We start from the raw sequence: 144179 nt of genomic DNA on the forward strand, positions 1-144179 counted from the left end.
AACTCAACACCATGACCCGTCCACTGATTATAAATATCATAGACAATAATCATATAATGAACCACACCAACTCAATACCATGACACATCCACTGATTATAAAAGTCATAGACAATACTCATATAATGAACCACACCAACTCAACACCATGACCCGTCCACTGATTATAAAAGTCATAGACAATACTCATATAATAAACCACACCAACTCAACTCCATGACACATCCACTGATTATAAAAGTCATAGACAATAATCATATAATGAACCACACCAACTCAACTCCATGACCCGTTCACTGATTATAAAAGTCATGGACAATAATCATATAATGAACCACACCAACTCAACTCCATGACACATCCACTGATTATAAAAGTCATAGACAATAATCATATAATGAACCACACCAACTCAACTCCATGACCCGTTCACTGATTATAAAAGTCATGGACAATAATCATATAATAAACCACACAAACTCAACTCCATGACTTGTCCAATGATTATAAAAGTCATAGACAATAATCATATAATGAACCACACCAACTCAACACCATGACCTGTTCACTGATTATAAAAGTCAGGGACAATAATCATATAATGAACCACACCAACTCAACTCCATGACACATCCACTGATTATAAAAGTCGTGAAAAATAAGTGAAACTGCCAGATGCTGCTCACTGATGATACCCCCGCCACAAGTGGATAATTTTAATAGTGTAAAAATATGCAAGTGTTTGATAAACAGGAAAGTGTTGAGTGATGAATCTGAAAAAGCATCACCCCGAATAGCTGACTTGTATAAATCCTGAAACCAAATTTCAGAAATCCTTGTATTGTAGTCAAGGTTGGGCGGTAAATACCACCCCCGGTATTTACCAGTGGTATTTACCGCCCCGGACAATACTCCCCAAGTGGTCAATACTGGCAAATACTGGTCAATTGAAATTTTCATGGTTGTTTCTACTATTAAATGAAGTAAAACCTTGATAAAAAGTCAAATATAATGTGTCAGCTTATAAAGGTAATGAATTTGATATGTTTTATTCATTTATAACACTTATTCTTACTACTGATTTAAAATTTAGTTTTTATGAATTATGATATTGCATACTTAAGGTATATATACATATACAAATTTATATTTTATTTCAACATGTTTAAATCAATATATTTTTATTCAAAATGTATGATTTTACAGGTAATTAAAATTAAAGGTAAATAAAACTGAAACGAAACTGGGGTACTGTCTATGCGACCTTAACCTATACTTTCTATAAACTAGACAGCAACCCAACTTTTCATTTAATCTATCTCGAGGGTAGGTTCGGCCTATGCTTTCGCTCTAGGACTTCTATTATAGTGATGCCTGACTAGAATATATTAAAGAGTTTTATTAGGTATAATTTTTACCGGTCTATGCCACCAGTTTATAATTCATTTAAATATGTGTTCTGGAACAAGATGTCTCTGATGTTCAGTACTCTCCAAGTCTCAGTTAAGTGTGACTTCTGGATTCTATTACCAAAGGTAAACAAGGAAGATCTAGGCTACTCAGAGGGCCAACCAGATCCTAACCTTTGACCTTGACCGCAGTCGTGCTATACTAGTGTAGAACTTGGTGAACAACTGAAATGACAATCTGGACTGTTACCAAATATAGGATCTGGCAATACCAGTTTACCAGAGAAATCACAGTCCTAACACTACAGTTAGGGTAGTAGTCCAGTAATATACTGCACCTCTAAAAATATGTCTAGGTATTTATTTTGCTCAAGTATGAAGTACCGTCCCACGCTAATTCTATATTTAAGATCTGTATGGGTTAGAGTAAAACTAAAACATTTCCAATAAACCTAAAGGTAAACAATAAATAAGGGGCAGACAGACGGACCAAATGTAAATAGCCCGACCCAACAAGTGTGGTCGTTTCAAGTACGACACCACAAAAATAACAGACTTTTAAAACAAATCTATTTCAGTATTTCCAAACCTGTAGTAGGATTTATATACCAAATACACAAGCAAATACCAGAAAATAAATATCCAAAGGGAAGCTAAGTATCTAACTTTCTTTAACGACTCACTCTGCCGTTCTGATCAGGGCTTGCATATGGATTTCGCTTGTTAACACTTTAATACTTAAATTTACCGTCCTTAAGTTCAAGTCATAGATTTGAGTCACTCACGTAAATGCCAACAAATAATGACTCCGAACTTTTACTTGCTTTAACCCGCAAGTTATAAATAACTTTAACCTTAACAACTGAACAGCTGAACAGTTAACCGAATCTCGTTATTCGCCAACTGACAACTTTTATTCAGTTCAAAGAACTTTTCAAAAACTCAACTCATAATTTAACCAGCGAACCGCTTTCTAAATAATTCACGCCTCAACACGTAAATATTCAAAGTTTTCCGCTAAATCTCCAATGCAAACCGTGATCAAAAACCAGCCAGTTTTAGTCACTCAAAATATGTACATGAAAATCATAGGAGGGGGGACTTCTTACCTAAAAATACTGTAAAACATATTTTCTTCAATACACTAATTATAGTATATAAAACAGCGCGTGATTCCTACCGAGACCACTTCCAAAAATATCGCGCACATGGTTGAAAATTCCCCTTTTTACCTTACATCTACACACCTGGAAGTCTGGGCTTAGAATGATTTCTAGCAGACAATATCTGCACGAGCTAAATTTTCCCCGGGAATTCAATCGAGCTCTCTGATTGGTTGAGAAGGGAAAACATTTTTAATGCTAATGCGAGGTTCGTTACGTCACTAAAATTTAATGAATGAAATAAAAATCGGAAAGTAATAAAATAATAAAAAGCAATCTTTCTGGAAAAATAATTAAAAATAGTAATAATGGAATAAATAAATGAACCAAATAAAGTGACCCACAAACGTTACAAAACTACAGGTAAATGGGTCTTTTTACCTATCACCTGGCATTGCTAGGTGTGAAAATTTAATTACTAAAACAACAGCCTCCAATAAAAGTTGACAGTACATGGGTTGAAAGTAATAAAATTGATATATGAAGACTCCCTTATACAATAAATTATTTCCTGTTTATAGCTATCTAACTGTGAGATAAAAAAAAACCTTCTTCATACTGGAAATGAAAATTTGAAGCATGAACAAAAAGTTTTTATCTTTTACTATAATATTATGTACACATTAATCAATGTAGATCCCTGTTTGAATTAACAATAGAATTAGAAATGAAAGCATTAAAAATGGTTTGAACACTTTCTATATAAATTAATTATTTTAAAATTGTAATTATAATTGACCAAGTAGATAGTGGTTTTTATAGTAATGACCACTCAAAATTTCAATCGACCAGTATTTGCCGGTATTTGCCAGTATTTGCCAGTATTTCCCAGTATTTACCACTGGCATGGTCAATACTAGTATTGACCGCTTTTTTGCCAACCTTGATTGTAGTTCCTGAGAAAAATGTGACGAATATTTCAAATTGGCTATCATGTGTTAAATCATACAAGTGTTCGGTAAACAGGAAGTTGTCAAGTGATGAATCTGAAAACATGTCACACAGTATAGCAGACTTGTATAAACCCTGAAACCAAATTTCAGAAATCCTTGTATTGTAGTTCCTGAGAAAATAGTTATCAAAAGTACCAGGATTATAATTTTATACGCCAGACGCGCGTTTCGTCTACATAAGACTCATCAGTGACGCTCAGATCAAAATAGTTAAAAAGCCAAATAAATACAAAGTTGAAGAGCATTGTGAACCAAAATTCCAAAAAGTTGTGCCAAATACGGCTAAGGTAATCTACTCCTGGGGAAAAATGTGACTGATGGACTGACGGACGGACAGATGGATGGATGGACAGACAGAGGTAAAACAGTAAACCTCCCTTTTTCAAAGCAGGGGTATAATAATAATCATACCATGAATCGTCAATTCAACCCCATGACACATGTACATCTGCTGGCTATATTCAGCTTTGTGATATATTCACTGGTCATGCAGTAGTCATGTACATTATGCAAGTATATTATACCAAGTACTAATATTGATCTCCTTTAAAGAACTTCAGTGAGCAAGCCATCAAATGGACAAAAGTTATACTATGAAACACCAATTAAACTCCATAACACATCCACAGGTAATACAAGTTGTGGACAAAAGTGGTACTATGAAACACCAATTAAACTCCATGACACATCCACAGGTAATACAAGTCTTGGACAAAAGTGGTACTATGAAACACCAATTAAACTCCATGACACATCCACAGGTAATACAAGTCTTGGACAAAAGTGGTACTATGAAACACCAATTAAACTCTATGACACATCCAGTTTATTCAAATCATGGACATGAGTTATACTATGAAACACCAATTAAACTCCATGACACATCTACAGGTAATACAAGTCAGGGACAAAAGTGGTATTATGAAACACCAATTACACATGAAACTCCATGACACGTTCAAGGGTAATATAAGTCATAGACAATGGTGGTTCTATGAAACACCAATTAAATTCCATAACACACCCACAGGTAAAACAATAGTCATAGACAAAAGTGGTACTATGAAACACCAATTAAACTCCATGACACATCCACAGGTAATACAAGTCTTGGACAAAAGTGGTACTATGAAACACCAGTTAAACTCCATGAATCATCCACAGTTTATTCAAATCATGGACATGAGTTATACTATGAAACACCAATTAAACTCCATGACACATCTACAGGTAGTACAAGTCAGGGACAAAAGTGGTACTATGAAACACCAATTAAACTCCATGACACATCCACAGGTAATACAAGTCTTGGACAAAAGTGGTAATATGAAACACCAATTAAACTTGATGACACATCCACAAGTAATACAAGTCGTGGACAATGGTGGTACTATGAAACACCAATTAAACGCCATGACACGTTCAAGGGTAATATAAGTCATGGACAAAAGTGGTACTATGAAACATCAATTAAACTCCATGACACATCCACAGGTAATACAAGTCTTGGACAAAAGTGGTACTATGAAACACCAATTAAACTCTATGACACATCCAGTTTATTCAAATCATGGACATGAGTTATACTATGAAACACCAATTAAACTCCATGACACATCTACAGGTAATACAAGTCAGGGACAAAAGTGGTATTATGAAACACCAATTACACATGAAACTCCATGACACGTTCAAGGGTAATATAAGTCATAGACAATGGTGGTTCTATGAAACACCAATTAAATTCCATAACACACCCACAGGTAAAACAATAGTCATAGACAAAAGTGGTACTATGAAACACCAATTAAACTCCATGACACATCCACAGGTAATACAAGTCTTGGACAAAAGTGGTACTATGAAACACCAATTAAACTCCATGAATCATCCACAGTTTATTCAAATCATGGACATGAGTTATACTATGAAACACCAATTAAACTCCATGACACATCTACAGGTAGTACAAGTCAGGGACAAAAGTGGTACTATGAAACACCAATTAAACTCCATGACACATCCACAGGTAATACAAGTCTTGGACAAAAGTAGTAATATGAAACACCAATTAAACTTGATGACACATCCACAAGTAATACAAGTCGTGGACAATGGTGGTACTATGAAACACCAATTAAACGCCATGACACGTTCAAGGGTAATATAAGTCATGGACAAAAGTGGTACTATGAAACATCAATTAAACTCCATGACACATCCACAGGTAATACAAGTCTTGGACAAAAGTGGTACTATGAAACATCAATTAAACTCCATGACACATCCACAGGTAATACAAGTCGTGGACAATGGTGGTACTATGAAACACCAATTAAACACCATGACACGTTCAAGGGTAATATAAGTCATGGACAAAAGTGGTACTATGAAACACCAATTAAACTCCATGACACATCCACAGGTAATACAAGTCTTGGACAAAAGTGGTACTATGAAACACCAATTAAACTCCATGACACATCCACAGGTAATACAAGTCTTGGACAAAAGTGGTACTATGAAACACCAATTAAACTCCATGACACATGCACAGGTAAAACAATAGTCATGGACAAAAGTGGTACTATGAAACACCAATTAAACTCCATGACACATTCACAGTTTATTCAAATCATGGACATGAGTTATACTATGAAACACCAATTAAACTCCATGACACATCCACAGGTAAAACAATAGTCATGGACAAAAGTGGTACTATGAAACACCAATCAAACTCCATGACACATCCACAGGTAATACAAGTCTTGGACAATGATGGTACTATGAAACACCAATCAAACTCCATGACACATCTACAGGTCATACAAAACCACTCTAATATTAATTAACATTTTGAAGGAATATTCAAGCTTTATTCAAATATGATTCCCTTTGCTATAATCATGTGATAAACGAGATAAGAAATATTAAATCATACAAATGTTGAAAATGTGCGAAAAACGAGATCAGAATACTTATATTGTACAAATTATCGCAAGAAATACAATATTATAAACAAGCACATAAAAGATACAAGTGACCAATGAAAAATTCACGTTTGTTTTCAATAGTTGATGATAATTTATTTTACTTCATTATTCACAAATTCTCCATAAGAATTGTAATTTTCAAACTATATTCTATAAAATGCATGCCTTGCATATCATTAATTGAAATGATTATGTTCTTTTTACACAACTATAATACATTAATATGTGTACATAATCTACACAAGAGTAATAATTGATGTTATACACTCTATTATAGTGTGTGTGTTCCTAAAAACAAAATGTACAAATTACTTCTTAGTCTAGCAAATTTTCATAACATTTACATGATTTTCTCTAAACAATAAAATGAAAACAACATGTTATGAATTTCATGCATCCAAAGCGCTTTTCTGGAATTTCCTTCATCAGGAATGCACAAATCAGAGAATTTGAAAGCCAAGAATTTAAAAATCAAAAACAATTAAAGGGGTTTATTCTTTATATAATGAAGTTTTATTTATTTTGGTTGGTATAATTTTTTCTGGATTAAAGAAAAAATGCATTGAAGAGAAATTTGATTTCACGGATTGTGAATATTTTCATACAAGCCTATATACAATTCATACTTTAGTTCCAAAGTCTGTATTTATTGCTTAAATGACTTATAGAAAAGGAAAACCAATGGTATACAGTTAAATCGTAAAAGAATCGTGCATCTACAGGAGAGACTCATCTCATATGAGAGAGTTTTTTTTTTAATTGGATATGTGAAAACTACTGATTGTAAAATGTAAAACAACCAAACTTCAAATAAAACTAACATCAGACATTATTATGTACTACATAAATGAGTAAAAAAGAAAAAGATCTAAAATGAAACTGAAAAGTCAGTTTTGATTATAAAAGGAGATAAATCTAAAAACAGTTTAATAATTATCTCCTTTGTATTTCAATTTGAAAAATAATATTAAACACCTCTATCTGGTGTTATATAAAATAATACAATTTACAAAAAAAAATCTAAAACTTTGCTAGGTCAACTGACCAAATATACTCAGGTTTGTAAAAAATCAACTTCTAAATCAAAATTGTATAAATTGAATAACAAGTTCTTTAATGATATAGATTGAACTATTTTTTTTCAGACTGGTCAGCCAATTGATAGTAATAGTTTTGGTGTGTTCCTAAAAATATTCACAATTAGGTTTCTTAATTCATATCTACAGTTGAATTTGTATTTATTTACCATTTACACAAAAGGTATCAATCAACACAATGAACAGTACCATGTTTTATATATACAATGCAGTGTTTTTTTATTTATTAATGAGACATTCATTTTCATCATTTGTACAAATAAAACATTTGTCGAATATAGCTAAGAAGCCTTATCATTGTCTTCCTGATTTGTATGTGGCATTGTTGAATGTGACAAAATAAATTACAACCACATACCAACATGACAGGTTGTTGTTTCAAAAAATTCAGATTTATTCAGAAACCACTTAGGATGTTGAGACTTTGTACAATAATTTTTAATCATGGATATTGATGGATTATAATTATCTTTTATATCATATCATAGGTCAAAACTTAACATGGTGATTCTAACCTTGATACTGAAAACACTATATATTTCAGTTTCTTTGTTCATTGACTAGAGACTCTGTATAAATTCTCCTTTTTTCATTGAATTACATCCACTAAATACTTAAACCAAACTTATACAATAAAAGAGTATACAATAAGAGATATGTCTTTTCTATTTAATTGAGGAGAAACCAAATTCAGGTGTCTTCAAATGATCTTACTAAACAGCTTGTTTCTAAAAACAGTTCCACAAAGAAGAAGACAGACATTTTTGTTTTGTTTTAAGATAATAAAAGGCTGTCAACAATATCTATCTTCATCACTATAATGATCATATCTGTACTGTATTTTCACCACTATAATAATCATATCTGTACTGTATTTTCACCACTATAATAATCATTTGCTCTCTATTTTAACCGCCATAATCCAATTTGTTCTCTTTATTCACCCCTATATAAATCCTATTTCCTCTCTGTTCTCTCCACTATAATAATCCTATATCCTCTCTTTTTTCAGCCCTATATTAATTATGTTTCTTCTGTATTTTCATCACTGTTATCATCAAACTGTCCATCCTCTATTGGGTATATATATTTCTGTCTAACAAACGGCTGTGAGTGCATGTCATAAGGCAGAAATAAATGACTATCTACAGTGTAACCAGCCTCAGCTAAAGTCTTTGGTGCAGGGTGAACATATATATCCTGGAACTCTGAAACATACAGCAAAATAAAAACTTGTTTGTTGTGAAGAACCTTATGCAATTTCTATTAAAAAGACAATTTTTACGTTTAATTCTATTTTTGATAAAAGTTCTACGGGAGAGGATGGGGTGTGTTCTGGTCTGTATCTCCACCTGTCCTATATCTGATTAAAGCTTTTTGTAAAGGTAGTTATCCATTACGTTGTAAACTAAATACGGCAACATGTTTATTATGATGTTATATATTTAAAAACCATATACCATATTACAATTTTGACCTGAATTTCACGGTTCATTGAACATGGACACATGCTAGTGTGAGCTGGGCATGATGTCCTATAACAGGAGTAGGTCCGGTAAGGACCGATTTTGGCCTCAAATTTCAGGTTCATCTGACGAAAGATGTTGACCACTTTTTAAACACTTAAGTGTCTATTTTATTTGATTCAATTAATTTATGTGAAAGATTTTAACATTTTAACTAATTTAGTCATTAAAAACACTCTGATTCAAGCTCTAATATGAAAAATCTACCAAATATGCCAGAAAATGTCACTTTTTAGATGGTTTTTGTCAAAAATGAAAGTGGCTGCATCCGTGTTCATCCTCAACCTTTATATATGTTATGTATTATCATCAAATACAACTTACATTTAAATATTTTGGATGAACACGAATGTGGCCACTTTCGTTTTACACGGAAACTGTCTAAATTTTAACCAAAATGCTAGAATTGTGAAGATTTTAGTAATTTAGCATGACTTAATGGTGCTAGTACTAGATATATGTACATCGTATTGTCAAAAACAGCATATATTTATGTAGCAGAAGCATTCTACTGTCCAATAAATAACTAAAAGTATACATTTTAACAATTTTGTAAATCTGCTATATTTTGGGGCCAAAAAGGGGTCTTACTGGACCTACTCCTTTTTCTTTTTACCCCTCCTTTCAGTAATGACAGCCAGGTTAGATGGTTATTAGATTAACTAAAATATATATTTCTTAAAGTAATCAAATCTTACTGTATGGGTTGTCTACTGGTATCTCAATATCTTCTATCTCATCATCCCAGTTCTCACCAGATGTCGCTGCTTCTACTGGTTTATCTTCTGTCTCTAAAATTAAGTGCAACAACATAAAATTGAGAATGGAAATGGGGAATGTGTCAAAGAGACAACAACCCGACCAAATAAAAAACAACAGCAGAGGGTCACCAACAGGTTTTCAATGTAGCGAGAAATTCCCGCATCCGGAGGCGTCCTTCAGCTGGCCCCTAAACAAATATATACTGGTTCAGTGATAATGAACGCCATACTAATTTCCAAATTGTACACAAGAAACTAAAATTAAAATAATACAAGACTAACAAAGGCCAGAGGCTCCTGACTTGGGACAGGCGCAAAAATGCGGCGGGGTTAAACATGTTTGTGAGATCTCAACCCTCCCCCTATACCTCTAACCAATGTAGAAAAGTAAACGTATAACAATACATACATTAAAATTCAGTTTAAGAGAAGTCCGAGTCTGATGTCAGAAGATGTAACCAAAGAAAATAAACAAAATGACAATAATACATAAATAACAACAGACTACTAGCAGTTAACTGACATGCCAGCTCCAGACTTCAATTAAACTGACTGAAAGATTATGATTTCATCATATGAACATCAGGCACAATCTTTCCCGTTAAGGGTTTAGTATCATACCATCATAACAACATGACTAGTTATGGCTATGACACTAAATAAATTATAAGTAATGAGATTAATTATACAATAATGTAATCTTGTAGACAACTTTCTTTAACATTAGAAAATATCAGATTCTTTTCTTAATGTTTTTATGTAATTTGTTTTATGTGCTTTTTGCCAATCTATTGAGTTAAACCTTTTGTAACTGATTTTTACAGTTTATTCTTATGTTGTACTGTTACACCACTGCCCCAGGCTAGGGGAGGATTGAGTGAACACAAACATGATTAACATGATTACATTCTTTCTGAGCCTGATTCAAGGCCAAAACCTGTTGTTCAGCGTTTGCTTTTGTTTTAGTGTAAACTGTATTGTTATAAGCTATGTCATCCTTTTTAATTGCATTGGGACCTCTAATTGTTTGTATCCATGTCATTTGTTCAATGGTGGATATTTGTCTCATTAGCAATCATACCACATCTCCTTAAATTTATATTGATCTTCATAGCCTTACTTCATACACATTTCAAGAAACAATGACCTATAGATAAGTGTGTATATTATATTTTTAATTTATGGTGTTCCTGTTGATTGATTACGAAGTTATAATCAACAAACTAAATTCTAAAAACACTAATAATAATTCATGTAAAGTAAAGTGCTATTCCATTTGGTTCAGTGGTTTTTGAGAAGCCTATAGACCACAGATGGTACGAGTACACAGTTATTTCGTAGTGCATTTCTTTTACACAATAAATGGAAATAAAAAAATCCCACCTGCGCTTTCTCAATAATATTTTTACAGTGTTCTGTACTACTTTTGGGACAAATTATATCAAAATTATAGAAAACTTCATCGGCTCTAACTCAAAATATGGACAATTTTATGTTCAGGGGGTCTTGATATCTTTTGACAGCTTCCGAAATACTTATTTTTAACCTTTTTCAGCTGGACCAAATCACTACTTTACTTTAAAATTCATGATTCAAATTTTCTCACAGTGTAATTTTATCCCCCTATGTTTAAGGCATAAAACATGAAGAAATAAATTTGGAAGGGGTATAAAAAGGATTAGCAAGTAACACACTGTCCATACTAGGGACTATATTCGTGGACAATGAAAATCAAGGGACTATAACTGTGTACTCGAACCAGATGCATAATGATAGCAAATATTATTCTGGTTTTTGGTCAGATCAACTGAAAAACACCCCCTTTCTCAGAACAAAGAAATCCCCCTCATGTGAGAAATAAAGAACTAGAGGCTCTAAAGAGCCTGTGTCGCTCACCTTGGTCTATGTGCATATTAAACAAAGGACACAAATGGATTCATGACAAAATTGTATTTTGGTGATGGTGATGTGTTTGAAGTTCTTACTTTACTGAACGATTTTGCTTCTTACAATTATATCTATAATGAACTTTGCCCATTAGTAACAGAGAACTATATTTTGTAAAAATTTACATATATTTACCAAATTAATGAAAATTGTTAAAAATTGACTATAAAGGGCAATAACTCCTTAAGGGGTCAATTGACCATTTAGGTCATGTTGACTTATTTGTAGATCTTACTTTGCTGAACATTATTGCTGTTTACAGTTTATCGCTATCTATAATAGTATTCAAGATAACCAAAAACGGCAAAATTTCTTTAAAAATAACCAATTGGAGGGCAGCAACCCAACAACCAGTTGTCCAATTCATCTGAAAAATTCAGGGCAGATAGATATTGACTTGATTAACAATTTAACTTCTTGTCATATTTGCTCTAGATGCTTTGAATTCATAGTTATAAGCCAAAAACTGCATTTTACCCCTATGTTCTATTTTTAGCCGTGGCGGCCATCTTGGTTGAATGGCCAGGTCATCGGACACATTTTTCAAACTAGATACCCCAAAGATGATTGTGGCCTAGTAGTTTCAGTGGAGATTTTGTAAAAGATTACTTAGATTTATGAAAAATGGTTAAAGATTGACTATAAAGGGCAATAACTCCTAAAGGGGTCAACTGACCATTTCGGTCATGTTGACTTATTTGTAGATCTTACTTTGCTGAACATTATTGCTGTTTATAATTTATCTCTATCTATAATAATATTCAAGATAATAACCAAAAACAGCAAAATTTCCTCAAAATTACCAATTCAGGGGCAGCAACCCAACAACCGATTGACCGATTCATCTGAAAATTTCAGGGCAGATAGATCTTGACCTGATAAACATTTTTATCCCATGTCAGATTTCCTCAAAATGCTTTGGTTTTTGAGTTATAAGCCAAAAACTGCATTTTACCCCTATGTTCTATTTTTAGCGGTGGCGGCCATCTTGGTTGGTTGACCAGGTCACGCCACACATTTTTTAAACTAGATACCCCAAAGATGATTGTGGCCAAGTTTGGATTAATTTGGCCCAGTAGTTTCAGAGGAGAAGATTTTTGTAAAAGATTAATTTAATTTATGAAAAATGGTTAAAATTGACTATAAAGGGCAATAACTCCTAAACGGGTCAACTGACCATTTTGGTCATGTTGACTTATTTGTAGATCTTACTTTGCTGAACATTATTGCTGTTTACAGTTTATCTCTATCTATAATAATATTCAAGATAATAACCAAAAACAGCAAAATTTCCTCAAAATTACCAATTCAGGGGCAGCAACCCAACAACCGATTGACCGATTCATCTGAAAATTTCAGGGCAGATAGATCTTGACCTGATAAACATTTTTACCCCATGTCAGATTTGCTCTAAATGCTTTGGTTTTTGAGTTATAAGCCAAAAACTGCATTTTACCCCTATGTTCTATTTTTAGCCGTGGCGGCCATCTTGGTTAGTTGACCGGGTCACGCCACACATTTTTTAAATTAGATACCCCAATGATGATTGTGGCCAAGTTTGGTTTGATTTGGCCCAGTAGTTTCAGAGGAGAAGATTTTTGTAAAAGTTAACGACGACGGACGACGACGACGACGGACGACGGACGACGGACGACGGACGACGGACGACGACAGACGACGGACGCCAAGTGATGAGAAAAGCTCACTTGGCCCTTCGGGCCAGGTGAGCTAATAATATTCAAGATAATAACAAAAAAACAGCAAAATTTCCTCAAAATTACCAATTCAGGGGCAGCAACCTAACAACCGATTATCTGATTCATCTGAAAATTCCAGGGCAGATAGATCGTGACCTGATCAACAATTTTACTTCCTGTCAGATTTGATCTTAATGCTTTGGTTTTTGAGTTATAAGCCAAAAACTGCATTTTACACCCATGTTCTATTTTTAGCCATGGCGGCCATCTTGGTTTGTTGGCCGAGTTACCGGACACATTTTTTTAACTAGATACCCCAATGATGAATATGGCTAAGTTTGGTTAAATTTGGCTCAGTAGTTTCAGAGAAGATTTTTCTAAAAGATAACTAAGATTTACGAAAAATGGTTAAAAATTGACTATAAAGGGCAATAACTCCTAAAGTGGTCAACTGACCATTTTGGTCATGTTGACTTATTTGTAGATCTTACTTTGCTGAACATTATTGCTGTTTACAGTTTATCTCTATCTATAATAATATTCAAGATAATAACCAAAAACAGCAAAATTTCCTTAAAATTACCATTTCAGGGGCAGCAACCCAACAACGGAATGTCCGATTCATCTGAAAATTTCAGGGCAGATAGATCTTGACCTAATGAACAATTTTACCCCATGTCAGATTTGCTCTAAATGCTTTGGTTTTTGAGTTATAAGCCAAAAACTGCATTTTACCCCTATGTTCTATTTTTAGCCATGGCGGCCATCTTGGTTGGTTGGCCGGGTCATCGGACACATTTTTTAAACTAGATACCCCAATGATGATTATGGCCAAGTTTGGTTAAATTTGGCCCAGTAGTTTCAGAGGAGAAGATTTTTCTAAAAGATTACTAAGATTTACGAAAAATGGTTAAAAATTGACTATAGAGGGCAATAACTCCTAAAGTGGTCAACTGACCATTTTGGTCATGTTGACTTATTTGTAGATCTTACTTTGCTGAACATTATTGCTGTTTACAGTTTATCTCTATCTATAATAATATTCAAGATAATAACCAAAAACAGCAAAATTTCCTTAAAATTACTATTTCAGGGGCAGCAACCCAACAACGGAATGTCCGATTCATCTGAAAATTTCAGGGTAGATAGATCTTGACCTGATGAACAATTTTACCCCATGTCAGATTTGCTCTAAATGCTTTGGTTTTTGAGTTATAAGCCAAAAACTGCATTTTACCCCTATGTTCTATTTTTAGCCATGGCGGCCATCTTGGTTGGTTGGTCGGGTCACTGGACACATTTTTTAAACTAGATACCCCAATGATGATTATGGCCAAGTTTGGTTAAATTTGGCCCAGTAGTTTCAGAGGAGAAGATTTTTGTAAAAGATAACTAAGATTTACGAAAAATGGTTAAAAATTGACTATAAAGGGCAATAACTCCTAAAGTGGTCAACTGACCATTTTGGTCATGTTGACTTATTTGTAGATCTTACTTTGCTGAACATTATTGCTGTTTACAGTTTATCTCTATCTATAATAATATTCAAGATAATAACCAAAAACAGCAAAATTTCCTTAAAATTACTATTTCAGGGGCAGCAACCCAACAACGGAATGTCCGATTCATCTGAAAATTTCAGGGTAGATAGATCTTGACCTGATGAACAATTTTACCCCATGTCAGATTTGCTCTAAATGCTTTGGTTTTTGAGTTATAAGCCAAAAACTGCATTTTACCCCTATGTTCTATTTTTAGCCATGGCGGCCATCTTGGTTGGTTGGTCGGGTCACTGGACACATTTTTTAAACTAGATACCCCAATGATGATTATGGCCAAGTTTGGTTAAATTTGGCCTAGTAGTTTCAGAGGAGAAGATTTTTGTAAAAGATAACTAAGATTTACGAAAAATGGTTAAAAATTGACTATAAAGGGCAATAACTCCTAAAGTGGTCAACTGACCATTTTGGTCATGTTGACTTATTTGTAGATCTTACTTTGCTGAACATTATTGCTGTTTACAGTTTATCTCTATCTATAAAAATATTCAAGATAATAACCAAAAACAGCAAAATTTCCTTAAAATTACCATTTCAGGGGCAGCAACCCAACAACGGAATGTCCGATTCATCTGAAAATTTCAGGGCAGATAGATCTTGACCTAATGAACAATTTTACCCCATGTCAGATTTGCTCTAAATGCTTTGGTTTTTGAGTTATAAGCCAAAAACTGCATTTTACCCCTATGTTCTATTTTTAGCCATGGCGGCCATCTTGGTTGGTTGGCCGGGTCACCGGACACATTTTTTAAACTAGATACCCCAATGATGATTATGGCCAAGTTTGGTTAAATTTGGCCCAGTAGTTTCAGAGGAGAAGATTTTTGTAAAAGTTAACGACGCCAGACGACGACGGACGACAGACGACGGACGCCGGACGCCGGACGCCAAGTGCTGAGAAAAGCTCACTTGGCCCTTTGGGCCAGGTGAGCTAAAAATGGGCAAAAAGTGAAAAATTAATCAGCAAAAAAATATAGATCATATTAAAATAGGTAAATATAATAAAGAAAAGAGAAAAGATGGGGAAAAAAATAACAAAATAGAGAAAAATGGTCTAAAAATGGAAAGAAACAGAAATGGAGGACCCTAGTCATACCCCCATGTGTTTCTTTTTGTGTCTGGTTTCTAATATTACCATTTCTATTTTTAGATACAAATATTGGCGGTTCATAGTCTTCATCCTCATCTCCATCCACCTCATAATCACTATCATCCTGGTCTTCCTCACTTTCTGTCTCTTTCCTGTTGTACTGACCAAACAGTGGCATAGTGGAAAACTTCCTGATAAATCTTTCTCTCTTTTGATTCCCATTGTGACTCCTCCAAATAGATAAGTTATTTATAGCTGCCGATTTTAAAACATCTTCACTGTAGTTTAGAGATGGCGGAGGTAATTCAAATTCTTCTACTTCCTGCATTTCCAGCTGATAAAATAAAATCAATCACAATCACTTAAATATTAATTCATGTTTTTCAAATAATACTATTTGATATGTTTTTTTATATATTTGTTTGTAGAGATCTGTCTTCATTTTGTTTTACGTTAATGACAATTTAAACATTCTTACTGGTTTATGATTTGATTTTGATTTTTGTGTTCTTAATGCCACTTTTTAAGCACTGCTTTTGGGCTATTTCGCGGTCAGTTTTTATTGGTGGAGGATGCTGGATTAATGCTACGGCAGTCTTAGCATCCATGTGTCATACATTTTGAGACTTTCATCACAGAAATGAATAGTGTGATATACAAGGTGTGAAACACAATTAACTTCTGACTGCACTGATACCTTAATTGTTGGAACATCATTCATAGATAGATCTTGTCTTGGTCTTCCTCTCCAGTTGTTCTTCAAAGTTGGATCTCTATCAGGATATTTAGAACTGTTTATAATCTGTGGAACTTCATCCCATGGTATGTTAAACTGATTCTATAAGTATAAACATAATGTCATACAATACTGAATCAGATAAAATGTGTTATATTTTGTTTTGTTTATATTATTTTTGACCATGGGAGATACATTACACTACAGCTAGCTCAAAGTACGTTGATTTTGTTGAACGAGGAATACTGCTTTCTCAAAAGTTGCTAAGACAGGGCTATGAATCAATCAAATTAAGGTCATTACTCAAGAAATTTTACGGTCGCCATCATGAGCTGATTGGCAATTATGACAAAAGTGTGTCAGAAATCATATCTGATATTCTTTCTCAGTCATAATAACCTTCCATCATTACCGAACTGAACAAAGAAATAACACGACGGGTGCCGTAAATAGTGAAGGGAATGCTTACCCTTCCGGAGCACCTGATTTTACTCCCGGTTTTTAGTGGAATTCGTGTTGTTTCTTATTTCTTATTTATAACTGTTGATGTAAATGTCTTTTGGTTTTATGAGTCTTTGTTTACTCCTTGGTTTTGATTGTTATTGTCTGTATTCTTCCAGTGTTTACAAAAAAGCAAATAATAACATCAAAACATACATACATAAAGGCATTTAAAAGATGTAAAATGGTATAATAGCTTCTGCAAATTCCCACAAGGCTCCCTGTTGAATCCCTCTTCATGTATACCAAAGCTTATAGTTAATAAGAGTCTGAGGGGTTGAAAAAGTAGTCTTTCTCAAACATCTCAAAGTAACAGAGAGCTTATTGCTGTTTACCAGCTTGTCTCTAAACATGTAACACAATGTACACAATGTGACTTTACAATCATGACACTCCAGATTTACTGTATCTTATGCCTTTTTGTGTTTCTTTGATTGTTTTTACAGTGAATAAGATTACTGTAAACCAACTAATCTTTGCCAGCGATTTATTTTTCGTATAAATCGTTGCCATATTTAAAACTTGGATCTTTTCTTGTCTAATTACATCAAGTAAATTAAAAAACAGCAAATTAAAAAAGCCATGAATTTAGCTAGAAAGGACTAAATGCAAAATAAAGTATCTGTGAAAATAAGATGGGTTACAGTATAACACACTGCTGTACCAAAGTCATGAACATTTTACATATAACTGGCTATTATTTCAACTTGGAAATATTTCTAATTATGGAATTTGCATAATTTTTGTGGTTGGAAGTTTTTCATAAATTCCATAATTATACTGTATAATGTTTCGAGCAGTGCATAGCACTTTCTATACAATGTATTTTGTATAGATAGTGTTGCGCATCGCACAGTACATTGTATTGAAAATCTGCTATCTGCTTTGTAATAGAAAGTGTTTTGTGCCGCAGAGTATTAAAATACAGAATAAACATGGAATTTATAAAAAATTTCATGCACTAGAAATTTTGCAAATTTCATAATTTAAAATAATTCTATTAAAGTTGAAATAATAGCCTGTTATATGATGTCTGTTTTTGATTTTGCCATTTGACTAGACTTTCCGTTTTGAAATTTCCTAGGAGTTCAGTATACATCTATTAAGTAAAGCATAACCAGTTTAACTACTTGAACTCACATCTACTAAATCAAGCCTGACTAGTTTAGTTAAATACATCAAAGCTGATGGGATCTCAGTCAGTCTGTTGTTAAATACATCTAAGGTCTTCAGGTTAATAAGTTGACAAAAAGATTCTGGAAGTTCTGCCAACTAAAAAATAAATAGAATAATACAACAATGCACTGGTCATTGATAAGTTCCTAATATATAGTTATTGTTTATTGCCGTTGAAATTTTTTTTATATAGAAATCTTATATATTTCTGTGTTTGAAGACAATTGTATAAATTGATGTGTTTTTTTTTTTCCAGATCCATCTGATTTAATTAACATGTCTGTCTTTTGGGAGCCAGGAACTTCTACCAACCTCAGTTAATTTCATAAAATATAATCAATCTGGATTCATATTTTATGCTTCTTCTGAATGTATATTGTTCCTTCAATTTTCTTTTAAAATTCAGAATTGATAGAAAAATAAAACAAGAATGAGTCTGAGGACACAAAAGCCCCTCACTCAAGCTTTGAAATTTTCCAAGTTAAAAATGGGCATAACTCCAGAATGGTAAATGACTCCATCCCAAATTCAAACTCTATCTGCATGTTGCGGTTCTCAGCATTGTGTATGAGTTTCATAAAACTTGGTTTAAAAAAAGAGTAGATCTTTTAAAATGTGTACAAGAATAAAATCACATACATGTATAAATTATCCTATTTTGGGTTTTTCTGTAAACACTCAAGACACAAACTTAATAAAACATTAAATAAACATACATGTACAATGTACATAAGGATATTATTTACTTACCAAATTATTATCCATTCTAAGGTCTTCTAATAAGGTTAAATTACCAAATGAAGAGGGTAACAGTTGTAGATTATTTTTAGATAATTGACAAATTCTAAGTGATTTTAAATTCCCAAAAGATTCAGGTAGTTCATACAGTAAATTCTGACCTGTGAAAAAAGAATAAAGAACACTTTGATATATTTCATGTTAAAATTTTACATGTACATAATATAAGATGTGCAATAATGTCATTATGAATAAGTTTACTTATAAATTTCATCTTTGTAATATGAATTTTTGAGAACTTACATTTGTGCATCTACATAGTTCTCATCTCCAGCGGAGAGCAGGGTGTGAGCTCCTCAATTCTGGAATTAAGCCCTCGGCCTTAGACTTCTGGGGTGATCCGCTTTGAAGACAGTGTCAGTGGGGGAGTTTGACTGGGGTGGTACATTTTTGTACATCCGTCAAAAGGTAACACAGGTATCCTATAAGGTGTGCTCAGTGAGGACGGAAGCCTCACATAGAGTTATGATTAAAACTTGATTTGGCTTTGATTACAAACATTTAATTTACTTTTCATCCCCAGACCCCAAAATCATTTTTTTTTCTCAATAAAAGCCCCAATGTCATGATTCTGACTGTTCATACTCCAATGTAATACATTTATCCATGTATCATTAACTACTTACCAAGATCTATAAACTCCAGGTTAATTAAGTTTCCAAAGTCATCAGGTAATTCATGAAGCTGATTCTCATCAAAGTGAAGCTCAGTTAGTTTTATCAATTGACAAAAGTTTGTTGGTAAATATCCAATCCAATTGCCGTTTTGAAAATTACGTCTTTCTAATTCATCAATAACACTTCCTAAATGTAACTGTTCTAAATTTTCTAAATGGCCAAAGGAGTCTGGTAGTTGACTCATAAAATTACCACCTAGGTCCAAATATTTTATCATTCTACATGTCATTCCAAACTTTTCTGTTAGAGATTGTTCATGTAACTTATTATCACTAGCTGTAAATTCCTCAATACAACTAAGTTCTGCTACCCAATCTGGTAATTGGGTAATCCTGTTCCTATCCAAAAATAATCTTTTGAGAGTAACAGTAGAGGAGAAGTGAGTAGGTAACAGTTCTATATTATTGCCTGATAAGTCAATAGTTTCTAAAGAAAGCATATCACCCACAGTCTCTGGTATGCTATCCAGTTTATTATTGCACATGTTCAATATCTTCAATGATTTCAGACGTCCAATACTCACTGGTAAATAAGATATTGTATTATCACACAATTCTAGTACCTCTAGGTTCTCTAACAGTCCTAATGTAGAAGGCAATATCTCAAGTTTATTTTCCTCAATATGCAAGGTTTTTAATTTGATCAGATCACCAAAACTTTCTGGTAACTCTTTCAAACAGTTCCCTGTCAAGTTCAAAATCTGTAGTTGTGATAACTCTGAAATGCGATCAGGTAAACTGCAAAGTTCATTTTCATTTAAAAGTAACTCCTTGAGACATGTGAGACAACCAATACAATCTGGCAGTCCTATCAGACGATTACCTGTCATAGATAATACCTGGAGAGATGGAAAACTATCAATGGAATCAGGGATACTTTCAATATCATTATGATCTAGAAGAAGTTTTGTGATTTGTGAGAAGTTGACCCCTTCCACAGGAAACAATGTTAAGTCTCTTGCTGAGAGATTCACACAGTGGGCCTCACATTCATCCGAGTGTGAACAACTATCGTTCTCTATCATCTCTATCATACTAGACTGTGGCATTCTTCTTATCAATACATGGTCCAAAACTGTAAATATATGGATTTAAATGATTTAAATGTGTAAAGTAATAGCATCACAATCATATTGGACTGTGGCATTCTTATCAATGCATGGTCCAAAACTGTAAATGTATACAACAAAATTATTTAAATGTGTAAAGTGATAGCATCACAATCATACTGGACTGTGGCATTCATCTTATTGATTAATTCATGGTCCAAAACTGTTGATAAATATACAGTAGGCACAATCACCTCAATAAGTCAGGTATGGATTTTCTAAAGAGGAAGTAGTATAGTACAAATGTAAGAAATTAGCATACTAATGTATACAGCAATTATATGGATATTAATCATGAGTTGAGAAATCACCAAAATTTGTGTTTTGTTTTAAAGTCTGTAATATACATGTAAGCATACTCAAGAACTAATTCCTTCATGTCATGACCGAATCCAGGTCTGTTCGCACCCTTTCACTTTCGCACTCTACAATGCTCTACATGTTTGTGTCCAAATTCCGTTCGCACCCTTTTTATATTGGTTTTGTTTTTGTAATCAAGTTTTGGCAAGTGTATTGCTATAAATATTTTTGTTGTCATTGTCTTAAAATAAAGTGAGACAACAGTTTTTTTTGTGTTGAATAAATCTTTATCATGTTTTGGATAGTTTATCATGTTTATTGCTATAAAAACAAGCGTGCACACACTGAAATGTCTCGCCTTCTTTACTAATCATTGATATTATGTTGATAGTCCTAAGTATAAAGCTTTATTACAACTGTCAAATAAACTTAACATTAACCAAGATAGCTAAATAAAGACCAATGAACCATGAAAATGAGGTCAAGGTAAAATGAACCATGCCAGGCAGACATGTACAGCTAACAAAGCTTCCATACAACAAATATAGTTGACCTACTACTTATAGTTTAAGAAAAATAGACCAAAACACAAAAACTTAACACTGTGCAATGAACCGTGCAATTGAGGTCATGGTCAAATAAAACCTGCGGGACTGACATATAGATCATAATATATTTCCATACACCAAATATAGTTGACCTTTGGCATATAATATTAGATAAAAAGACCAAAACTTAAAAACTTAACTTTGACCACTGAACCATGAAAATGAGGTCAAGGTCAGATGACATCTGCCAGCTAGACATGTACACCTTACAATCATTCCATACAACAAATATAGTAGACCTATTGCATAAAATTTGAGACCTGCCAGTTGGACATGTACAACTTCCAGTCCTTCCATACACCAAATATACTAGCCCTATTGCTTATAGTATCTGAGATATTGACTTGACCACCAAAACTTAACCTTGTTCACTGATCCATGAAATGATGTCGAGGTCAAGTGAAAACTGTCTGACGGGCATGAGGACCTTGTAAGGTACGCACATACCAAATATAGTTATCCTATTACTTATAATAAGAGAGAATTCAACATTACAAAAATTCTGAACTTTTTTTCCAAGTGATCACTGAACCATGAAAATGAAGTCAAGGACATTGGACATGTGACTGACGGAAACTTTGTAACATGAGGTATCTATATACAAAGTATGAAGCATCCAGGTCTTTCACCTTCTAAAATATAAACCTTTTAAGAAGTTAGCTAACGCTGCCGCTGCCGGATCACTATCCCTATGTCGAGCTTTCTGCAACAAAAGTTGCAGGCTCGACAAAAATCATTGCTTCTTAATAAATAAAGATTCTGACAACGTTTTTTTCGTGTTGAATAAATCTGATAATCATGTTTTTGGTTAGTGTATTGCTATAATTTTTTTCATTGTTTCAAAATATTGTAAGTGAGATTCTTACAATGTTTTTTTTTAGCTTGAATAAATTTTAATCATGTTTAGGTTAGTGTATTCCTATATATTTACATCAAAGCAATTTAAAACAAGAATGTGTCCCCAGTACACGGATGCCCATGGCCATCCGCACTATCATTTTCTAAATTCTATGTTGAATGGCTCGTGAAAATGATGGGAAATCTCTATTTTGGCATTAAAATTAGAATGATCATATAATAGGGAACATGTGTACTAAGATTCAAGTTGATTGGACTTCAACTTCATCAAAAACTACATTGACCAAAAACTTTGACCTGGGACGAACAGACGAACGAACGGACGCACAACCAGAAAACATACTGCCCATAAATAGGGCATAAAAAACAACTAATTATTAAACTAGAATTTCGATTTAAAATTGGGTGTAAATGTATAGGGTGCGAACGATACCTGATACTCTCATGGGCATGCTCAGCTCTATTCTTATTTTAACATGAGTAGGCATTATTTTTGCTGAGCCTTAACATGGGTGCAGAAATAAAATACCTTGGTTACCAAATAAACCAGATTTAAATTACATCTATGTGCATATATATGTCCAGATACCGAAGTGAATAGATTAGGAAATTAGTGAATAAGTATATAAGCAGTAAAAACGACACATATATGTACAATGTACGTGTACATGCGAGTCTTTAGCACAGTTCACCAACAAGGGGCGTTAAATTGAAACAGGCCCAAGATGGCATGATTTTTTGACAAGGTCTATTTTTTCTGTGTGCAGAATACAGTACAGAAAACCATAAACTTTAAAAGTTACTTTCTAACATGTTGCCCTCGTTTCTCAGACAGTACCATACCCAGCACACGGAGATAAAATTGTGATTGGATTGATTAGGCCCCAGGAGCCAGAGCTGAAGCCTCGAAAATGCTTTCAAGCTTTCTAGTAAAAAAAAGATGCAAGACCAAACCAGGTGCTGATTTGACTTGTAACCCTGCCGGCCATATATACATGTATGCGCTCTTCCACAAAAGACTACTTTACACAGGTCAGGAATAACCACCAATTGGTGGATTATACCTCAATTGACGTATAATCCACCAATTGACGTATAATGGTATAGACCAATTGGTGTATAATTCTTTGTTTTTCAAAAGAAATTATTCTATCAAAATGGAGCATTGTTTTCTTAAAACCATATTCTGGTATGAAAACTTGTCAAACATTCCTAGTTTAGTATAGTGACATAACATATTGCATTTAATCAATAATTGTATTTGCAGTTTCTTCTATTGTTATCTTGTCAATTCTTGATTGGCAAATTTACCTGTAATCATCTGTCAATGGACATCATTACTGTTTGCAGTCATATCACATGCGATCATGAGTACAACTCCACAGGTGAATGGAGCTCTTTGTTAATACTTGACTTTCATTATTAAAAGTCAATCATGGTCAATAGTACAAATGTTTCAACAAAAGAATTGCTGTACACATGCATTCTCAAGAGATGCAGCAGGCTTTGATAAAACTGAAACTTTCAGAGGACTCAATAAGGGTCATAAAATAGGTTGCAAGTTGCAAAATCATGCTCCTATCGCACACTAGCATTTTATTACAAAAAAATTGCATTTTACGTCAATTGGTCTATACCAATATACCTCAATTGGTGGATTATACCGTCAATTGAGGTATAATCCACCAATTGGTGGTTATTCCTGACCTGTTACAGTTTTGTCTATTAATTATAAATTAGCAAACGTTTCACTGAGAAATAATTATTTTTGTACCATATTTATTTAAACATTTCATTCAATGTTTGTTATCAAAAGCAGGAGAGCTTGAAACGTGACATTAAATTAAAATTTGGCAGAATAAAAATAAATCGAAACTCACCGGAAGTGAAATCCACATTTTACCAAAAATGATATCAATTTTACGACTGTTTGATTTAAATCAGATATAAAAAAGAGAACTGTTAAATAGTTTTTTATTAACATTTATCCTTGGTGTAAACGATAATTCTTTTATATTACTTTAAATAAGAAATAATATCATTAATAATATTTTACGACAAATAAGAGACTAATTTCCGGTGTTTAGACGGCGCTTGTTTTGACTTGAAAATGATATCAAAACTACAAGAAAAGTCTATATTTGATTGCATATTACCAAACCACAGTTACTAAACGTAATTTTAATTGTATCAAATTAAGATTCATCCTTACTCATATTTAAATTTTCACACTTCAACTGTCTGACAGTAAATACAGAAGTGTCAAAATCAAATGAAATGAGTTTTCTGGTGTGAAATTAAATAAATCAAATATACAAACATTCATTACAAGACTACCTATCATACGTAGTACTACTTAATATAAAATAATTTGAAACTTAATTATACAGCAAATAATCAACCCTAAATACTATAGTGGCGGTCTCATACACCTTATCGCTATTCCCGGCTGACCTGTCCGCTTGAACTTTTGACGTCAACAACAATCACTTTTCCATTGTGGCGTCAGACATTTTGTTTTATGACGTCAAAATTTTACGGGAACCTGTGTGATTTCCAGCAATGGCGGACAAATAGCGATAAGGTGTATTGGGGGGATTCTGATCCAGATCCCGCTTAGTCTTTAGTCTTTACTGTTTTGTCAGATTCCCGTATCCCCCTTACACTACATATGTAAGCAATTCTCTTTTTTTGTAATTTCCTGTGTCCCACAAGACCTCATTTCTCGTTTTCACGGCACAATAATTTGACTTTCACGTGTCACACTTACAAAAAATCACCAATCCCTCGTCAGGCTAAGACCCCAATGAGACCTACTATAGTTGACTGGTATGCGTAATACATTGTGTTAATATCAAATCAAATCAAATCAAATATGTTTATTTCCTAATCAAAGGGCTGTTATATATAGGCATCAAACAAATAAATCATAGACAAAAAACATAAATACATGTTTAGTAATAATATGAAATTAAATGATTCCTATAAAAACAAAAGAACAGTTTATAAGACGTCGTCAGTTCAGCAAAAGAAAGATAACTATTCACCAAATGTTATCATTAAAACCTGTATCAATTTTTACTGGTATTATATCTCATTTCTAAGATTGAAGTTAAATATCTGCATACGTTTTTAATAGAGCATACCTGTTGGCATATAGCTATTAACACAATTCATAACGCATTTCAGTAGACTGGCATATATATTTCTATCCCAAACAATTTAGGATAAGCACCCTTAAGCCGTGGTCAGACAATACACCTTATCGCTCATTAGTCTGCCATACCACAGTTCAGACTTCCGAGATACAGATTTTAGTTGAACCTGTCATGTGACAGTGACTTCCATCACCATGGGACCCAAATGTAGGCATTGTCACTTCCAACACATGTTGAGAATTCAGGTGAAAAATTTTAATTTGATACTGCACAAAATATTTGGGAAATTGAAATCTAATAATATGGTCACCCTCCCTCAGTCATATGGGAATCAAGATTACGTATTTATGAAACATAAATTATTTCTATACTACCCTATAGAATGGAGATTCTAAAAGTGCTGGAAACTTTTAATAGAGCAGGGATATAGACACAGCTACTATCTGGTTAATGATGTCATTAAGGCATGCAAAATTGACTATCTTTCCTGATGAAAGACATGATTCCAGCAATGATGTATTGCTGGACATCACTAAGGTTCCTGTATAATTTTGATGTCACAATAGAAAATGTCTGATGCTACAATGCAAACGTGATTGTTATATGACATCAATTGTTCAGGAGGTACAGATTTCCAATTAATGATAACGTCTTAAGATTTCACCATCAAATTGTTTTGAATTTTGCCATTTTGTGGCTTTCATAGCTAACTATACAGTATGGGATTTGATCATTGTTGGAGGCCGTACAGTGAATATCAAATATAAAGCTTCTTACATGTACATATAGTAAACATTTTCAGATCTGGGCTAACAGGATCAAGGGAGAAAGCATTCCAAATAATTATGTCCTCTAACTCGTCTTGAAAAGCTACTTAAGACATCGTAATTATTTGGACTAGGGAGAAAGAGGTTCAGGGCCAACTAACCCAGATCCATTTCATCAGTTAAGGGAGAAAGAGATTCAGGGCCAACTAACCCAGATCCATTTCATCAGTTATGTGATTTGGTTCATTCAACATTAAAAAAAAAATGTAGAGATTATCAAATTAACAGAATTGGTCCATTTGACTGCCATGATAATCATGAAGAAACAATGTCATATTTATTAAGAAAAACTTAATTTTAAATTCTAGAAAATTGATTAGAAATGTACAATAAAAACTGACCAAACTAAATAGGGTTGGTCATGCACACATGTCTAGGGTTGATTTCACTTTCACTGATATTTCAGTATAAACTTACTTAGCCCTAACCTCTTGTTTAGATGAATATTATTCAATTCATTATTTATTTTTGAGAAATGAAGTGTGTTGATGCATATCTGTATTTATTATACCTTATTTCAGTGTGTCCTTTATTTGTGTAATTGATAAAAAAAAGGAAGTGTGGTATTATTGCAAATTAGACAACATGATGAGATGATGTGAAAGGGAAATCTGATATTTTTTTTCAGTTTTAATTTATTTGAATTGCTAAAATACATTGTAGATACAAACAACTGTCATGAACTGCTGAATGATATGATAAAAAAGATTCAAAAATTTTATTGTGATAATATGTTTAAGTAGTTTTGTTGTCTCTCAGATGATAAATGTGGACAATTGGTAGATGCCTACAGATATTTTATCCAGCTTGATTGAAAACAAGTTTTAATTGAAGAGAATGGCAGACAATACAGAAAGGAAGAGTAATTGGAAAGAACTGGCTGCTCAGAAAGAAAGAGAATGGAAAGAAGTAACTGAGCTCAGGTATGTTATACAACATGTACAAGGTTTCTTTATTATCAACTCTCTTGTCTGAAAAGTAAATATGAGCTATTTAATGTCATGGATTCATCTTTCTGTAAACTTTCTATGTAAAGAATTACCTGTACATATCTATTTATATGCCCCACCTAGGGGCATTATGATTTTCAGTCTGTGCCTCTGTCTGTCCATTTGTATCTGTGTACTATAGACTCATTCTTGTTTTGAGGTTTCAATGCAAATATTGCAGTGCTTCTGGTTTAAGAATTTTAAAGAAACTCATAATAGTTCATTTACCTATCAAAGACAGAGACCATATAAAATTGTCAGTACTTATATCCTAATGTCATTTGGGTTAATATGGTATTATATTTCTGGACTCTGCGTCTATCTGTTCATCTGTTTCTTATTAGGTTAAAGTTTTAGCTTACATTTGTGGCAACATTAACTTGAAACTTAACTTGACCTACCAAATTAGACTATTTACCAGATTTGTAATAACATAAGCAACACGACGGGTGTAACATGTGGAGCAGGATCTGCTTACCCATTCCGAAGCAACTGAGATCATCCAGTTTTTGGTGGGGTTCGTGTTGCTTAGTCTTTAGTTTTCTATGTTGTGTCATGTGTACTATTGTTTGTCTTTTTCATTTTTAGCCATGGCGTTGTCAGTTTATTTTCCATTTATGAGTTTGACTGTCCCTTTGGTATCTTTCGTCCCTCTTTTAATACACATGTTTATTGTAAGTTATCTATATAAAAGATAAATGCATTTACTGAAAATGAAAATGTGAGAATGCAAGTTCTTATGTACTTCAATTGCTGAAAATGTCATTGGTGATAATTGGTATTAAGACAAATTCTTATTAAATTGTCACCAAAGCATTATTACAGTTATAAATCAGTATGCAATACAGATAGAAATGGTATCCTATAACATGTTTATAATGCCAATTATCAATCAAACATTGTACACCAATCAATCATTTAAAGATACTACTTCAAGGTTTCTAAAGACATAAGTATAAATTTTATGTGTAATAAAAGTGTTTCATCAAAAATAGTTGGTAAAACTTAAGTCAAATTATAAATGTAGAAGGCCAATCCTTGTTGTTTAAATTATTTGTGTGTGGGTTGAATTGTAAATATGATGATGAATCTGAAAATTTTCATGTAAATAAATAGGTTAGTGAAAAGTACAATGCAGTATGCCGGTGAGGATGAAAAATATTTTGAAAATGAGTTATACTGTCTGATACAGACTGTAAATGTTTTTATTATTTTAATTACAACAAACTTAGATGTTCTATTTTATTAGTTATTAGAATCAATACTTTGACTGATTACCGAATTCAAAGTGTAAACCCTTGTTAAAAATAAACCACCTCTTAAATCACCTCATAAATGGATTACATGTTACACCTAGTACTAATAAAGCACTTAAATTGTACTTAGAAGAAACTTAAAACACTGAATCAGAGAAAGAATAATAGCTGGCTCAGTATTTTACTCAGACATAAACAGCCTCATTTGTTATCTTATTGCACCGCAGGTAAATAATCACGTTGTGATTAGTTTAACACATTCATGTGGTGACCCCCTATGAGACTTTATCACACCGCGGGTAAAATATCACGTTGTGATTGGTTTAACGCCGTCACGTGGTAACCCCCTATGAGACCGTAGGGGGTTAGTAAATTTCATAGGGGGTTCATGACGCGTTAATGGTGACGTCATCTATTAATGTTGTTGTGATTCATTGTTTATTTTTATCATAACGCAGCAAAAAAAGTCCAGCGTGCGATAAATTCGTTATACGGTTAACTACTGACCCCCTACGGACCATAGAGGGTGAATAAAATCCCTAGGGGATTCGGCCTCCGGCCTAATCCCCTATGAATTTTACTAACCCTCTATGGATCCGTAGGGGGTCAGTAGCGAACCATATAACTTATAGTAGGGGGTTAGTAAATTTCATACGGGGTTCATGACGCGTTAATGCCAATGGTGACGTCATCTATTAATCTTGTTGTGTTTCATTGATTATTTTTCAACAAAACGCAGCAGAATAAGTTAAGCGTGCGATAAATGAGTAATACTGTTAACTACTGACCCCCTATGAACCATAGAGGGTAAATAAAATCCATAGGGGATTCGGCCTCCGACCTCATCCCCTATGAATTTTACTAACCCTCTATGAATCCATAGGGGGTCAGTAGCGAACCGTATAACTTATATTATTGTACATGAAAATAAGATGATGTGGTATGATTGCCATTAAGACAACTCAGCACCATATGCAACTATATGTCACTAAATAGCCACTTGCTGTTTACTTTTAATATCTATATGCATAAAGGGGTTTACGGTTATACAATATAAATGAAATTATAAAAATTTATAGAATTGATAAGAATGACAACCTATCATGAAAATACCAACAAAATTAAGATTTACCCTTCCCTGCATTTACATGTACATGTATATGGTGGTCGTATATGGTATGCTTGTTTTAGGTAATGGACACATTCATTGATTATTATTTTCCTTGATTAAACAGTATTTTCAGTCATCTTTTGTCTTCATACACAATTTGTCCAAATGTAGACCTTGATTTATAGCTTTGATATTTTGGCTCTCAATAATGACGACTTCAGTATGTATATTAATGAAATTTATCCTGTTGAACTTACTTTAAATAAAGCTAATACTAACAATGACCACTGCCCTTTTCTCGATCTTGATATCTATATCACTAATGGAAAGCTGAATACTAAAATTTATGATAAAAGGGATGATTTTTCATTTCCTATCGTTAATTATCCGTTTTTAGATGGTGACGTTCCCTTGTCACCATCTTACGATGTTTATATATCTCAACTTGTGTATGTAACAATGTTTTAGATTTTAACGAGAGAAATTTATGTATTACTGAAAAATTATTACACCAGGGTTTTCGATATCACAAACTAGTCAAAACATTTACTAAATTTTATCATCAGTATAAAGACATCATTCGTAAATATAGCTCAACATGCAGACTTCTAATACGTTCAGGTATTTCACATCCAATTTTTTATGGAAATATTCTTTATAAAGCACAAAGGTGTCAGTATTCACCTCAGAAACTTACAAAACCTTTGAATAGACTTATTAAGAAGGGATATAATTACGATACTGTTGTCAAGTCATTAAAGATTGCATATTTTGGCGTTAATATTGAGCCACTGATAAGGTCTTTGCATCGGAACTAAACACATTTATTCTAAAAACAGTTGTTGGCATGACACGGGTTATGTTCTTCTCATATATGTTATGATGGTATGATACTTAACCCTTAACGGGAAGGATTGTGCCTGATGTTCATATGATGAAATCATTATCTTTCAGTCAGTTTAATTGAAGTCTGGAGCTGGCATGTCAGTTAACTGCTAGTAGTCTGTTGTTATTTATGTATTATTGTCATTTTGTTTATTTTCTTTGGTTACATCTTCTGACATCAGACTCGGGCTTCTCTTGAACTGAATTTTAATGTGCGTATTGTTATGCATTTACTTTTCTACATTGGTTAGAGGTATAGGGGGAGGGTTGAGATCTCACAAACATGTTTAACCCCGCCGCATTTTTGCGCCTGTCCCAAGTCAGGAGCCTCTGGCCTTTGTTAGTCTTGTATTATTTTAATTTTAGTTTCTTGTGTACAATTTGGAAATTAGTATGGCGTTCATTATCACTGGACTAGTATATATTTGTTTAGGGGCCAGCTGAAGGACGCCTCCGGGTGCGGGAATTTCTTGCTACATTGAAGACCTGTTGGTGACCCTCTGCTGTTGTTTTTTTTTTGTCGGGTTGTTGTCTCTTTGACACATTCCCCATTTCCATTCTCAATTTTATTTGGTATGATTTGGGAGGATGTCTGTTGTTGAAGGTGACCTTCAGATTTCTTACCATTTCTATATTAATAGGAAACTTGTTGAAAGCTAAGGTTGTTGTCTCATTGAGGTACATAATATCTCATTTAATTAATCTCTAACTTATAGACTTTATTTGTATATTTGTATGTGCAGAATGGAAACCTTAGAAGCAGCTTATGTTGAAAAAGACAAACAGTTAAATGAAGAAAAATCCAAACTTCAGAAGTTAAAGGAAGATTTTAAGTATAATTTAAAGCTTTTAGAAGAGAGAGATCAAGAGTTAGACAGATATGATAAAATGTTTGTAGGTAAGTGATCACATTTTAACAAACCACCTAAACTTGAGGTTGTGATTGGTCTGTCTTCACTGGTTTCTTCTAATAGTATTTAATTGCTTGAAGAACAAATCTAGCATGCTCAGTTATACCATAACTATGACTTGACTACAGTTGTGATAAGCTGAAATAATTGATCAGATTCAATTACATGTATGTCTTTCCCTTGTTTCCAATAGACATCTTAAAAGGGGACACAAGCAGTCAAATGTATGTTCTCTGATTTGTGTTAAATTCTCATATTTGATTTATTACTTACTGAAACTACATTCAAAATACAAAACTTAAAAAGAAAACACTATTTAAAATTGTTTTATTATAGGTAATTTGTGAATAGTGTGAAGGACATCTTCTACAGCTTTTTTTTTAATCTGTTTTTCTTTTTTTATTTAGATTTAAAAACTGAACTGAGCATAAAGAATGGTGAGACAAGTGAACTAAAGATACAGATAGATGACTTGAAATCAGTGATAGGTAGAGACAATCAAGCCAAGGATGAACTACAGAGACATTATCAACAAAGACTTAAGGAAAAACAGGCAGAAGTTGACTCATTTAAATGGTATTTCACTTTTAATACTATTTTATGAATAACAAACATTTGTGGAGTTAACATTAACAAAAAGTAAAATCACAAAAATACTGAACTCTGAGAAAAATTCAAAACGGAAAGTTCCTTATCAAATGACAAAATCAAAAGCTCAAACGCTTGAAACAAATGGACAACAATTGCCATATTCCTGACTTGGTAGAGGCATTTTATTATGTCGAAAATAGTGGATTTAACCTATTTTTAAAGCTAGGTAAACCTCTTACTTGTATGACAGCAGTCAACAGACATCACTCTAATGACAAAACTAATATAACCAAAAAAGATTCTAGAGGTCAACATTCATTCATTGACAATACATGTAGGGGTCTTTACAATATGTCAAGCTCTTAAATCGGTTATAGAATTTGTGAATAAATTTAAAAGAAACCGCCAAATATCAACCTTTACATCAAGCACTCTAAATAAAGACAAACATTTAGTTGTGACACAAAACTCTGGATATGATTCCTTATTTGGGACTGGCGCATGCAAATTTGTCATGGTTAAAGTAGTTTTTATAGATCTCAACCCTTCACAATTATCCCTGTTTTGTTGGTCATTTCTGCATTTGGTTAAAGATTATTTTTGATATAAACACTAATATGTAACTAAATCTTAGAATAAGGAATTGTTTTTTCAATAAAAATAATTAAAAGTAATTTCATTTCCTTTACCACAGCAATAAAGATGCTGAGTTACAAGATGAAAGAAAAGAATTTGAGCAGTTTAAAAGAAATCTTCAGAGGAAAATGACAGAGGTTGAAGAAGAGCTTGATACTCAGAGGAGGGAATTAGAAACAAGTAAATTATTGATGTGATCTATTTCATAAAAAAGTAAATTATTGATATGTTCTATTTCATAAACAAGTAAATTATTGATGTGTTCTATTTCATAAACAAGTAAATTATTGATGTGTTCTATTTCATAAACAAGTAAATTATTGATGTGTTCTATTTCATAAACAAGTAAATTATTGATATGTTCTATTTCATAGATTTGGAATGAAATTGTGATCATAATTTAAATATAAACAAGAAATACAAGGGAGATAATTGACTGTTGTAATTAAGAATTTGTGATATTTTATATTTTTTTATCATATAATGCCATTTTCTATTCTCCCTTTTATCTTTTCTGCCTTCTTTATTCTGTAACTACTTATCACTTATAGCATATTAAAAGAGTTGACATTGTGGGACCATATGGTTGATAACATCTATGTCATTTGGTCTCTGGTTGGGAATTGTCTCAATGCAAATCATATTATGTCCTTTTATATTTATATATGTTGAGTTTGACCCTTTAAAATGATAAATAACAAAGATTTGATAACCTGTTTTACCTTTATCAACTTATTTGAATACTTTAATCTGTTTTGTGTGTTTTCTTCAGTTTTTTGAAAATCTATTTAACAAGGCATCATCTTGGATCATTTAGTAATTTTTCCAAATCCTTGTTAAAAGTTTCTATGCTCTTGTAATGCATGGTAAAATTTAAATAGCTATTTTCGATGACACTGTTGCTATAGTTACTTTAAGAAGATCCCAAAATAACATATTATATTTTCATTTTAATCTCTCTATGAAAAGATTACCCTATTCAGTAAGAAAATAATAATTTTTGGTTTATACTACAAAACTGGTTTTAGAAAAGGTGAACCATGATGTCCATCTCTTATAAAATTTCCAACGCAAAGTGTAAGTTGTAAAACACCTAGCAGAATAGTAGATACAAAGACATGGCTTTTACATTTAGGTTTTCCAAGATCTTTTTTTTTTGTAATAGAAATGTCACCTTATGTGGAAAAAAGAGCACACATATTTCATTTAATCAAGCAAAAGTACCTGTTTATAAATTGTTATTTCTTTACAACCTACCTGAGGAATTCGTGAGAAAAGACAACTGGAAAATTTCCTCTGGAGTCAATATTAAAATAATACCTACATGAACTCTGACATGTCTTTAGACGTTGAAAAGAGGAAACAAGTTGAAAAGAGTAAAGTGGATTAAATTTAATATTTATTTTGGTTAAACAACAGGTTATGAAGATGTACTGAAAAAGAGAGAACATGAGTTCAGAATTAACAGTAATGAAATGAACAGTAAAGTTCTGGAATATGAACTGAAGGTAAGAAGTAGTAATATATCCAGTGAATGCACTACTTTAACGAATTTTAATTTTATTGCTCAAAACAGCTGCAATTCTTTATTCTTCCCATTATGTGGTGATTATAATAATGGTCTTCTTCCTTCCTTGATTAAGCCAAAGTTTTTAGTAACCCAGTTCTGAACACACAATACTGAGGGATCATTTGATGCAAGGCTTCCAAATTTGGTATCATAATTTGTCATCATCTTCTCTTAACTGGCATCAGATTTATTTAACAATTTTTATGGTAGTTATGTTTCTCTTTTTTTTTTGTATTGAAACAATGACACCTTGCTAATGCAACTCCTTTCGTCCCATTTTACAGAACACTCTCATTTTTAGCTCACCTGGCCCGAAGGGCCAAGTGAGCTTTTCCCATCACTTGGCGTTCGTCATCCGTCGTCGTCTGTCATCGTTAACTTTTACAAAAATCTTCTCCTCTGAAACTACTGGGCCAAATTAATCCAAACTTGGCCACAATCATCTTTGGGATATCTAGTTTAAAAAATGTGTGGCGTGACCTGGCCAACCAACCAAGATGGCCAATGGCTAAAAATAGAACATAGGGCTAAAATGCAGTTTTTGGCTTATAACTCAAAAACCAAAGCATTTAGAGCAAATCTGACATGCGGTAAAAGTGTTTATCTGTCCTGAAATTTTCAGATGAATCCGACAACCTGTTGTTGGGTTGCTGCCCCTGAATTGGTAATTTTAAGGAAATTTTGCTGTTTTTGGTTATTATCTTGAATATTATTATAGATAGAGATAAACTGTAAACAGCAATAATGTTCAACAAAGTAAGATTTACAAATAAGTCAGCATGACCAAAATGGTCAGTTGACCCCTGAAGGAGTTATTGCCCTTTATAGTCAATATTTAACCATTTTTCGTAAATCTTAGTAATCTTTTACAAAAATCTTCTTCTCTGAAACTACTGGGCCAAATTAAACTAATCTTGGCCACAATCATCATTGGGGTAACTTGTTTAAAAAATGTGTGGCGTGACCAGGCCAATCAACCAAAATGACTGCCACGGCTAATAATAGAACATAGGGGTAAAATGCAGTTTTTGGCTTATAACTCAAAAACCAAAGCATTAAGAGAAAATCTGACAGGGTTTTATTGTTTATCAGGTCAAGATCTGTCTGCCCTGATGTTTTCACATGGATCGGACAACCCGTTGTTAGGTTACTGTCCTGAATTGGTAATTTTAAGTTTTTTGTTATTATCTTGAATATTATTATAGATAGAGATAAACTGTATGCAGCAATAACGTTCAGCAAAATAAGATCTACAAATAAGTTTACATGACCAAAATAGTCAATTGACCCCTTAAGGAGTTATTGCCCTTTATAGTTAATTTTTAACATTTTTCATAAATTTTTTAGAAAATATTTTCCACTGTAATTACTGGGCCAAGTTCATTATAGATAGAGATAATTGTAGCAACAAGAATGTTCAGTAAAGTAAGATCTACAAACACATCACTATCACCAAAACACAATTATGTCATGAATTTATCCGTGTCCATTGTTTAATATGCACAAGACCAAGGTGAGCGACACAGGCTCTTTAGAGCCTCTAGTTAGCTCACCTGGCCCAAAGAGTCCATCGTCATTAACTTTTACAAAAATCTTCTCCTCTGAAACTAATGGGCCAAATTTAATCAAACTTGGCCACAATCATCATTGGGGTATCTAGTTTTAAAAATGTGTCCCGTGACCAAGATGGCCATCATGGCTAAAAATAGAACATAGGGGTAAAATGTATATTTTGGCTTATATCTCTGAAACCAAAGCATTTAGAGCATATCTGACATAAAGTAAAATAATGGTTTATCAGGTAGATAAAGATCTATCTGCCCTGAAATTTTCAGATGAATCCAACAACCCGCTGTTGGGTTGCTGCCCCAGAATTGGTAATTTTAAGGAAATTTTGCAGTGTTTGGTTATTATCTTGAATATTATTATAGATAGAGGTAAACTGTAAACAGCAATAATGTTCAGCAAAGTAAGATCTACAAAAAAGACAACATGACCAATATGATCAGTTGACCCTTTAAGGAGTTATTGCCCTTTATAGTCAATTTTTCGTAAATTTATGTTATCTTGTACAAAAATCTTCTCCTCTGAAACTACTTAGACAAATTTAACCAAACTTGTCTACAATCATCATTAGGGTATCTTGTGTAAAAAATGTGTCCGATGACCCTGCCTGCAAACCAAGATGGCCCACATGGCTAAAAATAGTCTATAGGATAAAATGCAATTTTGGCTAAAATCTCAGAAACCAAAGCATTTAAAGCAAATCTGACGACGATTCATTTGTTCGTTAGGTCAAAGTCTATCTGCTCTGAAATTTTTAGAACAATCAGGCAACCTGTTGTTTGGTTGATGATGTTAAGCTGCCCCTGAATTAGTAAATTTTGCAGTTTTTGGTTATTATCTGTAAACAGCATTAATGTACAGCAAAGTAAGACCTACAAATAAGTCATGATCAAAATGGTCAATCAATCGTTAAGGAGTTATTGCCCTTTATAGTCAATTTTAAGCAATTTTCATAAATTTTTGTAAATTTTGTAATTTTTTATTCGTTTATGATATGCACATACACCTGGGAACATTATACCTAACGGCAAATGAATCTGATACCCTTTCAGTATAAAATTGAAAACATCTCTGACTCCCCAAGACTTCCCGAGATTTATGGATTTTGGTAGCGTCTGACTGAAAAACTATTGGTCTGCTCAATAAATAAACCACATAACTCTATAATCATAAATAAATACAAGTTTTATCATTTAGAAGATATATTTTGTCATATAAAATTACTAAAATAAGTTTGATTTATTTGATGTGAAGTGTTTTATAATAGTTTTGGAATTTGTAAATCATCCCGGCAATGGCCCCCATTTTTTTATTACCTTGTTTGCATTCTGCACAGTTCCGTGATGAACTGCTTGCAATTTTAACAAATTTGAAGTGACAGAATACAAGTTTGATACACTAGCATCACTATAAAACTAGTTTGAATGACATTTTATTGATATTATCAGAATTTTTTAGGATAATAGTGAGTCAGTTTTAAACACATGTCTGTTTCCGTATTGTATCTTTATTTACGATGGCACAACAATAAATCGACTACAATCAGGTAGTGTCAAGTCCCGTCAATATATATGTTCCTGCATAGACCAAGGTGAGCGACACAGGCTCTTTAGAGCCCCTTGTTTATTCTACCCTTTTTAAGGGATATGTGACACTCTGATTAGTTTTTAGTACATTGAGTTCTTTAATTTAAATGGGTACCAATTTTTTTTGATTGAGTAAAACTTTTTTTTTTCTTCAGATATTTGATTTCTTGGTTTTTGTAAAGTCTGCATACAGCCATATTGAAAATTTGTTATTCTTTGAACATTTAAAATAGTGGTTTACCTGTATCCATAAAATCCACAAAAATTGGTATCCAACACATAAAAATGAACCCACAGTTTTTTTTGCAATAACATCAATAACACCATGTGATTGCAACTCCTCTGATGTTTTATTAGGATTGTTTGACATCATGTGTAGTTGATCATATGTTACCTTCATTCTGGTCCTACACTTTAACAGGAGTTATAGAACTTTGACTATTTTTATGCCCCACCTACGATAGTAGAGGGGCATTATGTTTTCTGGTCTGTGGCTCCGTTCGTTCGTCCGTCCGTCCGTCCGTTCGTTCGTCCGTCCGTCCGTCCGTCCGTCCGTTCGTTCGTTCGTCCCGCTTCAGGTTAAAGTTTTTGGTCGAGGTAGTTTTTGATGAAGTTGAAGTCCAATCAACTTGAAACTTAGTATATATGTTCCTTATTATATGATCTTTCTAATTTTAATGTCAAATTAGAGTTCTGACCCCAATTTCACGGTCCACTGAAAATAGAAAATGATAGTGCGAGTGGGGCATCCGTGTACTGGGGACACATTCTTGTTTAAAGTATTTTGACAATACAAAATGTACCACATTTTGAAAGTAATTCCTCTGAAATCATATGACTGAAAGCTCTCATACTTGATACTATTGTTTGCAATCATGTGAAGTTGGCCATATTATACAGTATAATAAAAGTCATGTCACAATTAAGTGTCAGCTTGGGATATTCGCATCCAAACAGTTATCACCCTGAGGGCAATTAACACCTCGCTATTTAATCTCTTAATTGCCTTTAGTGTCCGACTTAAAGGGATTACAATTAATTAAGGTGATATAATTCTTATGATCATAATCGATAATAGATGAAAGTTCAAAATTGAGGACAAGTAATATAGCATCTTCAAAATAATTATAGCGTCGCGGGAATTATTATAGCATCACGGTGAAAAAATATAGCGTCGCGGTACCGCGACGCTAAAACGGCCTGGGGAGAACACTGTTATACTGTAATTTTCATCTGAACATAATTATGAGACATAATCCATTCAATTTTAGTATTTTTTAGGATTAAACAGCTTTTTAAAGGAATTTATTGGTATATAAACTCGACCAATTCACTCTCAACCAAATAAAAGTCTGAAGGACATTTATAATATGTTTATACAATCATTCACGTCTCAGTCATTACAGCTGAACGGACGTGCTGGGCCAGCTCTCCTTTACCCGCTATCTTCGGTGAGGGTTTGCAGTTAGATGATCAGCGACTTACTACTTTAGATGACAGATACCAATCCAATGCTGTACAGTAAACATAGTAGTTGGCGTATTCCAGCGTTAACATGCACTCCAAAGCCCATTGTATCATGGGGGAGTATTATGCCGATTATGGTCCGAGGGCTGTATCCTAGGTGTTAGATGATTGACCTTCATTTCACTGCCTCACGGCTTTGGTCCTGATAACGCTTCCTGTCATCTTTAGCACTACGTCCAAGACTTATCTACCAGTACTCCATCATCCAGGTTAGCGGGATGCCAAGCTGACCAAACTGGCCCTGAAAGCAGCCGTTGTGAAGAAATAACAACAAAAATAGTAAACAAACCAAAAAGAACTCAAAAAACCAAGATGGCGACCTCCAAAATGGCCACCCCCACCTGTTCCTGACCAATGCCAGCAAAAATTATTCAAACGCTCACCAATCGCCTTCGGGCACCGAGCCGACCGTGCGAGGGCTGTATAGCCAGTCAAGGTCGTTAAAAACTTCCATTTGTTGTTGATATGTTTGTAAGTGACTTGGTCCAGTTTATACACCAATAAATTCCTTTAAAAAGGCATTTAATCCTTATAATTCTTTAAAATTGGAGATAAGGAATATGTTTTTTCACACTCGTAGCCTCTATCACACATAAATTGTATGTGTCATTAAATATGCCTGGCGCATGAATATATTTGTTGGTTAACGCAAAAAAATGTACTCAATAAAATTTTCTACTATAATAAAAAACTACAAAAACTCTTTATTATCATTCAAACGAATGTTTTTGTGTTTATTATGTAATTTAATGATTAACGTTCAGTGAAAATAAATTTTGTTAATGTCAGTGTTATTATTGCCGCCATCTTGTTTACATTGGTGATGAATAGAAGTTCAGTCAACATCATCTATTGAAAAATAAACAACAGCAAGATCAACTACCAGAAGTCCTTTCGACCAATCATATCAACATTTTCCCTAATGTGCAAATCATATAAGAATTATTTAGTGATAATACTTTGATTTGACCAATTTTATTGAAGTTTTTGGACTTTTTACCAACCTTGTTGTTATGTATTTTGTTATTTCTTGTTTTAAAAGATTGTGTTTACTTGGATAAAATTTCATTAAATTTGCAAAAGCTACATTTTGAATTTTATACTACCAAAGTATTCTTAATGTTGAACAATAAAAATATATGCAAATTTGAATAATGACCGAAATAACCAAGGGAACAGGAATTGAATATAAGAGGCTCCTTGTTCATCAGATGACATTTCACAGAATGAACCAGCCAATATATATGAAATTAAAAACTTTAGTGAAAATTTGCAATGTCATGATTGATTATTGATCAATCCATTGAAGAACCAGGAGACAGCAAAGATACTTCCTTTAATACTTTGAAACACTTTGAGAGATTGACAATTTTATCAATTTACATTTCCTGTATACATTGTAAAAGGAAACAGGCTCTCAATGGCGGTCTCTGTTATGCAGCCCCTCTTGAACAAAACACACTTACAGAGTGATAGGAAAGATTACACTACAGGCTAGCAATTTTGTTATACTTAAAAGTTCTAACAACTATCTCCTTTCATTACCTTAGCTACTGAAATATCTCAAAATTTAATATAGTGATTCCATTCCAGTGACCTTATATTTATGAAAATTACTTATTTTAGATGGTAGATGACCTCATGTTTTATAAACAGATGCTCTTTTGCTGTGACAATTCAGCCTGGGCCACTTTTCATGAACAAATTTCATGGTTCATCGGCTGATTATACAGTTACCATGTAATGATCTCTTTTATGAGTAAAAGGACAAATATATTTTGTATGTAAAAAATTCATGATAAACATGTCTATCTGTCAAGTAAAACAGTTCAATATAAAAAAGAAGATGTGGTATGATTGCCAATGAGACAACTGTCCACAAGAGACCAAAATGACACAGACATTAACAACTATAGGTCACCGCACGGCCTTCAACAATGAGCAAAGCCCATACAGCATAGTCAGCTATGAAAGGCCCTGACATGACAATGTAAAACAATTCAAACGAGAAAAATAACGGCCTCATTTGTATAAAAAATTAAGGAAAAAAAAATATGTGACACAAAAACAAACGACATCCACTGAATTACAGACTCCTGACTTGGGTCAGGCTCTTAGGCCACCAATAGGTCTTCAACATAGTGAGAAAATCTGGCACTCGGAGGCCTGCTAAATTAAAAAATAAAAAAGGAGCCTTTAACAGTTTACCTGATTTTGTCAGATTAGGTACATCAATCTATAAAACCGTGTTTTTGGAGACTGCCTGACTGTTAAATTGAAAATGGAAATGGGGAAAATGTCAAACAGGCAACAATCCGACCAAATAGCAGATAACAGGCGAAGGCCACCAATGCAGTGAGAAAATACTGCACCTGGAGGTGGGCCTCAGCTGGCCCCTAAATAAAAACGTATAATAGTTCAGTGAGAATGGAAGTCATACTAAATTCCAAAACATATAAATGAACTAAAATTATAAAACATACAAGACTATCAAAGACCAGAGGCTCCTGACTTGGAACAAGACCAAAAATGTGGCGGGGTTAAACTTGACTGTTGTCTGCTCTATGGTCGGGTTGTTGTCGCTATGACACATTCCCCATTTCCTTTCTCAGTTTTATTTGTGAGATCTCAACCCTCACTCTATATCTCTTGCCAAATATAGAATAAAGAAACACTTAGTAATACACATATTAAAATTCACACATCCCCTCCCAGCCCTCACCCAACCCAAATTATACAGCCTATTTAAATTTACCGAAATTTTTAATGTAGCTTGTTCATTCAGATTTGTGCATATTTTTACTTTCAATGTACCTTTATTTACAGTGCTAAGCAAAACATCATTCCATCATATGATAAATTATACAAGTCCAAATAAAAACAAATTTATTTCATCATCTGTGTCTATAAATAAATATTTTCTGGCAAATCACAAAATAAGTGAACATTAATATTTTAAGTTATTTTACTGTTCATTTTGATAAATAAATGATTACTTTTTAATTTCCAGTGATTGATATTACCTTCATGAGCGGTCATCTGCTCATTTTTAATTTCAAATCCTTTAGGTGTTTAATTGTTTGCTATTTTGCACGACATGATAGATATAGGTCTGATTATTGTCAGAATAACGTTTCCTGTTAGGTATACATGTCTTTTAATGAACTGTGAAATATTCTTATTTTTGTTTTTAAGTCCTGTAAGTTTAAAACTGTTTTTAGTGCATAACATAATCATTTGGTGACGAGGAATTTTACGTTAACAGTCCATAAATGTATAGTAATTTTACAGTTGATGATTGTTCTCCTCACGTTTGTTTGTTCATCTCACTTCTGTAGTCAATCACAATAAGCTTGTCACAATAAATTATCAAAAACAAATTATGTACAATTGGCTTTTGTAACCTTAAATAGCCTGTCCAGTATGTTGATGTATCAAACGAACTATATCATATTGTTCAATAGTATCCAGAAGATCGATTAATGGATGCGGATCCTCTTTGGAGAAATAATTTCTTTTCCATAAATATTTGAACAAATCAGAAGGAAACCTGAGATGTGAAAATTCTTCATCCTCCGTAAATTCTTCATGATCCAATTGTATCACTAACTTCATTTTAGAAACATCTTGTTCATCCAACATGTTTGATAGCTTTAAGATAAATCTAGTAAATTCTGATGACATTTTAGTCGACATGCTTCATGTATGAATATGATTAGCTATGTACATGTATGTTCTTCCAAGGAATGAACATTTGTTTTTTAACCCGAAAGATAAAGGAAAATATTCTATGACATGATAACATAATTCAATGTAGATATTTTAAGTGTTTTCCGGCCACAAGCCAAAATATTAGAATAAAAAGGAAATCACTTCAATTCAGGGCACTTGACAAGATCATTTTAAAACTAAGTTTGCACTTCTTTTCAGGAAAATAATCTAAACAAGTACATATCCATGTATCATTTTACACTGCATATAAGATTGACTACAACATTTGAACTTCATGGTTTTTTTTTGTGGCTGGTAACAAAAGTTGCATTAAGCAAAACATAGGTATTACAATCTAGATCTGGCAGCAGGTTTGGTGACAACATTAATGGCGTAAACTATTTGTTTAAAGCTTTATATTTCAAAATGTAGAAGACCTTGATGCTTCATACTTAGTGTATATGGGTTGCTGCCCCTGAATTGGTAATTTTAAGGAAATTTTGCTGTTTTTGGTTATTATCTTGAATATTATTATGGATAGAGATAAACTGTAAACAGCAAAGTTAGATTTACAAATAAGTCAACATGACCGAAATGGTCAATTGACCCCCTAAGGCAGCAACCATTTGATTTTCTGGGGGGGGGGCTATGGTTTTTTTTTCTGTGCCAACTTTTTTTTTCGCCTTCGGCGAAGAACAATCTATTGCGACAAACCGAAGACAATTTTTTTCTTTCAATTTTAGCATTACATATAGTGGCAGCTGAGGGTGAAACAAACAATTTTTTTTACTCAGGGTCCAAAACAAATTATTTTTTTCACCAAAACCTGGAAACAAACTTTTTTTTCCAAAAAAAACCATAGCCCCCCCCCAGAAAATCAAATGGTTGCTGCCTAAGGAGTTATTGTCCTTTATAGTCAATTTTTAACAATTTTCATAAAATTTGTAAATTTTTACTAACATTTTCCACTGAAACTACTGGGCCAAGTTCATTATAGATAGAGATAATTGTAAACAGCAAGAATGTTCAGTAAAGTAAGATGTACAAACACATCACCATCACTAAAACACAATTTTGTCATGAATCCATCTGCTTCCTTTGTTTAATATTCACATAGACCAAGGTGCGCGACACAGGCTCTTTAGAGCCTCTAGTTTTTTTTATAGTTGGGGGAAAACACCTCAAAATTTAATACTGAATTGATGAGAAGGAGACACACAAATAAACAGATTGACTTTAAACACTTTTTTACACATTTGCCTTCTGTTTTTTGTGAAATAATGGTATCGTGAGCTCTCCTTTACATAATTTACGTTTCTTTTACAATTTGGAAAAATCTCTATTACAAAATATTCTAAATATATCCATGTATCATTTTACACTGCATATAAGATTGACTACAACATTTGAACTTCATGGTTTTTTTTTGTGGCTGGTAACAAAAGTTGCATTAAGCAAAACATAGGTATTACAATCTAGATCTGGCAGCAGGTTTGGTGACAACATTAATGGCGTAAACTATTTGTTTAAAGCTTTATATTTCAAAATGTAGAAGACCTTGGTGCTTCATACTTAGTGTACTATACCTTTTGTATTCGTCTGTCATATATGTCCATACTCATTTCATGGTTCAGTGACTGCTTGTACACTTATTATGAGTAATTATAATAATAAATTCTTTATTTAAAGAGGGTAAATTAGATAACTAACACTAACTATAAATTGGATAACTGTATTTGCTATGAGTTCCTTGCAAGGTCTACATGTCTGAAAGGTAGGGTTCACCTGACCCTGTCCTTATTCCATGGATCAGGGATCAAGATTAAAATTATGAGGTCAAGTCTGCATCTCAGATTCTATGAGCAATAGGTCAACTATATTTAGTATATGGAATGATTGTGAGGAGTACATGTCTGTCTGACAGGTTTAATTTGACCTTGACATCTATGACCTAAATATATTGGTTCATTGGACAATGTTTAGTTTTTATGTGTTGGTCTATTTCTCAGATACTATATGTATAAGCAATATAACAACTTTATTTGGTATATGAAATGATTGCAGGTTTACATATCTGTATGACAGGTTTATCTGACCTCAACCTCATTTCATGGTTCCTTAGACAATTTTATTTGGTTTAGTCTATTATATTAAAGTATAGTACGATTGTTAGGTGTCAATGTGTGTCTGACAGGGTTATTTTGAACCTTGACCTAATTTTTTCATGGTTCATTGGTCAGTGATAAGTTTTTGGGAAAGACGGCTTCAAGCCATCAATTCCCTATGTGGCTGGCCAGACTTCCAAGTCTCTCACGTCACTCATTTTTAGCTCACCTGTTCGTACGTCGTCCGTCGTCGTCGTCAACTTTTACAAAAATCTTCTCCTCTGAAACTATTGGGCCAAATTAAACCAAACTTGGCCACAATTATCATTGGGGTGTCTAGTTTAAAAAATATGTCGGTGACCCGGCCAACCAACCAAAATGGCCGCCATGACTAAAAATAGAACATAGGGGTAAAATGCAGTTTTTGACTTATAACTCAAAAACCAAGCATTTAGAGCAAATCTGACATAGGGTAAAATTGTTTATCAGGTCAAGATCTATCTGCTGTGAAATGTTCAGATAAATCAGACAACCCATTGTTGGGTTGCTGCCCCTGAATTGGTAATTTTAAGGAAATTTTGCTGTTTTTGGTTATTATCTTGAATATTATTATAGATAGAGATAAACTAAAAACAGCAATAATGTTCATCAAAGTAAGATTTACAAATAAGTCAACTTGACTGAAATGGTCAGTTGACCTCCTTAGGAGTTATTGCCCTTTATAGTCAATATTTAACCATTTTTTGTAAATCTTTGTAATCTTTTACAAAAATCTTCTCCTCTGAAACTACTGGGCTAAATTAAACCAAACTTGGCCACAATCATCTTTGGGGTATCTAGTTTAAAAAATGTGTCCGGTGACCCTGCCATCCAACCAAGATGGCCGCCACGGCTAAAAATAGAACATAGGGGTAAAATGCAGTTTTTGGCTTATAACTCAAAAACCAAAGCATTTATAGCAAATCTGACAAGTGGTAAAATTGTTTATAAGGTCAAAATCTATCTGCCCTGAAATTTTCAGATGAATTGGACCACCCGTTGTTGGGTTGCTGCCCCTGAATTGGTAATTTTAAGGAAATTTTGCTGTTTTTGGTTATTATCTTGAATATTATTATGGATAGAGATAAACTGTAAACAGCAAAGTTAGATTTACAAATAAGTCAACATGACCGAAATGGTCAATTGACCCCCTAAGGAGTTATTGTCCCTTATAGTCAATTTTTAACAATTTTCATGAAATTTGTAAATTTTTACTAACATTTTCCACTGAAACTACTGGGCCAAGTTCATTATAGATAGAGATAATTGTAAACAGCAAGAATGTTCAGTAAAGTAAGATGTACAAACACATCACCATCACTAAAACACAATTTTGTCATGAATCCATCTGCTTCCTTTGTTTAATATTCACATAGACCAAGGTGCGCGACACAGGCTCTTTAGAGCCTCTAGTTTTTTTTATAGTTGGTGGAAAACACCTCAAAATTTAATACTGAATTGATGAGAAGGAGACACACAAATAAACAGATTGACTTTAAACACTTTTTTACACATTTGCCTTCTGTTTCTTGTGAAATAATGGTATCGTGAGCTCTCCTTTACATAATTTACGTTTCTTTTACAATTTGGAAAAATCTCTATTACGAAATATTCTAAATATATCCAACTAGTGACGTCATGGTTGGAATTCCACACTAGGCAGAAGCAGGGATAGCCTTTACTCATTATTAAAATCATTCACAGAAATTGTGTACAATTAAGAAATCGGTATTCGCTTATTTAAAAACATAAGTATGTATGCTGTAGATGATTCAAACATGCAATGCTTTGATTTGTAGGTCATCTTTCACGGTAAACAAAGGGGATACATGGGATTGGGAAGAAAAACATCAGTTTTCATTCTTTTCTGTTACTGTATTGAGAATCTCTCATCCAATACAGGAGCACCTCAAATTAATGAGTAATTATCCAACTTAAGAAAAGTTTATTTATCTGAACACTAAAAATCTGATATTTATTATATGATAAGTAGTCTTCCATTAAAACAAAATTTTGTGTACTAACATAATCATTGCAATGGTAAAAAATGGTATAAAATTTTCAAATGGCTTTTTGTGGTTTAAACATATTTAAATAGAAATTTAAAACTAAATAGACTTTTCAGTCCTCACTTTATTGGAGAAAAAAATTAAAAATCTTAGAGCCCTGTCACAAAAAATGGAGAAATGCTTTAGCTTGCAGTTCAGTGGTATACAATAAAAAAAAATAAAAGTATATTGTTATAGTTATTGAATGAAAGAATTCAATTGAACTTTAGATAATTAACTTTCAACTTTGATTAAATGTTTTGAATTAAAAGGTGCCAATCTCTTTTATTGGTCCAAATTGGCTCTATGATGAATTCTTGACTAAAGAAATGAAATTAAATTAACCAGCATTAATTTCAATATTATCAACCTTTTTACATGTTTTTCTAAATCTTTGGATGAAGACTATCAAAAGATACAAAAAAATATTAGAAACATTGGCCGTCTTTTCCCTCAGAGCTTTTAAGCTCTTTAATTTTTTGGAAAAATGACGCTTTCAGCGGCATGATTCCGATACTATTGACCTGAACTTCCATTACATTTCTCTGCCTTCCGCGCTTGTTCGTATTTACTTTCCATTACATTTCTTCACCTACTGCGCTTTGTTTCGTATTTACTATTTTACGTACAAACTGGAATCTGCTTGTGTTATCATATTGTGTACTAATCATCCCGGAACCAGCTTACATAATTTATTTACAGAATAAAACATTTTGATCTGTTCATATGTTTATTGCTACCACAATGGTATTATGAGCTTTCCCTTTGTTATATTTTTCATAAGCTTTTGCTTTTATCTACGTAACAAACAAATAGATCCGTTTTGACATGGTTCTGGACTTTTCACACACCAATGATCAGCAATCGCTAGACAAAAAAGTTCTCCTAAATAATGTCAGCCTTTCTTACCATTTCAACTTAACAACCATTAAAAAAGTACTAATCGGAATCACCTTGACATTCATTGGATATATACTGGTCTTTATCCAGATTTACATAGTTTTGAATAATCGGAAATTAATACCAACGCGGTGTGTATGAATCATTTGATTATACATGGTCTCTGTACCTTCTTATTACCAAAAAGATCGAAGTGTACGAACACGATGTTGTTAAGAAACTCATAAATCTATTTTTATAACTTTATTGATTATGTGAAATAAAACTAAAACATTGTTAAAACATTAAAGATATATAATTAATCGGGGGAAAACTTGATAGTCTTTTCGTTTTACAAACAACTGCCTTTATTATAAGAAAATATAATGTGTCCGTGTTGGTTCACTTTCTACTGGTTACAAGACGGATCAAAGTACCGAAAATAATAATTGCGACTGGTTTACGTTTCTGATTGATTTTTAAGGATAAATGTATAATTATCGATCTCGATAGTTTAGACATTGTTACGTTCGTACACATTTATTTGACGATCTTTTCTGCATTAATTGTCAATCTAAACTTCAAATATGTTCAAATAACATATGACGTTATATTTCTTACTAGTCCGGTCGGGCTAGCGATAATTAAAATTTACTAGTCCGAGCTGAAAATTTAATACTAGCCTAGTCTGGGGCATCGGGCTAGTGATTAACGACGCAGACTCGTCACTGGGCCGGTCCGACTCTTCTTTTCTTCTTCTTTAGGTTTTCAGTAGTCCTTCATTATCTGAAGATTATATACTGTTAAGATATCTTTGTCTACAAAGTTACAGCAGCAGAGTCTGTAACAGACTGTATCTGTATGACATGTGAATAGATTGTCGATGTTGATGCTGGCTTTAATATAACGGTTTGAGAGATCGCTGCCAATTTATTGGCCGGTTGTGAGAACAGATTTGAAGCTCTCTACATTTGATGCGTGCACAACAGTGTCGTCTAGCTGATTCGACGCGATCACTGTCTTACAAATGCAAATTAATATTGTACGGTGTTTTACTTGGTGGAATGTCAAAACACTCACAGTTAGAGTTATTCTTTACTTGCTTTTCCACAATAATTGTTGCGTGGTATTCTTTGAATTTCTCAGCAGTTATGGTTCTCTTCGGGCATGCTTTTTTGAGGAATTCGTCTGGTTCAATAGCGTGAATCAGCCCCTCAACTACTTTTTACATAAATACTAATTTTGGCTTCAACACCTTGTTTCGTCCTTGTCGGGAGATCTTTTTGTAAGTAAGTTCCAGTTTGGCAAGCATTTTGGAGACATATTCTCTTGACTTGTAATCTCTGGTGATAAATTTTTCCGCTTGACATGTATCCTTTCAAGCTTGTTTATTTTTGTTACCGAACAGGGGGCGTATACTATGGCTCCATATTAAATTTTGAGATCAATTCCAAAAGGCCTAGTTCATTGTTCTAATCTGACACAAATTTCAATAACTGGAATGCCACCCAAGTTGAATATATGGTGACCCATTATAACAGCATAATTACTTGAAATTGTGTTTACCGTAATACCATGATGGTTCAATACAATGGCATAACTTAAATGGAGACAGAAATTTGACATGAAAGATGGTGGTTTAGTGCAACATAAAAAAACTAGCTAACTATGATATATGGTTAAAGAATGAATATCAATTATATGGGTCATGGGCAGAGTTGTTAAATCAATATGGCAGAGAAGTGGTTACAAGTTTCATACAAAGCGACCTGACTGACATGAAATAAAGAATCAAAGGAGTATCCCTATTTGTCTAATCTTTAAGGTGAAATAAAACTAGTATAACAACATTATGCTATTGTGTAAATCTACAGAAATCGAATTTACTTCAAGTAAAAGAAATAACTATGTCACTAGTAACTTATGTAATGAGTATGTGGGTAATTAGTCCTATATATAACACCTCGGGAGCATTTTTTACTATTTCTATTTACTGTTCTGATAAAAAAAAATTACTATCATTATATTATTATTAATTTAGTATGTACAAAAGAACAGCCAGTAGTCATTGGATATTGTAGATCATTTAAATAATCTTGACCTATTTATTAGTACAAAAAACAGCTAGTAGTCATTGGATATTGTAGATCATTCCAGTATTCTTGACATATTTATTTGCACAAAAAAAAAACTAGTGAGTAGTCATTGGATACTGTAGATCATTCAGGTAGTCTTTACCTATTTATTTGTACAAAAAAACAGCCAGTAGTCATTGGATATTGTAGATCATTCAGATAGTCTTGACTCTTGACCTATTCATTTGTACTAAAAAAAAAACGGTCAGTTGTCATCTTCACTTCACACACACATATACGAATATCAATTATATGCTTACGAGACATGTTGCAATGTTAAACGTATTACAGTATGTGAAAATCAAGACTTGCATAAATATATCCCAATATTAGAGGCAGTGGCGTCATTTTTCCTCAGAGCTTTCAGCTCTTTGATTAATTTTTTCAGTTTATTAGATACTATAAGCAATAGGTCAACGTTATTTGGTGTATTGAATGGTTGTAAGGGGGCTGTCTGTCAGTGTTCATTTGACTTGACCTCATTTTCATTAAAATACATTGATCGTTTGTAAAAATCAATGTTTTTTTTTATTTCCATTAATGTTTTGCTACAAGTATCACATAAACTTAACAATCAAAACATACATAATATTCATGTTATTATACTCTTGCATATTGGTTTCTTTAACCCTATAAGGAAGCTATAATTTCCAAACTGTATAAAAATCAAAATACTTTTTTTCAGGCCAAGTTACTTGCAAAGGAACTAGAAATCATGAAGTCAATGCAAAGAAAGAATTCAGATGAATATAAACAGGTGGAAACAAGCAACTTACAGCTTGATAAAATATTGAAAGAGAAAGACTGGGAGCTTGCTGATTGTAAAGCTATGTATACTGCTAAGTAGGTACATGAAAAACAGACAGACAGACATTCAAACCAACAAACTCCAGACAGACAGACATTCAAACTGACAAACTCCAGACAGACAGACATTCAAACTGACAAACTCCAGCCAGACAATTTTTCTAATTTCAGATTTCAGAAATTAGAAAGAAAATTTCTTCAAATATTATTTTTGAGGGGATAAATATTCAACAGCATAGTGTATTGCATAAAAGCAAAAAAAATTTTTTAAGTTCATTAGACCACATTCATTCTGTGTCAGAAACCTATGCTGTGTCAACTATTTAATCACAATCCAAATTTAGAGCTTTATCAAGCTTGAATGTTGTGTCCATACCCCAACTGTTCAGGGTTCAACCTCTGCAGGAGTATAAAGCTACACCCTGCGAAGCATCTGGTTACCTTTATAGTAATAAATCTTTTTTACTTCAGAACAACAGAATTAGAGAATAGATTGCAACAGACAGAATTGTCTATGAATAGAATGAAGGAAGACTTTCAAAGGAAGTAAGTTGTCCTAGTTAATAGGTTATTATTATACATCAGTCATAAGTAAATTATTGTAATTATTTAAAGTATTAAGATAAACACTTGTCCTCAATCACACCCTTCCGTCTAATCAAGGAAACATACAATTTGACAGTTGCGTTGTTGCGTTGTTTCTTTTCTTTCATTTCCTTGTGTATTCACTTAATTGCACTAGTATGTCTGTGGGTAAGTAAGTTTTGTCTGTCTGTAGAGAAACACAGAAGTCATTTGGTTCACTTTACATTAATGACATTTCTAGCTCATTGATACTGTCAGAGAAATATAGATTTCACCACTGCAACAAGTGTGTTACCATATTTCTCCACTCAAGACAGTTAGATTTTTATATTTAAAGTGCAAGTCTTGCCAAGCTTTATAAATGCTTTAAATTTAACAGTTAAGAGTGAAGAAATATTGAAATACACAAGTTATAGTGCAATGTAGTGGTGGAATCTGTTTCTCTAATGATTTTTATCCTTCTTTTTCAAACATTTGCGGAAAGTTGTGTTCTTTATATGATACGTCATTAGGTATGCTCACATTTTTTATGACATTACAATAGAAAAACTCAGAGGAAACCAAGAAAATTTGACGTCATATTTTAATTTTGACCAATCATTTGGCGAGAACAAAATTTTCACTAGTGAGGAGAAATATTTTTCTCACAATGTTAAAAAAATGTGAAAATAGCCCAAACATGACCACTAGTAACAAAGTTGCTAAATTTAAGCTCCCCTTACATAGTTTACAAGATACGTTTTTTTTAAATAAAAACAAGTTTGTCGCACAGTATATAAGCTATTAATTATGTTTAATAATTCCTTGGACTTTTTGAAATGTAAGGATTAACATTTGTTAGAAAAGATATGACACAGGGTTTCCCCTGGGTCAATTATTTTTTTCGCCACCTCTTTCGCCAAAACAATATATTTTTCGCCACTTTATTATTTTTTTCGCCAAGTAACATAAATATATTTTTCCTGTTGTGCCCTTTTGTACTAAGAAATAATTTTTACAACAAAACAAAAGCTTTTATCACATGAAATTGATCCCTCTGAGGCTCATTTCATGTGTAGTCATTACATTGAAGGGTTACTCTCATTCGAGGGGTTGTTCCCAGCCTTTTGGATAGATTTTTTCATAACGACAGTTTTCTTTTCTTGACCATCGTAAATGAAAAAGTTGAGACGTACAACTATGCTTGAAACACGTGCATGTGTCACTCAAACGACTTTATTAAAGTCAAAGGATAAAAGAATTAAAGTTTTAAATCGGAGATTTTTCTTGCTTTTGAACAATTTTCGTCACAACAACAGCTTTCTTTTCAAAACTATCTTTAAAGGGAGAGATGTCAAAAGTTTGCTTCAAACACGTGCGTCGCAAAGATGTAAATAAATTCTGTATGTGACATTTATAGCGGAAGCCATTTGACCATATCATTTTGTGAAACAATTCAATCAACACCTTTATTAATTAGTCCTTTGTTGTCGATAGCTATAAAATGCAATCAGCTGATTATTGATTTTCTGTCTAAATCTTAATGAGGTCAAGGTGAATTCCGAGTATTGTCTGATCGGGTAAAGTCCAAGAAACTCGAAAAAAAGTAAATAAACAAGATGGAGGAAAATAAATCGGTTTATATATTTCTTTCGCCAAATTCTTTCGCAAACGACGAATTTTTATCGCCACAATCATTAATTTTTTCGCAAATTGCGAAAATGGCGACCGCCAGCGGAAACCCTGTGACAAATACGGGGTAACACAGAGTGTAAAATTGTGTTCCCATTTTGTAAATATTTTCCAGAGCAAGTACTCCAGTACTACTCCATAATATCAATTAGTACCAGTACTTTATATGTAATCTTCACAGAGTTTACAACTCTAAATTGTTTATGTTAAAACTACATTTATATTGATGTTTAGTGTCAAGATTATGCTAGGATCATGCACCAATAGATACTATACTTTTCCAAGTAATAGATTGTTCCACTTAAAGCACATGTTATGAAAGTTACTTAAATGAATGAAATAGACTTCCTATACATAACTGTTAAAAGCTATTTGACAGGATAGAAGGATAAGAGCTAAAATGTTCCTGTTGATTGCAATGGACAGTATATTTATAGGAAACTAAAATCTATGGCATTTTACCTTTGAATGATATAAAACTTTAAACTATTTATAGCATGTATGGTTTTTGTCGAGCCTGCAACTTTTGTTGCAGAAAGCTCGACATAGGGATAGTGATCCGGCGGCGGCGGCTACGGCGGCGGCTACGGCTACGGCGGCGGCGGCGGCGGTGTTAGCTAACTTCTTAAAAGCTTTATATTTTAGAAGGTGGAAGACCTGGATGCTTCATACTTTGTATATAGATGCCTCATGTTACGAAGTTTCCGTCAGTCACATGTCCAATGTCCTTGACCTCATTTTCATGGTTCAGTGACCACTTGAAAAAAAAGTTCAAATTTTTTGTAATGTTGAATTCTCTCTTATTATAAGTAATAGGATAACTATATTTGATATGTGCGTACCTTGCAAGGTCCTCATGTCTGTCAGACAGTTTTCACTTGACCTCGACCTCATTTCATGGATCAGTGAACAAGGTTAAGTTTTGGTGGTCAAGTCCATATAAGCAATAGGGCTAGTATATTTGGTGTATGGAAGGACTGTAAGGTGTACATGTCCAACTGGCAGGTGTCATCTGACCTTGACCTCATTTTCATGGTTCAGTGGTTATAGGTAAATTTTTGTGTTTTGGTCTGTTTTTTTCGTACTATATGCAATAGGTCTACTATATTTGTTATATGGAATGATTGTAAGGTGTACATGTCTAGCGGGCAGATGTCATGTGACCTTGACCTCATTTTCATGGTTCAGTGGTTTTAGTTAAATTTTTGTGTTTTGGTCTGTTTTTTTTCATACTATATGCAATAGGTCTACTATATTTGTTGTATGGAATGATTGTAAGGTGTACATGTCTAGCGGGCAGATGTCATGTGACCTTGACCTCATTTTCATGGTTCAGTGGTCAAAGTTAAGTTTTTGAGTTTTGGTCTTTTTATCTAATACTGTGAAAGTACTTTAATTCGTGGGTATCAATTTTCGTGGTTTTAGCAATATTTACATGTTCGTGGGTTTTTAAATTCGTGGATTTTAGTTTTCTAAAAAAAATTTAGAAAAATTAAAGCCTTTAGAAACGAAAGTTACAAATAGTCTGAATTGAAGGAAATTGTAAAGTAAACATTGATCCTGGAAATCGTAATGACAACACTAATTAACCCAAGATAAAGTGATCATCAGATTAAGGACCATCAAAGGTGTTAATTAGGCCATACACATGTCACCGGTTTATTCCTTGAATGCCAACATCCTTTGTTCTACCGACAATTTACCTGTAAAATTATGTTGGCGTTCAAGGAATAGGTGCAAGTAGTTATCACAACAAAAGTGCATGCTTATCAAAAAAATCATACTAATTAAACAAATAGGTAAATACAGGTAGCTAAATCTAGTTCATGTTTGTTAAGTTGTAAAAAATCATATTTTGCTGCTCCTGCTTGAACAAATATGGATTCTCTTAAAATGAAACTTTCAAAAGTGTTGCATCACAAAGTCAGGACTGTAAGGATTCCAGTTTTCACAAATTTTACAATAGACTCTTTGGACTTTGAAGGTTTTTTTTTCTTCAATATTTCTATAGTTGTGTTCTGTAATATCCTTAGAAGTAAACTATTTTTTAAATTTCATTAATTGTACAACTGAAATCTTCATATAGTTTATGTTTTATAAAAATAATAAAATATTTAGATTTATATGGAACTAAACAAATCTCTTATATCCTTTATTTAGTTTGAAATAATTGTATTAAACTAAAATTTCATTAAATTTTTAATATTTCTTATGTTAATATTAACATATTCATTCCAAACATATTTTTTTTATTAAAAGTAATGAAACATTTTAATTTTCTTTATTTTTTTAAATTCATAATAATTTTACCCCTAAAATCTTCTATTTTTCCTTATGAGAAAGTGATCAAATGTTGCATTTCTATAAATTTCATTAATTATTTTTAACAGTTAAATACTTATAAAAACACCTATTGTTATTATATAAACATCTATTGAAATATTTTTGTTGGCATTCAAGGAATAGGTACCATATAGAATGTTGACATTCGAGGAAGACACCTAAAGAAATCAGTATCATAAACAAATGCTGTAAGAATATCTATAATTGTCAAATAATTCTTATTTTAAAATCAAGCCCAGCATGAAATTAATTTTTCCCATATGTACGAGAACTATGAGGATATTATAAAATGAACACTTTATTATACTTGCATATCAATACCGGAAATCTGACTTTCATGGAAAAAAACTTTTTTTATGAAAAGAAAATGAAAAGATTAAAAGTTGTACAGTTTAGGTTATCAAAGATTAAATGGTTATAATCCTGCATGCAGTTGTAGTTTTGCCATTAAAGTATTCTGAAATTCGAGGTTATTCAATATATTCTCTAGATCATATCAGTAGTCACCTTGATGGGGATCTTTCCATGTCTTGATTTGGACAATGGTTGTTTTATTTCGTTGGACACTTAAATTCGTGGATTAAGTCATCCACGAAAACCACGAAAATTGGTACCCCACGAATAAAAGTACTTTCACAGTACTATATGCCATAGGTCAACTATATTTGGTGTATGGAAATATTTTATGATCTTTATGTCAGTAGCGCAGGTTTTTTTTGACCCTGACATCATTTTCATGGTTCATTGCACAGTGTTAAGTTTTTTTTTGTGTTTTGGTCTATTTTTCTTAAACTGTAAGTAATAGGTCAACTATATATGTTGTATAGAAGCATTGTTAGCTGTACATGTCTGCCTGGCATGGTTCATCTGACCTTGACCTCATTTTCATGGTTCATTGGTCTTTGTTTAGTTATCTTGGTTAATGTTAAGTTTATGAGACAGTTGTAATAAAGCTTTATACTTAGGACTATCTACATAATATCAATGATTAGTATAGAAGGCGAGACATTTCAGCGTGTGCACTCTTGTGTGTTTTAAAGATTAGGTCAGCTTAAATAGGAGAACGTGGGAGGTACATATAATTGTATGATTGCATTTTCATATATAAGTAGTGATTAGAAAAAGGAATGACACATGACTGTTTTTTCTACAGACATGCTGAAATGGATAGATATGGGCGTGAAAAGGAGGCAGCATTAGCCAAGGTGAAGGAGGGGTATGCTGAGAGAGAACAGTCACTTCAGAATACAATCAGAGACCTACAGTCAAAGTTAGAAGACAGTCAAGTGGAAATAAGAAAACTACAATGGTCTTATTCTGATCTACAGAAAGAAAAAGAAATACAGGCTGAAAAGTGAGTATTGAAAAAAAACCAGGTATGTAAGAATACATACATGTGCAAAATTGGTACAGAAATGCTATTGGTTTTGATTATGTTCTATAAAAAGAACTTACATCAGACTTAATCTGAGTCACATAGAAAATTTCTTTAATATACAAAAAATCTGATTATTTACTTGTGCATATATATAGTGGAGCCAATAAAATTTAACTATTTGTTTAATATGATAGAAATAATCATATTGTAATTTGGTTTTGAATGTTTTACATGTGACTAAATACCTATTTATATATATATACATTTTATTTAGCTTTCTGATCAAAATTTTTTCTTTTCATTTTAAATTTAAAAATTACAAATCTGTAAAGAATTAAGATGTCAAATCAAAGAAAAAAACAAGTTTTTTGTTTTTTAGATTGAATGATGAGATTGTACAATTAAAAGAGAAATGGGATAAACAGATTGTAGAAGTGTCGAGAAGTCAGGTCAATAAAGACATAGAAGTTCAAACTCGGAGAGAAAATGAAGAAAAACTGAGGGCAGAAATAAACCAAAAGAAACAGGATATAGAAAGGTTTGTGTGTTTAACAGGATGCAGATGTTTAGAAGATTTGTCAGCTGTTTACAACCCTGGCCTTTGGACTTTGGTGTAAAAATATCTTATTAGCCATCAGTACCACTTCTTAGTCTCATACTGGTACAATGTTTTGTTTGTAACTATTTATCTTTTACCTTCAGATCATGGTGTTGCCCATCATTGACACACATATATATGTATATTATTCTTATTAGTTTGGGTTGTATGTTATTAAATAAGTCATTTGCTTTTAAAATAGTATTTGTACTGTGTAGGAAAATATGAAATTTATTTGCAGAGATTTAGAAACACAGAGAAAAAACTCAGCTTGCCAATAAGTTTTATATTTCCCTACTCTGTACAAATATTGTTTTTATCCAGCCAATTTGATATTGATCTGATACGTACAGTATTTTTTTTATCCCAGCTGTTGAGTTTGTTTTTTGAATGAAAAAGACATGCCTTAAAGGTGAACCGAATGTGCATGTAATATTTGCTGCTGAAGATTAAACTTTTCATCTACCTAATCCTGTTTTTGCCTTTTATCATTATAAGTGAAAGAGTTGACCACATTTGGTGTACATTTATTCAGGTACAAAAAAGAGTTAAGCCAGGCAGCTGACAGAGAGGCCAGTTTAGACAGGAGTCAGGCTCAATTAGAACTTGACTGGCAGAGAAGATTTGAAGATGTAGAGAGAAACCAGTATGAAAAATCAGAAGAACTGATACAGAAACTAACCAGAAATAGAGATGACGTGAGTTTTAGAATAGAATTGAATGTTATATCAGTGATTAGTTCATCATGTACATACTGACATTTGAGATTTAGTCAACTGATGTTCCATATTATATAAAAAGCTAAAAATGTATATACTTTAGATATAAGAAGATGTGGTATTAGTGCCAATGAGACAACTCTCCATCCAAGTCACAATTGTAAAAGTATACCATTATAGATCAAAGTACAGTCTTCGACACAGAGCCTTAAGTCGCATTGAACAGCAAGCTATATAGGACCCCAAAAATAACTAGTTTAAAACCAATTCAAACGGGAAAACCAAAGGTCTATTCTATAGAAATGAGAAACAGGTATGAACCACGTTAACAAACAACAACTACTGAACATCAGGTTCATTTTAGTCTTTCACTCTTTTCTTATTATTTATTTCACTGTAGAAAAAGTGTTCAGCATTGATTTAAGATTCCCAAGTATTATAATGAATTGAAGCAATAGAATATACACCAGTTTTAGGGGAGATGATAATTATCTTATTACATATCCCAAGATTCAGATTGTCAAATGAACAATTTTTCATAAAAATAAACCATAATAGATATCATGTTTGGATTTCAAAACTGAAGAAAAACCGCCAGTATTTTATAATACCACAGGACTACACCAGATGGCATTTTGATTCCACAGAGTGTGTTTTGGTGTTTTCTTGTAGGAGTTTTGACATTTTAAGATATAGTGGTATGACCTTTTTTTCTCAGAGTTTTCTAACTAAGCCTGTCAAAATAAAATCAATCAATAATTCAGGGTTTATGATTGACAGATTGTTATAGTGGCAAATCAATTGATAATCTTTTTACAGTATCCAGCTTCAAAACAAGTCCAAAACAAGAAAAATATATTGAAAGATTTCATTTGATTTTTGGATACATTGTCTTAGTCAGTAAAGTATTTTGAGTGTACTGATGTTCCCTTTTCAGGCTTTAGCAACTGTTAAAGAAAAGAACAGAGAACTGGAGCACAGAGAGACACTAATACGGACACTATACAGGGACAGGGAACAAGCTCTCTCTACACTGAAAAAACATGGAATAACAGTAGATAAAAATATTAATGTACGTCAATTGCAGTGATATTTCTCTAATTTTTTGGCACTTTAACCCCCCTTTCCAAACCCATTGTATAAAAAAATTCAATCAAAGTGTGTTGCCAATGATCTCAGAAGACGATTATATGAGTTTATAAATGTTGATAACCTTTATCCACTCCCTGGATGTATAAAAAAAAGATGGTTTTGAAAACAAATGAAATTTTTAAAATGCTATAAACTGTTAACTTCATTGGTCCCAATAACCAAATAAGCTATAATTTTGACATGAGAAAGTTCATTTAGAAAATCCAGTGTAATATATAAATAAAGGAGATGTAGGGTCAATGTCAATGAGGCTCCAACCCAATGCAAATTAAAATAGCCAAAAGACATCAAAATGTCTCCAACAATAGAGAGATGCAAGACTGTTTACAACAGGGAAATGTCAAGTTAAAAGAGTACACAGCTTGGTTAAGGGCTATTCCATTAAAATGTATGTGGGAGGGTAGAAAGGGACTAACAAAGTAAAGAAACATGTCGTACAGTGACCTATAGTTGTTCATTTCTGTGTCATTTTGGTCTCTTCTGGAAAATTGTCTCATTGACAATCATAACACATCTTTTTATGCCCCACCTACGATAGTAGAGGGGCATTATGTTTTCTGGTCTGTGCCTCCGTTCGTTCGTCCGTTCGTTCGTTCGTCCGACTTCAGGTTAAAGTTTTTGGTCAAGGTAGTTTTTGATGAAGTTGAAGTCCAATCCACTTGAAACTTAGTACACATGTTCCCCATGATATGATCTTTCTAATTTTAATGCCAAATTATAGTTTTGACCCCAATTCCATGGTCAACTAAACATAGAAAATGAAAGTGCGAAGTTCAGGTTAAAGTTTTTGGTCAAGGTAGTTTTTGATGAAGTTAAAGTCACAACTACTTGAAACTTAGTACACATGTTCCCTATGATATGATCTTTCTAATTTTAATTCCAAATTAAAGTTTTGTTCCCAATTTCACAGTCCACTAAACATGGAAAATTATAGTGCGAGTGGGGCATCCGTGTACTATGGACACATTCTTGTTTTTTAATGATTAATCATTTCAAATTGAAACACTCCACATTTTTTTCGGAGACAACAAGAGAAAAGGAAAGAATAATCGGTTTCAGACATATTCAATTCTACGAGATCAAGAAGGTTTTTTTTAATTTTTCAATCTGAAGTTGGTACAATCGCTATATAGTTGATACAGTGTATTCGATTATTAGAAGTCAAACTTCGCCATGAATCCTCCCAGACAAGCCTTATAATGCCAAAGGACAAACTTTAATTCCATAAGCGTAAATTTATGACTAGGATGAAAGGTTGTCAAATTGACACTCATACCTCATCTTATCTATGTGTAGGGTACTATTGATAAACTTTCAAACACCAACTTAAACTACTGGTTAACCGGTTAATCGGTCGAATGATTATCCGAGTAACCGGTTAGGAAAAAGTGTACGATTTGACAACACTAGTTTTAATGGAATAACCCTAATCTGGTAGATCTGGGTTTACTGAGGTAATTGTTTTGAAAAAGAATTCAACTACTTATTTATGAGCATCATTATTTAATAATAAATTTCTACTGTAACTATTACTTCTTGTAACAACAGGTTGATATTGAGAAAGGTTTAAACTTTGTGGACAAAGAACAAGTTGAAAATCTTAAACAGCAAAATCAAAGTTTAAAATCAGTCATCAAAGAAATGAGAACTCAGATGGAAAATTTAGGTCATGACCTACCTCAGATGACACTTATGGACCCAGTGAAGAAAGATTCTTCAGATGGTAGGTGGTTATAAAGAAGGGCAATAACTCTATTTGATAAGTAAAAGTCCCATAAAGCTCTGTTAATACTTTGTATTTATTTATTTTCTTGGATTCAGGAAAAAAAGGAATTTTCATAGATACCTAATTTCTTGGCTTTCAGGATTTCTGCATTCATGTCTGTAGAAAAAGGAATATTTATATTTGTGGTTTATCATTTCCCATGATAAATAATATAATTTAAAGGGATTTCTATTTGAAAAAATATTATCAGACACATTGAAAATTGATACATCAGATGGGTTGCGGGAGCATATATGTTCACACACAAAGTAAGGGAAAATTTCTTAGGTAACTAGTATAGATAGTATAATGAAAAGGGGAGGACTATTTCAGTTATATTAGCAGTTCCAATGAAGAATCACTGGATTTAAAGGTATTGAAATAAAAAGCTTCAGAGAACTATTACAGTCATACAGGAAATCAGATTTCATTTTTCTATTTTTGTTGTGTAATGGAGGATACAAATAGGAAAGACTAAGAATACTTCAACAGTTATACAGGAAGGAAATGAAATTTATATCTATCTTTTATTCTCTGTAAGTGCATGACATAAACAGGAAACTTTTAGCACTACCTCAGTTATAAAGGAAGGAAGTCAAATCTGAAGAGGAAATGTGGACTATAAATCATATTAAAAGCCTTTTTTTCTTTGAAAATTTTCAAAAGAATAAGTTAATTCCTTCTTTTTTATGTCACAACTGCTATAAACCCAACTATTGTTCTTGCCTTCTTGCAGAGTATGTCACAGACTTGGAAGAAGAAATAAAGAAACTAAGACAGAAAACAAGAGATTTAGAAAGTCAAATAAGTAATACTAGAAAGCATGGTCAAATTCCTGCTGTATCCATGGTAACTAATGAACCTGATGTGATGTTACAGGTCAAGGACAACCACATTGTAAAATGTCACATTCAGTCCCTCAATGAAACTCTAGGTATGTAACACTAAATGAGCTAATACTGCATTTTCTAAAAGTGTAAAGAAAAAAAGATCTCAAGGAAATATATAGAAAAACTCAGTAGATAATACCTGATGACAAAAAAAATCTCAAGAGTGCCACTATATTTTGTTTGTCCATTTTTCTCAAATCATCTAACTGTTTAGAAAGTTGATGTTTTTGATGTAATTAAATGAATCTTGAGAACATATTTAGACAGAATATTGCAATAGTACTATCTAGATACCCTATTTAAACTGCATTCGACATTTATGACCACCAGATGATAAATGAATGTTATCGTCGCTGGGCTTCCAAAATGTTGTATATGAATTTTTTGGTCAAAATTACTTTTTTACACAAATCATCTTGGCGGGAGGAAATCTTTGACATTACAAAAAAGCATACAGCTAAACCAATCAAAACATTTGAAATAAGACATGTGACAAAATTGCCAATCTAAAATGCTTGTAATGTTAGCTTCAGAAATGTTGTATGTAAACATGAAAAGTGTTTTATAATGGATTTGGGAATCAAATGCTTGTACATTTCTTTATTACTGTTAAAATAAGTTTAATGTTTGTGTAATCCACAAACGTCATAGTTTTTATTTCACTGCCATTTACGAAATGTTCAAGATTACATACGACATTTTGGAAGCATTGATTTTAAGGAAATTTTCAAAGCCTGTTAGTGGAATATTTTTTTATGGAAAAAAATGTGATTTACTACATTTTGGAAGCCCAGCAACGTTATGTAGATCCTGAAATTAAGTTGAAAAACCTACAAATTACATAAAGATCAGATGTTCCTTTTTTTTTTGTATACGATTAAAGATAGGATAGTCAAACTTAAATGTTTATCAGTGAGCACAGCTTGTGATGAGATAATTATTGCCAGCAAGGAATATTCCACTAGTCAACGTTTTATTTAAGAAATTGTGGCTTTTAAAATTGATTCGAAATACTGTGGTTTTGTTTATTTTCGTGGGTACCATTTTTCGAGGAGTGAGGAAAACTTGAACTTTTATGGATATTGGATTTCGTGGTTTTGCCAACTTGTGCATACAAAGTCTATAGATTAATGTAATTCATTGAACACTCGAATTCATGGTTCACCTGTACTGAGGAATACCACGAAAATTGGTATCCAACAAATAATAATGAATGCACAGCATAACAGTTTGGTGAAGATGATAAAGTAATATTTAAATGTCTACAGGTTGCACTTTGTAAATACAGCTGTTTCATAATCATAAACCACACTTCTTTTGGGGAAAAATATTCATAGGTATTTTGTTTTGTTTATGTACTGGTTCCCAGATATGATCTCTATGTTTCATCTCATAGAGTAGTGCAGAATTTTAGTATAAGTTTAAACTCTTTAGAAGTTCAGGCATATAAATGTTGAAAATATGCCACACATCTTTTTGTTATGCCCCACCTACGATAGTAGAGGGGCATTATTTTTTCTGGTCTGTGGCTCCATTCGCTTGTTCGTTCATCCGTCTGTTCGTCTGTTCGTCTGTGCGTCCGTTCAGGTTAAAGTTTTTTGGTCAAGGTAGTTTTTGGTGAAGCTCAAGTCCAATCAACTTGAAACTTAGTACACTTGTTGCTTATGATATGATCTTTCTAATTTAAAAGCCAAATTAGACTTTCACGGTCCACTGAATATAGAAAATGAAAGTGGGAGTTTCAGGTTAAAGTTTTTGGTCAAGGTAGTTTTTGATGAAATTGAAGACAATCAACTTGTACATATGTTCCCTGTATAATATAATCTTTCTAATTTTAATGCCAAATTAGATTATTACCCAATTTCACGATCCATGGAACATGGAAAAGGATAGTGCAAGTGGGACATCCGTGTACTTTGGACACATTCTTGTTTGGATATAATGTAATACGAAACTTCATAGTAAAAGTAGTCCAGTTTTAGCCATAAAGGGAGTTCCTATGGGAAATTGCATTGTCTATATTTACAGAAATGCCACCGGTAAAGCTTTCTTCATAACAATTTTTCTCTATAGACAAGTTTTACAAGGATTTATACAATTTCATTTGAAATGTTTTAACAATATAGGTGCCTTAAGAACAGAGAAAATAGAATTATCAGCACAAGTAAAGAAACAGCAAGCTCGTATTATATATCTAGATAATATTGTAGAAAAACTATCCAAAGAGGTGAGATAAGTTTATACATGGAGTTATTTTACAAAAAGTATAATTTTCAAGTGCTCTTTGTATGTAGTGATTTATCTAGCTGCTATGACTGGTTTAATTGTTATTTTTTTTAAACTGCAGAGTAAAAATTTATCAGTTTTCTGTAGGAATTTGTTTAAAAGAGAAACGTACAAAAAAAAGCAGTAAGGTATTTAATATAAAAAAAAACTCATATTAGGTCAAATGCAGTAAACTCAGTCTATGCAGAAAATTTTGACTAAATGTTTGTTTTCAAATACAAATTAAACTACAAATGTATATTGATAAAAAGATACCAAACTGAAAATATGCTTTAAATGTTTTGTACTATTTAAAAAAATTTCCTAATCAAGCAAAATAATTAATGAATGATATTTTCTAATACAGCCAAAGACAAAACAGATAGAGATAGATCAGTTACAGTATGAGGTTGGAGCTCAAGGTCGTCGTTCTGTAGCAGAAATAGCCAGCCTTAAACAGCGAGTATCAGACCTCGAGATACAGCTGGTGGAGGCTCGGAAAGAGGCAGATGAATATTATAAAGGGAATCTGGAGAAAAACATGGATATATCTTCACTATCACAACAGGTATTATATGTTAGCCCTGTGGGATTTCTTTCTGTGTTGAAGACCAATTGGTGGCCTTGGGCTGTTTTCTGCTCTTTGGTGGGGTTGTTGTCTCTTTGACACATTCCTCATTTTCATTCTCAATTTTATTATATTTACTTGAACAAATCTACCTATGTATTTATTTTTCCTGAGTTCAGGTTTAATTTCCCTTAGAACAAACTCTAGTAATAGACCAATAAATTGTTTAACAAGATGTTTTAAACAGCATCTGAAGCAGCCAAGTTTACCCCTGAGAATATGGGAAAACTGAGATAAAGATTTTAAACTTCAATCCTTCTTAACGTAACTATTTCTCAAGCTTTAGCAGTTAGCAAAAATAAGTTAAGTAAAAGTATTGATCTCAGTTTGACAGCATTATATTGAAATTGAAATAATGTTATAAGTTTTAGTAAAAAAAATCAAAACATTTGCAGAATCATGCATTTTCATAATTTCAAATGTGTTTTTGATTTATAGGTGTAAAACTTAATGATTTTCCTTTAACTTTTTAAAATAAACAACATTAGCTATATTTTTGACAGTTATATGTTTTTATTTTTGTAACAAACATTGAAAAGAACAAATCTTTTATCATTCAGTTAATTTAAAGTTCAATTATGTAAAACAAAAGCTTATTAAACAAGAATGTGTCCAAAGTACACGGATGCCCCACTTGCACTATTATTTAACATGTTCAATAGACCGTGAAATTGGGTAAAAAATCTAATTTGGCATTAAATTAGAAAGATCACACCATAGGGAACATGTGTACTAAGTTTCAAGTTGATTGGACTACAACTTCATCAAAAACTACCTTGACCAAAAACTTTAACCTGAAACTCACACTTTAATTTTCTATGTTCAGTGGTCCGTGAAATTAGGGTCACAAATTTAACTTGCTGTAAAATTAAAAAGATCATATCATAAGGAACATGTGTACTAAATTTCAAGTTGATTCGACTTCAGCTTCATCAAAAACTACCTTGACCAAAAACATTAACCTGAAACTCACACTTTAATTTTCTATGTTCAGTGGACCGTGAAATTGGGGTAAAAATTTTAACTTGGCTGTAAAATTAGAAAGATCATATCATAAGGAACATGTGTACTAAGTTTCAAGTTGATTGGACTTCAGCTTCATCAAAAACTACCTTGACCAAAAACTTTAACCTGAAACTCACACTTTCATTTTCTATGTTCAGTGGACCATGAAATTGGGGTCAAAAGTTTAATTTGGTTGTAAAATTAGAAAGATCATATCATAAGGAACATGTGTACTAAGTTTCAAGTTGATTCGACTTCAGCTTCATCAAAAACTACCTTGACCAAAAACTTTAACCTGAAGCGGGACAGACGGACGAACGAACAGACGAACGAACAGACGAACGAACGGACGGACAGACGGACGAACGGACGCACAGACCAGAAAACATAATGCCCCCCTTCTATCGTAGGTGGGGCATAAAAACATTTTGAAGTTTTCTGGCCAATCAAAATATATTTGTTACAATATAAAACATTAGCTTTGTCTTTTAAAAAAAAGAAGAAAAACATCAATAGAACATATTATGCAAATGAAGACATTTGTCGAGAAACCTCTATTAGGTTTTCCGACATAAATATTTTGAATATTCAAGTGCGTGATTACGTATAAGTTTTCAGTATATTTGTAATTAAATGAAGCATATTACACATTGTTCATTCAGTATGGTTTGTTTTGTTGAATTAAATAACATTATATGTCTGTACTATAAGACTGTTGTTGTAACTTCTATTACAGATATCACAACTAAAGATTGATTTATCAGAGAAAAGACCTGTTGTTAACTTTGGTGCTCAGGTATATACTTTTGTTGTATAAAAAAATAACTAAAATATAGAAATTTTATAACTTTATTTGTACAAAATTTAATTGGATGAAGTGTAGACAGTTCTTGACATGGGAGAAAGATAAATATAGATTCTACCACTGCATCAAGTGTGATAGGATATTTATCCACTTGAGACAGTTAATTTTAAAATTTAAAACACAAGGCTTGCGTAATGCACAAGATTTGGTGGTGGAATCTGTTTCTCTAATCAAAAACAAATCATTCTTTTCAAACGACCTGCAGAAAGATGTGTTCTTTCTATTTGACACCCTCAGGCATGCTTAAAATAATCAACCCATCAGGAAAATGACATATCAAGAAGGAATTAGAGAAATCATAAGAACAAAGTCATTATGAAGTAAATAGTGATTGAATTATTACAAAATGTAGTAATTTTACACACATCTCCATTACCTATAGTCGTATGAGGTTTTAATTAAATTTTCTTTATATGATAGCACTTACAGTTAGATTGGCAGACACATATTTCTTTACCTATGGTTTTGAGATATATACATATTATTTTTGAATTGATTGATAGGAGCTAGTTATACAACAACTACAGGATGAAATGTCTAGATTAAAACAACAAGCAAGTCATGTGACATCATCTGGTCCAATCAGAAAACAGTCTTCTAATGTCCAAGTAGAGGAACTACAAGAAAAACTGAAGTCTGCTGCTAAACACATTGCACAGCTGGCAAAGGAAAGACAGCAGCTGATAGAGATGGGTAACAGACTAAGAGCAGAACTCAAGAAAGCAGGTATGTGTTTAGGTTCAAGTTTATATGTGTAATATCTTAGATATTTCAATATGCATATAAAGGAAAGACATCACAAAAAATGACACACATGATGTTTTATTATGTATTTAATAAAGGGCTGACAAAGTTTTGAAAAGGTTTTATAAGGATCTGTTTCATCCAATAATTATTAGCTGCTAAAACTGAAGCAATCCATTTCCAAGAAGAATATGAGTCACTTCTTTTTTTTTCAATGATTTATATATATTTACATTGTTTTAACATCAGTAAAATAGTTTTGTATTTTATACTTAAAGTTTCAAGTGTTAGACTTAGACATCTTCTATACCAGCATATTTGTAGTTATTAATCTTAATCCACAGGTGTTGCTCCACCATCCAATCCACATAGCACAAGCTATATTCCACCATCCAACCAACCTACTACAAAACATATTCCACCATCCAACCAACCTACTACAACACATATTCCACCATCTTTGCAAAGTGAGGATCCTACTAATCCACTGTCACAACAATTTCTAAATAAACTGACCCAGCTAGAGAAATTACAGTATGAACTGACCAAACAGGTGAGTGACCACTAGTTAAACAGAGACCATATGAGAAAAAAATTATCAGTTAATTGACCCATGGCAAGAAGCCAAAGTATGGACTCAACAAAATGGTGAGCACTCACTCAGTGGCCCAAAATCATAATGATAAATGTGTTGTACAGTTCTACTATACATTGATGATCTTTATACTATGTGGCATGTTCGTTCGACTCTTATTAGACTATAATTTTCTTGTGTGAATGATTCAGCTCCCTATGCATGACCTTCACATGTTGACAAAGATTGAAACCTTTAGTATAAGCTTATTTTAATGTCATTATTATGCATAAGAACAATTACACCCCAAATAGGACCAACAAACAACAATTTTGTGCTGACGGGATTATTCTACAAAAGCAAATCTTGATTGACTATTAAGTCCCATCAAAGTGAATAAAACATTTTTAAATCAGAGGTAAACTGTATTTAAACAGGGGTCACAATATATAGGACTTTTGGATCTAGTATTTGATTAAGTACAAATTTGGTCATCAGGAACTTACTTCATATATATATATATATATCAAACTAAAGAAGATATTCACTATTGTAATGTATAATTTATGTTTTAGCAATTACAGTATGCTCAGAAGTTTCCAGAGGACGGCAAAAGTACCATGGGATCTACATCTAACAATAACAACAACGGACAGGAGGAATATAGACCTCCATCTATACTGAAAAAGTCTATAGGTAGGTCTATAACACAGGAGGAATATAAACCTCCATCTATACTGAAAAAGTCTATAGGTAGGTCTAAAACACAGGAGGAATATAGACCTCCATCTATACTGAAAAAGTCTATAGGTAGGTCTAAAACACAGGAGGAATATAGACCTCCATCTATACTGAAAAAGTCTATAGGTAGGTCCTTCATCTTATTTGGAATTGGGGGAAAGGGGGTTGGGTTGGCATGGGGGATGTAGACCTTAATTGATGCTAAAAAAGTCTAAAGGCAGGTTTGTTATACCTGATCTAACAGGATAGGCAAGTAGAAGGCTCCAGACCTCTTTCAATAATGAAAAAGTCTATAGGTAGGTAGGTCTATTACACTCTCAACCTACTTCGAATTATGTGGGGTTTAGGGAATGTAGACTCAATTGATGCTGAATATGCATGTTTATTTTATTCTGGTCTAACAGGATGGACAGATTCCTGACCTCCATTAAAACTGAAAAAGTAAGACAAGTTTATCTTAGTCTTGTTTAAGTAGGGGGGATATAGGTACTGTAGTATCTGTAACTAGTATGTTAATGCAAAATGTGCGCCTGGCGTATTATATTATAATCCTGGTACCTTTGATAACTTTTTAGGGGCATAAAAAACTCCCAACTAGATTGAAAAATCTATATATCTATATTTAGGTGTATCATACCCTCATTCAACAAATAGATTGGCACAATCGAGAAAGGAAATAGACTATTCAATCATCCACTTATATTTTGAAGAGGTTTATGGAGTCAAATGCTACTAGATTACTTGTTAAACTTCAAAGTGAATTTGTTTACCAAATAAAAATAACAGTCACCCTTTAGGAAAACAGATTTGACATAACTAATTGTAAAAGGGTCTCTTTCACACAGTAAGTTTTCATTTTATAAAGATACCTTAGTGTTTTGTATTTCAATTACATGGAAATGCACCCTGCAAACCTAAAATGTATAATTTAGCTCGGTTTTTAATTTTAGATTTTGCAGATCAGGATGAATATATGGATGTACGTGGTAGTTATGGTGATAGATCTCTGGCCTCAACAAACATCAGTATACCTGATTCAGATGGTAAAACACCAAGAGAACAGTTAGGGATTAGTATGTCCTCTGTTGGTGGGGAATCATTACAGGAGATATGGAAACTTCTGGAAGACAGACCTACTCCTACACCCAGATCTCCACTTAGAAAAGGTATATACAGTCAAACATGCTTAAGAGACTACCTGTATTGAGCAAAAACCTGTGTTAAAAGACCACCAATTTAAGATCTTTCTGTAGTACATTTCATATAAATTGAACATGTATTGAAAGACCACCTGTCTTACGAGACCACTTTTTTGCTCTCCCTTAAGTTGTCTCTTAAAACCGGTTTGACTGTACATCATTCACTTTATTGTGGTAAGATGTTGTTATAGGTAGTTGGGGTAATGTCAATCGTAATATTGCTGTGTTTCAATATAAAACAATATATATTTATTTACTCTAATACACCTTCAACTATGATACTCATGTACATTTAAGGCCAAAAGTTTAGAAGATTTTAAAGTATTTCCGTATTGCATAACTTAAACAATTTAGATGTTGATATGTCATAGACATAGACACAGAAAACTTAATTTGATTTAAAAGACTCTACTAAATGTCTTCTCATTTTTCTTCCATGACAGGATGCAATGAAATTATATTAAACTAGACATTCTATTGAAATTTTTCATTATTTATATAAAAAGATGCCAATAATATCTCTTTGTTAGAAAATAAGAGAGATTGTCTTTAAAAATTATATTAACTAATGTTTTACTTTTTTTCTGTACATAAAAGCCTTCTTAAGCATCACTTCAAACTTGAACACTTTTTGTGAAAAAAATATATAAAAAAGCAATGTCCTTGGTACTGTTGATTAATTAATTAAAACTTTTTAATATGTTGTATTTAGATACAAGAAACACAAGATCAGCAGAGGGGAAGTCAAGTTCAGAGGACTTTGTTTTACAAGGATCCAAACCCACATATGAACAAAGATCTAAATCCCAGCCTTATAGACCCTCAGTCAAACCAGCGAAGAAAAAAGTTATGAATAAACAACATGTAAGAAATTATAATTGGAGAGACGGAGACAATAGCTGACAGGTGGAAAATTAGAATATATTTAAATTATTAGAATATCTGGAAGTGCTAGCCGAAATGTCATTCAAGATTGAGACCAGTTGAGAGGAACATTCAGAATACTTGTAGATGTAGTGAAAAATAAAAATTACAACAATATTTATTGAAATTGAAATTAGGTTTATGTATTTCGAAAATTTTATGGGTCATTCACAAAATAATGATGCTGCTTTGAGAGGGAAAAAAACCCACCAAACTACATATTTTAAATATTCTTTAATTATGAGGGTTCTTAAAGTTTGTAAAATTTCTTATTACAAGACTTGATATGAACTTTTTCATTTATTAACTTTTCCATTTAAAAATCATTATTTTCATTTTTATATATTATGAATTAAATAATTAGATGATATTCATTTGAAACAAAGGAGCATTTGTGTAATAGTACAATATTTTTTCATAATGCAGCATTTTAAATTTGAAAAACACATTGAAACTTTTGAAACAAAATATACTACATGTTTGAAGCATTCACAAAATATATGGTAGTTATATTTAATGGTAAAAGTAGGATCTTTAACTCTGAACACCAAGTTTATATATTGTAAAATATCATAATTGTATTTATAATGACTTATCTGTGATATGTAATAAAGATAAACAGCAATGTGTGGTATTTATAACTATATATATCAGTGGCGGATCCAGAACTTTTCATAAAACGGGGGGGGGGGGGGGGAGGGGGGGGGGGGGGGTCTCTCCAGTCATGCTTCAGTGATTCCCTTTATAATCAACCAAATTTTTCCCACAAAAGGGGGGATGACCCCCAGGGCCCCCTGGATCCGCCTATTGGTATATCAAAGAATGAGTCATCTACTTAACAACACTGTTTAACAAATAAAAGTCAATTAAGATTTCAACTTAAATCAGATAAGTGTGCAAAGGTCTTAATTTATCCATGATAATGATTGTTTACATATAGAAAACAAGTTTAATCAAGATTGTATGTGCATTTCCTGAGTCAGGAACCTCACCATTGGTTGTTATTTAGGTTGCAAGTCTGAAAATATAGACAATGCAATTTTCCTAAGGAACTCCCTTTCTGACTAAAACTGTGCCACTTTTATTATGAAGTTCAGTAAAAATTCATATCCTAGAATGGAGAGTTGATATGCACTTCTATTTTATTTAAAGGTCAAAATATAGGGCTGTGCAACATTTTTTCAACATTTATGTGCCCATAACTTCCTTGGAATTCAATTTCCCTGCTACCATGTGTTCCTATACTGGTAACAATCCAAGGTTATGTCACTATAAGATGATACACAGAGATCATGAATGGCAGCCAGTACGTAAACAAAACAATTTATCTATGAATATTTTATATCTCTCAAAAAGAGGCATGGCTTGTGAAACAGCTGTATTTACAAAGTGTTACCTTTATTCACCACTCGGATTTCTTAACACAATTGCCCACTGATTGTTATGAGACAACTCTCCATCAGAGACAAATTATGTAGAAATTAATAGATCATTTGTCTGTCACAAATTTGTACTATCCTAAATTATCATGATCCACAATTTTTTAAGCAATAGCTCTTTGATAACTTTTTTTTCTACTTGATATGTTGAATATTGAAAAATAAAATAAAAATTTTGTAAAACATAATTATATGAAATATTGATGTCAATGCAACATACCGTTCTATCATTTATTTTTTTGTCTTTGAATGCTTCAAATCCTTTAGTCATAAAGAACTATTAAAAGGCTGGTAAATTAAGCATAGACTTGTTTTCAAAATTTACGTGAACTTACGTTTTGACTATGAAATGTTAAATCAAAAAAGATGTTCAGGAGCTTAAAACAATTTGAAATACCAAAGGGATATGACGTTACGCACGGTATTGGTGCCACTCAGTGTTACACGACGTTCATAATAAAACGACGATTTTGACGTTGTTCCACGGAAAGTTTCAAACGTTGACCTTATATTCTACTCATGTGAAAATGCCGCTTTAAAGTAAAGAGATGTTCGAAGTTGCTTCTTTATATGGTTTTATTTTTTCAATTAAGCCGGTGCAAATGCAAAATTCCATTGAATTAAAACAAAATTTTAGATACATAACAGTTTTTAATTTTTGCGAAGAATTGTCTGAAACAATAGCACAAAATGACAATTTGATGTCTTGTAAAATGATTTAAATATATAGAAAGAAGATGTGGTATGATTGCCAATGAGACAACTCTCCACAAGAGATCAAAATGACACAGACATTAACAACTATAGGTCACTGTACGGCCTTCAACAATCTGTTTCTTCTATTTCTTAAAATTAAGCAATGCTCTCTCTGCCAGAAGACGTCTCCTATCTTTGCTAGTGAAATTGTAAATATTTCGTTTCTTGTTTCTGTCTCTTTTCCCCAATACACGTGTATATATGTTTGTTGTAATTTGGTAATTTCGCTCCCTCAATTAATATTCAAATGCTTCTTGATTTGTCTTTGATTATGTGAAAGATGTAGGTAGTATATCGCAAGCTATTTTTCTTTTCATAATCTTATTTTATCAATACTTTAATCCTGGGACTATTAAACTAACGTTAATATAAAAGTCCAAGAATTTGGTTTTATTTAATTTTTCTTAAACAGTGACTTATAATTACATTATAATTCATATTATTTATTTTAACGTATAAGTAAGTAAACAATCTTAACATCAATCCCGATTTCATGGAAAATGTTAACTATATCATTATTTCAAAAATCTCTAACAAAAAACTTTATAAAATGTGCATCATGTTTGAAAAAGAAATACGTGCTCTTATGCTGCCGTTGCCAACATTGAATGGTTTAAAGTTAGTCGGGGTCTAAATTAATTTTTTTTAAAAGAAAACGTTTTCATTGATTAAATTTTTTAAATAAGGATTGTTTTACCAGGCAAATAATTAAGAAAATTCATGTTATGTAGGAATTTACACATTTTGCACACAAATCAGACCGTTAGTTTTCTCGTTTGAGATGTTTTACATTTGTCATTTCGAGGCTTTTCATAGCTAACTATAAGTTAAGGGTTTTGCTCATTGTTGTTTGCATATAGAAATTATTAATTGGTCTTATACGGCCGCATCTTCTACTTTATTGTGCAAATGAGATCCGTGATTCTGTATTGTTTTGTTTTTGCTTTCGGAAACATATTTTGCAAGCTATCCTTTCATCTGATATTTTTTCACCAACTCAAGCTTCAAAAAAGGGTCGGCAATCAATACTTTTTTTTAAATATTTGAAATTATAGAATTTGGCAAAGTATGGAAAACTTTTACACAGACCAATACCAGCAGGTCGAAATCCGATTTTGAATAATACAATTTTTTTTTTACTAGATGTGATTTTTTAAAGTAACTGCTATATGTGCATGTTAACATAGTTCAGTGTTTTCTCAAGCGAACAACTATGGACCATCAGGAATGCATTTCATGCATTTTTTATACTATACAATATTTTTGGTTCCGCGCTTCCATTTTCAACATATAACTGAGTATTTGTTTACACAAAATCTTCTTTGACATTCATCTGATTATTTTTATGTTTTTGGTTTCAATCTTTTTGGTTTCGTTTTTACATTGTTTTAAAAGTATAATCAAAGTACTGAAGTACTGAACCTCGGATGACCGCAAGTTCTTGTGGATGGTCACAAGCACTAATTGTCTCAGAAAAAAAAATCACATTTCTTTACCGGAAAACTTAGGTTTATGTACAGAGATATATTTTTATTGAGACAAGTTCGTGCGTGGATGATGAATAAATGACAAGGAATTCAACTTCACTGCTTTAATATCTATTATATTGTGGTGGTACAAATACGTATACTCTGGTTTGTTGTTATATATTATATTTGTAATTGTATATAGCAGTTACATGTATGTATAATTTTCATCCAATTGTACATCATTCTATTCTATGATTCTAATAAAAGTGCAGTACAAGTGCATGGTGGACACTCTTCTATAACAATTCGATTTTTCCAATAGATTGGATTTGACATTCATATTTTCACAAAAAAAACTTTCTTGTGATATTCTTCCCCATGCGTTAACACAATTTTTCTGTACGTGTGCATTTTTTAATGCATATAACTATTTGTAACGACATAATATTTTCGTATTATAAATTTATGTTCTTATGGGTATTCATTGAAGAAGTGAATTTAAGCGATAAGAAATGTTATTTTGCACTCGATGATATCCGCGTATTTATACGATCGGTTACCAGTCAAAAACGAAAGTCAAATCTCTATGGCAACAATACATCGGAATGCCCTCACGGTCATCGCGATGTAAAAATTAAAATTCAAGCTATGTTTTGTGGCGTTCTGCGAAGATAAAAAAAAAAAGATTTACTTTACACCGCAGATTGATTGGTTGATTTTTTTTTCTAGAATGAGTTGGGAGTGTCTGTAAATTAATACCTTGAAGCTAGCTGCTACATGTTTGTGTGCCATCCATCATATATGTCGGACAACTACTCTCTCACTCTCTCTCTTTCGTTCTTTCTCAAATTATGGTAAAAGAAAAGTTTCAATTTCAATATACTAGTTTCATCACATGCCTATGTACCAGGCAATTCTGTTGGAGATTCGAGAAAATAATCTTCATTCTGCCACACTACAGTAACTTCTAAATGTAATAACCTTATTTTTCAAACACATATTGCTAGGTAGATGACTTGGAATTGCTACTCACAGTAGTATGATCGTTAGCTATACTGAAATGTTTATGACATACAAGTATTTCTCTGATAACACGTTCTGTTAAATGAGTCGATGCGACAAAAAAAAAATGATTGCACGTTTTACTGAAATGTTCACGACTAAGGTGTACTTTTTCTCATAAAATTTTTGTGAGAATTTTCATTCATGTGTATAGCTTCGAATCTTTTAATAGCAACGCTGGGAATTACAGATAATATCTGGCTTAGGAGGATAATTAAGAAGATCTCTCTTTTGATCGCATTTTCTTTATCAATGTACCTTAAATTGCCTATATAAAGTGGGAGTGTGGTCATTAGTTAGTTATCTCTTTGTTATAGCTCCGGGGCCTTGTCTATATGAAATATCCGAGTTAAATATTTCGACATCTTATATGCATGAATTAATGCAGATCTGTATTTTAATGCATATTAAACGAGAACTTTATTTTATATAGATCAGACCATATCATGAAATTATGTTATGCCAAATATGCAAGAAAATTCGTATACAGTTTAACGTTATTATAACGCGAACGTCAAATTACGGTTACGGGGACATTTCATTGGACATCTTAGATCGTTTCGGATTTTCTAACTGCAACTCAAACAAAAGTACATATCATATCATTTTAAAGGAAATTAAATGTATTTTCCATTCATATCAGTTAACAGGTGTTAAAAAATTGAGATATAGTAGAATTTCGTTTGATAAAAAGCCTCTGAATTATTCTTTGTGTTGTTTTGTCCATCGGGACATTTTATTGGACACGGGGAAAATGACGATGTTTTTAAAAAAAGACCGCAGTTACTTAATGATGACTTCAGACAGCTTCTTCGGGACATGTATAATTTTTCTGATATTATCAAAAATCTATTTTCGTCCGTAATATCTTATGAAAGTGAAGATAGAAAAAAAATTTACGGGTTGAGCAGCTAATTGGGACATTTTTTCTCTTTTTTATTTAAACTCTTTTGACGATCTTCCGTCTCTTAAAGTTAAAAACGTCTATCACTTCATTTTAAGTTAAATGTATACAAAACAATTGCAAAATTTTTAACCATTGTACTTACTAATGAATCCGCACTGGGATTTTAAAGACTCACATAAAACAAAATTGTAACACCGGGACACCCTTGAAATGACGTTATAGGCATCGAAATGAGCAAAGTTTTTCATTGAAAAATAGACAAAGCACAAAATCATCTATTTTATTGATTTCTGTGGTTTATTTCCTTTCGAATGATATGCATAACATGGATATTTATTGTATAGGATAAGAGCTTGAATTTGAATAACACGCCTTCTAACCCATATTTCCAAAGTGACACCAATATCGTGCGCAACGTCATATGCCAATTGTGGCTATGGCAATATATGGAGAGGGATACAAAACCTTGGTGCTAATTCAAACTTTTATAAGGAGTGAATTAATAAACAATGACAGTATCAATGATATTTTATGTTATCATACCAGTGTTTGGCTATTTGCCTGGTGAAACCTTCGTAAACGAAATGTCACACAGACATTGATACATTGATTGCAAAAATTTTTAGTAAATAGTAAAATCACTTAAAACTCCGAGGAAAATTCAAAACGGAAAGTCCCTAATGAAATGGCAAAGCCAAATTCTCAAACACATCAAACGAATGAACAACTGTCATATTCCTGACTTGGTACAGGCATTTTCTAATGTAGAAAATGGTGGATTGAACCTGGTTTTATAGCACTAAAACAGAGAGTAAACAAACAAAGTGTTTTTCAAAAAAAAAAAACAACCGACCTTCCCATGGGGATGCACGGTGTTGTCCTGCTTGTCAATGTGTTCTTTTTATTCATTTGAGGCTGACTCCATTGATTGAACGGATCTATCCCATCGAACTTGAGAGATAAAGAATAAAACATACAGTAAAGTATGCCTCATATCTAGATAATGTCGGTTGAAAACTTATTGACTAAAGAGATGATTTCAGTCGCTATATTTTAAACTTTCCATTTCTATGTAGAAACATTCCAGCAGCGCCTGCATACGGAGTTTAAATCTTCCTTTGATGCGATATTCCTTAGCTTGTATGTCCTATAACGATTTCTTTGAGGGTTGCTGCTCACAATGAAGATATTAAACAAAGCGATCCAAGAAATGAAGTTTAAATCATCCATTCCTTAATTTTATGGACGCCTTCACAAGTTAATTGGTTCACCGTTTAGAAATTAATACCCGTTCACAGATGACAATGAATATTCCACTTGTCGTAACAACAATCCTGAATCCTTTTCTATTAATGTTCTAAAAATTTTTGGTGGAGTTCGTTTTGTTCAGTCTTTAGTTTTCTATATTGTGTTTTGTGAACTGTTGTTTGTTTGTTTGCCTTTTTAGTCCCCTACCGACGAAGTTGAAGGGGACTTTAGGTTTTCACTCTGTCTGCCTCTCTGTCCGTCCGTCAGTCCGACAAATCATTTTTCTGCACTTGATGCTTGATATTTGGTATATTGTTTTATCATAAGTTACAGATCAAGTACAAATTTTGTTCTGGTCTGATGATTTTGTGCAGAGTTATGGTCCTTTGACTTACAAAATCACTCAAATAATCAATTTTCCACACTGTTTTTCGTCATGCATGAAGATTTTGATTTGAAAATTGGTATATAGTTTTATCATGAGAAGTTTCAAATCAATTTCGAACTTTGTTCCGGTCTGATGATTTTGTGCAGAGTTATGGTCCTTGAACTTGGAAAAGTCACTGAAAGAATCAGTTTTCAAAACTTTTTCGTCATGCTTGAAGATATTGACTTGTTATCTTTTACATGTATATAGTGTACACCATAACAAGTTATAGATCGAGTTAGAATTTTGTTTCAATACAATGATTTTTAACTGGTAGGGGACTATGTATTGCCATGAAATACTCACAGAATGCGTTCTTTTTAGTCATTGCGTTGTCAGGGTATTATCGACTTATGATTTTGAACGTCCTTTTGGTATATTTGCCTCTCTTTTATATGCATTTTCTAAAATTATGTATTTTGTACAAAATTCAGACTTTTTATTTATTGACAATTTTTTTTCGGCCTTTTACAAAATCCTTGAAATTTTTGATTTTAAAGAATGAAATTTTCACAAAAACTAAGTGATTTTATTAAACAACATATCAGTATTATATCTGAATTGTTTTAATTCCTGCCAGCACTGAACTCTCATGATTGGATGACAGGATCTATTACTCATTTGTCTTGATTTTCGCCATTTGGCGTTGTATGATCATGACAACCGCATTTGATAATGCCCAGGTCATGACAGCTCTGTCAATTATGTTTATGATAAAAACACTTAACCTTCGCACACTGTACACACATCAACACCTTCTTTTTCAAGTACCCCAAAGATTCACAGTAACATTAACATGATAAGGCGCTGACGTCAAACGAGTAAACTCTTTGTCAAATGATTTTTATAGTTTCATTTTGTACTGTTACACCAATGTCCCAGGTTAGAGTGAGGGTCTGGCGTTATCAAACACTTTTTTTTACACCCTCACAGTACTTTTGATAACTACTATTTGTATGTTAATAAAAGCAACATAAGTATACCGCTGGTCATAAATCGATTAAGCGAAAACTAATCAGGATTACAAACTTAAACCCGATGAAACACATCAACTAAAAGAGAAAAAAAATGGAACAACAGACACATTGAAAAACAAACGCCAAGTTGAACATACATAGAAACAGACTACTTGATAACAACTGCATTATTTCTGACTTGGTACAAGACAATAATAAAAAAAATATGGTGGGTGGAACCTGGTTTTATGGCAATATCAAAAATGCATTTGTCTGTCTAAGATCAGGAGCTGGTAGATCAGTGGTTGTCTTTTGTTACTGTATAATATGTTTGTTTTTCGTTTATTGTTTCATTGTAATTTGATTTGTCTTTTATTAATCAAGTTTCCAGATTTTACCACCAGTAAACTTATATCGCCCTAATTCATATATAGATTGTAAAGATCCAAAATGTTTTTTGAGACATTGCAGTTAAGATACTCAAAAACACAGCCTTGTATGGTGAAACTCAAACAAAAATGCTGATTTTAAAGATTATGCATTCTTTCGAACATTGAGTTTGAACAATAAATCTGGTGCCATGCCTTCTGCACTGACCGTTCTGTAGGTGACCTGTTTAAGTTCCGTTATTACCAAACATACATTCATTTCAAGCAGCAATCCAATGAGTCAATCCATTGCAGAGCTTACACTTTTGATTTTTAATTAATTTGTTGTCGTCCTAAATATGCATGACCTATTTGCTTCTGAACGCAAACAGAAGACAATTAATCATTCAAAAACATTCAAATTCATTTTATTTGAACCTAAATATGTTTTAAATTCTTTCGTTATTTTTGTTCATTTGTAAGAACAAAAGAGGGGCAAAAGATACCACAGGGACAGTCAAACTCACAGATCGAAAAAAACATCTGACTATGCCGTGGCCAAAAAAGAAAAAGACAAACAGACAAATAATAGTACACAAGACACAATATAGGAAACTAAAGACTAAGCAACACGAACCCCACCACCACTCAGGTGCTCCGGAAGAGTAAGGATATTTTGCTTCTCATGTGGCACCCGTCGTGTTGCTCATGTTATTTAAAACCCGGGAAATAGTCTATTTCCGTAGGTCACATTCGTTTAAAGGGAACGGGATTGTAGTTACGAAATAAGGAACATATCCTATACCATCTGTGAAACGGATATTCCATAACGGTCAACCAACTCGTGATGGCGTCTGTAAACTTTACGAAGGGATGATTGCAACCTCACCAATTGGAACTCTTGGTTTAATAGCTTCCTTGTGAGCAGCAACCCTCTATCAAGAAAATCATTATAGTAAATACAGGCCCGGGAATATCGTATCAATTGGGAGATATATACTCTGTATGCAGGCGCTGCTGGTATGTTGCTACATAGTAAAAAAAAAGGGAAGATGAAATCCTCCCTTTTGTCGTAAAGTTTTGTATTTTTACCAATAATTGCTTCTGCTGTCATCCTGAAAAGAAGATCATATTAAAAATTACTATATGAAACATACGTGACGCAGTTTCTTTCCAAGTACATATACATTTAATTTTATCAGATGGAATTTGTAGAATAAGTAATTTTCACCGAGCCATTAGATTGATGAGTTGTATTCTACCCAATATATCGTGTTTTGGTCAAATTTTCTCAATAATATCTTTTTTCTACAGATTACTTGAAAAAAAATCTGTGTATTTTTTTTCTCCAAATGCATGAAAAGGTTATGCATCTTATCTTTTATATAAGCTTTGGATTTTACAAATTCAAAACAGTGTGGCTGTGGCCATTGATTGACACATTAAATTCATCCATTGACTAGGACAATTTAGGTGAACGTTTGTATGTAACGACCAATGCTCACTATGTACTTTTAAAAGACACTTAAACTATGGGGTCACCAAAGGTTCTCAACACCTTAATAAAGTAATTCGAAAAATAAATCAGAAATAACACGATGTTTTGATTTATATCAATTATATAAATCAAAACATAAAGGTTATTCCTGATTAATTTTTCGAATTATTTTATAATTAAAGGCGTTAAGAAACCTTTGGTGACCCCACAGTTTAAATGTCTATCGTAGGTACGTCGTAAACAGTGGTCGTTACAGACAAACGTTCACGTAAATTGTCCCAGTCAACGGATGAATTTAATGTGTCAATCAATGGCCACAGCCACACTGTTTTGAATTTCATTCTATTTTGGCCACGAGCATCACTGAAGAGACATGTATTATCGAAATGCGCATCTGGTACAGAAAAATTGGTACCGTTAATGTTATTATAAAATGATTAGAGTTAGAACAGGGCTGTAAAATATACTTGAAAGGCTAAAATTTAGAAAGGATTGATATAAAACCTTATTTTTACTTAAAAACACGTGTACACAGACTTGAAAAACAATTCTTAATTTTAATTAAATCTCTCGTTGCAAAACTACTCTGAAAGAAAGATTTTAAATTACCTAATTATATTACTCACATTGAACGCATGGATAATATAAAAATCTAAATAAACATCGCATTAACACATCCTTAATTTTTCACGTGCTCCATGTGTTGACTGTTTATCAAGGTCACGATAAAAATAAACGTCAGAACAGAAGCATTACGTTAATAAAAAGTATTACTCCACTGGTTATACATATTAATAGTTTATACAATATTTGATTGGTTGAGACCATTCTGCGTGTCATTGAATAAATCTTCATATTCCCCTCTGAGTATAATGCTGCGTTCACACGTAATTCGAATTCGATTCGCATTAACTAGTTCGAATTAGTTTAATTCGCATTCGAAATTGTTTTTACGTCCAAACGTAAATTCTAATTGAATTGTAATGCGCGTCACATTCGCTTTACTGTCCGAACGACGTTGACTTTTAATTCGTATTAACAAAAACGCATTTCTTTAGCCAGAAGAGTGTGTGAATGCGATTGGTGAATTCGATTCGAATTCAATTCGAATTAAATGAACGTGTGAACGAGGCATCACATTCCCCTCTAAAATGTCGGGACCAAATCTCGCGACGTTACGCGCAGGTTAAGAACATAACGTCTTGACCTTCTTATATTCTAAACAGAGAAAGCAAATCTCATTATAATTTTCACATTTATTTCAGACGTTAAAACAAAAAGTCTTATCAAATAATTAACTGTTTATCCGTACTGCTTATCAATGTGTATGTCGTAGTAAATAGTAATAAAAACAAGCGGATAAGGAAAAAAATGTAGGCAAACTAATTCATGAAGTTCAGATAATAAACAAATCATAGGCAGTGGAATAAAACATTAATTTCCCTTGGCCTCTGGAGATATGAAGATTTGTTCACCCTCGATAAATCATATTTCCCTCGGGCACAGCCCTCGTGAAATATGAATATTCTTGGGTGAACAAATCTTCGTATCTCCATCTTGCACGGGATATAAATGTACAACATTCTTCGATTAACAATCAGCACATGAATATAAAAAAGAAGATGTGGTATGATATTGCCAAAGAAACAACTATCCACAAGAGAAATGTTTGTCGATTGTATGTTACGGGTTTGAAAAATAAAAGAACGTAAAAAGACAGGACTTAGTTAAGTATAAATGCATGCATTGATTCAATAATTTCCATAACAATATTACCACCTCAAATTCGTTTCAAATGACATATTATTCTCGTTAAATATTCGTTATCCTTCCATGAGTCCTTCAACTCAAAACGAATGAATTGCACGATAAGTCATGGTTATATGGTTTGTATTAGCTTCACTTACAAGATTGCATGTACAATCCAGTCATTCATAGCTTTAATTCCTCATAAATGAGATTAAATAAACAGTGAATATAAGTAAACGTCACACTTATGTATTACAAAAATAAAATATCAGTGTGAAAGCACAAGAATAAAGTAAATGACTGTTTATACAAGCAATATTGAAATTATTGATATTTGCAGTGACAATCATGCCTAATATCACTGTTACAGATAAATAAAGGCAACAGTAGAATACATGTTCAAAAGTCATAAATCGATTGAGAAAAACAAATCCGTGTTTACACGATCGTTTATATTCTACTACAACATGTACGTGAAACAGCTTGAGAAACTGATCGACAGATTCATCTATGTTTGGATTATTGTCATGGTTTCCGACCGTGTAACATTTGAAACAAGATTTCGTCGTCATACTTGCTTAACTCGCAGTAAAGCTGTACTGGACAATTGTAACTTATAACATAATAATGTCCCACCTGTCTTCGCGCTGTGTACTGGTACAGGGACAATTGCAACAAGCGTGTAAATAAACATCTTTAAAATCCCTTGTACATATATCAAATGTATTACTTGTTGTATTTGGTATTTCAGATACTAATTTAGTGATACAAAAGGAATTTCCCCTCCCTGAAAAGAACGTGAGTGTTTCCAAAATTCCATAATAGGCACGGTCTTGTGTATATTTCTGAAACGGGTAAAACTGTCTTTAGAATTAACCCGGAGTAATCAATATTTAAACTGTATGCTATATTTATTTTTTGGTTCAATGGTAAATGAACTATAGTCTAAAAATCATCTGCCTTTACCAGCTGTCGGAAGAAAACTTTTATAAACATACCGCTGTTCTTTGATTCATTAAATCTATGTTGCAACCATTGATGGCGGACTGCAGTAGAATGTTTTCTGCAATACTCAAGAGTACACATTCGCTTGTGTAACTTTTCAGTTCAAGTGCAGTTTTCTTGATTTTACTAAGCTACAACCGCTTCCCGAGGCAAGAATAGATCGAAATGAACTTTGATATAACTTTTGCATTCCTTTGATAACATAGCTGCAAATTACATGTAATTTCCTAACGATTTAGCATTTGGTAAAAACATTTAGATAACAGAAAAGAACAGTGGTTACTGACGTTGGGGTTTATCATCTTAATAACGTGTTATAGTATTCTTTTATTTGTCTTTGTGCATATTTCCTTTACTGTTTAGTCTGTTTTTGTTGATATCCATTTACTCGGTACTTATACATCCCGTTATTGTGTTGTTGTTCTCTGACCATTCTTGTATTCTTGTCTTTTATTTTTGCTTTTTCCATATTCCATTTTGTGTTTCTCTGATACATATGACGTGGCTCTGTATTTATACATTCCGTCATTGTGTTATTGTACTATGGTTACTTTGTGTATATCTGTCTTTAATGTTTGCTAATATTCTTGGTCTGTATGCCATTTTGTGCTTCTTCGTAACATATTTGTTTGTTTTTATAGTGATTATGATTATAACTCAATTTTGACTGCTGCATCCCTATTTTTTTGACATTTTTTCCTTTTATGTATGTTTATAGTTATCAAATGTACCAGGATTATAATTTAGTAAGCCAGATTCGCGTTTCGTCTACATAAGACTCATCAGTGACGCTCATATCAAAATAGTTATAAACCAAACAAATACAAAGTTGAAGAGCATTGAGGATTCAAAATTCCCAAAAGTTGTGCCAAATACGGCTAAGGTAATCTATGCCTGAGATAAGAAAATCCTTAGTTGTGTAAACAGTAAATTTATAAAAATGACCACATAATTGATATTCATGTCAACACAATAAGTATATTATGTGTCGGTTGATTTCTCATTGTTTTGTCACAGCCAATGAAAATCATACCAGTACTATCTATGTGAATTGAACGAGTATATTTAACGTCATCATTCACAATGAGATTACACGTCAAGACGTCCCCGTCTTGATTTAAGACATGTACAGCACCATTATAAATATCAGCAACGCAAATCAATTCTGACGGTGACTCCGTAATGTCTGTGGGAACAAAATCGTCTTTACAACAACCGCCATACGTCCATTGTAATTCAAATTCATGATTGAAGCGCGCTACCTTTTTTCCCTATGTAAACCTTCTCTTGCGATACAACAGTAATCATTGTTTCTTGTAGATATGAGTTTATCTTAAAGTAAACTGTCCAAATCAATGCTGAAAAGTGGATCGATCTCATCAGACGTATCATCATCAAAATTTACGACTGGTGCGAATATCATAATTATGCCAGAAACTCCTCCTTCTCATCTGTGTATGTGTCTAGTTTACTCCCAACTATGATCTGATTTTCATTGTTTACATGAATGCAAAGCAAATAATCTATATATTGATAAGCCGTTTTAAGTGGAAGTTTCATTAATTTACCATTATCAGTAAGACAGTACAAATCCCAATCAATAAGCAATAATGTATGACAGTCTTGAGTAACTGCAATGTCCCACGCGTATATTTTCGTCCACTTCTTTCCGAATATTAATAGTGTTGTCAATAAATTGAACCTGTTGCAACTTGCTTTCCTTATAACTATATAAAACAAATTGGTTTTCTTCTATTTCTATCATTTTGGAAAAGTCATAGTTTGTTTGAAAAGCACGACTGAATTCAAATCTTTCCCTTTTAATACAAACTCAAATTTCCATGAAGTCGATTTCACTTGGAGTAAACCGAAATGGTTAGGTTTGTACAGGACATAAACCCGTATTTGGTAACAGGTGTTTAATTTCTGTGTTTTTCACAAAAAAAATCAACTGCTTGCCTAGATTGTAAAATAAGATTTAATTGAGCCTTTCGCTTTTCTTAATCATCTATACTTTTCTGTACCTGTTTTCTCTGTTTGATTAAAGAGTCTTTGGTTACATTCCATTGGTTATCTACTTGTTTGAGTAGAGTTTTGGCTTCCATCGAAATGTTTTCTTTAATCTGATCTTCATGGTGAATTAATCGTTCACAATCTCTACAGAATAACAAACACGTCCATATGCACAACACACGACATCTGCTTCATGTTTACCTTTCTTCTATTTTCAGAGAAACTGTCACCACTAAGGTCTTAAATGTTAATTACGATATGAGCATTTGCCCCCTCAATCTTTGCATGTAATCTAAAATGTCAAGATTGACAGAGAAACAAATTACAATTAACACACTTCAATTTAATCTCACCTGAAGCTTCGCAAAACTCGCAAATATCAGGAATTATTTCCTCCTCCATTTTATTGATAAGTATTTCTACTGTAAACTTCCGGTACGAAATCAGTAAAGTGAAAATATTTAGATCCTTAGCTCATGTAAAACAACTTGCTCTAGGTATGTATTACTATGATTTCTTAATCAATTTTGCATATATAATTAAAATATACAGTTACAACTTGTCATATTCCATCTTTAAAGAAGTAATACACGTATGTTCATGTATGCATTGATTAAAATATCGGTCACTCATGAGAAAACAGATTTTGCATTTTTAGAAACATTATTTACAGTTTCAGTTATTTCATAATGACATTTTCCCATTAAATAAAATGGACAAAAGATTCAACAGCCAGTTTGATTTATCAAGAGCTCTTTGATGTATTTATAATATGTCTCTGTTTTTAAAATTATTTGGATAACCTTAAAATAGAACTTGAAGTTCATAAGAGATCAGGTAAGCCAACCGATACACCTATATTACCCACAAAAAGGGAAACTTTTTTTCGTTGGTTTTTATAACGGATGTCAACGAGTACTCGAATTACAAATACAGACAATACTAGTACAATATAACTATGATTATTATACACATAACAGACAATAATTGTTCAATAAAACAAAGAGGGGGGTCAGTTAATACAGTATACAACAGAGGATAACTCCTGATCCGCATAAGATATTTGATAACTAAGTGTAAAAAAACATATATATGTATATTTTTGTTTGTCAAGATACATTATTTTTACACAGTTCTTTCGTTCTTCCAATTTCAAATTAAGACTTAAGCTAATTTTTTTAAAATAAATTGCATGTTATCATTTGACATTATGCAGATCATTACTCCATATTGAACAGATACTTTGAAAGAAGACTTAAGACCGATAATAGAAAGATTATATCTCTTTAAGAATGGATGCTCAAATTTCTGTAGTCTGTCAGTTTTGTGAAACTTCAAGAGAGACCACTTGGAGATGTTTAAATTGTGACTTGTTTCTATGTTGAGTTCGTAATTCGAAAATTCATTCTAAAGTAATGTCATCCATAGAGCATAAAATTGTTCATCTAGACCAATGTGGAACAAAAGAAAGATCAACAAAATTAGGAAACAAATGAAATGTACAACCTACAATGATAGAACGTGCTTTTTGTTTTGTTAAAATTGCGACCAGCCAGTATGTTCTTCTTGTATTATAAGCATACACCAAAACCATACCCTCTGTGAAATTGACGATGCATACGAGGATAAGGTTGCTGATACAGAAAATTTGAATTCGGAAGTAGAAAATAAAATTGCTTTCTTGAAAAATGAAGAAACACGATTGCAAGTTTATGAATTAAAAAGCAAAAATCATCATATGGAAATCTGGACATTAATAATGAACAGAAAAGATCATATAAAACAAAGTATTGCAATGAAAACCAAAGATATGTTAGATGACTATGTAATAGAAACTGAATGGCTTTCCACAGACGAATCAATAAATAGTAATATTGAGTTGTGCTCCAAAACTAAAAGTGTGCTACTAAAAAGGAAAGAAAACATATCCCTCATGTCACATAATCGAGTCTTGTTTTTGATGAATGTCTTGCTGATATTAAAAAAATACATCAACCAATGGTTCCCAAACGCGCCAGCCTTATTCAGTTTCCCCCCCCAAAACATAGAAACCAAAGGACTTCTTGGTGACCTCATTGAAAAGCCAAAAATAGAGAGTATCATCGTAAGGTTTAAAAGTTGTATTTGAAAAGAAAAATGTATCTTGTAGCTATTAAGAATCACTTGCTGTATCTGTAAGATTTTTTTAACATAATTTTTTAGTCTGAACGGTTATCAGGTATATTTTACGAAAGTTCGATAGAACACTAAAAAAATCACTATTTTATGAAAGGGCAGACTAGAATATGTCAGAGAATGAAGACGAGATAAAAGAGGGACGAAAGATACCAAAGGGACAGTCAAACTCATAAATCTAAAACAAACTGACAACGCCATGGCTAAAAATGAAAAGGACAAACAAACAAGAGCACACACGACACAACATAGAAAACTAAAGAATAAACAACACGAACCCCACCAAAAAACTATGGGTGATCTCAGGTGCTCAGGAAGGGTAAGCAGATCCTGCTCCACATGTGGCACCCGTCGTGTTGCTTATGTGATATCAAATCCGGTAAATAGACTAATAACCTTTGTTCAGATATTTTTGTTATGTTTAGCATGGGATCAACACAATGGTACACTATCCTTAAAGACCTATTTAAAAGTATTTGAAACTACCGTTTGCTTTGTTAATTGTGCCTTCAATTTCAAAAATTAAAATATCTCGTAGCTTCATACTACCAATTGAGTATAAAACAAGTATATAAGTTTAAAAAAGAAATTCTAAGATTAAACACCTACATTTAACTTTAAAAGGTCATAACAGTTTAAAACAATACAAATCTACACACACAAACAGCTGGCTTAATTTCAACTGGTTATCAACCCGAATCGCTATAAGATCATATATAAGCTCACCTGTGTCGAGGGGTCGTGTGAGGTTCATGTATTGTCTTGGCGTCCGCAATTACAAAAAGATCTTTTCTGAAATTATTTGACCAAATGTTACCAAATGATTTTTCAAGAGTGAATCTAGGAAAAACAATATTCATCAACAAACATGACCACTGTCTGATAAAATGTATTCGAGTTTTTTAGTTACAGCCGATTCCATTGAGTATATATGTAGGCAAAGGTAATATCGTTGGTTAGCTTGCTTGTTAGGTAAGGTATACTACCCTCCTTTCAAAGTAGCCTGATCATACAGACAGAAAGATGTGTCATTTGTCGGGATAGTCTACTCTTAAAGTAGGGTAGTTTACATAACCTTACAATGACTATTCTGTTCAGCAAGCAAGATAACCAAAGATATTCCCTTTGTCTACACACTCATTGAAATCGGCTTTAATATTGCAAAAGTTCAAGCAATTACCGAGTAAAAAAAATCAAAAGGCCAATGCTTATCTACCTTGCACATTTCAGAAAATTCAGATCAGATAACGAAAGTGGGTCCAGCAACATTTGTAAGCAATTTAAGATTTTGACACTCACAGTTTCCATTCACCACAAATTACACCTTTTACTAGGATAAAAATCCTGTCAAGTATGAGCTGGGAAAAATATTTCAGAAAAGAAGATGGAAATGTGAAAGTTTCCGTGCGTCAGGTGCAACAGCATACGAACAGCTAACATGCCTCGTCAGGGTGGAAGCTAAATGTCCACGAAAATTTGATTTAAAACCTTTATTCGTTCCAACAAAGTTATTGAGATTTTGTTGAGGATTTAACCATCTACGACAACAAGAATTTTTTTTTTTTAGAATTTACAGCTCTTCTATAAATATATGCAAAGCAAATCATTGATCAAATTGCTTGCTATGATTGTTTGGATGTTTGTAAACGACAGGTAAGTAGTCTGTTTATTATATACTAGAATTTGTTTGGACAATAAACATTAACTTCAATTCCTGTCAGTTTGTATCTGTCCAATCAAATCCCAGTATGTATTGAAACTCCGCCTACCTATTGTTTGAAAACATCCAAGCAAACATAGCAAGCAAGTCAATCAAAGATTTTTTTTGCATGCTTTTATAGAAGAGCTGTACTATATAATGCAAAGAAGCGTTTAAGTCTTTCGCCAAAAAATAACTATCAATTTCTTTTTGTCCTATGTAAACTTCCGTACCATTTCCTTCCATTCATGATCATTAAATTGAACTGTAAAATATTTCTTGGTACCTTCTTAATTTCTTTATAAGTCGTATGTAAACATAATTATGACAATAACTGTTGTGAGCACAAGATTCACTGCACACTTTTAAAGTTCTGCTTCATCAAACATTAAAATGTGAACTTAAGTTTTGAGACTTTTTTAATCGACACGATTGGAATTTTTATATATGAGAACATGGTTTATCTATTAGTTGAAAATGCGGCTTTGAACTAGCTTTCAGTACCTGCGAGCATTCGTTGTTCAATAATGTGTGTCTTTGTGTTATTATTTTATGTGTACACCACTGTAACAATGAAGGAGGAAATGAGGAGGGTTGGTTGGGTGGAAGTGGGGAGGGGTATGCGGAGCGCTAACAAACATGTCTATGCGGCATGGGATTTGATCATTGTTGAAGCATCAATGTAAGGGGCATTTAATATCTTAATAAAACTATTCTTATTTTAGATACTATATATTGTTATTTGATATTGGACGAAAGATGTTGACCTTTTATGTAATTATGTAATACAAGTTACGATCATTTGAAAACACATATTAAACAGCCAAATGGATGCACAAGAGCTAAAATAGGAGTCATAGATCCTATTGACAACAATTATCTGCCCAATTTTATTGATTTTGTAACATTTGTTTCAAATATGACCAACTTCTTATCCAAAATCACCAGCACCGTCATCAGGACCCACCAGCACAATGACAGGACCCACCAGCACAGTATCAGGACATGCATAAATTGAGAAAATGCTACATTTTAATAAATTGCAATGTTTTTTTCACAAAATAGTTTTGTCGTGTGGAATGCGGTATAGAAAGCGGACTCTATGAGCATTTAAAAAAAAAAATCAGTTCTAGATCTTCTGAAAATGAGCATTTTTGTGTTACGCTTACTGAAACAGTTTAGAGGGTCAACTTTTTAATGGTTTACATATGAACCCATAAGAAAACAAAATTGAAAAATCTCAACTGTTTTCTGCCATTTTTTATGAGTGAAAACGTCACAAATCATCATTTTCGTCTTTGTTTACATTTTTTCATTGATCACCAGCACCCGTCAGGACCGAATCACCAGCACAGAACGTTCTCTCGCAGGACTACCATACCCACCGTGATGTTGCTACTAAAGGAATGTGCCTTCTTCTTCTTATGTGAGCAACGAGCAAGGAATGAAAGCAATATATCTCTATACTGGTAATTGTCCAAAACCTGTTTGATATTTACTTTGGCTGATATAACTAGCTTAATAAATGAGGCAAGTATATTTAAAATTTATTTCTTTTTTCCTTCGTACATGGGTTGTCAATTACGACTTTAATATATAATCGTCTTTACATGTTTGTTGGTACTTTAATACAAACGAAATAAAATGCACCTTAAAAAAGTCATAGTTATGTGGTTTTGTATTATTAAGAATAATCAGTTACATCCAAACTTGTATTAGTTGTGATAGCGTTATTCTTCATACACGAGTGCAAATATATAACGAAATTAACCATGTTCATCGATTCGGAAATAAAGATTCGTCTCACATTCATACCTTTAATGGTACTAGATAATACATGTATGCATGTATAAAGATCTACAAAACGACGATATTCTAGTCTATACTTTGTTCTTAATATCGGTTTTGTAATTTATATAATTATTGTATACTTAAAAAGAATTGGCTCACTAATGCATAACTTAAAATGTAAATGTGATAATGTTATGAACATTAAATTTGAATAAAACACATGTTAAAATGTCAAACGGTTTCAAGTTAAACAAGATGTTCACCAATGGAGTCATTAGTGCGATGAAGTTGCGACGTCCTAAATGCAGGAGAATTTTGTAGAACCCTAGTTTTTGCATATTTGGTAAAATGTATGATGGTTTTATGAAAAACTATAAGTGGCACTATGCCTCAATGGGCGAGGGGTGACACCACATATAAAAAGGTAGAAAAAACTAATTTTTATTCGTTTAATCTGTGTCGAAACTATTAAGGACGCAGTACATTAGCAAATTTATTTTACCACTTATCAAGAACTTTATTTTTTTATTCTTCTCAGCTCATATACACATTTTTTGATTTTACAAAGCCAAGAAAGACTGATCCAAATTGAACTTTGACATTGCTTTCAAACAAATGAAAATAACAACTTACGAATGTGTTGTGTCCGAAGCGTCTTTCTGGATTAACATTCATTAGGAACACTTATACATGTTATACCCAAACATTTATTTTAATACAGACCATCGTTTACCTTAGAAGTTCCATATATTTAAGAAATAAGTCAATAAATTCAAACCCGGAATTAATGTATCTTCATGAAAGAAAAAGGTCGTTTCTTTCAAAATGGAGCACTGATAAACTTGTCATTTCAGTTTGAATAAGTATATATGCGCTTGTTGATTTTCCTTAGTTTTTTCAGAGCCAATAAAAATCATACCATATACAGTTATATGGACGGAAATAGGATATTCAACGTCTTCATTCGCAAGGAGATTACAGGTCAAAACATTGCCGTCCCGATTTAAGACATGTATAACACCACCCTCATAATTGTCAACGATACATATTAATTCTGTAGGTGACTCCGCGATGTCTATGGGATAAAAAGTATGTTTACAACAACCATCGTATATCCATTTGGATTCAAATTCATGATTAAAGCGTGATATCTGTTTTGATTCATGTAACGTTTCTCTTACAATGAGACAATAATCATTGTCATTTGTAGATATGATTCTATCTGGAAGGAAACGGTAAAGAATTTTGTTGAAAAGTGGTTCTTCTACGAACTCTTCTTGCGTTCGGTTACAAAAATGTTCTACTGAATCGAATGACATAATCATGCCATAATATCTCTCCTCTTCAAAATAGTAATCATTATCAAATTTACTCCCAACTACGATCTGATTTTCATTGTTTAAATGAATGCATTGTACATAATCCAAATCTTCATAAGCCGTGCCAAGTGCAAGTTTCTTTAATTTACCATGTTTACCAGTGTCAGTAAGACAGTACAAATCCGACTTAATAAGTAGTAATATACGACTGTCTTTAGAAACTGCAATGTCTGACACTACGATATCGGTAATTTCTTTCTGAATATTTATTGCATTACTAATGAATTGAACAAGTTGCAACTTTTTTTCAACAGAACTGTATAACACATATTTGTTTTCGTCTATTTCAAGCATTCTGGAAACGACATGAAGGTTTGTTTGAATAGCACAAACAAATGCAAATCTCTCTTTTTTATGATAAACTCCAATATCCTCGAAATCACATTTACGTGGTGAGAACAAAAGAGTTTCAATTTGTACATAACTAAAACATGTATTTAGTAACAAGGGTTTTATTTCTTTAGCTGTAACAAAAATCTCACTTGCTCGTCTAGAATGTAAAACTAGATTTAATTGAGCCTTCCGCTTTTCTAAATCCTCTCTACTTTTCTGTATCCGTTTTCTCTGTTTAATTATAGAGTCTTTGGTTAACTCCCATCGGTTATCCGCTTGTTTGAGTAGAGTTTTTGCTTCTATCGAAATGTCATCTTTAATTTTATATTCATGCTGAAAAATCTTGGATTTAATTTCTTTGATATTGTTCTCAACTTCTAACTTCATTTCACGAAGTTTAGTCTCCTGAATTTCGACATTCGGAATTTCGGAATCTATCTGTACCGATTCATGTTCTAACTGGTGCACTTTTTTGTGGTAAGCAAGGTCAATCTCTTCAAATTTGTGTCGTTTGTGAGACTTGATGACACAAGTTGAACATATCAACTGTTCACAATCTCTACAGAACAAAAAACACGTTTTATCATTATGCTTTAAACATGAAATCTGCTTTAGATTAACCTTTCTAGTATATTTAAAGATACTTTCGGTACAATAGTCTTGAATACCAATTCCAATATGATCATTTGCTGCTTTAATCTTTGAATGGATCTTCAAATGACAAGCTCGACAGAGGAACAAGTTACAGTTAATACACTTCATTTTAATCTCTCGTGAAGCTTCGCAAAACTCACAAATCTTAGGAATTTGTTCATCCTCCATTTTATTCATTACTTTTGAAAAATCACTTATACGAGTATTCTACTTTCGGTTTTCCTTCTATAAAAGTAAAGTGTAAACTTCCGGTAGAAAATCATTAAGGTGACTTCTGATGTATAACAACCTACCTCAAGTAAGTATTGATGTTTTCTTTATCAATGTGCATATATTATTAACAAAAAAGAGTAAACAAATATTGTGTTATATCCCCTCTTCATCAAAACTTTTTACTGATTTTTTTTATGTTTGCAGTAAGTTCTAATTTGAATCATCATGCATCAATAATTTCGGAATCAAATCTAACTGATTCACGAAACGCCTTTTAACGATTTTAAACTACTAAGGCAAGAATTAGTGTACCTATTTTCGAATCTCAAAAATCTATTAAGAAGGTACGAATCAAAATCGTTTGAATTCTTAAAATATCGAAACCAGGGTACGCATCACCCGTCATGCGATATTCGATAAGCTAGTGTCGATCAGATGTATATTGTTAACATCAGGTGGTTCCTATTGTTCCAATATAATTTGGTCGGATATAATCTGGACTATATATCAACTGACATTAGTACAGTACTTTACATTGAACATATAATTTGAAATAATTTTTTAAAAGAAATTCTCTTTTCTTTAAGAATGGAAGCACAAATTTCGGCAGTTTGTCAGTTTTGTGAAACTTCCAGAGAGATCAAGTGGAGATGCTTAAATTGTGACTTGTTTCTGTGTCGAATTTGTAATTCAAGAATTCATTCTAAAATAATGTCATCTGTAGAACATAAAATAATTCACTTAGATCAATGTGGAACAGAAGAAGTAGTCAATAATATAAGAAAATTGGACTTGAAACAAATGAAGTGTCAAACCCATCTTGACAGAAAATGCTTTGTGTTCTGTAGAAATTGTAACGAGCCAATATGTTCTTCGTGTATCTTAAATATTCATCAAAACCATAAATTTTGTGAAATTGACGATGCTTACGAGGAGAAGCTTGCTCATATAGAAAAATTGAAGGTCGAAATCAAAAGTAATATTGCTTTTATGAGAAATGAAAACACACTGTTGCAAGAATATGAATTAAAAGGAAAAGAGCATCATATGGAAATCAGAACATTAATCCTTAACAGAGAAGAGGAAGTAAAACAAGAAATTGCCAGGAAAAGCAAAGATGTTTCAGATGAACTAGAAACTGAATGGCATAATATAGAACAATCGATAAACAGGGATATTGAATTGTGCCTTAAAACTAAAAGCGATCTTCTAAAAAGAAAAGACAATATACATAAGATCCTCAGGTCACATGATCCAAGACTTGTTTTTGATGAAGGTCTTACTGACGTTAAGCAGTTACACCAACCAATGTTTGGCAAACGAGTCAGCCTATTTCAGTTTTTTCCAAAAACAATAGAAACCAAAGGAATTATTGGTGACCTCGTTGAAAAACCAAAAATAGAGAATATTACTGTTTATCCGACATATATGAAATGCATCAGCTGTATAAGCCATTGTGAAGCAGAAACAGTCTTGATATGCAATAATTCTGAAGATATTCTGAAGAAAGAGAATCTGAATTATGACAAATATCAAACTCTGAAAACTTTACAAGACATAAGGGTGATGGATATTTCACAGACAAAAGATGGACATGCAATATTATCCGTAGGTGATGATTTAAAAATTTTAACTAAAACTGGACAGTTAAAAACATTTCTTCATTTAGACTTGATAACCTTATGCGTACATGTAAATTATGAAAATGAACTTTTTGTTGGAGCAATTGTCGAAGACCCGGATAAGGAGGGAGAGGAATTAGGCATTGTATTAGTTTTAGATGAGGAAGGAAATACCACATGTGCATTTGATAAAAGAAAGATTGTTAATGACAGTGAAAACGATTATATACCGGGATACTATGATGACAGTTTTGATGAAGATGAAGAAGTTGATATGTTTGACTATCCAAGTAGAGTTTTAAACACGAAAAAAGATGATATATTAATCATAGACAACTCTAATCTTAGTACATATGCTGGAAAAGTTGTACTTTTAAATCGATCAGGTGATATTGTACGGGAATATAATGGTTGTGAATGTGAAAATTGCAATGACGTTGAATTTTGTCCTTTTGACATTGCAGAAACTCATTCCAATTTAATTTTGATAAGCGACATTGGAAAACATTCTATTCATGTACTTGGGGAGACTCTTTTAACATGTAGTTTTGTAGATGATATAGGAATAGACTATCCTCTTAGTATATGCATTGATGCTGCTGGAAAGTTGTGGATTGGATGTGACATGTCAGCTGATGATGACGAAGAGCCAAAAATATACTGTATCACATTTAATTGAGTCATCAAGACTGCATTGTGAAATATCTCACGTGCTCAATGGATTTAAAGTGAATGAAAGTGAAAATTATATTCAGGTCAGGGGATAATTTCAGAGAGACATTTAAATCTTTTCAAAAAACTAATACATGTACATTTGATGATTATTGGGTCGGTTGTATATCATTCAACTATATTTCATAGAAAATGAGAAACCAACCCTAATATTTTGAAGAAAAAAAATCAAAGTTGTGTATATAGTTGTGTGACACATTTAGTAGTTATCCAGATAATGCTTTGATCAAATTTAAGGAAATTTCTGCAGAATATCTAATATATCTAAATATCTCTCTGATTTGAGTTTTGTCTGTTCTTCCCAAGAAAAGGGACATTAACTGTTAATTTTAAGACTTTTTTATCACATTATAGCACACTTATTTGAGTAAGGTTGAAATGTGCCATACTTAGCAGAGTATGGTTTGGTCAATTTACTCGAAATGCATAGTGTTTACCAGTAAATGCAGATGTGGACAGGTAATAAAAGGCCCTTTCTAGTGTTTTCATGAAAAATACATATATAGTCTAATATAGATCACCAACAAGTCCAAACTTTTAATTGTTATTTTTGTCAAATGAACAACATCTATTAACACCTTTCATGTTTATTTGGTACTTGATCTCATACTAACAAATATGCAAAAAACAGTACTTAAAAATATATATTGAATTTTGTTATCTTTTGACTGTAAAATCTCAGTAAAAATTATCATATTACAAAATATTACAATTTAAACTTTGTTAACATTTTTTTTAAAACTAATATGCCCAAGTGGAAAAGGCCCTTATTTTAAGATATTCTCCTGCAAGTTTTGTAACATTTTGCTTACTTCTGTTTTAATGCCTTCCATTCTTGCAATAGTTTCAATGAAGATATGTCTAATGTTTATGGTGTAATATCTTATTTTATAATACTAAATTTTAAATTTCTGCACAAAAGTTTTGAAAGACATTTTTTTTAAAATGTTCATTTTTGTTTTTGGACATAGCTGCTGATTTAATATCTTCTTCCAAAAAAAAACTTATCAATGTACCAATTAATTTGGTGACTATGTGGAACGCATCTATCCCATCGAATTGGAGATAAAGGATACTACAGATACAGTTAAGTCGGCTTCATATCTTGACTTACATCTAGAAATTGACAATGAGGGTCGGTTGAAAACAAAACTTTACGACAAAAGAGATGATTTCAGCCTACAATGATTGTGAACTTTCCATTTCTAAGTAGCAACATTCCAGCAGCACCTGCATACGGGGTATATATCTCCCAATTGATACAATATTCCCATGCTTGCATTTCCTATCATGATTTTCTTGATAGAGGGTTACTGCTCACAAGGAAGCTATTAAACCAAGAGTTTCAAATGGTGAAGTTGAAATCATCCCTTCGTAAATTTTATGGACGCCATCACGAGTTGGTTGACCGTTATGGAATAACCGTTTCACAAATGATATCGGATATGTTCCTTACGTCGTAACTACAATCCCTTTCCTTTTCATGAATGTGACCTACCTAATTAGACTATTTACCGGATTTGTAATCACATAAGCAACACAACGGGTGCCACATGTGGAGCAGGATCTGCTTACCCTTCCGGAGCACCTGAGATCACCCCTAGTTTTTGGTGGGGTTCGTGTTGTTTACTCTTTAGTTTTCTATGTTGTGTCATGTGTACTATTGTTTTTCTGTTTGACTTTTTCATTTTTAGCCATGGCGTTGTCAGTTTGTTTTAGATTTATGACTTTGACTGTCCCTTTGGTATCTTTCGTCCCTCTTTTTTTAATCCAATTATATATGGTAGTATCGAGGTTGACTCTTTTATTAGATGTTTGCCATTGAACAGATTTCATGGATGTACCTGCTATATATCTAATCACCAATTGAAATCATATGAAATTGCCTCAAAAGTGTCCTCCAAATTAGAAAAAGTATAATCTAATAACAAACTATACACTAACATTATCATTTATACAAATGTATTACTAATTGTTTTATTTTTGACAACACATTTTGTATACACTTAACATTCAAATATTTATATTTATTCAAGATAAAGAAGACTAACAGACAATAATGGATTAGTTCTGATTTTTTATTATTTTAGTTTCATTGCATTCTATTTTATACATTTTATTCTACATATTGACACTAATACATATAATATTCTATAACAACACAAACAAGACAATGCACAATTATAATGTCACATACATGCTGACTGCACCTTGTACATCAGAAATTTTATTTCTGTATTATTTTCTTGAAGACCCAGATCAAATTTGTGAATTATGTAGGATAATAAAAGTTCCAGTTTAATTAAGTGTTTTTGTCAATTTGAGTGTATTTAATTATTTCTATTTGACAAGATATTTAGGAGGATTGTTTCAGCAAGTCTATATTTACATATATTTAAGTATTAATATCATTTGTGATGACCAAAATCATTTGAGCAGTTGCATTTATGCTTACAAGAGGTAATTGGCACTAACAAGTGGTCAAATAATAAATTTGTTATTTAAAACAAATCATGTTATTTTTTTTTCTGCTAACTTTTTTCCTTTATCCTTAAAATAAAGGTTAAAATGTTTTTTTCTAACAAGATCATAGTTTTTTTCTAAACATCCAATTTTCAGACATCTATTTCTTCATTTCTTTGAGATTTGGCAGTTGTTATAACAAACATGGGCTGTATCTTTATTAACTCTACAACTATTGCTGTGTTATCATTGAAATATATACAATACAATTTCCAAAAACTCAAATAATTGCACAATTCCATCTTATATATATATTGAATAAGTCTACTTTTATTTGTCCAGTTGCTGTAAAACTTGGTGCATGACCCAATCTAAAGCTTTAAAATTCTTTATGGTTATTTTCATCTCAAAACATAATTCCAATATATATGCATTGAATAAGGTCAGTTGTCCAGTTGCTTTGTAACTTTGTGCATAATTTCACATAAGGCTTCCCAACCACTTCCTAATTCTTTATGGTTATTGTCAATCTGAAAACAAAATTACAAATTATCATGACAAATATATTGCCTAACCAGGATAAAATGAGCAGGGAGTATGGCATGAGAAATTATTTAAAACAATACTTGTAACATTTGATCTCAGTGACCTGTAACTATTAGGTATATTAGCCCTCAGTGTGAAACAGATAATTGTTAATAAATTTTCATTAAGTCCCATTATTTACACAGTCAGAACCTGACAGGATATATCCCTTATAGATTTTAGGAAGTCAATAGATTTCATAAGGGTATCATGACATCATGTCTACTATTAATAACGAAGTCATCTACTAATGTTGTTATATGTCTTTGTTTGTTCTTATACATAACTTGACAGTAAAAATCTTGTGTTCGATAAATACATTATATGGTTCTCTTCTATAATTAATTACCCATGAGAAAGGTAGAGCTGAGACAATAATTTTTCTCAATTTATCTAATTTGTATTCAAAGTTAGTTATGAGTTGTAATGCCAGATTTTATGAGCTGTTACTTTACCTACCGACATATTACAAGTGATATGGTTTGTTACTTACCCTTTACAAATTCCTAGAGAGCTAGCAAAATCTATAAGGGGTGAACCCTCTCTGACCATGCTAGATCTGCATGGGCAATTGTGTTAGACACCCCCTTTTAATAGTTTTATCTTACCCTTTCTAAAATTTGATGATACAGGCTCATTATTACTTCTTTCTTTCTCTCAAATTTTTTGTATTCTTCATTTATACTGTCTATGATTTGTTGTTCTTGTTTCCTGATACCAGATTTTTGTGCTTCATCTGTATCAAATCTTTGTCGGAAAAAATCTTTCTGTCTAAAATCATACAACACCAATATTATAACAAATCATTATCTTTGAGAAAAAAAAGCTTTGAGTAAAAAGAACGTGAAGGAAAGTGGTGTGGCCCATCATAACATTTGTGGTACTTCACAAATCATGTCATACATTTCAAGTAAAAAAAAACATTTAAATCGATATTTGGAATTCATTTCTACAAAGTTGGATACTAGGATTTGTACAAATCCTTATTGGAACGATTCAAATGACTGTTAAGAGGATGTCAATTGATCAAGATTAGATCATCACATTCGTTCACTCTTGATTTTCAAAATTCATAATGAATACAGATCGATCTACGGTTAGGTTCGAGTTAAAATAAAGGTAGGAAATTATAATTTTCAAAATTAAATTTACCTAGTTAGAGATAAACATTATTCTTTCTTGTTGAATTTGGTTCTAAATGATTTCATATTTTACGTTTTTAGTGTCTTTAAATTCACAGGAATACTTTCTCACATGTGCAGTACATAGTAAAGGAAGCACCTGTTTGATTCTTGAAAATATTTCTGAATGTTAAGAATACAGGTCCATCTTTTTGATTGGAATTGTAAAAAGTTTTAGATGAAAATTTATATCCCTTGGGACGAAGTGGATTAAGTCAAGTAAGTCATGACTAAAATACGTTCAAATGACTAAACTACGACAAACAGACATATTGATATTGTTTCAGAAATATGGAAATTAAAATGGAAACTGGCTGGCCACAGGGGAACACAAGTTTTACTGAAAAAAATGATCATGATGTACAATCATAAGGTTTATAATTAACGGGTATGTTACCCATCCAATGGCGATAAGCAGATTATCTGTAACCACAACTTATAACACCTATTGTAAATGTAAATTAGCCAATGGTCAGGAAACTTGTTAGAAACATGAGTCAAGTAAAATTGTAGTATTTTCATAAGAAAATGTTTTTACACTTTTCAAAGTTAAGCCACAAAATTGATTTGTAATACTTTTGAAATCGTAAAACCCATTTCGTAAATTACAAAAATGATAAGTGCTAGCAAAATCACTGTAGTCCAGTCAAACTAAGGTTTAACCTCAAGCTAATTGCAATAGAAAATGTTTTAGGTCTTATCTATAGCATTAAGCCCCAAATATACACAGAAAAAAAGGAAAACTCAAAATCAGCAATTTTAATTTCCTGTGGAAATTAACATTCGAAAGAGAAGATAACTGCGCAAAAATGAGTCTTTTTTTGTCAGTTTTGGGTTTATTTTCTTAAAATTCATGTAAAGCATGATACTTTGATAGGGTTACAAGTTCCTATTTGACTATATTATATCATCTTCCTCTCATGAAATATACAAAACGGAAGTGTAATGGGTATTTTTAATTTTTTTTAACACATTTTTCATTAAATAAATTGCAAATTTGTGGCTTTGTGACCAATTTGAAAAAATAATGTGAAAATTTGGTATTGTTTATATCTGTAAATTATATTTGTTCAGCATCTACCTTGTTTAGAAACTTTAAACCACAAAAAGAAGAATATATGCCTAAATATTCTTATTAAATTTGAGCTTCTTTACCTTGACATGTTGAAAAATTTAATAAATGATCAATTAATGAATTACAAAATCTTGGTTGAAGCTTGACAAAAGATATGAAAACACATTTAGAGTTTTACTTATACTTTAAAGACAGGTAAAATATCAAAAATCAAAACATTCTGCTGAATAGAAGCGGTAAAGTTATAATTTGTATCAATTTTTATTGATATTTCTGCCTTTTTTGCAGAGTTATCTCCCATTTCAATGCAAATCTCCATAGAAATTTTAAAATCGTTTTAGTCTTCAAGTTATATTTTGTTGGACTTTTTTCTGTGAATATTTGGGGTATAATGCTAAAGATTGAAACTCAAAAGTCTTCTGTTGCAGTTACTTTAAGGTTAGGGTTCAATTTCTGCTAGATTGACTTGACTACTGGGCAAGCTTGTCCAGACCTACGAATTAGGTGTATTTACTACAAACATGTACAGAGTACTTACTGTTGAAGTGAATTAACAGCCTCCGTCAGACTTTGGTGTTTATTTTGTTGTTGTAGGTCTAGCTTGTCTCGTTTTTCTAACTTTCCATTCATTATCTGTTGTAATTGGTCTTTCTTGGCACGTAGATGTGTCAGTGACATTCTTTGTTCTTGACTTTTTTCTACTATATGATTTATTTCATTGGAAATTTCACTACAATAAATTTATAAATGTGTACACATAATAAACAAGAATGTGTCCATAGTACACGGATGCCCCACTCTCACTATCATTTTCCATGTTCAGTGGACCATGTAATTGGGGTAAAAACTTTTTTTTTTGGCATAAAATTAGAAAGATCATATCATGGGGAACATGTGTACTAAGTTTCAAGTTGATAGGACTTCAACTTCATCAAAAACTAACTTGACCAAAAACTTTAACCCGAAGCAGGACGAACGGACGGACAAACGAACAGACTCACAGACCAGAAAACATAATGCCCCTCTACTATCATAGGTGGGGCATAAAACAGAAACTAGGCATTGGTTAAAAATACAGCTGATCTGACATTTCCTGCATTTCTTAAGCAAACTGATTCATGGAGCCAAGATATAAGGAAAGAAATCAACCTTCAGATACACAATATATAACATAAGGAAATGTGGTATGATTGCTGATGAGACAATGATCAATTAACAACCTCATAAAAACAACAAGGGTTCTATACTAGAAGTTTCATATTGGACATTAACAAAGAATTTGATGATCAGTGAGCATAATAACTGGAGCTTCCAGGAATCCAATTTTCTCTCCAAAGTTTATTTGGCCCAAATAGTAGATATATATATATATTTCTCTAATTCTGACATGATTTATCCTTTTCCTGACCTGTTGATTATTTTTATTTAATCAACCTGTGGTTCATTTAATTCCAGTTCTTTAGTGGTAAAATTTGATTTGAAACAGATTCCACCAATAGTCCGGCCGATCGGTGAAAAAATTGCTCAAAGAATGAGGAAAGCACCAATTTTTGCATGATGGTACATTTTTGTGTACTGAGCAATTTCAGCTATGGACCCACTCTTAAAATTCAAAATGGCGGCTTATTTCAAGATGGCTGCCGTACGTTCTAAAATATTTTCAAATATTGCACAAACCACAGTTGATTTGATGCTAGAAGCACAAAAATCAACATATTTTAATGACTTGGTGTACTAAGCAAGATTTTGTTTTGATCTATCTTTGAAATACATAATGGCGGCTATTTTCAAAATGGCCGCCTTGAAAAATAAGCAAATATTCATTATTGAGAATTGACCTGAAAATAAGCATTTTATTGATTTAAAGTGTCATTTATAGTATCTGTCCCAGTTCTGTCCTTTTTGATTTTGCCTTCCTTGTCATTTCATACACAAAGTAGTTGCTTTCATAAAAAACTGCAGTTGTAGCTTCATTAAAAGCTGCACTGTGTGTTGTCTTGGGTCACACATAAAAGCTGTGGTTTGGGATTTATCTGCCTTAAGATCTTATTCAGTGCCTATCTTATTTCTTGGGTCGCAATATTTTGCTATTTGGGATATTAAACTGTGAACTGAGATTCATTTAAACACATATACAGTGAAATGGCAGGAATTGAGGACAACACGGACAAGAACATTAAAATGGCAGAAACTGAATCACTTGGGGATATGGAGAAACCACAGCTGAAGACGTTTTAACAGAGGACAGCTCAGAAATTACTATTAAACTATTGTACCAGGAATTTTTAGCAGATAGAAAATCTAATGCTCAAAGAACAGTTGAGATTTATCGCAATATAAAACAGAGCGACGCGCGAATTGATAAGATATGTGTTGGTCACATTACGTTTAAAGCTGAACAGAAAGAGGCACTGAATATTAATAACGAACAGATGAGAGCAATATCTCGGCAACTTCAGCAGTCTGAAGACATGATAGACCACAAGGCTAGTAATAATTGCTTGGCGGAATTGATGGTTAGACCAATACGATATTCAATGTTGTGTTGAGATGAATGGACAAGCTGACAACAACTGAGGAAGGAGACACAGTTCAATTTAAAAGTGCATTTGAACAGCAGGGTACCTTCCAACAACTGGCATCTGTTGTAAATGAATTATTGGACAATCGAAATATAGAAGTTAAAATTCCTCCAATGGACACATCATCTAAGCCAAAATGTGACCTTAGCCAGTACATCGCAAGTTTACCAAAAGTACACAACAAAATCCATGCCTTGGGTCTTTCCCCAATTGTAGTTCGCATTAACCATCAACCGCACCAACTATGTTGAAGGTGTCTTCACCATAAGTCAAAAGTCAAAAGTCCTATGTCAGGGCCCTTGGCCCTGCATGAGACAGTTCAAATTATTCAACAACAATCTCTATTTAAGACAATACTACAAACCTCTAGTACTAATCATGTGTCTTCTTACGCGCACTGACCATCTACTATGAGTCAATAATATTAAGTTAAGAGCAGCACACCATTACAGAAACAATTGGCTACAAGTGGATTCTATCAAGCTTCTCCAATGCTGAATGCAGTGCCTAATACTTACGGTATCATCCCCGTCGAGTCAATAATAAATCCCACATTTATCACTCCAATTATGACAACATCGTCAGCGAAGCCAAAAGAGTGTAGCAACACCTCTTCTTCAGACTCCTCATTGGAGAGAGAATATACCCGATGGACCCAAGGGACCGGAGCCGAAGCCCACCTCCCCAAAAATGCAAAAACTCAATTGGAGAGGATCGATGACTTGGGCGGCGTTCATTTACTAATTTGAACGAACTGTCGGTAGATAACAATGGTAAAACAGAAAAAATGTGTGTAGGTCCCAGATTGCCAGGCTGATGTTGGCTTTGAGTACGCTCGCAAGGTAAACACAGATGATAATTCCAAGGCCTTAAAAAAAGTATTCATTTGGAGCAGCGCTTCAGCAAGAAAGATCAAACCGGATTGGAACTGAAGCAATCCGTTGAGGATGTAAAGACAAAGATTCTATAAGGCATGTTCTAGAGAGGAACCCAGAAACATTCAACAAGACGATTAAAACAATTGAAAACTAATAGCAAACCAGATGGCGTGATATGGATCAAAAAGTGCCAATTATGACCACTGACAAGTCTACTTTGCTGATGGCGCAGTATCACAGACCGATAAAAATGAGGTGCATAACTTCACACAAATTGTCACAAAACTAACTGATGTTATGCTTTCAACTAATCAGCATAACCGTGGATTGGCCGATCAATATAACATCGGTTCTTCTGATCAAGTAATCATGGAAGATCACCAGTTAAATGGTAGATCACCTGATCAATCTACACGTGGAAGATCTCCTGAGCAATACAATCGCGGTAGATCGCAAGATAGAAATACACCCAACCTTAATGCCTATCGATCAGCAACACCCCCACTAAGCTAGATATCATATGGTTAGCATCTCCACGGACAAACTCCAGAAATCCAGGTTATTTCAGACAACGGTCACCTTCACCAGGATACGGAGCAAATCAAAGTGCAACAAAGTCTATTGGCCATGAAACATCATCTCATCACAAAATCTATCAGATGCCCACGTCCTCGTCAGATATTGTCATCAGACGAACCATGTGAAAGAGCTTAGCAGTAAGAGGTACTATACATGACCAGAATGTGAGCATGATTGTGGACACTGCTGCAATGATAACATTAGTAAATGAGAAATTAATTCCGGCAAAAAAAATGAGATTTGGAGAACGTAACGCTACGTGGTGTGGGTTAACAGCTTGTCATTTGGGAAGATTATAAAGAACGACTCTTGACATTAATAGAGTAAACATACAATTGGATGTGTGCAAAGAGCCATTAACAGACGATGTTATACTTATGGTAGATACTTTGGACACACTGAGCACAGTGATAAACCTGAGTGCTCCCACAATTACCATCAACAATAGAGTGATAAATGCGGCATTTGTTAACAATGAAAACGAGATTTCAACTCAGCAAGTTTGCATAAAACGAACCATCACAGTTCCGCCAAACTCCAAAATGACTTTTACCATTAAAACTAATAAAAGTGCTGACCAGGAGTGAATTCTTGGACCATGCTCGCGAATAATTGCGAAGTTGTTTCGCACGTAGTTTGAAAAGGAAATAGTTGACCCTTAACCGTTTTAAGTGAATGCAATCGTCTTATCCCCCTGAAGAAAGGTACATCTATGGAGTACATAGAATAATTTGACGATGCAGTGGGTACGGCAGATGAAAACTCGATAAATGACGTAAGACGTGGCATTGAAGAGACACGAGACAAGGTGCACTCGGCACTGCCTCAAAGCTCAGATGAGTAACTTACTATTCCACCACATTTAACCGACATATATTAAAGTTCAATCGACTAGTTTCAACCTATTTCATTCCAACCATTAAAACTGAAAGCGTTTAAAGAACAATTACAATAACATGTAACATATTGATTAACTTTTTGAATTTCTCTTTTTATTTTTGTATATGCAGCCATATTTGCAAATGTATGTGTTCTAGAAACAACCAAATATTTTTTTTTTATATTTTGAAATTAATTGATAACAAATTTAAGAACATGAAGCCCATTTTTAAAGAATCATTTCTTTAATCTCCGAAATTATATAGAATACCTATAGGACAATCTTGATATTTATACCGTTTTTCCGCCATCTTGAAAATGGCAGCCATTTTGGATTTTTTAGAGTGGGTCCATAGCTGAAATCAAAGGGTATATAATCAAGAACTACTATGCAAAGTTTCACGCTTTCCTCATCAAGTGAGCAATTCTGCTCTATATCTGCACCAATCGGCCGGACTACAACAAATCTCGTGCAATACGATATTTATCCACTCAAGACAGTTAAATTTTAAATTTGAAAATTTAACTGTCTCGAGTGGATAAATATCACACTCGATACAGTGGTAGAATCTTATATATATAGGCTTTTCATCAGAACAAAAATATAACATAAGAGAAGTATCTTCTGAACAACATTTCTGCTAATTTTACTAATGTAAAAAAAGAACCTTTAATTGAAATATTGATTCCCAACCTAGTATTGTTATTTCTCATTCCAATCATGGATTCATTTGTTTAAGTTACCTTCCCTTGTCTTTGTCATTCTTTAAGTCTGTCAATAACTTTAACATTTGATCAACTTTTGTAGTGCCCTGAATCACAGTCTCCAATCTTTGTTCCATTTCTTGTAATGATTCCCATTTCTTATCCATTCCACATTTCATGTTGACCAGTTGTTGTTTCATATTTTCCTGTCCTTCTCTCACTCTCTCGGGTGACTGTACAATTTTCTGTGATAATCTGTCCATTTCTTCTTTTGTCTTAAGTGTCATTACCCTTATCTTTTCCTAAAAGAGTAAAACAAATAAATAAACAAATAGACTGTTATACTGTTATGACTAACAACTGAATTCATTTCAAGTCAACAAGAATACACTTATGTTTGTATTTATGTTCCCAATAACACAAAAAGAATATGATTAATTACCATTTCTACAATGTATGAATATTTTTTTGTATCTATATTTTTAATGTTAAACTACAAGTTCATCAATGGCATCCATGTTTCATTTTTTAGAGATCTGCCTTAGTGGTCTTGTGCTTGCCTCAAATGCAGGAGCTTGTACTTCTCCACTAAGCAGGCAGCATTTAGAAGATGGAGTCAGAATAATGTACTAAAGTAAGGTAATTGGTATTTATTCGTGCTGATAACTTGCTATCAGACATGTTAAAAATCCAGCTCAGTTCTCGGTCTTATATAGAGCAGGCTTCATATTCATATCACCTTTAAACAGTAAAATACTGTTTATGGTATGTTGTTATGACATGTTCTTGTCTGAAATATCTATTTAATGCGCCATGTTAAACAGCCAGAAATCAATCGGATTCAGGAATAAAACGAGAATGTGTCCCTAGTACATGGATGCCCCACTTGTACTATCATTTTCTATGTTCAGTGGACCGTGAAATTTGGGTAAAAACTCTAATTTGACATTAAAATTAGAAAGATCCTATAGGAAACATGTGTACTAAGTTTCAAGTTGGTTGGACTTTAACTTCATCAAAAAATACCTTGAGCAAAAAACTTTCACCTGAAGCAGGACAAGGAATCAACAGACGAACGGATGAATAAACAGAAGCACAGACCAGAAAACATAATGCCCTTCTACTCTCTTAAGTAAGACATAAAAATATAAAATATCCTTCTAATGAATTATATTAAAATTTTGTAATACAATTATGTCCTCTGCCATGAATTATAAAAAAAATACTTTGCTTTGAGCTTTTCTAATAAGTATGACAATTAAAAATATACAGTATCAGATGTTAAAAAAATTAGACTGGAAGCCAAGAGATAGACTTCCCGTTATATATTGGTTTCAAGGTAATTGTTAAAATTACTAGCACCCTTTCCACATACGGTAAGGATAAACTGATACCTACAGTATTTGCTTGTTTCTCTGCAACAGCCTCCTTTATTTCACTACTGGCCTTTTTCTTCTCATTCTTAACTTTTTCCATTTCATTCATGGTGACAGTTCTAGCCTGTATATCTTGTTGTACCTAAACATCAAAACTATATAGTTATTTACACTTATATATAGCCCTTCATCCTGTCAATACTTATATATTATATAGCCCTTCATCCTGTCAATACTTATATATTGGTTTAAACCATATCTTATTTAATAATCAAAGCATCATGGTTCAGCCAATTGGCTGTTTCAAAATCTAAAGGACTATGGGTAATCTCATTGTTCATACACCAAAATGAAAATAACGTTACGTCACAGGTTGAATTTCAATTGTTTAGAACGTTTTAAACCAATCACAAAGTATTGGTGTACGGTTTTCGAAATATTACCCAAGCTGCATTAGATTCTGAAACAGCGAATTTTGTAGCTTGTCTGACATTTTTTCCTACTATACTTCTTGAACCTATATTCAACGCAAACTTAATCTATGTCTATTTTTAGTAACTACAACCTTCCTCTTTGACAAGGTGATGTCAAAATCAAAATGAGAGCTATGGTGTAGTGGTTAGTGCATCTGAATACTAACACAAAGGTTCCTGGTTATTTTCCCGGTCTGGGATGAAAATTTCAGGGACTGAATTTTTGGCTCTCCCTTGACACCATTTGCGAGTATTGTATTGAGGAAACGATGATAGTCCATTGGAAGGGGGCGATAAATGGCTGACCCGTGTTTAGAGAGAGTCATATCTTTTGCACGTAAAACACACCCTTGTAGACTTCTAAAAAGAGCAGGCTTTCTATCACCTTGGCTATTTCATAGTGTGAGTATAATGCAGTCTGCCCTAATAAATTTACCATGACTATGTCTGATTCTTGCTCAGCTCTTACAAATTTCATAGCATTACTTTTTAATGAAGTCCTCCCTAATACAGTAACTTACCCTAATTATTTCTGGTTCTTGCTCAGATCGTACAGATTTAATAGCATTTATTTTCATTTTCAGTTCAGCATTCATCTTTGCCACATGTTCAAACTCTTTAACAGAACTCTCCTGAAAAAAATAAATAAGTAAAACCAAATGTTGCATACTAAATTTATCAAATCTAAAAATACTGCCTCTTTCAACCCTTTTATAGATTTACTAGAGTATTAAAAATCTTAAAATGTTTTAAAAAAATAGTCTAACAAACATCAGGTACATTAGAATTCCTTTTTCCTTATTTGGTATTAAAGATTAGAATAATGTCACATTGATATAGCAAGATAGTGAAACGGTAATGTATCCTTGTACACATTAGCCAATAAAATTTATTGAGAGACATACACATCGTCCTTTTATATGAGTTTTTCACTAGATATTAGTATCCAAACAAAGTTAGTGAATCACTTACTGTTTCCTCTCGTAGATTTCTGTACACGTCACATTGTTGTCCTTTAAACAATATAAAGTTTACTACAGCACTACAAATCCTTCTCAATCTGGCAGGTTCTAAAATAACAAACAAAACAAATCACAGAACTTTCTTGAATGACAGAAAATATTAAATATCAACAACATACTCTCTGGTGGGTGGCAACAATATCCAGTAAGTACTGTAAATTCAGAAATTTAGACATTATTGGGATGTTTTTATCATTGCGAAAAATGCAACAAGGTTATATGATTTAAACTTGGATTTTGAAATTTTTTATATTAATTATACAGTATTATTCTAAATATCGCAAAAATTAAAATTGCATTTTAGTTTAAAATGACATAATCGAAATAATAATTGCACGCAATAAGTTCTGAAGTTACATTATCTATGACAGCATTTAAAGTTGTGACTATTGTTAGTCAGTTTTATAGATAATCTGAAAAAACATGAAATAAAACCAGTTTTTCGACTGATGCATCAACTATGGCAAATAAAGGGGTGCAGACAGGTATCTCTTAACACAACTGTAACAATTTAGAAGAAAGTGAACAGTAGCTTGAATTGTAGGAGGCCCATTTATAATACAAACTAGAACACACCCGTATATCGCGGGTCCGTGACTAAATTAAAGTATATAACTATGCGCAAGCCTTATTTTAGTATTAGTATTGTCATCTGATAAAGTCATGCTGATTATAAGATACACAGTTTTCTCTGCTTTCAAATCTTTCTGTTTGAACCCGTCGAACTGGAACTTATCAATTATTGATAATATTAATTATTTGGAAAACAAAAGGTCCTGGAATGGAGTATTTTTTAATCAACAGCATTGTCCTATATTAGTTATAAATATTGAATTCTTTGATTCGCTGTTTTACGTCATGCCCGCTAACAAATTGAAAACTGTACCTATACGCCTTATTTTAGTCCAGATTTTTAGTATTCGTATTATTATCTTAGAAGGTCTAACTGATTAAAATACTACAATAGGTAACAATTTGACAACTAAGTAGTGTCAACCCTGTGATTATGACCCGTGTAATACTATATAGCATATTAATCCTGAATACACCGTTTGGTGGTGCGCCTGTCAGATGCGGAACGTACAGATAAGGTAATCGGTAACAGGTGAATATACTATTGGTATCGGTATCGGACTTGACCCAGAACTTCTTAATTATTGGCAATATTAATTACGTGGAAAACAAAAGGGCCTGGAGTGGTGTAATTTTTAATCTACACCTTTGTACTATATTAGTTATATATAAAGTTGAATTCTTTGATTCGTCGTTTTTACGTGATGATGGCTGACAAATCGGACCTCGTAATTTTAGTATTATAGATGAACAAAACAGTTCTTACTTGGTTCATGTATATCTTACATAATGAACCCATATAACTAACAGCTCTTACTTGGTTCATGTATATCTTACATAATGAACCCATATAACTAACAGCTCTTACTTGGTTCATGTATACCTTACATAATGAACCCATATAACTAACAGCTCTTACTTGGTTCATGTATACCTTACATAATAAACCCATATAACCAACAGCTCTTACTTGGTTCATGTATATCTTACATAATAAACCCATATAACTAACAGCTCTTACTTGGTTCATGTATACCTTACATAATGAACCCATATAACTAACAGCTCTTACTTGGTTCATGTATACCTTATATAATGAACCCATATAACTAACAGCTCTTACTTGGTTCATGTATACCTTACATAATAAACCCATATAACTAACAGCTCTTACTTGGTTCATGTATATCTTACATAATAAACCCATATAACTAACAGATCTTACTTGGTTCATGTATATCTTACATAATAAACCCATATAACTAACAGCTCTTACTTGGTTCATGTATATCTTACATAATAAACCCATATAACTAACAGTTCTTACTTGGTTCATGTATACCTTACATAATAAACCCATATAACTAACAGATCTTACTTGGTTCATGTATACCTTACATAATAAACACATATAACTAACAGCTCTTACTTGGTTCATGTATATCTTACATAATAAACCCATATAACTAACAGTTCTTACTTGGTTCATGTATACCTTACATAATAAACACATATAACTAACAGTTCTTACTTGGTTCATGTATATCTTACATAATAAACCCTGTACACCTTACATAATAAACCCATATAACTAACAGATCTTACTTGGTTCATGTAGATCTTACACAATAAACACATATAACTAACAGCTCTTACTTGGTTCATGTAGATCTTACATAATAAACCCATATAACTAACAGTTCTTACTTGGTTCATGTATATCTTACATAATAAACCCATATAACTAACAGCTCTTACTTGGTTCATGTATATCTTACATAATAAACCCTGTACACCTTACATAATAAACCCATATAACTAACAGATCTTACTTGGTTCATGTAGATCTTACACAATAAACACATATAACTAACAGCTCTTACTTGGTTCATGTATATCTTACATAATAAACCCATATAACTAACAGATCTTACTTGGTTCATGTATACCTTACATAATAAACACATATAACTAACAGCTCTTACTTGGTTCATGTATATCTTACATAATAAACCCATACAACTAACAGCTCTTACTTGGTTCATGTAGATCTTACATAATAAACCCATATAACTAACAGTTCTTACTTGGTTCATGTATATCTTACATAATAAACCCATATAACTAACAGCTCTTACTTGGTTCATGTATATCTTACATAATAAACCCATATAACTAACAGTTCTTACTTGGTTCATGTATATCTTACATAATAAACCCATATAACTAACAGATCTTACTTGGTTCATGTATATCTTACATAATAAACCCATATAACTAACAGCTCTTACTTGGTTCATGTATATCTTACATAATAAACCCATATAACTAACAGCTCTTACTTGGTTCATGTATATCTTACATAATAAACCCATATAACTAACAGATCTTACTTGGTTCATGTATATCTTACATAATAAACCCATATAACTAACAGTTCTTACTTGGTTCATGTATATCTTACATAATAAACCCATATAACTAACAGATCTTACTTGGTTCATGTATATCTTACATAATAAACCCATATAACTAACAGTTCTTACTTGGTTCATGTATACCTTACATAATAAACCCATATAACTAACAGTTCTTACTTGGTTCATGTATACCTTACATAATAAACCCATATAACTAACAGTTCTTACTTGGTTCATGTATACCTTACATAATAAACCCATATAACTAACAGTTCTTACTTGGTTCATGTATATCTTACATAATAAACCCATATAACTAACAGTTCTTACTTGGTTCATGTATACCTTACATAATAAACACATATAACTAACAGCTCTTACTTGGTTCATGTATATCTTACATAATAAACCCATATAACTAACAGTTCTTACTTGGTTCATGTATACCTTACATAATAAACCCATATAACTAACAGCTCTTACTTGGTTCATGTATACCTTACATAATAAACCCATATAACTAACAGCTCTTACTTGGTTCATGTATACCTTACATAATAAACCCATATAACTAACAGCTCTTACTTGGTTCATGTATATCTGCTATACTGAAGTTCTTTATCCCACAGGATCCTAAGACTCTAGATCTGAAATGAAATGTTTAGATGGATTGTCCACATGATTCCATTCATTATGTACTGCATTGTCATTATATTTATAAAAAAATATGTGATATGATTGTAATTTTATTTGGTTAAACAAAGTGAATTAAATATCTTCTAGGTGTTTTCATTTTTTCCTGTTTTTAGTTTTTGTTTAACAGAAACTTCCCCCGTAGTTTTTTAGTCAAACCCAGTGTTAACTCTTTAAATTTTTATGATTGTACATTGTTGTAGGTTTGATATGTTTCTGTGTATATATAACACATCATAAAACCTCCACAACATTCACAGGGAAGAAAGTACTAGAAATTAAAACAACCTTTAAACTCACTAACTTTTCCTTCTTTTCATAAATTTATATATTTTTGTTTGTAGCATATATAAATCAAACTGTACTTTAGTTTAAACATATTTATAGAGTGGATTGGGAAACAAGTTATTGCAACTTATATAGTTCCTTTCCACTTTGCAGGTGTGAGTGCTGTCTTGTACTTACAATGCTAGGGTTAGTACAACTGCTGGCATGGATTCCTCATACAGTTCTGGATATTCAAATGATGCAAAATGTAAGGAATTCTAAAAAAACAAAACATTTCAAGTAAAAGTTCATTAACATTGTAAAGCAGACTTAACACTGCCACATTATTTATGTATGTGCCTGTCCCAAGTCAGGAGCCTGTAATACAGTGGTTGTCGTTTGTTTTTGTGTTGCATATTTGTTTTTCGTTCATTTTTTTATTTAAATAAGGCTGTTTGTTTTCTCGTTTGAATTGTGTTACATTGTCATAGCGGAGCCTTGTATAGCTGATTATGCAGTATGGGCTTTGCTCATTGTTGAAGGACATTACGGTGACCTATAGTTGTTAATGTCTGTGTCATTCTGGTCTCTAGTGGACAGTTGTCTCATTGGCAATCATACCACATCTTCTTTTTTATATTTAGTAAGAATAAACTGTTATCACAGACATATGTCTCGCTTTTTTGTAATTTTGATTGTGCAAATGTTGAAATCAAAATAGCAATACTTTAACATCTTACACAAGTTATGCAAGTATTCTCAATGAACCATGACTTAGTTACATGGCTAAACAATCTCCATGTAAATGAGATGTGCCAATGCTAATACAACTGCATACCAAATACCATTGACTTATAAATTGTTCCCAAATTTAATTATAAACATGAACTTGTAAATTATGTAAAAGTTTCAAAATCAATGAACCATAAAGAGGGGGTGGGGCTATATAATCTCCATGGAAACAATACTTGTAAATGCCAATAAATTTGCATACCAAATATCATTGACTTAACATTAGCAGTTCATCTTAAACTGATCTATAAATCACAAACTTATACATGTAAACTAAGATAAGTTTCAAAGTCATTAGACTGTGACTGAGGGGCGAGGCCAAATATTCTACATGGAAATGAGATATACCAATGCTTATACAACTGCAAACCAAATATCATTGACCTACCACTTGTGGTTCCCCATAAACTGACCTAATAACAAACTAATACATGTAAAATAAGCAAAAGTTTTGAAGTCAATAGACAATGACTGAGGGGGCAGGGCCAAATAATCTCCATGGACATGAGATGTGCCAATGCTTATACAACTGCATACCAAATATGATTGACATACCACTTGTGGTTCTCCATAAAGTAGACCTAATCACAAACTAATACATTGTTGACGATGCTGTGGCCGCCGGAAACAGCATATCTATGTCTTGCTTTTTGACTCTGTCAAGGCGAGACAAAAATGTACAAAGAGGAACAGTATTATCTCAAAAGTGTAGCAGCATTACAAAGAGGTCAAAATAAGGTCTTCTACTGTAGACAAGTCTCTACATTATAAGGTATGAAAGAGTACATTAAAAACCAGTTGTTGGCATGACATGGGTTATGTTCTTCTCATATATGTTATGATACTAAACCCCTCACGGGGAGGATTGTGCCCGATATTCATATGATGAAGACATAATTTTTCAATTAGTTTAATTGAAGTCTGGAGTATTATTGTCATTTTGTTTATTTTCTTTGGTTAAATCTTTTGACATCAGACTCGGACTTCTCTTGAACTGAATTTTAATGTGTGTATTGTTATGCGTTTACTTTTCTGCATTGGCAACCAGTTTAATTGCGGTTTGGAGATGGTGTGTAATTTACTGCTAGTAGTTCTTTGTTACCAGTAATTCATGTTGATCATTGTCATTTTGTTTAGTTTCTTTTGTTACCTATTCTAACATTGGACTCCATACCTCTTTTAAACTGAGTTTTACTGTGCGTATTACTTTGTGTTTATTCTACATCAGCTAGAGGTATAGAGGGTGGATCAAGATATCATCTCACAAACCATGTTTAGCCCCACTACATGTTTGGATCTATCCCAAAGTCAGGAATCTCTGGCCTTTGTAAGTCTTGTACATGTATGTGTATTTTAATTTTTTGGTTCATTTAAACACAAATGTTTAGAGTTTTGTGTGACATCATTTTACCAGTATACATTATTGTTTCTGGCCAGATGATTCTCACCTGTAGGTGCAGGATGTTCTTGCTGTGTTAAAGAACACTTTTCGGTCTTGGGCTGTTTTTTTTTTTATCTTTGGACGGGTTGTTGTCTCTTTGATACATTCCCTGTTTCCATTCTCAATTTAATTTATCGAATTCCAAGAACCTCACATTTTACTTTTACTTCTGACAAACAATATTGAAAAACCTCTAGTACTATTTTACCTGTAATGTGCTTTCATATGGTACACCTTCTAAAGCTTCTAGAATCTGTGGGTAAAGCTTTGCCCATCTGTTAGGCTACAAAGCCAATAATATAATATTAGTAGTTTTAAAATGTGAAAACAACATATTAGCTGCACCGGAAATAAATTGACCTGAAGCAAGTGCACGTATACATTTGTACATGTAATGTACATGTAATGTACAATGTATAAGACTTAAGTTTAAAGGGTTTTGGAATATTCAAATATCAAATAGAATATGAATTTATGTTTATTTTATAGTATTTTTTTTTTATAACAACCCAATTTCTAACAGTAGCAAACTTTCCTTACATATTTGTTCAACCCCAAAAAGAGTTAACAGATAATTTACAGATGTACCTCTTCATTTGATTTCTATCGAGTTAACAGATAATTTACAGATGTACCTCTTCATTCGATTTCTATCGAGTAAACAGATGATTTACAGATGTGCCTCTTCATTTGATTTCTATCCAATGCAGTTCATGTTATAAATTTCATGTGTACAAAATGTATTTCTGGATTTACCTGCATCAGGAACGCTTAAAGCTGAACATTTGAAGGCTGTCAATGGATGTATAGAAACGGAAACAATTTTGTTAATGTAAAACTACATGTATTTGATTTTACCAGTGAATAGCTGACAATAATTGGCTATTCCAGGAATTCTAACAAATTTGGAGATTGTGTTGTTTCTGATTTTGTTTTGTGGATGTTATTTCTTTTGGCCATATATATATTATACATGTACATGTACATTACATGTATGTTTTGTTGAGGTTACTTGTATTGCTTAAATATGTTTTGTTGAGGTTACTTGTATTGCTTAAATATGTTTTGTTGAGGTTACTTGTATTGTTTAAATATGTTTTGTTGAGGTTACTTGTTGCTTAAATATGTTTTGTGGAGGTTACTTATATTGGCTGTACAGTTCTTATGGAGCAATTTCTATTGATTAAATATATTTCCTATGAACAACTGGGTAAGGTCATTTCTCTTCCATTAATTGCTTTACTAAGTTTACTTACATCTGGTCTTTTGAAGTCATTTTCCTCGGTCAAAATGTTGCCTATACTTCTGAGTTGACGAACAATCTCATGTATTTCTAAAGGAGGAAACTGAAATGATTGGTCATCACCAGACATTCTGTAAAAATATATATTGGGATAATATTCTGCCGAAAGGTTAAAAAAGGGCCTGCAGTGTGGAATTGAACATCAAAAATTTTAACTACAGAAAAGGGAAATTTTGAAATCTCTGGATAACTGAGTGTTTGTACTTGCAAGCCAAACACAAGACAGAAGCAAAATTGACCATTTATTTTTAGTCACAAAAAAAGGTATTTTTTTTTCTTCTTATGGTATACAATATTCAATCTACATCCAACGATTACATATTGTTTGCACAGGTGGACTATTTACACAAGCTTTTACCCCAATTTAAAGTTAGTATACAATCTGTTAATTGCTATAAAAACAAATTGCTGTTAAATTGGAATCCTTAAATTGTTATGAAAAAATATTGAATTATGATACAATAAACATGATTAACGGGTTTGTTTGCAATTATTTTGCAAGTAACTAAGCTTTGAAGAATAAAGTACTCTCCAAAAAAGTTGGGTGATTTGGTGTGGGATGAGTTGTTTTGCTAATATTAAAACAGACATTTTCAGTGGTTTTCATCTGTTTAAGTTGTTTATAAGTGTATCTTGCTTTTTATCATGTTTATATTTAGATTAAATTGTTGGTTTTGCAATTTGAATGGTTTTAGGTAGTAATTTTTGCGGCCCTTTATACATGTAGCTTGCTCACCTTGCTGTTCAGTTTGGTGTGAGCCAAGGCTCTGTGTACCTTGACCTATAATGGTTTACTTTTATAAATTGGTGAGTTGTCTCATTGGCACTCTTATAACCACATCTTCCTATATCCAATAACAAATATCAAAATGTTTGAATACCTTGAACAATGTTGAATTCACAGTTGCAAGAAAAAATACATACATGTACAGAAACCTCTTCCAAAGATGTAATTACATTTTGTAAGTCAGTCAATATTTCTGAAAAAGTTGTCAAGTCAGTCAATATTTCTTAAAAAGTTGTCAACTCCTTATTTATTCATTTTGTTTGCTTATAATAAGGGGACAGAGTTCCCTTTTATGGTAGAAAAATCAAAAACATAAAAAATATTTTTTTTAAAATTTCCTGTAAAAAAACATTCTACGTACATGTATATACATGTATATATAAATGAGCTCAAAATTGTTAAATTTTTTTCATACTATTTTATTTCCCTGCATTTGTCAATGTTTGTGCCGAAATCTACTTCCTTCCTCCGGTCTTGTTTGTCATAAGACTGTGAGTAAAATACATATTTATCAGTCTAGTAAAATATAGGAAGGAACTCAATACCAATTTCATTTTTAATAATTCTTTGATATAAAAACGTTACCTGAAGATATGGGGATGAAGTCCCCTATAGATCAGTATTACAGTAGAAAAATCAATAGAAAAAAATGGAGAAGTTCCTGAAATTTTCATGTACATTATTTACTTTTTTTGGTCATTTTTTTTAATTCCCCCATTTGCGCTGAACGTAGAAATCTACTTCCTTCTTCCGGTCTCGTTGTCATGAGACTTTGAGTAGTCTATTAAAATATAGGAACTCAAGAAACACAATACCAATTTCATTTTTAATAATTCTATGTCTTTGATATTAATACCAGAACACAACCGCGAAATCGTGGGCATTCAGAGCGTAGTTTAAAGTATGTAAAGTGTTGTTGGAAGAATTTTGTAAAATATTGAATGACTGGAGAATTTCAGCAAAAGTATCATAAGTCATAGGTTATTGGGGACAGGAAAATGTTTTTTTTTTTTTATCCCTCCTCCTTTATTTCCAAAATTCCCAATTTTGGTTTTCTATCAATTTCAATATGAACATACATTTTGTACATTTAGTATGTTATGAACATTTAAGTAAGGAGCCTGTAATTCAGTGGTTGTCGTTTGTTTATGTGTTACATATTTGTTTTTCGTTCATTTTTTGTACATAAATAAGGCCACTAGTTTTCTGGTTTGAATTGTTTTACATTCTCAGTTCAGGGCCTTTTAAAGCTGAGTATGCGGTATGGGATTTGCTCGTTGTTGAAGGTTGTACAGTGACCTATAGTTGTTAATTTCTGTGTCATATTGGGCTCTTGTGGAGATCTATCTCAACATGGCAATCATACCACATCTTCTTTTTTTTTTGTAATCAATGAATTTTGTATAATTTATTGACTGGAGAATTTCAGAAAAGGTATCAAAAGTTCACATGAATATTTTTAGCGCTTATCTGTATATTATGAACATTCATTACTATATAAGTATAGTGTATTTACTTTCAATTCTAAGTTTACTAATCGATCCATGGTCATTGTTTACATCATGACGTCATAACTTAAATAACGTCACAAGTAAAATCCCTAACAACAGAACCAAGATCGGGAGCGATATGGTATTTCTGTTTTTTTTAACAGATTTTGAAGTTACAAAAAAAAAGAATTAATACATGTCATATACAGACTTCGTCCCCTTTCACAGGTAATGCCTGCCTCATTTTAGCATTTCTTTGTTTACATTGAATTTGACTTTATATAACGACCTAAAATGGAGTTTCCACATAAATAACATCAGCAAGAAAGCCAATGCCACCTTGGGCTTTCTTAGGAGGAACTTGAGGAATGTACCAGAGGCATGTAGGAAAGTGGCATACATATCCCTAGTAAGATCGACAATGGAATATGGCGCAACAATCTGGAACCCATATATGAAAGGGGATATTGACAAATTAGAACGTATCCAAAACAGAGGCATACGATTTATCAAGAAAAAGTACAGAAGTCGAGAAACAGGGTCCATAACAAACATGAGACGACAACTTGAAATGGAGACGCTAGAGGACAGAAGACACAGCCTCGGTCTTATTCTGATTTACAAGGTGGTTGAGGGACTGGTGTCTGCTCTGCCAGCCGACAATTTTGTCATACCAGCACGACCTAAACGAATGATAAAAGCCAAAACGTATTCAAATTGTGAAACTGACAATATCATCGAACGACAAGTCATCAATAACACCAGAGGACTAAAAGTACCAAACAGCAACAAACCACAGTATAAACATTCATTTTTTGTGGAAGTACCAAACAGCAACAAACCACAGTATAAACATTCATTTTTTGTGGAAACAACTATTCACTGGAACCAACTACCAGATAAAGTTGTGCATGCAGGTTCTGTAGATGCATTTAAGACCGCTCTACAAGAACACCGCCCATAACAACGGCGCTCTTCTCCACTGTGTATAAAAGCCTAAACAGGATTCTACACGTACTACAGATACAGATAACTTATAACGTCACAACTAAAATCCCTAACAACAGAACCAAAACTGGAAAACTTACAGTATTACTGTTTCTTTTTTTTAACAGATTTTGAAATTAAAGTATGTTAGAATTAAAAAAAAATATTCATACAGACTTGGGGTATCAGGTCCGTTCGTGCCCAATACACTTTCGCACCCTATTTAAAATCAAGTTCTAGTTGAATAATTAGAAAAATCATGATTGTTGTTTTAACTTGCCTTAATGTACATACTGCATGTATTTAGCTTCGTATGAGTAAAACATTGAAAATTTGAAATGAAAAACACAAAAGATAATTGTTTTTTAACAGATTGGCCCCTTTGATCTGAAACAATTAAATAAAAAATCATAGCAATACACTAACCAAAATTTATTAATATTTAAAATTTATTCCACCCAAAAATCCCGGTCGTCAGAATCTCACTTTATTTTGAAACAATGATTAAAAATATTTTAACAATACACTATCCAAAACATGATTAAGATTTATTCAACACAAAAAACATGTCTCACTTTATTTTGAGACAATGACAACAAATATACTAATAGGAATACTTTTGCCAAAACTTGGTTATAAAGTTATCAACTCAAAGCCAATAAAAATTGGGCGCGAATGTGTAGGGTGCGAAAGTGAAAGGGTGCGAACGTGAATGGGTGCAAACAGACCTGGATTCCAGACTTGGTGCCCTTTTAAAGGTTATGCCGTAACTGTAATAAGTTTTACTTTGCCATGGTATTTTGACCCCCCTGCAGTATATTGAACCCCTACTAAAAACCTCAAATCAAAACAAATAATTGCCAACTAATTGAAAATAAGATTATCTGCAATACTTTTTATCTAAAACAAGGGGGTTCAATATACCGCAGGGGGGGGGTTCAAAATACCATATATGACACTGGCCTCATAATACAATAACAGATATATATTGAACAAATTCAACAAATGACTTCATCGGGTGCCGATTTAACCATCTGGTGCCTATTTGACTAGACTTGGAAATAATAACTATCTGCAACTATACAATGTATTTTTGTCTTGTCGAGATCTTTTTGGAGAATTAGGAAAAAAAGGGGTGCCATACCCAAATGTTTTTTTTTTAGTTGGCTAGGAGATTACATATTGGGAATGGTTTTTATACAGATAACTTGCTGCGCTGCACTGACACTGTCAATACTTTATTTTACCTGTAGATGTAACAATGTTGACAATTTTTAAAACATCCGCCAAATATTTCAGTTCCGGTAAATAAAATATAAATATTGTGAAACGAATTTGTGTATCAATGGGTTAAACAACAAAAATAATTGTGTTATTAAAATATTCAATAAACGTAGTATCTAAAACATTTAATTGTATTTGAAAAATTGAAGTAATTTCATTAATAAAAATCTAAATAAAAATAATTTTTATGTTCGTTTTTGAAAATAAGTCCTATAATTTGTTTTAACTTTCATTTTCACTTTGGTTGAGGATCTTACTGCCTCACTTACTGTCAGTGTTACATGTTCTTCACGTTCGCGTTTAAAATTCAAAATGTTTCTCGAAATTAATAATTTAATAGACGTTAAACAAACAGAAAGGCTCAATGGTTGGTTTGCTGGGATATCGGAGTCATCAGTTGAAGGATCATTTCTAGTTCATCATTTTCTGTCACATTCTTTGAAAACGTCGACTCCTGTTTGTTTTGTTGCACTTAGTCAGTCTTTTGGACATTATAATGCAATAAGTCAAAAGTTTGGAACAAATTTAACAACGCAAAAGGAAACAAATAAACTCGTATTTGTTGAAGGACTTAAACTTTTAGGGAATACATGTTGTAAAGATTGTGATAAGGGAGACAATCCAGTTGATGACAAATCTGTTTTAACTAATTTGTTACAGTCCATCAGCACATCTTACAAGGAACTTAAAGAGAAGAATGGTTGCTCACCAACTATCATCATAGACAACATATCTGTTCTTATAGTTCTTGGTTTTGACACAAGAGATGTGATTACATTTTGCCATTATTTACATGAACTTATACATGAAGACATAGGTGAGAAAGGATGTCTTGTCCTCTATGCAAGCAATGGTAAACAGAACGGTGATGGACAAATGAAAATCTTATGGAACTGGATGTGTCATAACTGTACTGTCACAATGGAAGTGTGTGGGCTAGCAACTGGTTACTGTAAGGATGTTCATGGAGAGGTATACAGTTTCAATGAATTATTTTTCCATTATTTTTAGAAAACTTCTGATTCTAGATATATGATAACAGTATTAAGAGATATTAAATGTTTAAACTATTTAAGTTGTAGTGTAGTAACATGCTTTACATGTATAAAAGCAATAAAAAGTGCTCAAAATGATTTATGTTGAATGTGTCTTTAATCTCTTAATCCTCTGCTTTAAAAGTTTATTAAATCTGATTAGGGACTGAATTTGAATACAGTATAGACAATGGTAGATAACCATCTGACAATTTTTATTCTTATGTCAGATTTTATGAATACTGTACACAAATAAATAAGATGTACATGAAATACTGTCCAAAAAGTGTACAACACCACACACTACGATAAAACAGGGTTAATAAACAAATTATGATTTGGCTATTAATTAATATTTTTTTGTAATTGTCATGACTTGTAGGTCCCTATTGGCAGAACATTTTTCTTGCATATATTTTCAAGATCTTTTGAAACATGTTTAGAAATTTGCCTCAGATCATCATGTTGATCATTTCTTAAAATTTCTGTAAATAGAAAAAGCAATTGGAAATCACTAAATAATTCATTTTAGTTTTGCAGTTTTGACTTAAAACATCTAAATAAAATATCAAGTATATGAAAAATTAAATTGGTTATCTTTTTCAGATTGCTGTTAAACACAGACATTCTCTAACAAAACCAGGAAAAGAAAAAAGAATGCAGTATAAACTGACAGATAAAAATATTGTATTGTTTGCTGCAGGGATGTCATCAGCTGTTCTATAAATAGATGAAAATACAAATAATTAACTACAATGAATTCCATTTATTTCTACTAGCATATTGATATGACCTAGTGCTATTCTTTGTTAATTTTTGTATAGGAAAACATAAAATCCCTTCTATAGACACAAAATGTCTGAAGTGAAAAAGCTTCAACAATGAATGATAATTGCTCATGTACATTCTAGTGTATAATCTGCCCAGTGCTATACTTATTGCAGTATTCTAAAAGTTACTAGGATAGTTCTCCACTGTGTTAAGGTTGAAATGTCAACTCAGTAGAAAACCAAAAGGTTTACTACAAATCATTTCAATTAAGAGTATTCATATTTCCACTTCAAAAAGATATGATTTGGTATAGCAGACATATGTCCTGTCTAAGTACGATGCTTGAAAAATTAGTTAAAAAGACTGTATCAATGATATTTAACATTGGAGTGCTGACTACCGGGTTTGTTATACCCTGGAGGACAAAATATCAAACATAGACCCAATGGTCAGAAGTCCATGAAAGTAACTAGGCTAATTATTTGATATGATGGACATGTGTTTAGTTTTCCTAAAACTCATTATCTTAAATTAACAAACCACCATGTTAAGTCAATGAAAGTTGTAACAAGCATAAATTCTTGCCCTGTAATTTGTTCCTCCACCAATAATCAACATTTATGTCACTTTTAAGCTCACCTGAAAGGGCCAAGTGAGCTTTTCTCATCACTTGACGTCTGTAGTCCGTTGTCGTCTGTTAACTTTTACAAAAATCTGCTTCTCTGAAACTACTGGGCCAAATTAAACCAAATTTGGCCTAATCATCCTTAGGGTATCTAATCCAATGACCCTACCCTTCAACCAAGATAGCCGCCATGGCTAAAAAGAGAACATGGGGTTAAAATGCAGTTTTTGCGTATATCTCTAAAACTAAAGAATTTAGAGCAAATCTGACACAAGTAAAATTGTTCATTAAGTGAAGATCTATCTTCCCTGAAATTTTGTTGGATTGCTGCCCCTAAATTGATAATTTCAGTTGTTGGTTATCATCTTGAATATTATAAAAGAAAGAGATAAACTGTAACAGCAAAATTGTTCAGCAAAGTCACAAATTGTGAAATATAACTTTATATGCATCAAAATATTTGCATGAAAAATATGCATATGATGAGGAAGGTCCTATGTGTGAACACGATGATATGTAAATACTTACGTTTAAAGCTTACATCCAAGCGCACTATAATAATTTGACAGGCACCATTTTTCTGTGAAACTGATCACAACAAAGTTTTGCGACTATGAGAGTAAGATCTACAATAAGCCAGAAATACCATTAGGATCGTTATTGGGCTTGAAGGGAAGAATTCTATACTTTTTAGCCTTTTCTATTTTGGCATACTTGAGAAACTTGTCTGAACTCCCTGCTCCAACATAGCAAAAAACTATTTTATTGCTTTGTCTCATAATTTATATGCAGTACTACAATATGTTGAATAATAGTTGTTAGTTAATATTATTACACAATCCATTAAACAGATTGTGAAAGTTATAGTTCCAGATGCAAAGTATTTGTTGATAACATTAAACAAATATTAAAATGTTTCCATATCTATTACCCTACACATTCAATCTATTTGATAATGTAATAAATATTTTCATGCTTTAAATCAGATGGTTTTACTAAATAGCCAAGTTTCAGAAATAATATTAACATAATAACACCTACATGTCTAGACATATATGAAGTTCAATCTGTGATAATTTGCATATGTTGATCCACTAAATATTATCATAGAAAATCTGATGTCTACAACTTACAACAACCAGAGACATTGATAATATTTAATTAAGTTACAGCTAATTTCTTAATGCATGTGGAGCATAACTTTGGTTAGCTTGCTTGCTTTGTTCGTATATTGTACAATTATATTTGGATAACGTCCAATTAAATTTAAATATAATATATACAGGTTTAACTATGCCTACATTGTATACATATATTTTTTAAAGATGTCAATTTTAGAAATACATTAAAATGAAAAGTTCTGAATCTGTCACTGAAATATCATATTGCAAAATTACAGCACTACCTTTGTAAGGATGGAATATGTCTCATAAGATACGATGTCATAGTCTTTGCATCCCTTTTTTCATTTTATCACTTGATTGTCGTTTATAAAACGGAAACTCTGTCATGTATTTTAAAAGTCGAACGGACTTTGTGATAGTTTGATTTGGTTACCGTTATGATTAATTTATACAGATGACAATGGATATGTTCAACTTTTTGTACTCAATATTACATCATCTTATCTCATTGGCGGATCCAGGGGGGGGGGGGGGTCCGGGGGTTGGAACTGTATCTTCACTAACGAAGTCATCGAATTATATTCATGAAGATAATATTTATGGAGATAAAAATGATTCCTGGTTTATACTTATTATTTTACAAGACGTTTAACACATATGTTGCAAAAAAAAAAAACCCCAACAAATTCCTTCATAGATAAGATCAAACCTGTCTTAGACTGAGTTCAGGTTGCTTGGTCACTTAGTTTAAGTTGTATACAAATATGAAGATATGATTTTATTCAATTGCCACTGAAAAAAAAAAACCACTCGACCAGATACGCATGATGTAGACATTAACAACGAATGGTTTCTGAACGGATTTTATTTTTATTTTAAGCAAAACTTATAAACTTTAAAACGGCCATAAATAAAGGCAACCTTGGTCTACCCGCTATTCAAAAAGAGGGACTAAAGATACCAAATTGAAAATGAACTGACAACACCATGGCTAAAAATGAAAAAGACAAACAGACAAACAATAGTACACATAACACAACATAGAAAACTAAAGAATAAGCATCATGAAGCCCACAACAGTCATACAGTCATAAGGCGATTAAATAAGTAATCACAAATGCGATTAACAAACTTAAACCAAAGGAATCGCATCAACTATTAGAGGAAAACAATGGAACAACAGAAACACTCATCTACAACAAAAGCAAACGCCAAGATACATAGAAACGGACTGTCTGATAAAAACGCCAACAACCTAAACGCAAAACAATACAATATATTTTCATAAAAAAGCGAATATTCTACGACTGTCAACTGTAAAGTATTTGGAAGTAAAACTATTAGTGTATACTTGTTGGGACTTGAAATATTTAATAGCTTTTGAATTTTCAGTTAGTATTTGTACTTATAGCTTTTAAAGTATAGCATTGATTATAGTATTCATTCACACACATTTCTAATATTGTTATTTGATAACATATCAGATTGATGACCTAAATCATGTTCATGCTCATATGTTAACATCTCTTTCGTCATTTTGTCTTCAAAGTAGCATTATGTGTACACCGTTCAGCAATATTCTTGCTGCAACAAATAAGTTATTCTGACATTGATAAATTCCCTGGTTTCACTTTAGTTGTTAGAAATGTTGTATGTATGATTCAAAAGATTTTGTTGTTTAATATATATTGGAAATTTTTGTCTAAGAGATAGTTGACAGTTGAATATGTCCCATATAAAGATATGTTATAATTAAACGCAATTGAATGTATCACGTTTTAAAAACCCTTTCTAAAAGAATTTATCTTTTCTATCAAAAGTAAAGTTTTCTGCATAGACTTTTTCCTGTTTCATAATCATTGCACATATTGTTAATTTTAAATTCATTAAAAGATGTAAATCATTCGACGAAATATATATATCAGTCAAAGCAATTGGTGTTTGAAAAGACATGTATCAAAATGCAATACATAAACTTTGCTTAGTCGTCAATTATCTGAAGCGTTATTCTTAATAATCCCTTTAAATTGTGCTGTAGTGGAAACACGTTAAAAAGTGAAATTACATAACTACCAAATTGCAAGGAAAATTCCAATTGGAAAGTCCGTTATCGAATGGCAAAATCAAATGCTCAAACATCAAACGAATGTAAATACACTGTCCTGTTCCTGACTTGGTACAGGAATTGCCTTACGTATAAAATGATTCAGTGGTCAAACCTTTTTAAAGCTAGCTGAACCTCTTACAATTTAGTTCTTTTCATACCCTTACTTTGAGCATAAGTTATTGACATTAAACTTTTCAAGCTTTGTAGAAAATATTCTGTTTTTATTCTGGATTTTTTTAAATACCTTATTGTATTTCCCTATGATACGTACGTACTTTACACACAGGTATAACGAACGATTTTGGATTATTATTATTGAGATGTTCGATATTTTTGTTATTTAACTTTTCAGCTTTATCATTAAAGGGGAATGCTATATCAATGCCAAGGACTTCATCGGTAGTATTTTCCATAATATAGTCGTGTTTACTTTTTGTTATATTGATAATTAATGTTGATGGCACATCTTTGGTTACATCATAAAAAAGCTTACAAATATTTAGACTCGAGTTATCTATACAGACACTTGTTTATTATGATGATGACAGTATGATGTTCAGATGTGTTGTTGTTGTTGACTTCTAATAGTCACGTATATCCGCCCCTTCTTCATATTATACCATATATCTGAGTTCATAACAAGCAAATGCTTTGAAAAATACTTTTGTGAGAGATTATATATATCTTTTTTGTTCATTATTCAATGAAAAGAAATGCCATAAACAAAACTGTAGTCGTATAAATGACTAGATAAAAGTAAAATAACAAAAATACAAACTCCAAGGAAAGGTTCCTAAGAAAATTGCAAAAGTAAAAGCTTAAACATTAATCAAGAAGTAAAATCCCAAAAATATCGAACGCCGAGGAAAATTCAAAACGGAAAGTCCCTAAACAACTGGAAAAATCAAAAGCTCAAACACATCAAAAGAATGGAAAAGAAATGGCATATTCCTGACTTGTTAGAGGAATTTTCTGATGTTAAAATGGTGGATTAAACTTTTTTGTTAGCTATCTAAACGTCTCACCTTTATAACAGTCACATCGAATTCCATTATATCGACAACGATGTGTGTTCAAAACAAATAGATATAATAGGTTAGACAAACTCTCATAAAATAAGGGTACAACAGTCAACATTGTTTTATAATCTTAATCACTATAAAACAAAGAAATATGTAATAAAGAAACACAAAAAAGCCCAATTTAGACAAAGCACATTGGTAAAAATGAAAAACCAGAATACAAAAAAGTTACCTTAGCACAATACCACAATGACGGGATGTATAAGTACAGAGCTATGACAAATAGATATCACCAAAACAGATTAAAAAGTAAAAGTAATATTCTAAAAGACAAATGAAAGAATACTATGTTGTAAATTTCTGTATCATTTTGGTCTCTTGTGGAGAGTTGTCTCATTGGCAATCATGCCACATCTTCTTTTTTTATATGATATGTTATTAAGATGATATGTACCCAGAATCTATACTTTAAGATCATCATGCATTGTTTTTAAAGTTGACACGGAATATTTATCAACACGGTCTTCGTACCTTTAACTAATTTTTTTTTTTTAGAAAAAAATGTCTTTGACATCCCTCTGGCTCTTTCAAACGAATAGATAACAACTGTCATATTCCTGACTTGCTACAGTCATCTTCTAATGTATAAAATGGTGGATTAAACCTGGTTACCATATGACATGTTATGATGATGATCAATATATAATTTGCATATTTCTATTTCTTTTGTCTTTTACATACATAGATCAGTATTCAATAATTAATATAATTTACTGGAAAATAATGAATAATCAAGAAAACTGGATGAACTTCATTTTTCTTGTACTCAGTTTATTGGCAGTCTAATTGTTTTTTTTAAAGTAAAATAAGTGTGTCACACAAACAGTTATGACTATCGTCTAATGAACCATTCTTGTGATATACAATTTGACAACTACATAACTTGGTGTCAACATGAGAATGACTGCTTTATGTATGTTTTATGATATTTTCGATGAATAAATGAGTCATTGGTGTTATTTCACCAATGTTAATGTAATTCATTTAACCTTATTAATTTAGTAAAAGTGAGAGAATGTTACATGCTTAACAAATTAATTCTTTTCTTTTTTAAAGCCAACCAGTAATTCATTATAACAGTAGAAAAGCTACTTTAAAACAAACAATTATCCAAATCATTGTGTAATGTATTAAACTATTGTTGATCGAATTAGTTCATGTCTCAAGAGATTTTGCAAGTCAGACAGTTTCATCATATTTTTGGGATATAAATAAAAGTTCACCAACATGCTTTTCCTATCGGTTCAAATGAATACAGAAAATGAAAGAAAGCCATTTTGAAAAGTTTCATCCAGGGAATGATATTTTGTTCATCCGACCAAATTTATTACATTTGAGGTGTTTCAATTCACGAGAGATATGTTTTAGCGGACTCTCATTTTAAGATACCAGAATAGTTGTCTGTTCTAGAACTTAAATGATTGTGTCCTATTTAATATTGTCACTTTTAAGATGAGTTTGGATGAGCTTGATGGGTAAAGCAGGCATAACATGAAATATATTGTACACCCTGTTAGTTACAAATCTTTGAAATATTAAGTTAAAGGATATCATCTTTATAGCGGGAGTGAAGTTACATATATAGGAAAAATAATAACTTCTTTTCATTCTGCCTAAAAAGCTTCGTTAGGAATTTACCCTCATAAGGATAAAATAATTTTGTTTTATGCTTAGTCCGTTTCTTTGTGTGTGTATGTTACATTTTAATGCTGTCTCGTTGTTCTCCTCTTATATTTAATGCGTTTCCCTCAGTTTTAGTTTGTTACCCCGATTTTGTTTTTTGTCCATGAATTTATGAGTTTTGAACAGCGGTATACTACTGTTGCCTTTATTTCCCATCAGAATCTCCAATTGTTTGTTGAAACAATTCTGTAAACGTAAAACATATGCTGTCATTCGTTTGAATCGAAGTGATTTATTTTTAAAAAGAATGATTTACCCCTTTCTACGACAAGTTCGTAGATCTACGTTGACCATTATTTTGTTTTATGAAACAAATCAGAATAATTCTTTTGATTTGTCTTTTGGATTGAAATTTAGAATGAAGTCTTACAGACCTTTCAGAGAATTTTATAATTAACACCTGATTAACACTACCTCTAGGAAATGTAAACAATAACTTTGAAGTCCGATTTGATTGCTAATAAGATTGATGCTATCTTCTTTTCTCGTTTAACCCATTGCTTGGCATGATGAACTTGTATCATCAGTATTGACTCTGAATTACTTACCACACACACTCAGATATATGTATATACTAGTTCCATGTTAAGTATCTACATGGTTTTTGTGGTAAAGAGTTTTTTCTGCTTATATCTTTGTATCAACAGTTTGCTTATTGATAAAGAGATACAGATGACAAGTATCTCAATGTTTGCCGAAATCATGGCTTTTGCTTCTTCATTGATCATCAGACTATCTGCTTAGAAATCCCGCAGGTAATAATCTACCTTTATAACTGAATGCATTCGTTCATTTTCATAGTATGACTTTGATACCGTTCTTGTATAACATTTATGTCCCATTAATGAAACTTTCGTTGATGTTTCCATTCTTAATACAAGTTATAAAAATAGACTTAGGTTATAAAATGTTATTAAAGCAAAAAATTCAAAAGACAGGGAACATTAAATCTGGAAAATGAAAAAAATAAAGGCATTGTAAACACGTAATAACCTACACCGAAACTCTATAATATTATGAAAAATATATTGACCTGAAAAAAGTCCATCGCTTAAATATCAAGGCAACGGAAAAATATGGACGTTTAAATAATTATCAATATTATTTGCGATCGACAGATAAGAACTTCGAAAGTTTACCTCGCTTACTGTTTATTAAGGGGGTTTGAGGGTTAATATTATACTGAAACGAAAATAAACTATATTCCAAATTTCAATTCTACTATTTTTCCGATAGGAATGAAAAATTAAGTGGGTGAAAAGAATTGAGAAAGGAAATGTGGAGTGTGACAAAGTCCAAAGTTCACTAATGGATCTTCAACACAGCGAGAAAAAATCCCGCACCCAGAGTCGTGCTTCAACTGGATAGAGATCACTGTACATCCAATTCATTATACTCTACTCTTTCATCCTTTTACTTATACTCTTAACAAAAAAGAACAAAAAAGGTCCGAATCATTTTTACGAATTCCACGGAAACTGGCACAATGACCCTTGCAACTATCGGGTACTTACATCCATGTCTTTCTGACTCTGGTGGATAGTCGTGACATTGACAATGCTACTACATTGTCTTAGCGCTTTACATTCATATATTTTGTTGAATTCCTTAATATCTCATCCTTTAATTCCGCTTTCTATTCTCTATGGTACCTTCAGTAAGTGCAGGTTATGTTCCCTGTATAGTAATTAAGTGTAACCCGATTACAATTTGTTATTAATTGTTTAACATCTGTATCAATACGTCCTCCGCTAAGAACAAACTTATTAGGCTTTTGACTATCGGTTTAATTGGAACACAATGTACTAGAAACACATAGCTGGTAATTGTTAATTTGTTCTGAGTATAATTGTTTATTTGTACTGTATTCCTATCACGTAATGTCATTTTAGAAGTAGTTTTTAACACTATCATATAAGCGGAGGTTTGGCTAGTCATAAAACTAGGTTAATCCCACCTTTTTTTTTTAAATTTCCTGTACCACCTAAAGAATATGGCAGCTGTTATCAAATAGTCTATTTCTATGTATGTTGCATTGGCGTTTTATTTTGCTGCTACTCAGTGTTCCTATTGTTCCTGTGTTTTCCTGTTATAGTGCATGTGTTTCTGTGGTACTGGTTTGTGACCCGGATATGTTTTGCTTAATCAATTTATGACTATTGTACAGCGCTACACTACTGTTGTCTTTATTTATCTCTTTCCAACACAATAAGTTTTAAATATGATACTCAGTTGTATTCATAGCAATTTTAGGTTGTTTGAAATATATTTTGGAGATCAGATGCAAATTACTGATATGTTTCAACAAGATTCAGTAACCTATTCTTATTGAATTGAATACATGGATGTGTTTAGGTAATCCATGACACCATTTATTCTTGGCCATGCAACGTACAGGGGATAACTAGCATGTTTTCATTCAACACACACATCGGGATTTTTGTTACATTACCATCTAAGTATAAGGGTAATGGCCGGGATTGATAAAGGGATAAGAGAAACACCAATATTATTAGTTACTCTGTGTGCTACTGTTCTAATACGATATATACGAGCTCAGTTATATTTGATTACAGCGAAGCACACTGTACAACAAAATTATTAAACCGACAATTCTAACATGGGGAATTCAGAATCGTGGCATATCAAAGCCACTAAGTCTTCATTATTTAGCTCATGTTTCATTGGTCGATTCAAACCCCAACAAATACCAACGATAAAAAATTGTTAGCCTTTATTATTATTTCTCCACTTATTTTCAATCGTTTATCATCATTGTGACAGAATTTTCTACAATGTCATTTTGTTTTATAAATGAACATAATACTGCTACTAACTGTGTATTAAAATAGAACACGCTCACTTTACAAATATGAAATTAACAGGGTTTTCACATGTTCGCTTTAAACCATTGATACTCCCTGAAATAACTCGGAGGAAAGATAATTACTTAAGTAAAAATGAAAAGTAAAAAAATAAATAAAAAAATACTCCAAGGAAAATATCAAAACGGAAAGTTTCTTATCAAATGGAAAATTCAATAGTTCAACTACAGTTTTAACAAACAATGCTGAAATCAAATTCAAAAATTGGATAAAAAGGCCATAAATCCTGCCGTAATCAATCGTTTTACTAAATGATCCGTAACTAAATTTATTTGATAAATCTAAATAAAATTCACAAGTTGATAACCGAAGTTCACATTCATAAATGGACATTCATATGCAAAAAATTTGGAAGAAATCATATAACGCAGGGTCACCTCTTTTTAAAAACTTTCTATAAATAAACCATATTTTGTAACGATTTGTTTCACCGCTGCTGCTATCAGAATCTACAAGGCCGATAAATTATTCATTTTATATATTACCATTCGGAATTGATTATAATCCTAAAATATATAAATCGACATTTATTAGAACCCATACTGAACATTTACTTGTGGTACGATGATAAACCTAATAAGTGAATTTGATATTTCTAATTCCATTATGCGGTTTTTCCCAACTGATATTTCGTCTGATTTCTGTTTTTGTAGGTCTAAATGGCAATTTCATGGCTGGTTGCATAACAACTACTTGTGTGATGTAGAAGAAAACATCTGCATTGATCAACACAGTATAAGTAATGTGTTTCATTTGGAAGGATTTAAAGCACAGTTCTGACAAACCATAACATGTATTTGAAAATACAAATCAATTTTTCAAAGTTTGGAAAATTATTACCATTTTCATTTAGCCAATATTGTTATGTGAAAAAAATAAATAATGATCAACATAAACAAACAAAATTAATTTTAAAAATCTGTACAGTGGGTGATTTGGTTGTGTTTGAAAAAATGTCTCGTTAATTATATCGTGATGGAAAACAAGTGAAAAACTATAAATATTTGAACTAGATCTTACAAAGATTTATATCTTTATTAAAATAATTGTTTCTCCAATAGCTCTTTGCATCCGTGACAGCTGTTTGTTCGGGACAATTATATAATTTTTAATGTAAACTTTGTTGTACGAACGTACATGACTTTTAGAACGCACCTACGCATGTGAGATTTCCGCGGGGTTTTTGTCGAGCCTGCAACTTTTGTTGCAGAAAGCTCGACAAAGGGATAGTGATCCGGCGGCGGCGGCGTTAGCTCACTTCTTAAAAGCTTTATATTTTAGAAGGTGGAAGACCTGGATGCTCCATACTTTGTATATAGATGCTTCATGTTACGAAGTTTCTGTCAGTCACATGTCCAATGCCCTTGACCTCATTTTCATGGTTCAGTGACCACTTGAAAAAAAAGTTCAATTTTTTTGTAATGTTGAATTCTCTCTTATTATAAGTAATAGGATAACTATATTTGATATGTGCGTACCTTGCAAGGTCCTCATGTCTGTCAGACAGTTTTCACTTGACCTCGACCTCATTTCATGGATCAGTGATCAAGGTTAAGTTTTGGTGGTCAAGTCCATATCGCAGATACTATAAGCAATAGGGCTAGTATATTCCGTGTATGGAAGGACTGTAAGGTGTACATGTCCAACTGGCAGGTGTCATCTGACCTTGACCTCATTTTCATGGTTCAGTGGTTAAAGTTAAATTTTTGTGTTTTGGTCTGTTTTTCTCATACTATATGCAATAGGTCTACTATATTTGTTGTATGGAATGATTGTAAGGTGTACATGTCTAGCGGGCAGATGTCATGTGACCTTGACCTCATTTTCATGGTTCAGTGGTCAAAGTTAAGTTTTTGAGTTTTGGTCTTTTTATCTAATACTATATGCCATAGGTCAACTATATTTGGTATATGGAAATATTTTATGATCTTTATGTCAGTCGCGGAGGTTTTATTTGACCGTGACCTCATTTTTACGGTTCATTGCACAGTGTAAAGTTTTTGTGTTTTGGTCTATTTTTCTTAAACTATAAGTAATGGGTCAACTATATATGTTGTATAGAAGCATTGTTAGCTGTACATGTCTGCCTGGCATGGTTCATCTGACCTTGACCTCATTTTCAAGGTTCATTGGTCTTTGTTTAGTTATCTTGGTTAATGTTAAGTTTATGTGACAGTTGTAATAAAGCTTAGCTTTATACTTAGGACTATCGACATAATATCAATGATTAGTATAGAAGGCGAGACATTTCAGCATGTGCACTCTTGTGGTGAATGTAAACAGAAAGATACGAGGACCGAGAATACTGAACACAAACAGAGAAAACGTTATTTAAATGGTATCGTTGTGCTTCTGAATGTTATCGAAATGATAGTTTTTAACATATACTCAAATTTAAATACGTCGGATATCTTTTTTAAAGATAGTTCTTGTTTATCATATAGGTCGTTCTGTAAAACTTAAGAATTATTTATTCTTTCATTCCTTAGGCCCATACGATGCAGTATCATTGACGGATAGTAATGGATTCAAATTTAACGCGAATTTTTCGCAACGTTGCTAATCATGAGCATCCAAAATTCCAGGAAGTACCCCTAAAGTCATCTAATCAGTATTGTTTGGATTTGAAAGTATTGCAAAGGAAAAACTAAAATGAAGTATATTTAAGTACTTAATATCTATTTTAATAGCATAATGTTCGAGAAATAGGTTGACTTTCCTATTATCAATATATTCGTTTATGGCAGTAATTCATATTGCAGTTTTGACGTGCGATTTAATCACTGTATGTAAAGAAAAATGTTGCAGTTGAAATGCGCTTCAAAGTAATTTTAGCCAAAAACGAAAATTTGATTGCCAGCATTTTAAAAACTATATTTTTATTTAACTTTTAGCGGAGAAATGAGCAAAAATACATCCATGTTTGTCTATAACAGTCGACTTTTAACTGCTTCAAGAATGTTTTATCGAAATTGCACGTAAAATACGCACATGTAAGGTGGCAGGCTTGATCATCGGATCAATTATGAAGGTGCCAATGTTTTGTCCCAATTGTCTAAATATTTTTAAAGGATAACTTTGGAAAGTTGAGGGATAATGGACTTCAGACGACGCCGAACGCCAAGAGGAACTTTTAACCCTAAACAATATCTCTACCAGTGATTCGTTGTTTTTACCTTTTGCATTACTTGCATTTGATTTTGTGCACTTAAATAAAATAAAAAAATGTATCTATAGTTCTCATTTGCATAAAAATACATTGTTCACATTTCCCGAAATGAGTTTCAGTTTATGGTTAATGTAATTAATTTGGTATCATTGTAATGAAGTATGGGCTAAACATACATGTGGGATCTTTATTGCACTTAAACCTTCACTATTTTGATACTCTGTAGAATCTAGTCTGAAAAAAACACAACATAGCAAAATATTTTATTACTTTGTCTTATAATAAATATGCAGTACTACAAAAGGTTTAACTATGCCTATACATGTATATATATATAAGAAAAAGTTAAGTAAAGTCCGTATGCTGGTAACATATAAGAAAATTATTAAAAGATAATAACGGTTTCAATTCATCACTTTGATAATAACGGTTTCAATTCATCACTTTGATAATAACGGTTTCAATTCATCACTTTGATAATAACGATTTCAATTTATCACTTTGATAATAACGGTTTCAATTCATCACTTTTCAAAATAAACCTCCTTAACGACGTCACCTATAGCGACACTACATCAGTTATCCTGAAGAGTCCCAATGAAAGGATGAAATCGATAGAATGGAACTGTTAACTTTTTACTTATTTTATTATTTTATTTAATGAATATATATATATCTGCACATGTGAACATTATTTTTTACGCTTATATTATATATAAACGAGTCGAAATTGAAAGCTACGTTCAAACCTATGATTGCGTTGGATAAAAACCGCAATTTTTATACGTGAGCATGTAAAACAAATTTCGTTGTAGAAGGGTCTAAAAACAGCACAAACAACATTTTCCAAAAGACAAAAAAAGTAAAAAAGTATATATTTAAACAAAACGCATTTGACTAACAGGTCGAACAACTGATGTTCTTTAACCCTGCTGACTGCCTTTGGCGATTGCCAAATAAAATTGATCACAAGATGTAACAAAATGGATCTTAATATATATTTAATACTAAACAGAAAAAAAAATAAATTAACTTGTGGCAACGACGTTATGCCACAAACATACGATGTCAATACTTTTTTAGTACACCAGATCCGGATTTCGACAATAAATGTCTCTTCAGTGATGTTAAGGATCGAAACGGTATTTGGAAGGCCATATAAAAAAATATACTTTTTCACTTTTGTGGTCTTTTGGAAAATGTTGTTCGTGCTGTTTTTAGACCCTTCTACAACGAAATTTATATATATATCGTTTATATATATATATATATATATATGTTCTGGACTATAAGAGTATTTGGACCATACGCGTATGGTCATGACCATATAGGTATGTACTCATATGGTCGGGGTAATCAACATGTTTACTTTAAATACTTTTAAACTCTTCATAAGGTATGACCCTTCTTGTTGTTATGTCATTAAAATGCCATTTTATAATATTTGAATGATAAAAAAGTTTAACTAAATAAAAATAAGAAGTTTCTCACAATTTTACTCACTATTGGAAAGTACAATAAGAATATGTCAAAATATAATGCACATAATATAGTATTGTATTAGGAAACTTTGTTTCTTTAGTAATACCGGGTTTAGTGATTTACCACGTTTATTGTGTAAACTAGATGATATCACCGGCAAGGGCCATAGTTCATTTAATGTGATCTGTGAATATGGTGCACTAGCTGCCGTCATGTTACGATATTGGAGATCTTGAGCTTCTTAAAAACACCGTAGACAGATTGCAATTGTCCGAGACCTCGATATTACTGCATGCAGCTGCAAAGAAAACTGGCTTGTCACACGTTTCTATTGCATAGTTAAAAAAAATATACCTATATGGTCCAAATGCTCATATGGTCGATCGGCCCGTTAATATCCAAAAAAGTATAATACGCGTACGGTTCATATGGTCCGGAACATGTATATTGTTTGAAGATGTCAATATTAATAACATAGCTTGAAGAAACATTTATGCAAGCAAGCCAACCAAAGTGTTACTCTACAAGCATTCAGAAATAAGCTGTAATACTTAAGACCGATGAATTTGACGAAGCTACGACAAATGCAGGCGACAGTAGTTTACCGATGTTCAAATATCAGTAAATCGATTTGGAAGACAACAGAAGACAAACCAAGTTCACAAACACAAACTGAGGGATTAACATAAAGTCCTAAATGAGTAAGACCGGGTATCCTCATATGCATGCGTCATTCGATATGCTAAACTAAACCCAGTCAAAAGCTCATAATCAGGAATAGAGCACAATTAGCAAAGTTACAGATCAAAGGACATTATTGGTGTCTAAAGATCTCTGAGGTCGGAAAATAATTATAAAGTATACACCAGGAATCTCCATAGAAGTCATGACTATAATTCGATGACTTCGTTAGTGAAGATAAGATGATGTAATATTGCGTACAAAGAGTTGAACATATCCATTGTCATCTGTATAAATTGTTCATAGAGGAAACAAAATCATACTATCACAAAGTCCATAAGACTTTACATGACCGAGTTTCCTTTTTCATAATCGACCATCCATTGATCAAATGAAAAATAGAAACACAAGAACTATGAAATCGTATCACATGAGAGTCATAGACCCAGAGATATGTAATCCTTAGCAAGGTAGTGCTAGAATTTTGCAATATGACATTTGTATTTAATTAAAAAAACATTGAAAGAGGGACGAAAGATACCAGAGGAACAGTCAAACTCATCAATCGAAAATAAACTGACAACGCTATGGCTAAAAATGAAAAAAAGACAAACAGACAAATAAAAGTACACAAGAAACAACATAAAAAACTAAAGACATCAGCACGAACCCCACCAAAAACGGGAGGAATGATTCGCAGGTGCTCCGGAAGAGAAAGCGGCACCCGTCGTGTTGCTAATGTTACTAAAACACGGTAAATAGTCTATCAGAAGGGGATTGTAGTTACAACGTAAAAAACATATCCGATATCATATGTGAAACGGTTATTCCATAACGGTCAACCAACTCGTGATGGCGTTCGTAAAATTTACGAAGGGATGATTTCATCTTCACCATTTTAAATTCTTGATTAAATAGCTTCCTTTTGAGCAGCTACCTTCTATCAAGGAAATCATGATAGGAAATACAAGCGCGGGAATATCGTATCAATTGGGAGATATACAGGTTATATTCAGGCGCTGCTGGAATGTTGTTACATAGAAATAGAAAGTTCACAATTTGGAAATTGCAATCTCTCTTAAATGACAACAAGGAATCAAAGGAAAAAAGTACAAACAAATGCAATAATACTTAGAAAAAGAGCAATACATTAATCAATAAACGAAATTGAAAAGGACGGTAGATTTAAAACAAAACTTTATATCAAAAGATGCATGATTACTTGATTGACAACATATTTGTTACGTTTGGAGGACGTGTTTTTCAACAGATTGTCGGCATTCCAATGGGAACTTTAAAACGGCCATAAATAAATGCAACATTGTTCTACCCCGCTATTCGATAGTCATACAGTCATAAGGCGATTAAGTAAACGATTAACAAACTTAAACCGAAGGAATCACATCAACTATTAGAGGAAAACAATGGAAAAAACAGAAACACTAAATTACAACAAAAGCAAACGCCAAGATACATAGAAACGGACTGTCTGATAAAAAACGTCTATAACTGAAACACACAACATTACAATAGATCTTCAGAAAAAAAAAATCGTTTTTTCTACGACTGTCAAATGATAATTATTTGGAAGTAAAACTATTATTGTACAGTTGTTGGGACTGGCTTTGGAATTTTTAGTTAGTATTTGTACTTATAGCTTTTAAAGTATAGCATCGATTATAGTATTCATTCACACATATATACCTTTTCTAATATTTTTATTTGATGACATACCAGGTTTGATGACCTAAATCATGTTCATGCTCATGTTTTTTAACGTCTCTTTCATCATTTTGTTTTCAAATGAGCATTATGTGTACATCGTTCAGCAATATTCTTGCTGCAACAAATAAGTTATTCTGACATTGATAAATTCCCTGGTTTCACTTTAGTTGTTCAGATGACAATTCGTTTTGTCTTAATCCATCAGTTTGTTTAATCGCACTTCATTCCTACACGCAAAACAGATGTCAAATGATCAATGCTTCATTTTATGACACCGATTATCAATATTTATATTTACTATATTTTATGTCACGAGGAATCAATTTACTACTTTATATAAGAGATAATGAGACACTTGTTACTTGACAAACTGTATATGTTGTATCTATGATACAAAAGATTTTGTTGTTAACATATATAGAAGAGGGACGAAAGATACCAAAGGGACAGTCAAACTCATAAATCTAAAAACAACCTGACAACGCCATGGCTAAAAATGAAAAAGACAAACAGACAAATAAAAGTATACAAGAAACAACATAAAAAAATAAAGACAGCAGCACGAACCCCACCAAAAACAGGGGGGGGGGGGAATGATCGCAGGTGCTCCGGAAGAGAAAGCAGATCCTGCTCCACATGAGGCACCCGTCGTGTTGCTTATGTGATAACAAATCTGGTAAATAGTCTAATTCGGTAGGTCACATTCATGAAAGGGAAGAGGATTGTAGTTACGACGTAAGGAACATATCCGATATCATTTGTGAAACGGTTATTCCATAACGGTCAACCAACTCGTGATGGCGTGCGTAAAATTTACGAAGGGATGATTTCATCTTCACTATTTGGAACTCTTGGTTTAATAACTTCCTTGTGAGCAGCAACCCTCTATCAAGAAAATCATGATAGGAAATGCAAGCACGGGAATATCGTATCAATTGGGAGATATATACCCCGTATGCAGGTGCTGCTGGAATGTTGCTACTTAGAAATGGAAAGTTCACAATTGGAAAGCTGAAATCATCTCTTTTGTCGTAAAGTTTTGTTTTCAACCGACCCTCATTGTCAATTTCTAGATGTAAGTCAAGATATGAGGCCGACTTAACTATAGATTTTATGTTCGAGAGATATTTGTATATGTTCGATACATACATATATGCTATAATTAAACACATTCGAAGGTTTTACGTTTTAAAACCACCTCTTAAAGAATATATCTTTTCTATCAAAAGTAAAGTTTTCTGCATTGACTTGTTCCTATTACATAATCCTTGCACGTATTGTAAATTTTAAATTCATAAAAAAATGCAAATAATTCGACAAAATAGATTTCAGTCAAAGCAGTTGGTGTTTGAAAAGACATGTATCAAAATGCAAAAAAAAAACTTTGCTTAGTCGTCAATTATCTGAAGCGTGTTCTTAATAATCCCTTTAGATTGTGCTGTAGTGAAAACACGTTAACAAAAAGTAAAATTACATCACTGCCAAATTGCAAGGAAAATTCAAATGGGAAAGTCCGTTATCAAATAGCAAAATCAAATGCTCAAACATCAAACGAATGTAAATACACTGTCCTGTTCCTGACTTGGTACAGGAATTGCCTTACGTAGAAAATGATTGTTCAAACCTTTTTAAAGCTAGCTGAACCTCTTACAATATAGTTCCCTTCATACCCTTACTTTGAGCGCAGGATATTGACATTAACCTTCTCAAGCTTTGTTGAGAATATTCTGTCCTATCCTGAATTTTTTTAAATACCTTATTGTATTTCCCTATCATACTTGACACACAGGCATAACGAACGATTTTGGATATAAACACACCGTAAGATGGAGCCAAAGAAACATTGCCGTATAAAAAAGAAAAAAATAACAATAGGGAATGAAAAATCGTCTTTTTGTCGTAAAATTAGTATGGAGTTCCCCGTTAGAAATTGAAAAAGAAAAAAAAATCTAGAATAGTGCAATAACAATGTACTGCTGTTTATATTAGATTGATACTTAGAGAACTTATTCAACGAAAAAATATCATCCAGATAACGATAGGTATAGTTGAATGTATCGACCAAATTTAGCAATGCTGTGTCTTTACTGAGTATGACCAGAAACAAAAAAATAGTTTCCAGCAATGAGTTCTGATATTTAAATAATCTTTGCAGTATATAATGGTCAATTTTGAACTAATTATTGTTTTTATAAAATCTTGCAAGAAATTGAAACACAATTTTATTGCCTACTACATTTCTCCTTAATTTGTTTGATCCAAACATTGACATTTAGATGTTCGATAGTTTTGTTATTTGCCCTTTCAGCTTTATTATAAAAGGCAAATGATATATCAATGTCAAGGACTTCATCACTAGTCGTTTTTTGTCATATCGTCGTGTTTTCTATTTGTTATATTGCTAATAATTGTTGATGGAAGATCTTTTGGTACATCATAAAATAGCTTACAAATAATTAGACTCGATGTATACATATACAGACATTTGTTCATTATGGAGATGAGAGTATCTTGTTCAGATGTGTTGTTGTTGACTTCTAATGGTCACGTATATCCACATTCTTTAATATATATGTATTCCATATATCTGAGTTCATTCTAATCAATGTTATTTTCAAATGCTTAGAAAAATACGTCTCTAAGAAAATATATATAGCTTTTTCTGTTCATTATTCAATGAAAAGAAATGTTATTGACAAAACTGTAGTCGTATAAATAACCAGAAAAAAGTAAAATAACAAAAATAGCAAACTCCGAGGGAAAGTTCCTAAGAATATGACAAAATCAAAAGCTCAAACATTAATAAAAAAGTAAAACTCCTAAAAATACCAAACGCCAAGGAAAATTCAAAACAGAAAGTCCCTAATCAAATGGAAAAATCAAAAGCTCAAACACATTAAACGAATGGAAAACAACTGTCATATTCCTGACTTGATACAGACATTTCTAATGTTGAAAAAGGTGGATTAAACCTGGTTCTATAGCAAGCTAAACCTCCCACCTTTATAACAGACTCATATAATTCCATGATATTGACAACGACGTGTAAACAAAACAAATAAACATTATATGTATTAAAATGTCATGGTACCTTGCGAAGAACTTAAAAAATGTCTTTGACATACCCCTGGCTCATTCA

General features: G+C 32.5%; 4 protein-coding genes and 1 long non-coding RNA gene across 9 annotated transcripts; 3 read left to right on the top strand and 2 right to left on the bottom strand.

Moving 5' to 3' along the window:
* Window positions 1-6389: 6389 nt before the first annotated feature.
* On the bottom strand, window positions 6390-24883 carry LOC143046275 (uncharacterized). Of its 2 annotated transcripts, none has more exons than XM_076219361.1 (8): window positions 24840-24883; window positions 20035-21159; window positions 19361-19509; window positions 18575-18706; window positions 16895-17035; window positions 16243-16531; window positions 9842-9934; window positions 6390-8825 (listed from the first exon to the last, which is right to left on the bottom strand). In XM_076219361.1, the coding sequence occupies exons 2-8, from the start codon at window positions 21131-21133 to the stop codon at window positions 8641-8643; spliced, it is 2088 nt and encodes a 695-aa protein (XP_076075476.1). In that variant the 5' UTR covers window positions 21134-21159; window positions 24840-24883; the 3' UTR covers window positions 6390-8640. The 2 variants fall into 2 exon arrangements, with proteins under 2 accessions (XP_076075476.1, XP_076075475.1); XM_076219360.1 differs by lacking the exon at window positions 24840-24883 and adding an exon at window positions 24734-24820.
* Window positions 24884-25026: 143 nt separating this feature from the next.
* On the top strand, window positions 25027-71459 carry LOC143046277 (coiled-coil domain-containing protein 57-like). 4 transcript variants are annotated; one of them, XM_076219366.1, is made up of 23 exons: window positions 25027-25134; window positions 27704-27867; window positions 31929-32083; window positions 32504-32672; window positions 33382-33503; window positions 34743-34831; window positions 51175-51332; window positions 51768-51842; window positions 57049-57249; window positions 57653-57811; window positions 58407-58569; window positions 59528-59662; window positions 61291-61465; window positions 62244-62441; window positions 64524-64624; window positions 65030-65230; window positions 67032-67091; window positions 67664-67886; window positions 68249-68305; window positions 68339-68457; window positions 69054-69174; window positions 70170-70385; window positions 71131-71459. In XM_076219366.1, the coding sequence occupies exons 2-23, from the start codon at window positions 27782-27784 to the stop codon at window positions 71319-71321; spliced, it is 3174 nt and encodes a 1057-aa protein (XP_076075481.1). In that variant the 5' UTR covers window positions 25027-25134; window positions 27704-27781; the 3' UTR covers window positions 71322-71459. The 4 variants fall into 4 exon arrangements, with proteins under 4 accessions (XP_076075481.1, XP_076075477.1, XP_076075478.1 ...); XM_076219362.1 differs by having other exon boundaries at window positions 68249-68457; XM_076219363.1 differs by having other exon boundaries at window positions 25042-25134; window positions 27685-27867; window positions 68249-68457.
* A 22912-nt stretch (window positions 71460-94371) lies between these two features.
* On the top strand, window positions 94372-97555 carry LOC143046279 (uncharacterized). Its single transcript, XR_012969112.1, has 2 exons — window positions 94372-94568; window positions 95071-97555. It is a non-coding gene; the product is annotated as an uncharacterized LOC143046279 (long non-coding RNA).
* A 1344-nt stretch (window positions 97556-98899) lies between these two features.
* LOC143046278 (kinetochore protein Nuf2-B-like) lies at window positions 98900-122697 on the bottom strand. Its single transcript, XM_076219367.1, has 12 exons — window positions 122636-122697; window positions 118078-118195; window positions 117030-117104; window positions 114787-114866; window positions 114214-114275; window positions 110586-110683; window positions 110135-110245; window positions 109163-109282; window positions 107804-108066; window positions 102680-102871; window positions 100494-100656; window positions 98900-99830 (listed from the first exon to the last, which is right to left on the bottom strand). The coding sequence occupies exons 2-12, from the start codon at window positions 118192-118194 to the stop codon at window positions 99744-99746; spliced, it is 1368 nt and encodes a 455-aa protein (XP_076075482.1). The 5' UTR covers window position 118195; window positions 122636-122697; the 3' UTR covers window positions 98900-99743.
* A 197-nt stretch (window positions 122698-122894) lies between these two features.
* On the top strand, window positions 122895-124462 carry LOC143046280 (elongator complex protein 6-like). Its single transcript, XM_076219368.1, has 2 exons — window positions 122895-123644; window positions 124313-124462. Exons 1-2 carry the CDS (start codon window positions 122985-122987, stop codon window positions 124430-124432), a joined length of 780 nt encoding a protein of 259 aa, XP_076075483.1. The 5' UTR covers window positions 122895-122984; the 3' UTR covers window positions 124433-124462.
* Window positions 124463-144179: the final 19717 nt, after the last annotated feature.

The sequence above is a fragment of the Mytilus galloprovincialis genome, chromosome 9 (genome assembly GCF_965363235.1).
Source record: "Mytilus galloprovincialis chromosome 9, xbMytGall1.hap1.1, whole genome shotgun sequence".
NCBI lineage: Eukaryota > Metazoa > Mollusca > Bivalvia > Mytilida > Mytilidae > Mytilus > Mytilus galloprovincialis.

What these genes read in the sequence shown, in the direction of transcription:
- LOC143046275 (XM_076219360.1), bottom strand. Translation starts at nt 24,755, where the DNA reads ATGAAATGTTTAAATAAATATG. An exon ending in TTAGAATGGATAATAATTTG is followed by an intron (nt 18,707 to 19,360) that starts GTAAGTAAATAA and finishes TTTATTTTTTAG; the next exon opens with TTGGCAGAACTTCCAGAATC. An exon ending in ACCAGTAGACAACCCATACA is followed by an intron (nt 8,826 to 9,841) that starts GTAAGATTTGAT and finishes TGTATGTTTCAG; the next exon opens with AGTTCCAGGATATATATGTT.
- LOC143046277 (XM_076219362.1), top strand. Translation starts at nt 27,782, where the DNA reads ATGGCAGACAATACAGAAAGGAAGAGTAATTGGAAAGAACTGGCTGCT. An exon ending in ATATGATAAAATGTTTGTAG is followed by an intron (nt 32,084 to 32,503) that starts GTAAGTGATCAC and finishes TTTTTTATTTAG; the next exon opens with ATTTAAAAACTGAACTGAGC. An exon ending in AGCAGAACTCAAGAAAGCAG is followed by an intron (nt 67,887 to 68,248) that starts GTATGTGTTTAG and finishes CTTAATCCACAG; the next exon opens with GTGTTGCTCCACCATCCAAT.
- LOC143046278 (XM_076219367.1), bottom strand. Translation starts at nt 118,194, where the DNA reads ATGTCTGGTGATGACCAATCATTTCAGTTTCCTCCTTTAGAAATACAT. An exon ending in ATGACTTCAAAAGACCAGAT is followed by an intron (nt 117,105 to 118,077) that starts GTAAGTAAACTT and finishes TTGGCTTTGTAG; the next exon opens with CCTAACAGATGGGCAAAGCT. An exon ending in GTTGTACTAACCCTAGCATT is followed by an intron (nt 114,276 to 114,786) that starts GTAAGTACAAGA and finishes ATTTCATTTCAG; the next exon opens with ATCTAGAGTCTTAGGATCCT.
- LOC143046280 (XM_076219368.1), top strand. Translation starts at nt 122,985, where the DNA reads ATGTTTCTCGAAATTAATAATTTAATAGACGTTAAACAAACAGAAAGG. An exon ending in GTAAGGATGTTCATGGAGAG is followed by an intron (nt 123,645 to 124,312) that starts GTATACAGTTTC and finishes TATCTTTTTCAG; the next exon opens with ATTGCTGTTAAACACAGACA.